Source organism: Nothoprocta perdicaria, unplaced genomic scaffold (assembly GCF_003342845.1).
Source record: "Nothoprocta perdicaria isolate Ctin4 unplaced genomic scaffold, notPer1 scaffold_1, whole genome shotgun sequence".
Lineage (NCBI taxonomy): Eukaryota > Metazoa > Chordata > Aves > Tinamiformes > Tinamidae > Nothoprocta > Nothoprocta perdicaria.
The window spans coordinates 14,824,650-14,948,360 of NW_020454093.1; the positions used below are offsets into that span (position 1 = coordinate 14,824,650).

At 43.5% G+C, this 123,711-nt stretch overlaps 4 protein-coding genes across 5 annotated transcripts in view; 1 reads left to right on the forward strand and 3 right to left on the reverse strand.

Annotated features, from left to right (window-relative positions):
* Positions 1 to 44, reverse strand: part of DNAJC21 (DnaJ heat shock protein family (Hsp40) member C21) — a 12,394-nt gene extending 12,350 nt beyond the window's left edge. Inside the window, exon 1 of the mRNA XM_026035702.1 lies at positions 40 to 44. Within this exon, the coding sequence (XP_025891487.1) occupies positions 40 to 44 (5 nt within the window). The remainder of the gene's footprint in view (positions 1 to 39) is intronic.
* A 1,384-nt stretch (positions 45 to 1,428) lies between these two features.
* BRIX1 (BRX1, biogenesis of ribosomes) lies at positions 1,429 to 4,771 on the reverse strand. The gene is made up of 10 exons (XM_026038776.1): positions 4,715 to 4,771; positions 4,451 to 4,562; positions 4,289 to 4,332; positions 3,564 to 3,634; positions 3,056 to 3,105; positions 2,904 to 2,977; positions 2,760 to 2,810; positions 2,541 to 2,642; positions 2,117 to 2,245; positions 1,429 to 1,800 (listed from the first exon to the last, which is right to left on the reverse strand). The coding sequence occupies exons 2-10, from the start codon at positions 4,488 to 4,490 to the stop codon at positions 1,537 to 1,539; spliced, it is 825 nt and encodes a 274-aa protein (XP_025894561.1). The 5' UTR covers positions 4,491 to 4,562; positions 4,715 to 4,771; the 3' UTR covers positions 1,429 to 1,536.
* Positions 4,772 to 5,041: 270 nt separating this feature from the next.
* On the forward strand, positions 5,042 to 8,490 carry RAD1 (RAD1 checkpoint DNA exonuclease). Its single transcript, XM_026035764.1, has 5 exons — positions 5,042 to 5,236; positions 5,776 to 5,884; positions 6,315 to 6,573; positions 7,778 to 7,876; positions 8,179 to 8,490. The coding sequence occupies exons 1-5, from the start codon at positions 5,042 to 5,044 to the stop codon at positions 8,360 to 8,362; spliced, it is 846 nt and encodes a 281-aa protein (XP_025891549.1). The 3' UTR covers positions 8,363 to 8,490.
* Positions 8,491 to 18,988: 10,498 nt separating this feature from the next.
* On the reverse strand, positions 18,989 to 87,060 carry RAI14 (retinoic acid induced 14). 2 transcript variants are annotated; one of them, XM_026038060.1, is made up of 17 exons: positions 86,980 to 87,060; positions 53,126 to 53,256; positions 37,842 to 37,930; positions 36,068 to 36,132; positions 33,860 to 33,917; positions 33,173 to 33,243; positions 31,715 to 31,821; positions 29,592 to 29,770; positions 28,934 to 28,962; positions 27,659 to 27,745; positions 26,957 to 27,043; positions 26,320 to 26,371; positions 25,867 to 25,985; positions 23,808 to 25,316; positions 22,637 to 22,786; positions 21,094 to 21,159; positions 18,989 to 20,870 (listed from the first exon to the last, which is right to left on the reverse strand). In XM_026038060.1, the coding sequence occupies exons 1-17, from the start codon at positions 87,013 to 87,015 to the stop codon at positions 20,793 to 20,795; spliced, it is 2,913 nt and encodes a 970-aa protein (XP_025893845.1). In that variant the 5' UTR covers positions 87,016 to 87,060; the 3' UTR covers positions 18,989 to 20,792. The 2 variants fall into 2 exon arrangements, with proteins under 2 accessions (XP_025893845.1, XP_025893850.1); XM_026038065.1 differs by lacking the exon at positions 22,637 to 22,786.
* Positions 87,061 to 123,711: the final 36,651 nt, after the last annotated feature.

Genomic DNA, 123,711 nt, shown 5'->3' on the forward strand with positions numbered 1-123,711 from the left:
GGCGGCCGCGCAGGAGCGAGCGAGCGAGCGCTGCGGGGCGCCATGGCGCCGCCATTGGAACCGCCGAGGGGCGCGAGGGTCTCGCGAGAGCCGTTGGTGGGGGTCGGCGGGGGCCGTTGGAGAGGCGAGAGAGCCGTTAGAACCGTTTGCGGGGGGAAGGTTGGGAGGGCTGCTGTCAGGGCGGAAGGCTGCGCGCAGTGGGAGGGGACGCCCTGCCCTGCCTGCACGGAGGAAATGGCCGTTACCGCGTTCCGTGAAGGAGGAGAGGGGCAGGGGAGGCCGCTGCCGCGGGACGGGGCAGTGAAGCCCCGCTCGCCCCTTAGCCCCGCGTAGTAGCAGCCCCGCTCAGGAAACAAGGGGCTGCCCCCTCCGTCAGTAATGCTGGATTTGCCTTTTGTGGCTGTTTAATTTCATCAAATACATAGAACTGTCTCCACGACTGCTCCAGAGACACTTAGCGCAGCTCCAACAGCTCAACGTTGCTCATGTTTTTTCTTAAAACCTTCGTTGGCCAACATTGCTTTGGCTTCAGCAYAAACAGTGCTACATGAACTGAGCAAATGGCTGTTGTCACTAACTGAGCAGGAAGCACAGGGGGAAGGTCCTGCTGCTGATGGCTCTGCAATCTTAGTTGAAAAAAAAAAAATAGCCTCATTCTATTTGAAAAACAAGTCTCCAACTACCTAAACATACAAACTTGAATGAAGAGGAGCTGTTGCTCTGTTCTTAAAGTTATCTCTATGTGTTAAGTTCTTAAAAGCATGGATTCTGTTACACACAATCAGCACCTGTAAGCACTGTGGCTATAACAAAGGAGGACAGGTAATTCTATTGCCATTTAGCATAGACATATGATTTTAGTGCTCACAGGCAGCAGTGTACCTTTCACTAGCAGAAACCTTGCAGTGAGAGGGGAATAAAGGGCCTGCTTTCTCCTCCATACCCACATTTCACCTTTCAAGAACATGACTAGGACTGCCAAGAACAGTGGCATCTTTTCTACTATTAACTAAAAAATAAAAAGGTAATCARTATGTCCCTTTCCCTTAACTAGGAATTAGAGGAGGTGGTGAGGAACAGCCCCAAAGCGAGAGAGGTCCTACAGAAGTTGCAACTTAAAATAAAATGGATTACTGACTGCTCTAAAGCGCAAGGAAAGCTGAATTCTGAAACTCTGGCTGATGATGAGCACCAAAGACTACCTAGTTATTTTTATTCTTTATCTGTTACAGTGAGTCACTTCCCAGGGGCATGCAAGTGTAAAATGGTAGTTCTCAAAAGCAGAAATATTTCAGTTTCCCTCTTGATATGTTCTTTTTAAAAGCCCATAATCAGAAAGAGGACAAATAAAACAATGCAGACTGAATCCTAATAAAGAAATTGATAATTTGTTTACTCAAAATTGAAATCGTTAGTTTTAGCTGTAAAAACAAGTATTTACAATATTACGTAAAGATAGCTATAAAATAKAGCTAGGTATATATACTAGTCTAATAGATGACTTTGGAGTCTGCTTAATTTTGTCATTTGTAACATTTATGCTTGAATTCTGAAAAGCTTTTTTTGCTTCTTCCTTTGAGTTTTGCGTGGCTTCCTTTTATCTTTTACAGTTGCCTTTGGTTCTGGTTTCACAAGCTGTATTTCCACGGGCTTTTCTTCAGCTGGAGTCTCAAAGACAGTTTCGGTGAAGTCATCTTTAACAAGCATCTTAGTTTCCYTTTTCTTCATCTTTTGTGCTTCCTTCACTTGCTGTTTCTCTCTAAATTTAGCAGCCACTGATAATCTTATCAATCTCCGATGCTATAAAAATAAGAATTTAAAATCAAGTCAGGTGGTAAGTAAGCAACATGGGAAAAAAAATAGGTATTAAAGAACTAGATGGGAGATTTTTTCTGCCTAATTGTCAATATTAGTTATCAGTATGGCATAACATCTCTGTCAGTGAAAAGACKGAGTCCTTTTTATTTATGCATGGCTCTTCTATACCTACCACCAGCTCAGGCACTCTCTCCTACCAAGGGGGTTCTAGGGGAAAGTGGATGTGTTTTCTGCACAAAAAGCTTGCAAGACTTCAAATGTGTTGCTCTAAGAAAAAGACAAAAATCAAGCTGCTTACCATATTTGGGGACTGGTAATAGGGATTTTCATACAGAGTTGGTCCTCCAAAACTACCCTGGAAGATTTTGATGAGATTCAAAACAAAACGAGGCCCAATTTCCACTAGAGATGCATCCTCTTCTATGATCTGCAATAAAAAGAGTATGTTACTTACTTCTCATGGATTGATACTTGTAAATTTCTTCTTTGGAAGATAAGGAGCCACAACTTGAGCCAAAGCACCAAGTAAGATTAAAAGACAAGTGAAAGTACTTCCTATTACAAAGGCTACTTTACAGAATCACAAAGTTACTGAGATTTCTTTGTACAAGCACTGAACATCAGCATATCCTGATAATAATGAGTCTGCTCAGTTACAACTAATGGACTGGATATGAAGTCATTTCATAGCAACATCTGAAGGGTGAAACAGAGCCACCAACCTGGTAATTCCGAAACCAGATCCTCTTGTCTGTAACGGTGAATGTGAATACGTGATCTACAAAGGGTTGGCTCTTGGGGTGATACTGTGGTGTACTAAATATCTGTAATAAGAGACAATCCAATTATCTGTAATCCTAAGAGGTCAATCAGATACACATCTTAAAGCATCTTACTTTCCAATAAAGATCAAACATTGGGCAGAAGAATTTCAAACTAACCTGAATAAACAACTCTTTTAACAAGGCATAATGCGGCTCCTTGTCAAATGTCTATAAAAGAAAAATGTAATTTTACATACAAAATACATTAACAGTGTAAGAAAAATGAAAGCATAATCCACGAAAAACAAAACCTATACATACTGGATCAAAAGACAAAAGGGGCCGTGAGCCCCGTAAGCAGTTTCCAGTCATCTTCAACTCCGCCAGTGTGTGAACTACAATGATTAAAAACATTTTAGTATTTAGAGAAAAATGAACAAATAAAGCGAAAAGCTCAAATGGTTTCAACTCACTGTTCTGCACTAAAAACTTGGCTGATGGTCCCTGGGGTGCATTTGAGAGCCTGCAGCAGGGAGGCAGGAAGAAGAGAGAAAAATGAAAGGGTTAGTGGCAGCYAGAAAGGTGTGCTAGAGTTGTCCAGTATACTCCAAGCAATTATACTGCTGCACTGAAGCAACTTCGGCCTCTTTTAAAAGTAGTACTGAATTCCTTTAACATACTTCTAAAATAAGTTGATTTTAGTACTGTAATACTCAACAGAAATGTATTTTATGCATATCTGTTTTTTAAAGAATTCTGTAAAAGGTAAAGAATTCTGTAAAATGTAAACATCTTTAAACATGTAATAAAACCAGTCATACGTTGTAAACTCACATTAGCTATATACATAGGGAATTAGTGCAGATTTAACTAAGCACCATTATTTTATGCATCTTCTCTACTTCTCTATCAGACTTCTGTTAGAGCAGAAGCATCACTACTTCTATACGGAAAAGGAAAAAGCAACGAACATTTACTTACCACATGTACAGATCCTGTTTTTTCTTGGCTTCAAAAAAGATGCATTTATTGCAGTTTTTCATTTCACACACCTACAAAAACCATGACAAATTAGTACTTTGCAAAATTCTGAAGACATTTTCTCAGACTTTCCACATACTCATTAATGTCCACCCCCTGGAACAAAAAGTTTAAAACCAAAAAGTCTCCTCCTAATTGACTATTCCTACCAGTTCCCAAACTTTAGTTCAAACACCTACCRAAAGACCTTAAGTTCTTACTACCAGGATCAATATCTCACTGAGGTCACAAGCAATCTGAAGGGCTTTCCAGGACACGGAGGTTAGAACTGGGGTTGTGACAACGGGCTCCTGTTTCAACTCCACCATATCTTATTACTCTACTTTAGCTGGTCACACGTATGTTCCACAACTAATCCAAATACATATTATAAAACATCTTTCAGTTAYATGGAAATATATATATACAGGGTTTTTTTTTTTCATTCTTTAGGCTAATTTTTAATGCATAGATTTGATTCTGACTTTCTTAATCCAAAGTCAACTTTCCATTCTAATCTAAACACTTTTGAACACAAACTGGTTTCATTTAAGAGGCTSCACAACTCATAGGGCCAGCCTTAATTCCTTTGGACTAGGACACATTCGCTGYCCTTTTCTCTTACACACAGGATTGCTACAAAGTCAAAGAAGGGGGAAAAAAAAGATAATTAACTTCTAAATTACCTCATTAATTACAAACAACTTGTCTTTACGGTCCATTTTAGTGTCTGRAAAACAAACAAACAAAACAACGTTTTGAATGCCTGAAAACCAGTTTAACATCAGGATTTTTGTTAGAAATCAGCTCTTAGCAGAAATGTACAGGTCGCAGGGGCCCAGCCCTACCTGCTTTGGAGTGCGGCATCAGCGTCCTTAAGTCCTGCATTAGGTGCCTCGTTCTGAAGTTAATTCCCCGGGAAGAGAAAATCAGCACGCGCTCCTTGTTTTTCCATTTTCCCTGGGAAAACGGCACAGAAGTTAGGCAGCGAAAAGAACCTCCCGGCATTAAAATCGCTGCCGCGCAGAGAAAACATGCGCTTGAACAGCCGCAACGCGGCTTCTCGGCGCGCTTCCCCGCGGCTTTCCGCGCGGCCCRGCGCAGCGCGGTACCTGCGAGACGGGCGCCGGGATGCGGTACTCCTCCGGGGCCGCCCCGCCTGCTCCCGGCGCTGGTGCCGCTCCCGGTGCCGGCGCGGGGGCGCCCGCCTCCCCCTTGGGCCTCTTCCTAGGCCGGCCACCCGCCGCCGCCGCACGCTGCCTCTTGGCCGCCGCCATCTTCCCCGCTCCGCCCGGCACTTCCGCTTCCGCGGCGGAAGAGCCCGCGCGTCGCTCTGGGCGCGCGCTCTATGGTAGCGACAGCCGTTACGCGACCGTTACGCGACCGTTGCTCAGCCGTTGTGCGGCCGTTGGGCGCCTGTCGCCGTTGCGCGCCCGGCCATGCCGCTCTCCACGCAGCCGCCCGGCAGCGGCGAGCGCTACGTGCTCTCGGCGAGCCTGGACAACGCGCGCCACCTCTCCAGCCTCCTGCGCGCCGTGCACTTCCAGGACCACGCGAGCTGCTTCGCCACGGCCAACGGCCTCAAGGTGACGGTGGAGGACGCCAAGTGCCTGCAGGCCAACGCCTTCATCCAGGTGCGGCGCCGCGGCCAGGGCCGTGCACCTTCTGCGACTTTTCTGTTTCCAGAACACACCTTTAAAAGAGCAGGTTTGGGRCCGTTTGAAGCCTGGAAACACTCCAAATTTGCTTTAATGTCACTGTTATAACAAGCTGTGCCTGATCACTCATGAGGTTGTGTTCGATCTGCAAACGAATCCATCYRTGCACACACGCACACACCTATATGYATATATTTATATGAAAGAYGTATACCAGAACTTTTTGTGCACCAKAASTAGGTGGYTGTAGACTTTAACATTTATGATATGCTTTTAAACATAAAYGTKTAGACTTTTTGTGCTTATGGCGTGCTACTTTGTTAAAACTGTGACCTGATTTTATTTTACTGGTTTTTGAGAGTGAAGATGTGTATTTTTTTTAACAGAAATTCTGTTAGGGATAGAAGTCACTTTATATTGCACTGATCCCTGAAAGTGAAAACTTTGAACTAAAAACTGTAAGTAAACTAAATGTGAAAGCTTTTCTCTCATAATCCCTTTTCTTTTTCTCATAGGCAGAAATTTTTCAGGAATTTTCAGTTCAGGAGGAATCTGTGATGTTCCGGATCAATCTGGCAGTTCTGCTTGACTGCTTGACCATTTTTGGTGCAAGTTCTTTGCCAGGTATGATGCAAACTGTCTTTTATCGGATGTAACTCTTGTAATCRTACAGTGAAACCTGTGCTTAGCCATGGGCTGAACTGGGACCACCTCAAGTGCCCCTACGTATACTTTTCAAGTGAACAAAGAGTTTTAGATTTTGTTGTGAGGAGTATAAAGTATTTTTTTGAGTGTGTGAATTAGAAAAATCAAGTGGACTTTATTAATGGCTTTCAGTGATGGAGAGAGGGGAGTTCATTTTGGAATTATGTATACAAATATTGAATCATTCGTATAGTCATTTGCTTAAAAAGCACAGTTTTAGCTAAATTTTGCTTCCTAAAAAATGAAGTATTTATAAGTTAATTCAACGTGTCTGACATGCAGGTAGCATCTGCGTTTCCCGAAGTGGTGAGATGTGCTCACTGGCTCTCTGCTTCATTTCCTTTTCCAGGGTCATCCACAGCTCTTAGGATGTGTTATCGCGGTTACGGCTATCCCTTGATGCTGTTCTTAGAAGAAGGAGGAGTGGTGACAGTGTGCAAAATTAACACTCAGGAACCTGAGGAGCTGTTGGACTTTGATTTCTGCAGCACAAATGTTGTTAATAAAATTATCCTACAGTCGGAGGGGTTACGAGAAGCATTTGCTGAGCTGGATATGACCAGTGAAGTTTTACAGATTACCATGTCTCCAGACAAACCATATTTCAGGTATGAGAAACTTTGCGTCCTGTGTAAATATTCATACTTGGCCTTTCTGCTTTCTGTGGGTAAGGACTGGAAATTTTAGGGTATACAGGGGGAAGCTATTTTAAAACATTGGTTTATTTTARGGAATTGTAAAGAATGTAAAGATTAGCAATATGCAATCCAGTGAACATAGTGAAGTAAAGCAAACASAAATGTCACCTTAAATTTGCTTAGCTATGTGTGTTAGGTAGAAACAGGTAAGAGGACAGCATTTCTGTGTGGGGCAGATTGTGCTGTCAAAAGAGCACATGTTTTACATCTGCTGCAACATGTGCGACCACCCTGCGCATGTAGTGACTCAAATCAGAGTATTGCTGAATAACCAGAGGGCCAGAACAGAGAACTACATGTATGTCTTTTCTGCTTGTGACGTTTTACCGTTTCTCCATAAAGAGGGGTGGTCCATGGTGAATGGCCTTTAATTCAGCCCAAGAATTTTAAAGCAAATTTGAGCTAATTTGGTAGACATGTTATAGCTCAGTGTTGTATGTCACATTGCTCTGGCATCTGTAATTGTGGAACCCTCTGAACAGATTTTGTGGTCCAGTTATCATCCAAGCTTGCCACGAGAATATGGCAGAGGGGTGCTCTGGAAGATAGTGTAGCACATGTCAGGCAAGTGGATTGTAAAAAGCAGCAAAAAATGTGTTTTTACTCAGAAAAATCTATTTCTGATAGAAAGCATTTAGCCCCCTACTTATTAATATCTATTTTTCATCCTATTAGGGCCACTGAAGGTACAAAGYATCTTAACTATCTGCTATATTCTGTAATGTTCTTTACCATACCCTGAATCTTGTTTCAATGACAGATGTGAACTTTTGTCAGTGCTCAACCTCATGCTGTTGATAACTGAAAACTATGTGATTTGGAGAGGTCTAGTCTTGGCCAGACCAAGATTTGTTCTTGGCCTAAGTAAGATTCAACTTCAAATAGTTTGTTTTCCGTATACTTTAYAGAATCTGAATTCATTATGATTTTTTCCTTAGCACCTTTGTTTGCTGGGAGCATCTCCCAGGGGGCTGGAATGCCTTTGGGGGCATGTGCAAATGCCTGAAATGAATAATTCRGTCATTGTAGAAAATAAGTGGAATTCCTGGGATTTTCGCATTGTTTCTGCTTCCATGATTTTTGGTATTTTCAGATGATGCCTTTTGCCTTGCAGGTTGTCCACTTTTGGGAATGCTGGAAGTGCCCATCTCGACTATCCGCGCGACTCGGATCTGATCGAAGCGTTCCACTGCAACCAGACCCAGACTAACAGGTTGGTGACTGTGTCTGAGATGCTGYCTGCTGCAGCTCATACTTCCCCAATGGAAAGTTGAAAAAACGTTTTATTTGTTACTGAAACATTTATTTCATTTGCACAGGAATCCCATCTATTGAAACCCTATGTCTGTGATCTAAAGCTCAGTGACAGCASTTTCTGATGTTGTTACCAAGAGAGCAAAATACAGTTTTACTAATTGGTTTTCCATAACATCATGGCCTTAATTTGGAGTAATGTTTCAGCTCTTCTCTGTGTAATACATTTTTAAATGACTTTCTTTTTTTCCTCTCTTGCAGGTATAAGATCTCTTTGCTTAAACCATCTACAAAGGCACTGGCTCTGTCGTGTAAAGTGTCCATTCGGACAGATACTCGAGGATTTCTTTCACTGCAGTATATGATTAGGAATGAAGATGGGCAGATCTGTTTTGTAGAATACTATTGTTGCCCTGATGAGGACGTTACAGAACCAAACTTGTAGCCGTGTTTTGAAGCCTRTGTTTTATTTATTTGTAAATAAAATGATGTATTTTTTTATAGAACTGAATGAAAGTTACAAAGACTGATAGATTTGATAGTGCCTTTTTTAAAGAAATATGGAATTAAAAGTATGAAGATTTCTTTTGTATTCTCATGCAAATATTTCTTAGCCTTTACCCAGAAAAATTAGTTTTAAAAGCGCGAAGAGTCTGTTGAAGCAGATGCAGATGCTGCAGGAGACAGAATTACTCCAGCTTGCTGCTGTGCCTTGTGATCGAGAGAGTCAATAATTCCTACAGTTTGGGATTGTAGCTGAGCTTCAGTGTTTGTCCTTGCATGCTTGGGAAGCAGAGTGTGTTTACATCACAAGCTGATTGCTGCACAGTTCAACAGTACTCAAATCCTTTAGGTTTATTTTGAGTTAAAAATACTTTTGTTGATTATTGTTCATCTCTTGCTTATGTCAGTAACTCATTTTTCCATTCATTTTCACTGCCTTCTATGTAGATCATTTATGGCAATAAATTTTATATATAAAAAGAATTACAGATCTTTGATCTTTGAGTTCACAGTTAGCTAAAAATGTTCTAAAATTACTCATTGCTTTTTTTTCAAACTTAATTTAAATATTCACATGTGAATTATCCGTAGGCTTTGCCGTCTCTGTTTATTCAGTGAAAAATGTAAGTTACAAATTACTATCTTTGACTAATGAGTGTTAAGAGCTATTTACTCCTCCTCTAGATGACAAGATAAAAATGAAATTGAATATGTGACTTTCTCCATGTGATTTATTTCCAAGTATTGAAGTTACTTTGTATTTTGTTCAARGACATTTCTGTGGTTTAGCAATTATGCTTTTACATAATTTGCTTCAAATGTACCATATTACTTCTTAAAATGGTAATTTTAACAATTTCTTCTGTAATCTGTAATGATTATGGAAAGACTATCCTGAGAAATTGGAGCAATCAGCACAGTACCAGTAAGTGATAGGAACTCTTTCATTTCACAAATAAGAGTTATTACAGACACGGAAGATTTATGCAAGGCACATTTGTGCATGGTAGGACCAAATAGAGACCTAGACACAGAAGTGTGAGGTGGAAAATGTGAAAATTGTCAACTTTTATGAACTGGTTGTAGGTAGGTAAGAGCAGAGGTGGCCTTGGCTGCAGTAAGAAGTTGCTGTGAGTAAAGAAAGGAGTTGAGTACCCCAGCAGTTCTGCGCTCTGTAGGGGCTGCTCCTGGCAGGATGTGAGGTAAAGGCTGCTCCTGGGGTACAGGTTAAGGGGAGTGGAAGACTTGTATGTCTTTTTGACATGATAATTTGCTTAAATTCTGCAAACCACCCCTGGATTAGATGAAATCTCCTTCTCTGGAGATCTTCCAAGCTGGCCTGGATGCAAGCCTGTGCGGTGTTCCCGAGTTGAGAACTGGAAGSCAGCACATTCCAGCATTGCCACAATGTGTAGTGGAGGCTCTTGGCTCGAGGGCTGCTCCGAGGGATTGTGCCTGAACCAGAGACCCCTAAACAAGCACCAGGGAATTTTCCTAGACAGTGAAGAGACAGCAAATTCCGACTTCTCATCAACCATACAATGTTATCACCGTGCAGTCACCTCTTTTCTCAAGGCAGGAAATGCACAAACAAGCCATTCTAGTTATCAAAATACATTCTCAGGGCTGGACCTATGCTGAACATTTTCAAGGCAGATTTCTAACCCCTTTGGAATTCAAGGCTATTTATACTCAAGGGCTTTGCTTTGTAATGCTTGAAAATGCATTGCATGAAATTTTTATCAATCTGAAGGTCAAGAATTAGATCTTCAACACAAAAATTTCAAAGCATTTGTCTCAAACTAGTCTAAATCTTCCTATATACTGATGCATTTGTGCTGGTTAGTTTAACATGGTTTACCTGGTTAATGTGGTTACTGGGCTCCTTCTTACCTGTAGTGAATACCTACAGGTTACTGCTCTAGCACAGCTGCTCTTCAGAGAGCCAGTTTGGGTGGCCTCCTCAGCTGTATCAGTTCAGGTGCTGCATTTCCTTCTGATGACATAGAATCAYAGAGTCATAGAATGCTTAAGGTTGGAAGAGACCTCAGAGGTCATCTAGTCCAACCCCCCTGCACACGCAGGGTCACCCAGAGCACGTGGCACAGGGCTGCGTCCAAGCGGGTTTTAAAGATCTCCAAAGAAGGAGACTTCACAACCTCYCTGGGCAACCTGTTCCAGATGAGAGCACCAACTGCTTTCTCAGAGTAAAAGAGAGCAGCTTCCAGCTTGTTTTGTTGCAGACGTATTGTGGGAAAGGAGGGAAAGCAGATGCTCATGGAAAGTTAGCAGTGACAGCCCCCTCAGGTCAGCCCTGGGTTATTTGCACGTTCCCCACCAGCATAATTTACTCTTTGGGGGCTGTCACCACACGTCATTTGCCCCGCAGCACCCAGATGACGTCCGTGTGTTTTATATTTACCTGTCCAGGGCAGTGACTAGGTCCTTCTCAGAGGTTATGAGCCCTGGGCTCTCACTGGGAACYGTGTTGAGCCCCTGCAGCCTCCCGGGAGCCTCTCAGCCTTTTGGAAGCCGAGGCAAGATCTCTGCTAGCGCAAGAGCCWAGCAAGAAGAGCCCCCGCCAGGAAAAGTTAATCAGCAGCTGAAACACGCAAACCAATGGACACAGAGCAAAGGCTCTTAGTGCAGGTTCCTCAATCCAGCGCCGCCAGCTTCAGAACCCTTGGTGCTCCTATTGGGTGTTTCTAACAACTAAGAGCTTTTAGTTAGAAGAGGCAACTTTGGGCATTATCCCTGATTGTTTCTGATTCCAGGAAAGCTKCTGCTGAGCTGAGCTCGCTGCCYGGGCTGARCACGGCCTGGGGCTGAGCACGGCCTGGGGCTGAGCACGGCCTGGGCCTTCCCAGCTGTGGGTGGCCCAGGAGGCCACGGCAGTGCCGAGGCGTCACGAAGCAGCCAGCCGGGCAGCAATCCTTGCACTATTTTTTTTTCACCTTACAGGGTCTTTAGATGGATGACCTTCTTCTAGACATGCTCAACTACTGTCGAAATCTTGAAGTGTGACCTTTTTTTCACCCCTTTCTTAATAAAAGAACTCCCGAGGAAAGCGCAGGTACCACTTCCCAGCCTGCTCCCAGCAGGCGGAGCGAGGTCGTGGTGTGTTGTGTCTGAAGCAGAGCAATATCCAAGTTCCATAGGGGTTGGGGTTTTTGGCCAGGAGAGGGCAGCGGTGTCACACAGACTATTTCATCCTGTTGCTCCTATGTTAGACCTCAGCCCTTGTCTCTGAGTAACAAATATTCTGGAAAAGGAAGGACCCTGTCAAGGGATGAACTGGCCTGGCTGCCTGGCAGTCTGTTCTGAAACTTCGTCCCCATCTCACAAAATCWCCAGTCCTGCTTATAGCTCTGATCTTGATACCCACTCAGTCTGGTCCAACCCCTTTGGCATTTATTATTTTTGCATTCATAGTCCCAGCACCAGCTGCATGCTGCACTGAGACACTGTGTCCTCTCATTGCTTGTTGCACGGGAGAAGTGCAGGAAGAAGTTATGCATCATTACTGGTCATTAAAAAAAAAAAAAAAGATATGTGTTAAGAACAAGTGTTCTGCAGTGCGAGGATGTTTGCTGTGCGCCTGCACAGCCGTGCTGCCCTGCGGTGCTGCGGGGAGCCGCAGGGCCCCTCAGGGCTCCCTCTTCTCCTCCGGAGCCGCGGGCAGAGGCCCATGGACCGGCACGTTGGGCAGCTTTGTTGTGCTGGGCGCCTGCACAGGCAGACCCGCAGAGGACCAAGGCACGGAGGCATCGGCATAAGGAAGCCACCAAGGCAGCTCCCAGACAACATGCTAGCGTATAATGCCGTAGAGTAAAACCCTGCCTTGATTAACATCAACGAGAGATTTGGATTCAGCTTTACAGAGGCCCCGAGCCAGTCCCAGATGCGGCAAGGGAGTCCCCAGCCTGCAGAGGGCGATTCCTTGCAGCAGTCCCTGTGTGCGCCGGGCTCCCGTGAGGCACGTGCATGTCCTGGCACGAAGCGCAAACCGCAGCAGAACCCGGTACAGATACACGACACACTGAGAAAACGTGCAGGCAACGGGGCGTTCTGCAGCTTGTACAACACCCCCGGGTAAAAGCTTTTCAGGGAAATGGSACTGGGAAAGGGAGCTGAGATACCGCTTGTAGCGGTCCTGCGGTGGTGTCCTTGTGGCTTCATGACCGCGCTCGGGACGAGAGCTCCGTACGCGCGCCATGCGGGGCTCCCACGGCAGCTCCCACGCTCCGCTCCGGGCCTCGCACGGGCACGAGCGGGTGGTCACTGGCTGCAGCCAAGCAGCTCATACGGAGCAGACAAATCGCTGTTCCCTCACTATCCAGAGCTCAACATGGTTCTGCTTCTGTGGGATTTCAACACTCAGATTTTGTGCTGCTCCCTCCTTATCAGGGTCGCAGTCTCCATACCATCCCTGTGACTAACACTGAGAAAACTGCAGAGCCTCACAAGCCATTTTTCTCAGGAGAGAGGGAGAGAGAGATAYGGATTCTGGTTTATTCTAATGAGAACTTGCTTATTTGTATAGGAGCCCTGGGAGAACTGCCTCCAGGCCCACAGCGTGTGGCCACAGGGACCTGCAGGGACCTGCAGGACACAGACGGGTCTGGCTTCCCACCCTCCTTACCCCAAGGAGCACCCCAATTTCTTTACTCCCGTTGAGCAGTAAGACAGATGCCAGATACATTTTTTTTCCCACAAATGTATCAGGCCAGGAAAGCTTCCAAGTCCCCTAAACCCACCTTCTGGTGCCTTTGGAGTGAGCTGCTTGCTGCCCTGTGTTGTGTTGTCTGCTGCGTGTCTCCCTTCTCTCCCACCCYGACCACCACCTCTGTGACTCGGGAACTGCTGTTTTGCCTCCCCTTTGCATGGGGATGGGGCACAGAAACATCTGAAGATCTCTACAGATCCCTGCTGCTCCTTTGGGAAAAACTGCTGCTTCTATGGCTGCAGTCATCTGGCCTGCTTTCCATGCTTGCTTTTAGAGGAGAGCTGAACATTTCTCCACTTAAACTCCGGACTGATGRTGCTCAAGTGCTGGAAAATCCTTGGATCCCAGTGGTTAAATTTGCAGGACTGGTCCAGAAAGAACCCAGAAGTTAAAGGAGTTGAAGCTGCTTTGCAGGATGCTGGCTCTCACAGACAAGCCAGCAGAAAACTGGGCAGCGCAAATAAATCCCGTATTAAAGTAACTAGATGACAAATACGTCTGTGCATGTATGTAAGTGCCGATACAGTGCGGGGATTGCTTTGCAGCATCAGGGGAAGAATCAAGGCGCTTCTCTAGGTGGGGCTGTTCCTGCACTCACCATTTCTTTGCATCAACCTGCTTGGAGATGTGAGGGATGTCCAAGGAGACAAACCCCTTCAGGGCACATCGTAGTGGTGCTCCTGGGCACCCCGAAGGAAAACCTGGGACCAAAGGAGCAAAGGGCAGGGAGTGCTGGGAACACGGATAGCGGCTGCAGGTGTCCGTCCTCCGAGCTATGGCTGGGCTCTCACACACAGGGCTTTAATGATGCAGATGTCTGCAGCAGGACCTGCTGCCAGAGGCCCCTTAGCCAAAGCATCTGCCAAGGAGACTCTGCCAACGTCTCCTTCACTGTGAGCAGGGCACTGACGTGACTTCACGCAGCAGCAACGCAAAGAGCTGCGAGGCAGCGCGGGGCAGCCCTCGGTGCGAGTCCCTCGCGCGCGACGCAGGGCTCGGCACGAGGAGCTCTGCCCCGGAGCTCCCAACACTGCCCTGGGGCTCCCCGATCACTGCCCTGGGGCTCCCCAATCACTGCCCCGGGGCTCCCCAATCACTGCCCCGCGGCTCGCTGCCCTCCCACGGGCCGGATCCCCTGCACGGGACCTGGCAGCCGGCCCTGCAGCCCCTGTCCAGCTGCGCTGGGCGGCCGCTGCTTCGGGAAGGGCTCTGCTAGCGCTGCTTGCGTGAGGTCCCTCCCTTGTTCTTTACCTAGCAGAAAGTGTGGCTTAATCCAGCTCCCCACTTCCTCCCTGTGCTCTTCCTTCAGGAATACCTCTCTCCATGGCCAGGAGGAGATGTGCGCCCGCCGGGATGCCGGAAGACGGGATCCAGCCCCGCACGCCTTGCAGGGGATGAAGTCACCGAGATGTGACGCCTGTTTCCAATCTCCAGCTGCTGGTAGGAGGCCCCATTACCAACCGTCTGAGCATTTCAGGCTGTTGGAAAATGCACGAGGAGGGCCAACACCACGAATGTGTGCAGACCGGCATTCGGGCAGGTTTTTACAGTATTACACTGAAACCTGATGATTCTGTAAACACCTGTGTGAAGCTCATTAAACAGAGAGCCCGTGGGGCAGCCAAGGGTTTGCACACAGTGACAGATGTGCTGCCTTAACCCGCCGCAGGAGCCACAAGCTCTGCCAAAGCAGACCCCACTGAAGCCACCGGTGCAGCCAGGCACTGCCATGAGGGGATGAGAAGCAGCAGCCTCCTCCGCTCRTGCAGGGGGACAAGATGCTCCTCCGGAGGATCCTTATGTTGGCAACACGCGGCTTTGTGACCCTGCTGCCATCTCCTCCTCCCAAACACACTGTCACCTGCCACCGTGACATGGGAAACCCCTCACAGTGACAAGCAGCAACGCTCTCCATCCCTGGCCACCCACAGTGTCAGCAGCAGCAGCTTCCTATGGCTGCTGGAATCACAACCTGGGCCTCTTCAAACATGGAGAAATGTCTTAAAATAAGAACTGGAACTTACTTCAGCTGCAGTTTACCACTGTATAAGATTTCACTGCTGAAGGAGTTAATGTTAGTTAAAAGGAAATGGTTTGTTGCTGCTCTCAGAAAAAAAAAACATGGTTCTATTATATTCAGCATCTCTGCTACTTTCTTTCAAATCAGCTCAGTTACTATTTTTCCAACGGATCAGCAAATGATCCAAATAGGGGAGAAGTTAGGAGGGATTTGGAAAATAATTTGGAAACTTCCCTTCCGTGGAACATTTCATGGCGGGCTGGCTTGCATCCACAAATCCACCCCGTGGGCCCAGGCAGGAGAACTAGGCAGCCCTGCTGTCAATGAGAGCCGCAAGGTACTCGGGCGAACTTTTGAACCGAGGCTTGACATTAAACCCAGAGCACTTTTAGTGCTCCCTGTGGCTGAGCGAAACCACAGCAAATAGAGGATTTAAATCACCGCTCTGGCCTAGGAAAACTCTGCATCAGTTAAGTTGGAAGAATTGGCCGGGTTATGCTTGTGCCTGTGGAATTTGTGCCGGTTACATCACGTCTGTCTCCGCTGCCGCRCTGAGCCCCTCAAGGCAACGCGGCTCCTCCCGGAGCCCCGCGACCTGCAGCGCAGTCGCCCCGCAGGCTCCGTGCCAGAGAGCCCTCGCAGCCCCACGCCGGGGCCTGGCTCCTCGGGGGACAAAACCACACGAGGTCTCCGGGACGAGAGCCACAAGCTCCCGCACGAGGGAGCCCGGGCGGCAGCACCTAGGCGGGCGATTCCCCCCCACAGTGCATGGGTCTCTGCTGCATCCGAGGTCAGTTTCCTTCAGCCCTTCTCTGCCTCTTGCTTGCGTGAAGGCTGCCACTGGCGGGGAGGATCCAAGGTGCCCTGGTTGGCCTGGCACGAGCCGGGCCCTGACTGGAGACAGGCCAGAGAGACCTGCACATCCCGCTCCCCTGTCAGCAGCTCTCCTCTTGTATCCAGTGGGTCTCCACTCTCTCTGCAGATCCTTCTTCCTGCTCGCTCCAGGCTGACATCCCCGATGCCAAAGGCCCCATCCGGCAGCTCTCAGAGCCTACACATGGCACACACACAGCAGCGAGGCTTTATTTAGCTCTGAAACACTCACAGCAGTGAAATCCCACACCATCTACCTCCTCTCCCCAGGCAGACATCCACTGCTCTGGAAAACTCACAAAATGTGATGTGAGCTTTAAAGCTGCATTACAGCTCCACACAGTGATGCAGCATCTGCCAAGTGATTCCCAGCCAGCTTTTCCGCTGGGTCTCTTGGTTGCTCCGCCTGCGGGACTGTGCTGCGGTTTACTACAGCATATGGCAGCTTGGCCTTCCTTTGGCTTTGCTGTCCTGTGCTGATGTGCAGGACATCATCGTCGCTTTGTTGAACAGCTTGAGGAACGGCAGAAGGGAAGCCCAGCAGGCCTTTCTGCCTTCATGGAATCGCTCTGCATATCCAACTTGGGGAACTACTTGCTCCTTACCTCAATGCATGGGGGGCCTGAAGAAACTGTCTGGCAACACCTTTTTTCATCCCAAATCTCCTGTTTCTTTGGTAAGGCAGCTCCAGAGGAATGACAACTACTGATGCGTTCAGCTTTTAAGAAAACAGACTATGCAGATAAGAACTTACCACAAGCATATGCATGGGGATTAAAGATCATTTTCATCTTCTTGCATAAGACACCTTGGACCTGTGAGTGGGAAATACCCACAGCAGTAATGAGGAATATGCACACACCAATCAGTTCCTTACCAGGGCAAAGGAAGAAGAGCAGATGGTTTCTGAAGGGAGAAGGACAACCAGCTAAAAAATATCATGTTGTTCTGCTAGTGTGGGACTTGTCTAGGCAGCCAGGCTCACCCAGMAGGGTCAGCGAACCTTGAGCTCATGCTTTGGCTACAGGTCATCRCATGCAGGCCACCACAAGAACCTGCAAACAGCAACATCCTCCAGTGTTCGGACTTTCTTACCACGTTTGGCCTGTCCAGCAATAAGCACAGTAATTTGCAGAGCTAGTAGACATGCTAAGTCCTGGTCAACGGGAAGGTAGCCTRGAGACTGTCTATTTTGCCTGCAAACGGGGGCTGGATTATGGTGGAAACCACACACCAGCATTTCACTGACTGCAGGAGGCMCGTGGGGCTTCACTCACCTTCTCAGACCAGCATATCATGGCCAYGGACATCTTCCTGTGGCAATGCAGCATCCATCCAAACTGCTGCACCACATCCTTGTCCATTTTTTCATGCCTACCTGTCTGGCAAAAGACATCTGTGATGGCTAAGAGAGCAATACCTGCTCACAGGGACTCACACTTTCTCCAGCACAACAAAGAAAAAAGGTGATCTTCAGCACTGATCTGAATGGATAATATCTCCTCCTGAATCTCAGTCCTCTCGTCTTCTGCCACCACTCATCACTATTCTCACATATCTTTGTAAAAAGGGGAAGGTCAAACTGAGTTTCTGTTTGTTCAAACAGATCAAATACACTCTGTTATGTGTGAACTGTTGACAGTGACTTCAATGATGAGAGCATCGTTCCTCCGCAGTACTTGTATGCTTAGGAAATAAAGAAATGCAGCTGTGAAAAATGCTGCCCAGGATAGCACCCATGCTGCTGTCTCTGGTGCAGGAGACCAGAACTAAATGTCTACCAGACTTGCAGTGCCCAGGACACAGTTCCATGTGAACGCAACAGCAACCAACTTTGAAGGTAAAAAGGCAGGACCACCATGGTCTGCCCCCAAAATACCCCCGGCTGCAGGATTGCTGGCAAGCAGCCCTCCACATGGAAAACAAATGGCAATTGAGACAGGGGATAGTAGCTCAGCAGGCCCATGCCTGTGGTGGCACAAAAGAGCCATTCTGTGGTCTTATTAATCCATCAGCAACTGCTAGTGATAAAATCCTTAACCCACAACTTGAAGTGACTCAGCTCTACCCTACCAGGTGATCTCACCAGGCACAGATTTCCCACACCAGTTTGTCAACAGCCATCTTTGAAAGAAATCCCATTCYGAGCAGCTTCCAGAAACTTTTTAGAGGAGGCTAAAAGCTACTGACTGGCAGGATGTTGCCGAAAGGGGTGCAATTCCYGCCAGGAATGTGTTCTGCCCTGAAACAGAAAAGCTTCAGCAAACAAGTGACTAAAAACTGGCTTTTAAAATAAAACTCAGGGGAGTGAGAGATGATAAAAGGCAATGGGACTATATAAGTAATTCACGCTTTAGAGAGGAGTACAAATATGTATATACATGCACATAGATATGTACACACACATGTATAGATACTCTCACTGCAGTTCTCTGTGCATGGGGTGAGCTGCAGGTCTGGGAAACGTGGGGCCACCCCATCTATGGTGCTGGACTGTGATGGTTGAAACTTCGCTGAAATGCACCCCCTGCTACATGGAAAACTCCGTTATTTCTAGCAAAACGTCCACTTGAGAAATGGCCTTGGACTTACTAGACACATGGCATGATTTGCAAAACTGGTTACACAGGATTTAGAGCAGTTCTACTCTAGCTGTTAGATCAAGGAAGTTAAAAATCAAGTTCCAATTTTGGGGAGAAAGACTTCCTACACTTGAGGTAGTAACCTGAACACAGGATACAGAACATACTTGAGCCACGCTAAAACATCGGAACAAGACTTCCCTTCATGCAAACCAAAATTGAATGTACAAAGAGAACACAGATGAAAAAAATGCAAATAGTTTATTTGCTGCATAAGGAAACTTCCTGTAAATTACATATAAAGAAACTTGCTATGCTGTAGTGTATAATTTTCAATATTCCACAAATATAATTGTAATAAATATACAAACCAAAACAAAGTAGAAGACTAAATCCATCAGGCAACCTACAAAATGGTTCATCAAGTTTCATACTTCGCAGCATTAGCATGCTTACAATTTTGTTGTTTTAAGTGCTGCAGCAAAATTCTTTTCACATTTCTTTGGAGCATTTTCAAAACCATCTAACTATAAAATACTGTTCATAATTAGCAGGCATTAGTTAAACCACCCAGGAAAAGTAACACCAAAGTCTAACTGAGGCAAAGACATATTTCTTGTTTACATTTTTAAAATCCATTTCAGTTTTTCCAGGGTTAGGAATTATCTAAGTGCACTATGAGTCCAGTCAGCCCGAGGCACCGCTGACTCTTGTCATATTATGACTCTATACAAACTTCATAGATTACATAGCCCTGGAGATTTCTCTATTAGAGACATATTTGCTAACAGGAATGAAACAAATAACATAGTGAAGCTACAAGCTGGTTAGAAYGGTTGTACCCTCAAGTGCAGCATGTATTTAGAAATATTCTCCCACAGTTTTATACTAAACCACATCACGCATTTCTTTTTCGACCTTTAAATTTTAAAGCGCTGACAAAGGCTCTATCGATGCCCATGGCCTCTAGAAGGAACACGCAGAAATTTTTGACACCTTTTGTTGTTCTCTACCAATCATTTCTATACATGCGGAAACAGAGGGCTGAATTGTATTTTGCACTTCACTGCCCTGGGCCATGTTGACAGACAGATCTATTATTCGGTACAGAGTTTTTCAAGCCGAAAGCACTTCACTATGCTTCACTATTACCAAATACTTGGGGTATAAAAAGAAACTCTCTAAAACATAGTTACCTAAAAATATTTGTTAATAAGCTTAATGCAAATATTATGTAGAAAAAATGGTTTAGTTACAAAAGAATTCATTAGAGGGCCGATAAAAATATACTGAAGAGGAGATCTTTACAAAAGTGAGGTTAGGAAGTTCGAGGCATTGACGTTCACTGTAAACATCCTGTGTTCACTAGAATCCCTTGTCTGAAGTATATGTTCTGGTTTTGTTCCTGAGCTTCATGGCCAACACTTGCATAGATAGCTAAACCTATCAGAAAGGGTGGTTTTTTTACAAACTTTTCTGTACTGCTTTGTACAGAACTTTGATAAACTAATGATTTTACCTTGTGAAATAGTTCGGTTCTGCTACAGGCAGTTCAGGGAAACTATGAAGCATGGTATGATTCTGCATACTCAGTGCATTGGATGGACTGGGACAGCTACCTTACTAATCTTAAATAATATAACGTGTAGCTGCTTGATGTTCTGGCTCACCATAAGCATCTACCTCTGCTCACTGCTGCAAGGCTGCCCAAACTCTGCTCTGCCAAAGACTGAATATAGCAAAATGTCAGGAATCTGAGTCCCACAACACCTAACAAACTCCCCAGTAATAAGATGCAGTTTATAAATAATACAGGAGACCTCATGGAGAATTTCACCTTTACCCAGACGATATGAGTGCTTGCATCCAGATTAGCCTTCCTCTCTTGGAGGAAGCTACAAAGTACTTTCAGGATCAACATGACATGGAGTGGCCTAGGTAACAAGTTTGAAGAAGATACTTGTAATGTGGATACAAAAAGCAGGCATGTCTTTGTTATTGCACATGCAAATGCACATGGAAAGTGGTAGAGAGAGATAAATCCACCTTGCAAACAGCACAACAAAAAGAAAAAGCAGCAAATTGCCATTGTAAATCTTACATTAAGGCAAATCTAGATAAACACCCATATCGGGATTAATAAAAATGGGGAGTTCTGTTTGTTTTTTGTTTACTTTTTCTGTGATTGGCTTTTGCACATTGATAAGATTTGTTTAAGCACTTTCTGGACATCTTCATCCATTTGACCCTAGACAAGGGAAGAAMGAAAAAAAGAATTAAATTCAAACATCTCTCTACTCCTTAAAAAGATTTACTCTTTTTAAGGTATATTAGTATAGTAGTTTCCCAAGGGAAAGTTGCTTTAAATTTATGCTTAAATAGTCACACTATCAAGGGATAGTCTTAATATCTGCAGATGAAACATATTTGACTACAACATCAATACTGCCTATCTGACAACAGAGTCATACCTGCACGGCATAGAGAAGATGCATCCGGTAAACTGAGACAATTTCCTGATGTTGTTTCTTCGTTTCCTAGAAAATAGTTAAGCAGAAAGTCATGGAGCATTCAGAATCACTCACTTCAAAACACTACAACTAGATTTAAGGAGCCCACGGAAACTGCAAGGGATAAAATGTGTCTGTTATGCACATACAGAGAACCAGCTCAAAGACAGTGCTGTGTTTCTGGCCATCCCAAACACAGTCTGTTGGGAAGCCTAGCACACTGAAATCTTGTAATTCTACCCATCCTAGGAAACCAGACACCGAGCTGACATGGACTATAGGAAGCACCGGGCTGCAAAAACATGGAAGGAACTCAACACTATGGCAGAAACCCAGTGCAGGGAACGTGCAAGTCTTCATCACTACATCTTTGACTAATAACTACACATTCAAACAAGGGAGGGCAACTTCCTTTCCTGTATCACAGCCTGCCATTCTGGAAAGCCACCTCTCTGCACAGACACAAAGCTGGCTGGAAAGCTAGCGTAGCAAAAGGAAAGAACTGAACACTCCTGGTGTAAATCCTACCCACTTTGCTAACACCCTGYATGGCTTTGCATTTCACACCATTTTGCCTGTCCTTGAGCAGCAGGAGCTGGAGGCACCTTATACAATTTGTGGATTGGCACAAGAAAAAGCCATGGGCTTTACACCAGCAGGACACAGTCTTTAACTGTCTACTACTTATTTGTTTCTTTCCTYCCACTTGCAAGGGAATTTTACTGGCCTGTATGACCATTAAATCCTTTGTCTGTTGGGGAGGGGAGGAAAGCAGACACCATGAAAGCCATTCAGCACACGAGGCTGGGAATTTTCCTTTCAGAGTAACTCAAGAGCTCTCAACAAAGGCTCCTGGTGGGAAGTACCTCCTTTTCACCTTCTGCAGTGCATTAAAATGCTTCTTTAGACAGGCAAGCTCTTGCAAATAGCTATTATGGCTGAGCCCTACTTAAAAGACTGGGCCTTTTATGCATAAACAACTAGCTTAGAACACTATGCAGTTTAGAAATCCAGAGAATAAACTGTGCTTCCTCTAAAACAGATGGACCTGTTTWACTTGACATTTCATGCCTTCAATGTCTATTTTCTTTCAAGAAGTCAAAATTATTTTTGTTTAAGAAACAAACAAAAAAAACCCTTTAGTTTATGATTAAATCTACGTGTTTCTGAGAAAAACATACAAATCCAATGCTTGTATTCACTGTATCCACAAAGCCACTGGCTGTATATTTCACCAATCTGGGACCCTGCAGTAGGTCTGGCCACCACACTCTCCCTCAAGTACATTAACATTAACTRCTGATCTGAAGGAATACATTGGGGACAGTATCTTTCTTCAGTTAAAMCTTATTTCTTAACAACAATTCTGAAATAACAGAATTTTTCTGGATAAAACTTCCTTTGCTTGGAATCGCTCAAGTTTAAAAAAGGGTGCAGTCAGGAAAGCCCTGCATCTCTCACAAGAACTGGGAATAACGGTGGYTTTATGAATGACGACACTTACAGCGAGTTGGTTTTGCAACTGCTTCACTTGTTGCTGCAAGGCCTCCAGCTGCTGGCTTTGTCTTTTGGGGGCACTGGTGGAGTAGGAAAGCTGGGAAAGGCTGTTCAATGCTTCTTTTAACTTGGTAATCTCCTTGGACATCTCATTGATCTAGGGAGGGGAAAAACGGGTTCTCATGAGAAGCTATAAGACACACTGTATTCCCTCTYGCAGGTGTCATCTGGGGCAATTTGTGACTTATCTCTGAGAGTGGGAAAAGAAAAAAATATGRAAACTCAGTGACCAAGCAAGGGCATTATGTGAGAAAAGGGTTACAGTGCTCCTCTTCCCCTACTGCAATCCACCATTCACTCAAGAGATGCACAGGAACAATCCTGGCTCTGCAGAGCCTTCCTCCAACCTAGAAGGCAGGCCTCACACTTCTCCCCAAGCAGCAGCTCACAGGTCTGGAGGTAAACTGCACCTCCCACTAATGAAGGAAAATCCTGGCACCTCCCACACYAATGAAGGAAATTCCTGGCCCAAAGACATCCTGATCGCTCCCTCCCAGCACAGGTCTTTGCTGCCCGCTTTCCACTCTGCCCCTAGCCCTGTCATTCAAAGTGGATTCTGTGTTCTGAAGCCATCTCTGTTTACAAACAAGGATTGTATTTACTGGCACTGGTTCTGAACACAGGATGAACATGACAAATCTAGGTCAGTTCAACACAGCCACCACAATACACAGCTTTTCTAAATGAAATTTGTATTAACAGACTTGCAGGCAGATGTTGAGGTGCTTTAGTAAACCCAGAAGGGTGAATTTTTGCGCCTTTCTAATTCTTTATTTTTACCTGTCTCCTTATGAACCTCCCCGTGCTGTAAATCCTCAGTTGCCTGAATACTGTGAAACCAAACTGAGCTGATTTTAAAAGAGAAAAAATGAAAGATCATATATATCTCTACCAGAGAGGAAAGCAAGCATAAAGTCAAATATGCTGAATAAAATCCTTGGTTTTAAGAAGTGAAAGACAGGACTATGGCATCTGAATTGTTAGAGGGGCAAACAAACTCAAAAATTACTTCATTCTCTGGCATTTCACCCAATATGGTGCATTATGTGACCTATTCACCATCCAAATTGTCTTGCAGTCTGAATTCACATATGACTCTTCTGTAGGGAAACACTAACCTTTTTATCTTTATCCTCTTCTGTTTTTGACGAGCTTTTCATTTCAAGAAGCTCCTCTTGAGCTTGATGGTACTTTTGCTGAAGTCCAGTTACCTCCCGATCCTTTGCTGCAAGTAGAGTATGCAATCCTTCCTTCTCTCCTTTCAAATGCAGAACTTCATTTCTCAGCTGTATGACATCTAAGGACACATTTTCCTTCTCCTTGATTACCTCCTTCAGTTTGGATGACAAAACACTAACTTCGCCTTCTAATGAAGACTGGAGTTTTTCATAGGTAGACCTGGGTACCATTGCTTCATTAATTGCAGCTTTTTCTTCCAGCAGTTCCTTCTGCAGGTGTCTTACTTCATTTTCCTTGCTGGTAACTAGTCCTTTGAGCTCATTTACTTCTTCCTCCATTTCCTTTAAAGTAATTCTGAGTGCATTTATCATTTGATGGTGTTCAGTAATTGGCATGGAGTTCTGTTTCTGAGTGTCTATCAGTTGCTTTAGCTCTTCTGCTTCATCTAGTACTTTTGTGTACTGTGATTTCATTTCTGATAACTCATTCTCAGCTTTGTATTTCAAAGAATTTGTTATCTGCATCAGTTTCTCATGCTCTTCTCTAGGAATGTARTCCAAAGCTATATCATCTAGAGTTTTTCTCTTCTTATAATCTTCGAGTTCTGTTTGTGCTTCTTTGTACAACTCAGATAACTCACTAAGTTGTCTGTTGAGCTCATCTACCATTTTGCTCATGGCCTCCTTCTTTTCTCCAGCTTCGGCACTAGATTCCAACCGTGTCTGATTTGCCAGCTTATCCTGCAGCCTTTTAATTTCCTCTTGCCCTTCTTTATATCTCTCAATCAACAACGCCTTCTCCTGGTTAATGTTGTCAATAACTGAACAATATGTATTCTTTATCTCCTCACATTCTTCTACAGACATTGGCACATTCTGCTCTCTTTCTTCAAACTTTTTCTGCAGCTCTCTCACTTTCTCTTTTTGTCTTTCATTTTCCTCCAAAGCTCTCTTCAACTCTTGCTTAAGCATTTCAAATTCTTCGCATGTAACCTTCAACCTACTCAGGTCAGAACTCATTTCTTCACTTTCAGAAGAAGCAAGACCCAGTTTCATTTGCCTTTGTACATTCAAAACCTCGTTCACTGCTTCCTCATACCTGCTCTGAGTTTCTTGGAGCTTTAGGTTAAGATCAGAGCCATTTTCTGAAATGCCCGTGCTATTTAAATGATCTGTGTCTGGGACTCTAGACTGGACCTGAGCCTCTAAGTGCCTTCTTTTGGCTTCAGAGGTCTCTAATTTCCYCTGCACATCCTTTAAATCTTCCTGGAGGTATTTTATTTTTATTTCACTGGGGCTTGCTGGCTTTTCTTGAATTTGGGTGGCATTTAATGAAGACTTCAGCTCCTGAGCTGAAAGCTCACTTTGCCTATCTGCTGTTTGGTCAAACTCTGTTTGGGTTGAATGAAAAGAATCTATGGTAGAATCTGCTTCTTTAGGCRTTCTTTCCTGTATAAAAAGAAACCCAAACAATTGCATGAGATATGTATAAATGTATGCATATATGCATGATACATGTATAARTGTATGATCATAATCGTTTCAAGAGAAATAAGCAAGGAACTCTCRCAACACTGGACAGAGAAGAGCAATTAAAGCACCATAGGATAATWTTTTAGAATAACTCAGAATCCAGTTGCTCCCATTGAGACATCTACAGTCGAAGAAGGCAGTAAATGCTAAGCTCMATTGAAAGCCTGGGCTGACCTCCATAAGCTCATAATCAAAGCTATGCAAATTAAAATTCTGCTAACACAACTGTTAACAACAAGCTTAAGGATGTGGTTATCATAATAAAGAAAGATATTCAATATTTTATGGGGAAAGCGAGATCAAAACACTCATTTAATACTCTGGAGCAGAGTGTTTCCATGATTTTTTATTTTTACTAATACAAGTTCTTTAATTTTCTTYGCAGTACATCTCTTTAAAATGGTAAGCAGTTGTCTGTTCTACTAACAGTCTAACAGATGACTRCAACAACACAAAAATACAACACCTGTAATTTGTCCTGTAGCTCCTTATTGTGTAATGTCAGAGAAGCGATTTTTGCTTGCATCAACATGAGTAGATCTTGCTGGTCAGTGTCAGAACTTACATCCAACAAACTATCAGCACCTTGTGGAGAAAAAACAAGAAATTCAAAACCTGAATTGATCCCATAGTTTGCTATATATACTGCTTTTTCAAATTAAGCCTTTAATTTCTATGGCCATTTAGTGCAGTGAAGAGGAGAACTATTCTTAGATGTGTTTTCCCCCAAAATGTGTAAAATTGCCTACGGAAGTGGGAGATTTTGGTGGAGACCCACGAGCGAAATTACAAAAAGTTACTCCCTATAGTTTTTGTGCCTCACATTCTAAGTGGAAAAAGAGAGCAGATTTCTGACTGCTTTTCAATTTTTCATATTACAAAATTTGAAAATAAGGATGAAGATTATTGTTTACTTCACCTGTTGTGCTGTCACTCAGCCTGTCTTTGTTATTCAGGGGACTGAATTCTTCCTGTTGAGACACCAGGAGACAACATGTTCACAGAAGATAAGAACAGAGCTGCATGAAGCATGAGGCCAGTGCTTCCAAACCTGCTAAACACTTTCAGCTGGGCAGTTCTCATTAAATGTCCTTAAAACTGGGCAACTACCCACACACAGTTTGGAATGCTGCCGTTTTGTGATAAGAAACTGCAATATGCTGTTTTCATTTAAAAAGGTGAAATCTTCAATACCATGAGATAAACATGAGACAGAACATGTACAACTATTTTCTTGATGTCTTTTGGAGAAAGTCTTTTTACGTTTTTTATCACACAACGCCATTTAATTCACCGCTATGAGGTAACGAACTCCCATAACATTAATGCATTCACAATCATATTGCTAAGTACTAGTTTATGACTAATTCTACTACATACTTACTAAATATAACTGTAATTTACAAAGCAAGTGAGGACTGCTTCATTACTTGCTTGTGAAATAGATTTTGATTCCTTTTTAATCCTCAAAATTCAGCTAATTCATTCACTGCAGATTCTGCACTCAGCAAAATAGATTATTAAGGAACTATATTTTCCAGGAACACCTGGAATACCTTGTATACTTGGTCAGCAAAGAAAGTCTGTCCTTTTCCAGTCATGGGAGTTGAAGTTGATGAGCGTGGGGAGGACAAATCACTAAGCTGTAAAAGATTTTATATAAATAAGTATATGTATGTATCATGTGTGCACATGTAACTACTGCTGACATATGTGCACATATATACTACTTTTCCTTGTGCTACAATAAGTCACAACTCTGGGTTAGTATCAAAGAGCAGGTCTAATTATTCAGTGCTCTTCTGAGCCAGTAGTACATACAGTGTAACTGTTATATGGGTAACATTATGTTTAACCTTAAACACATTTGTTATGCTCATTTTTATACTGTATCTCTTCATGTATTTTATTTTCTTATATATTTATACACATGTACATAATGTACATGTGTATACATATGTATATTTAAATGACACATATTTACTTATGGGAGTCAGCAAAACCAAGAGACCTTTAACTTTCAATGGAAGATGCATCTATACAGTAATTTATATGCTGTATTTTAGATGCTACCATATTTCAAGCAATTTTCACTCTAACCAATGASTGTCTTTATGGTGTCATCCCAAAGTCAGAGAAAACACATCAGGATAGGTGTAGAACAGGATAATGATAGAGCAATGCAGGCTACATCATTCACATAACGCTCACAATATTTCTTACCCCTAAAAGCATCTCAAAATTGTTTTTTTCTTTACCTGAACAGGACTGATAGGAGGAGGTGGGGCTTTGCGTTTTTTTGGAGTTCCACTTCTTTCTGAACTTAATTTAGAGCCTTGATCATGCTGAAAGTTTCACCAGCCACAGAAGGTAGGTTTGTTAGTTTGGTTAGTAAAGTCCRAGCAAGTTGTTTTATGAAAAAAAAAAAGTATAGATAAAATCCCACATTAATATCAATCCTAGTAGCTCATGCAGTGTCTCACTTTTCTCTTCCCCTATGTAAAGACTGTATCTCAACTAAAACAGAGATATTAAACATGCCTGACAATGAGACTCTGCCCCTTGGAATACATGCTTCAGTGAAAACAAACAAGATTTAGTGAAAAAAGCACAAGCCGACCATCGGTTTAGCACGAGTGACCTTAAATTCTTCCATTCTTTCATAGCCCAGTCATGCCAATGTTAATGGTACTCTCTTTCCCTCAACTTCTGCTTAGTCTGCCTGAAAAACCCACTTCTCCACCCAAAGGAGGAATGACTCTCTGCGCTGCTACCAGCGGGACAGGTGGTATCTGTGCTCCAAGATACCACACCACTAGATGGGACAGGAAAGACACATGTCGAGACATCTATTTAGCTGGCTAAACCTGCACAGATTCTCACAAATGTGGGTCTCTAGGAAGATGTAACTGGAGATAAATATAGAATATTTACAGAATTTACAGAATATTTAAGGTTGGAAGGGACCTCTACAGATCATCTAGTCCAACCTTCCTGCTCAAGCAGGCACACCTAGAGCATGTGGCACAGGGYGGCATCCAGGCGGGTTTTGAAGACCTCCAGAGTAGGAGACTCCACAACCTCCCTGGGCAGCCTGTTCCACTGCTCTGTYACCCTAACAGTAAAGAAGTTGCTCCTCACCTGGAGGAGTTATCCCCTTTGGAAGTGCGGAGACTTTTCCTAGGGAGTCCTAGAGCCAAATTCCTGCAGTTACTCACAAAAAAATGGRGGAAATTCCTCCCCACATCCATGTGCACATGCATACACACACACAGTTTATCCACTCTTCCTGTTCTCACCTTGGGGGCTGCTGTCACTGCTGGCTATTACAGCAGGAAGTTAAATTTAAAAGTGATGTTTATGATACTTATTTCTTAAGTGAAAACAAAAACCTTTCACATTGCAAAATACAGCTCCTGGTAGCACATCTCACTGTGGCATTCACTAGTGTTTGTAGGCATGACAAATACCAGTTTCTCAGCAAGTTACAAGCCCATATATAGTCAGATTTTTAAACAGAAAAGGACAAATACCTGCTTTGCTTTAGTTGGTGACTTTRTATCTGTAATACAGAAAAGAAGTGGTGTTAAGAACGGCTATCAAGAAAAAAGTTAGCTGCCATTCCTAACTGAACTCCCAGCTCCACTTCCCACACCATAAATGCTTTGTTTGGTTTTTGAATTCCTCTTGGAAATCTGAGCAACATACATTWATTTTCACATCCTATCTGAACTACTTACTTTCTACAATTCTTTTTTGTTTCATATTGAGATTGTGACACTTCTGCCTCTGCTATGGTCTATCAGCAATTTTTCACATTAGGCTCCTGCTTTGGATGATCTTTTTTGYTTGACCATGAAGCTGTCCCTCTACATTTCTTTCTTCTCTAAATCTCCTACCAAGAAGCTAAAATGTTGCCTTTAGACCTTCACATAACAACAGAGGATCTATTCCAAATTGCAAGCAAGACTTCTTTAGCTATCCTACTACTTCATCTTACTTTTTCTTTCTCCAAAATACCTCTTTCTGCCCTGCTCAGCTCTTTATTAACAATGCTAGTTGTTACTATGTAAGCTCTTCATGGCTTCTGAAATATTTTTCAAGCTGCTTTAYAAAGTAAATTTGCTTACTGCTAAACATACAGCTAGCCAATTCAAAGTGATAAACTGCAGATCACCATCTCTTACATACCCGCATCCTGAGAGATCTTTGATGACAGGAGAYTCTGGATCCCTGTATTCTCGGAGAGTTTGGAGTAATGTAGGGCATTCTGTCCAAAGACATCTACTAAACTGACATCTGCACCTTTTCTAAGCAAGGTTTCCACAATGTTAAGGCTACCAGCTTCACAAGCCACCATCAAAGCAGTTCTGGACAAAACAAACACAGCATAAAAATGTTAAGACAGTGTTTTTTAAGCAGTAGATCTTTCCTTTTTGGGAAAAGTACTACAGTTACTGAGCAATTAAATCCATTTTTTTTTAATCCACGTATATACTGACAAATACCTGTAACTGTAATTTCTCCTTACAACCACCTGCTCTGCACCTCCTCCCCTTCCCTATGCTTCCCGGCCTGACCTTCCATAATGACCTGCCATGTTTTACAGCCATATCCCAACATCTCTGAAAACGTGTTCCCCAGCTCCAGTACAGGGAAGCTGTGGCGGGTCCCAGAATTAGGGCAGTCTGCAGAGAGGGAACGCTACATTATCTGTGTATTGGTAAGTGGCTTGCAGTGATTCTCAGAGATACAATTATAAACAAACAGAAGATTCTACCTCCCAAGCCTGCTCTAGCATCCCTGTSTGGCACTGACAGCCTCATCTCAACCTGAAAACATGCCAATAGTTTGGACAAGTCCACTGGCAAACCCATTCCTCAGCACAGTTAAAAAACAGAAAGGCTACTATAGTGGTACGGCTTGCAAGGCATCAGGACAACCGTTYCCCTGATAAATTAAACACCCATGCTAAGTGTGACCAAGCAGCAAGGCCTGTGCAGGTGATGCCTGTTGTACTGCTGTGCTAAAAAGTAGTGCAAGYGAAAACCTGGACAACATTGGCACGGTCATAGGCACGCTTTCAGATGACCAAAATAATTAGTGTTGTTTGAACAAGACAGGAAGTTGGACATGCCATTTTCAACATTCCTCCCATTAGAGCTTCTTCCACTCAAAAACATGAACAACAGTGTGAACAGGAGATGCAAGGCTAATCTCCTTAGCAGAAGGACAGGGGAAAAGGTAAATTCCATGTTGTATYGTTTTCTTTGCTTCTATACATAGCACTAAAAAGAAGAACTCCCAGTACTGTCGTATCTATGACAGAAAGGTTTTCATTCAAGCTAGCAACATCTTAACGCTGTTGATTAAACACTAATTAGTGACAGGAAGGCAGGGGTCCTGGAGTGGCCAGCGCCTTAAGTTCAAAGCATGGAAGAGGCAGTTCAAAGCAACCAGGGGGATAAAAGGGTTTCCTTTAGAAAGTTTAAAAGAAAGACCGCTCTAATAAACTTTGGACTGATATAATCCAAGTTAAGGCTCAATCCTACTAGCCTAGGTGTTGCCAAAGAACAATATGGCCATTGTATCTTATATAGCAATCAAGATTGCAATCGCTTGTAAGTGCCAAGTTATCTCAGCAATTTGCTTTACTTTTGCAGTTTTAGTAACTGTTCATAAAAGGCCAGAATTTTCAAAGACTGTTGAATTTGGTCTTTACCATCATCATCARAACAAGTGCATTTATTTCACTACAGGGTGTTCCTGAACAAAATACTATGATGTGTTAGATGTCTACTGATGCAAGTCATCTGTATATGTTCCCCCTCTGAGAAGATGGCATCTCCACTCTCAAAGTTGCATTGTACTTTTTCCTGCTGCTATCTTGCAACTGCAGCAGCATTACAGTAAAGAGCCCCCATGGCTGTTGCTCTCAAGTAATACATCTTYAGGATTAATGTTAGAGACACTATTGCATGTCAAGAACAGAGCAGCATTTAAAATTGGGACATTTACAACGTCATGTGCATGTAAGTGCTAACAACCAGATTCCTGAATGAAGGATTTACAAATGGTGTTTACACTGCCCTGGTAGCCCAAGGAAATTCTTACAACACATCTAATTCTAGTTATCTAGTTTCTTTTTCACATTTCCCTTTAGTCAGAACTCTGTGAAGTCTCAATAATCAGGGTATGTTCTCTGATACAGGAGGCATGAATTCACACAACAACAGCTTGGGAAGGATTCAGGGAGAAAGGTTCATTTGAGAGTCAGTGTTGGGAAAGAGTTGACCTGGAGATGTCTGCCATACCTTCCATTTTTGTCCCTAGTGTTGACATCTGCTCCATGATCCACAAGGTATTTGCAGATTTCTGTGTGACCATTTTGTACTGCAAGCAGCAAAGGTATGTTCCCATCCTAAGAATACATAATAGAGCAACTATGAACTCCAATCCATTCACTTACAAATATCACTATAAGATTGAAATTTCTGCTATGAACTTTCCCTCTACACAGCGAGACACTATTACTATATTTTTCTTGTGCAGCATAAATGTAGCTGGACTTCCTTTTAACTCCCTGTTGCAATGTTGAGGATGGTATCACACATCACAGTACCAAGAAAAGAAATACTTTTGATCTTTGTAAATCTTTTGTTATTCGCTTAAAGCTATAAAATGATGACTTTTGCAACTGCAATGCCTTCAAATAGCTTCACAACAAAACTSAGAATTTTAATTGAGCACAAGACAAAAATACAATATCTCATAGAATCACAGAATAGCTATAGTTTGGAAGACACCAAGAGAGGTCACTCTGGGGTGTGCCCATCAACTTGAAGGATGACAAGCTTCAAGTTGGTTTATTTTGTTCAGGACTTCAGTAAGTCAAGTTTTAAGCAACTCTAAGCACAGAGATGCCCTGACCCCTTGGGGTCCCAGTTCCAATGGGTAACCACCTTCATGGTGAGAAATCTTTCCTACGACCAATCTGGAACTTCCCAGTTTGGTCCACTGCCCAACTTGCAATTGTTGCTTGTCATCCTTTCTCTGTACACTTTCAAAGGGGGTCTTGCTTCACCTTCCCTTTAACCATCCATGATGTATTTTTAAGTTTATACTTTGTGACAGATCCTTTATCAGAAATGTCAGGTAGAAATGAGATAGATCAGATTTAAAAAAAAAAAAAAAAAAAAAAAAAAAAAAAGCTGAAGCTGTTTTTAATGCACAGTATTTCGCCTGAAATCTGTCAGGTCCCCTCCCATTATCTTCAGGGCATTTTATAACAGGAAATTGCATAATTCCCCAAGATAGACCTGACTGTTTGTTGACACTTCATAATGCTCAATGTGATGACTTTGATCTGCTAGCTTACATCAAATATATTTTTTCGCTTAGATCTATCATATTTTGGCTGAGCTTTATCAGCAATTCACAGGACTTGGCCACATAATGGACCTTCTCCAAAGCCAGTGAAGTCAATGGGAAGGCTTTTATCTAAATGTATAATAGATTTTGAATATAGAAGAATGGATTCTAGCTACTTGTACCAACCCCTCAATTACTGAACAACAAATCCTGCCTTTATCGTATTAGAGGGCAATATGCTTCTGCATCTCTGCTATGGCAAGCCACAAAAGGAAATCTTCCCTGGCAGAGAAATCCAAGATAAAATACAAGAGTAGTRCTGCTTGGAACAGCTGTATCTGGGACTGACATGAGTTGGGGGTGGTAAAACTGCTTTAAACTGCAATGGGAGATGGACATACCAAGTCTTTGACGTTAACTGGACATTTGTGCTCACACAGAAGTTGAACTACCTGAAGACAACCACATGCAGCTAAAAACAAMAAAAAAAAAATCACAAACATGAAAGTCCGTTAAATCACATTTTTGAAATCCGCGTTCAATGCTTCCAGCTTGCAGTATTGCAGCGTTAGAGAAGGGTATGAGGAAAACATTCCAATACATTCCTCTGTTTTTAAGAAAGAAGAGAAAGACTAAGAGGATTAACAGCAAGCTTTATGCAAAAATAAAGCTCATATCCTTTAATGTTGTTTCAAACCATGAAACTTAATGCTGTAAAATCAATTTAATCCTAAGTACACCAACTGCTCTGCATGTGCAAGAGTGAACTGTATGTTATCTCAAAATTCATATTCACAGTGCTTATCTAGACAATATCTGAAAATTGTTAGTTATCAGAAGGGACATGCATCACAGCTCCTTTTTCATTAGTCAAGGATATCTTAAATTTAAAAAGGTGAACAAGGCATGACAGACTAGCAATAAATTCATCTTTAACATAGCTTGCCATGGTGTCAACTGTTTTTCCAATCAGCAGGAGGTGATTTGCCAGATTTATACAATTAGAACCCAGAAAGCAACCAGGGGCTGAAGAGCTGGATACAGCAAATACCAAAACACATAACACAAGCTTTCAATAAAGAAGTTACCTGCATAATGTAAAGCTGTTTTCCCAGCATTGTCAGTGCTGTCCGCTGGGCATTTACACTACAGAGTACGGAAAGAAGAAGAAAAAAAAAGGAATTAGAGAATCACCAAGAGAATAAAACATATATTTGCTGTTAAGGACAGAATGCTGAACGTGTTTGACAACAGTTCTCTAAGCTACTTCAGAAAAAAAAAACAGTGAAACAAAATACTGATAATAGGAACATTTTTCCTCTCCACCAGTCTCGTCTCTCCTGTCTTGGTAACAGCTTATACTGAACTTATAGAAAGATCTCTTAAAGAGGAAGATATTCTTAAAAAAAAAAAAAAAAAAGTTATAATAAGTTTTAGGACATTTTATATTGGGAAATCATAAAGTAAAGAATCTCCTCCAGAAAAGCTTCATGTTTTACATTACAATAAGACCCAACCACGCTCTAAGGCAATTAGTCTGAGCTAGTTCAAGCTTTTGTCACAGGAAATAACGTTTCATTTGTAAAACTAATGCCTCTATAACTCAGTTATACTTTSCAGTATTTTTTAGCTAACAGATGCCAATAACCAATCTAGAATTTGAAATAATACAAAAATACCCAATTATTAATCTTTATCAAGACTTGCGTTGGTAAAGAAGATTTTTAGTTTCAGCTTCCAGTAAATAAAAAAGACATCATCCTGAAATAAAAGCTTTCTAGAAGACAAATATTGGAGTTTGTGCTTTCATATGCAGCACTTACTCTTGTAAAATTTCTAGGTAACGTGGTTCAAGAATATTATCATACTTTATACAAAAATGACAATATTCTGCCTATATAATAATAGAGCCTTTTTAAGTTCAGTTTTATCATCTTAAACTTAGACATTCCTCACACATATAAACAGCTTACATCACATAAAGCCAATCCACAGAAGTGATAATTGATGCAAAGGGTATGAATACATTGGAGACTCTTACCAATTGTTTGGCACAAAAACATGAACATTTCTAAATATATTTTCAATGAAATCAACAAAATATTTGTAGCTGTTAAGTGAATGGATAACAAACACTTGGCATTAAAAGCACATATTCACATTAGCTGCACAAAGAGTTGATGCTGCTGCTGCTTGCGATACAGTCAGCGACAGCTTGATGTCACTGTTTATGCTGTAAATGAAACCCATTTAGGTTTAGAACTGTTGCATTTTTATTAAGAAAGTGCAAGGAGGGGAGTCCTAGTGGTAAATAATGACCCCCTTCCAAGGGTGCAGGAAAAGGGAGGCAGCTCACAGTGAGTCTGCAGGGAAAAGACTGGACCCTGCATGGTCAGAGACCTTGACACAGGTTACAGGAGAGCGCAGAGAGCCCTGCAGTCACTGGAAAATAGGAACTTGCAGGTTAAGATATAGGAACCATTCTCTTTATCACTGTGCTCAATGGTAGTGCTATTTTGTGTGTTCTTTAGTTTGTCCACAGTCTCATGAATAACTCCAAACTCCATTGCCTTGATGACCTGCATCACCAAAACTCACCTGGTTGTCTGAAAGGGAAGAGAGATTGTCTCAGATGGACAGTATCTCTGCTTGTTTGCTAGTGTACATTTTCAGCCTCACTGTCACTGAAATCTTCTCTCCATCTCCTCTTTATTTTTCTTTTCCTTTTCCATCCTTTCTACTCTCCTTCTAAGCTCTCACTGCCCCTTGCCTCACTTCACTGAGTATTCAAGCAGATATGGTATTTTCCATATTTTATCATCTCAGCTACTTCAGTTTCTTCTCTCTCTGACTCTGAACATGAAAGACACTTCTATAGTCAAGAATTGATTCTTTTAAGATAACAGGCAGAAAACATTCCAGTAGATCAATGCCAAAGCCCCAATACAAATGAGAAATGGTTTCCTCATATACTTCTTAACCCACTTGCTCCCAAAGCATCCAACCACACAGACAAAAGATAGGAAATTAGACAGGAGCTGCTTGAATCCAACCCCGCTATGTCAGATCAGAGGGAAAAATGAAGTTGCGGACCACTCAGTGAAGACACCACACTGCTCTCTGTCCCCCWTTCACACAGTGTCATGAAGATCTTAAAAGCAAGCACCTTTCTTAATTGTAAAGGAGAAAGGGAGCAACAAATAGGACTGTTGTTTAGATTATTAGGAGAAAATATATATTTTAAGAGGAATTGAAGAAAATTTTCAAGATAAAAATGAATTTAACTTCTACTTTACCTGAAGAAGCCGCTTAACACAATCAGGGTGACTGTTCTTTGCTGCAAGATGTAAAGCGCTGTGCCCTAAGTTAATAAAAACAAAGCAAAACAAGCATTCAATCACTCCAAACCACATAAACTCTTCTGTGACAAGGGTGAAATTTTGTCTATATTGTTCCTATCAAAGCACGAGAAAAGCAAAGATAGATAAAATAGGGTGCTACATCAAACAGAGTATCAACCAACTGCTGTTCCAGCAGGTGCCACAGAACGATCTTAATGTCTGAATTCACACATAAGAACYGCACAAACCCTGGGCTGAACTACCTTGACCAGCCATCAGTCTAATACTGTGTTTTTGTTTCTGATGAAAACTACATGTTTCTGTGTGGAGAGATGCTGTACATTTTGCTTCTTCGAAGAACACTTTTTCTCTATTCTTTACTCCTCGGAGGGAGATATTTGCCAAGTGTCTTCATGATTTCTGCCATTTTAAAATGAAAAAMCCCACAGTGGTAAAAGCAGGAATAGCCAAATTTGCTAGCTAGCCCCACAACAAACTTTCCATGGACTGCATACACAAGAGCACATCTTGCAGACTCCCTTTTCTGTCAATTTACTCTACTCTTGTGAGCTCCTAGTATTATATATTGCTATGTAGTATAGCGATTTAYTGACTATGGATTTATGATGAAATATTGTGATATCTCTTCTAGTTTCCTCTACAGAGCAACTGTTAAAGAGGCCAAGACAACAAAAGAATAGATTATCCATGAAGGGAAGAAAGAAGAAGCCAAGGTTTAGTACTTGATACAGGCAGCAGAGCCACTTGTGACAGTAGAATTGTATAGAAAATGATGGGACTATTACAGAAAAGGCTTTTCCTAAGGAACGAAACACTGGGGTGGCACTTCCAGGAAAGAGATGGCAACCTGTTATTATCTCAACAAAGAACTAACAAAACCTGAGGCAAAATTAAGTATGAACTCTGTTTAATAGTCTATAACAAAGTGCATATATTCTCTTATCATTATATGTAGATTCTGAATAATTCTTCTAGCATCGCAAGCATTCTGTGTGGAGGCAAATCCTTTCACTCTGTGAAGGCAATTCCTCAAAGCAGCCATGGTGGCCAAAAGAGATGCAGTAAACCCAACATTTACACCTCATTAGCAGAGACAGGATGCTGATAAGGTGACTGAGCTCACCTGAGCAAACACAGGTAGGGTTTCTACAGATGTGTCAACTGAAATCTAGTAAGACTAGTCTRTCAAAAACGGCATCTATCATTCTCCTAATGGAGTAGTAATTAAGGCATAGGGCTTCTGAGGGCTGGAACTGCACACTTAAAAGCTCTTAGCTCTACTTTGCCCTGTATCAGCTCTTTTCACTATGTCATAATCCCGGGGAAACATCTTCTTGCAATTCCTGTACAGTTAATGGGGTTAATAGCTTGGATATACATAAAAGCAACACATTAAGGTCTTGATTTAATCTATGCAAAGTCCCAAATGAAATTAACAAAAATATTTTTAATGTAGAATAATCAAGTGACTATTTCGCAACTGGTCTCCAGTGCAATGCTGACATTTATACTGTTAAGGCAAAAGTTTGCAAGGGCTTAGGACCTGCAGTCTTCACTGGGATAAACCAGGTACATCTGCACCTGCAAACGGTACAGCTGCTCTTCCTACGCGGGGAAGGAAGAAGCAGTGCTGTTATCTGCACAACCAGGAGCTAGACAGGCTCATTTGTACCGTGTTACACGTGTGGAGAGGTCCAGAGAGACGTACCTGCCCCGTCCTGGGCTGTCACGTCGGCACCGTGTGTCACCATGATCCTGAGGCATTCTGCATGCCCTTTGGTGGCTGCCAGGTGAAAACTGGAAAATAAAATCCGTATGTCACTTTTATTAAGACTTCATTTCTCCTTCATTCACAAAGTGCTGGCAAGTTCTCTCCTCCTTGCCCTTAGATCTTCTGGCACCCCTCCACCACCTCCCACAAAGAAAATAGCTCTGAAAGTGAGAAGGCAAATTCAAAAAGTTTTTATATTCTTACTTTTTACACAGGTTGCTGTTTCCCTAAGTGATCCCATATACCTTATGTGCTTCTAGTTTCACCCTATTTCTAAACCAASGGCCCTAGAGATGTAATATATCCCTAGAGAAAGCCAGAGCTTGGGGAATTAAGAAAGGAACATTCACAAAGACTGACTTGGGCTTAGTTGGTTTACTCAGCCTGATCTCCCTCTCTCTATGGACAAAAATCTGGTTTCTCTGAAGGTTTCTACATTTGATTTCTAAATTAACCTACAACAATTTCTGCTTCTGAAATGTTSTTTACAGAGCCAATCTTTCTTCATCGTAGATAGAAAAATCAGTGTTTGTGAATATCCCCAGGAGGAACCAAAGCTACTGGATATTTGTGAGACTGTGCTAGAGATGTGTGTTTTTCAGGTTTAGCTCTGGCTTTTCACTGCAAGCATCTGCTTGTTTGAACAGCACAAAATTGTACAGGTTACACCAGAGCAGGACCCACACAAAAGCACCAATTACTAAAGGTTTAATTACAGAACAGACCCATGAAGCTCTCCTGTCTTTAAGCCTTTTTTACAGCTGAAGGTTCATCTTTGAAGTCTTTGGCACCTCCGGTCCCATACATGTGCTGTCGACTTGCATTAGGACAAGCAAAGACAAAGAAAAAACTTTTGAAAATGGAAAAGTCTGTATCACCATGATGCATATGGTGCCTACTCAGGTGAGTTTAAAGACATGAACACAATATAGGAGGGCATGTTACTCCCCACAGTCCTAACAGGAAACAGCTCTGCATATCAAGTTGATCTCAGTGGAAATAGGGTAAAAAAGCAAATTATAGACAAAACACTTTCCATTATTATTAAATTGTTTATAAAGAGTTTAGAATTTCATGACTAGACCTAAAACTATAAAACACAGTATTCCAGGGACGTTTTCTAGTCTTATACAAGAAATATTCATTTTTATCATGAGGTAWCACTGATAAACATTTTTTTCCATAGAATCTTGAGGCAGTGTAACAAATCACACAGACACACCAACCACTGTATTTAAGAGTTCATATTTTAAACAACTGTTTCCTTTAAATGTTAAAAACCTCACACCAAAAACTCAGCCTGTGACGCTGGGACTAAGAGGCCTGGCTTAGTTTCTGGCACAGAGCAGGCCAGCTGCAACATTTGCTTTCTCTAAGCCSTAGGGAATTCTCTGGCACCTTCTTGAAAGCCCAGCAGAGAAGATAACCTGCAGAGAAGATCTGGGATAAAGCGATGAGCGAAGGCCAACAGGGGAGCATCTGCCTGGGCTGCTGCTGGAGTCTGCAGGAGCAGAGTCCTCTGCCAAGCAGAGCAAGCGCCTCGTTTCCTCCAGGAGCCCCAGCATCAGCAGTGCTCAGGCTTTGAGCCATTCACTGCACATACGAAAATACCCTGCGTGCTCATCCTCACCCTTGCTCCTGCAATAAACAGACCGCAGAGTTAACACTTCTGAGGACATAACAAAGCACTGCTGCTGGCGGATCTCTAGGCATTGAAAAACAAAACTCTTCTGTACTTGGTGACCAATGCAAAGTTGTATAAACGTTTTCCTTTAGAAGAGGAGGTTTCTCAGGGTCTCGGGAAATGGCTGCATTCTGACAAATTCCAACACCTCTAATTTAATCAGCACAACATACCAGCAAATGCTGGTCTCTTGAGGTACATTTGTATAGACATGTACTACAATCAAAGTCACTTAAAGACTCAGAAGGCTACGAAGCACACACCTGGCTCACTTACATTTTGACAATATTCGCAAGAAAAATACACCAGTAATAATTACTGGCTAAATCAGGGACATTAAGGTTTTACAGACAGACTGTTTGTATAAGATTGTGCCAAATGCAACAGAAGTAGGCAAGTGCAAAAGAAGTTTTATTTAGGTAAAACCAGACTGCCAAGAAAGCATCAAAGAGAGAAGAAAAAGTTARCTCCTTCAGGCTCTGCACGCATGAATACAACAGTCTCACCAATACAAAGGATTCCCACAGCAATTCTCATCATATGCAGCTGCTTGGTTTCAGGCTGCCARAATTTTTGCCAGTAAGAGAAGACTGGTTAAAAATACAGCATCTCTCAGGTAGATAGATGAAAGAAAACATCACCTGCAAGCAGCATGCGCTCCATAAAAGACGACAGAAAGATGGAAGGATGTAACAAGCTCAAAAATACAGCAATTGTCTGGAGACTCCCATGAGAAGAGAGGACAATAGGGTTTAACTCAGGGTCAGTTATTCACAGAATTCACAGAATTCACAGAATTCACAGAATATTTAAGGTTGGAAGGGACCTCTASAGATCATCTAGTCCAACCTTCCTGCTCAAGCAGGCACAYCTAGAGCATGTGGCACAGGGTGGCATCCAGGCGGGTTTTGAAGACCTCCAGAGTAGGAGACTCCACAACCTCCCTGGGCAGCCTGTTCCACTGCTCTGTCACCCTAACAGTAAAGAAGTTGCTCCTCACCTGGAGACGGAACTTCTTGTGTTTCAGCTTGTGGCCATTACCCCTCGTCCTATCGCTGGCCACCAGTGAGAACAGCCTGTCCCCTTCCTCCCTGCATTCTCCCTTCCTGAACTTATACATATTAATCATATCCCCTCTGAGCCGTCTCTTCTCCAGAGAAAACAGGCCCAGCTCACTCAGCCTCTCTTCATATGAGAGATGTTCCATTCCCTTGATCATCCTGGTTGCCCTTCTCTGGACCCTCTCGAGAAGCTCCACGCCCTTCCTATACTGGGGTGCCCAGAACTGAACACAGAAGAAGAAGCCTAGATGAAATTGTGTTGGGCTGCTACAGCTCCCTCCCATCACTTGCTGTGCACTCCCTCCTTCCTTGCACTGCTACCATCTCTCATGCTAGCTGAGTTTAGAGCTAATAGCCCCTTCCTTTTCTTCTTCCTCCTCCTCCTCCTCTTCATCTTCTCCTTTTCAAATCTCAGCAGTGGATACTGAGGGCTGCTGTGTAGCAAGGGAGGCTCTCAAAATAAAGTTATCTGTAGATGTTTATTTCAGCACAGAGTAATTCTTTACCAGCTAAATAAACTTTCCTAAAATATTCGAGGCAAACGCTGCAGGTTTCCAAATGCTGCAGTTCTCACCATCTGGAAGCCTTGAGCCGGGGTGCATTTTACTTGCATCTTACATGAATAAACTTCCTTTTAAATGAAAGCAAACAAGTCTTCCTCGCTCTTCCTGGTTGGGCAATGACTTAAGCAAACAAAAATAAACATGTAAGGCTTGATTTGGAGCAAGGGCTGCACTGAAGGGTAGAGTCTCACTCAGCCTAAAATCCCATTCCAGCGTAGTGCATTTTCCCTTCACAAAGGAAAAGCCTGTTGCTACTGCTTACAGGCAAACCTGTTGATAACCCAGGCTGAACTGGGCCAATTGRTTGAGGTAGATTATTTCATTGCTTCAAAACATTTCTAGGCTTTTCATTTATCAGGTCTTTTAGTCTGTCTCCAGACCTTTCAATGCAAGAGAGCGGCAGCTGCTCTTCCCGGTGGTTTCCAACTGGATCCAGTTAGAAAGTCTGCACTGGAAACCTACCTGCCTGCAGTCAACAAAGATCAGTTGGTTGATACTGCTTTTATCCCACTGGGATCACTCAGTTCCTACCATTACTCAATGAAAAATGGCATTCTTCAGGAAGAACATAAAATCCAGATGGAGAAAACAGACATGAGAGTAAAAAGGAACAGCAAAATTTCATTTGATTTGGGGTCAACTGGAAATCTCAATTTTTTCTCCTGGCCAACTCAATTTTCCCTCAGTCAAACAACATTTTCAAGAGCACTGATCAAGAGGTGGCATTTACGCATGCTTGGTGACCAAGGGAGCGTTCAGCCGCTTTTGACATCTCCAAACTAGTTGCAAACACCAGATTTCTGACAAATACGAGATAGCAACTGGCAAAGTGCTTACTCCTAAATAAGCCTGTCCCTTTTTCAGGGCAAAGGATATTTCCCATGTCTTAGTTACAAAGTCAAGCTAGCAAAGGAGAGGAGACTTCCTCACTGCCTGATAGAGCACAAGAGTTCAGATAAAGCTGGTCTTTGCTAAGAGGCCGAGAGTGAGTGTTTCCAGAAATTATTCAAATGCCAGACAGCCTAACTCACAGTAGGAAAGCACTGTCATTTTCACTACTTAGCTCATATCAAGAGTTTCTTGATAGCGAGGGGAACTGAATTGATCCACATTTAAAGGTTAGTCATGTAAAAATGGGGTTAACTATCCTTGTGGAGGTAAAGTCAGCAAGAAAATACAGGTCTGCTGAATCCGCGCTCTCTGCTTAACCATTTACAGAGCTGCACCCTGCGTAGCTGATCCCAATCCTCTTACCGAATGTTATTTTGACAGCTGGCTTAAAACAAGTGGGTGGTCCTTAGAGCTAGGGCAAATACCACAGAAGTCGAGTGGAACATGATGGAATAAGAATCAATAAATATGAAGGCTTAATTTAAAACACTAACCTTCTAACATCAGGAAATTTCTATTTGTACAAAGAAAAAAATGAAAAAAAAAAACAGAAAATTATCATGGGCTCCATCTTTGCTGGCAGGGTCATACTCAAGAGATGCTTTGGGGTACAATTAGTGATCTCGGCTGCAARGAATTGCTCTGTGGCCTGAAAGCAGAGTATTTGCCACAACCTAAAGCAAATAAAGAATGTGACTGAATTACGAATGAATAGAAAATGGCAAATACAGCATTATAACAAACGTAAGGCAAAGTCAAACTCATATACAAGCCACATGCTGCAACATACCCTCTTTCTCTGCCATTTTAACCTGAGTGCTCTAAAAATATTTTAAGTGCAGGAATGTTTGAAATACACTATGAACTCACATACACTCATCGTCAAAGTTTATTTTGAGTAAAAACAGCCCTCACCAAAGCCGATTATTCTTATTTTTCTAACGTACATCAACTCTTTTGTTGCATTTTACAAAGCTGTACTTGTCTGCCAAGACTTTCATGATTTACGGTTTCCTGACTGACCGACACCTCCCCACAAACAAACAACACAGATAAAATAAAGACACAGAGCTGCCCTGATGCTGACTGAAAAAAATACTGAAGTGGAAGAGTTTCAACTTCTGCTACCAGGCCAGACAGGCAAGTGATTTGCCAAGCTATCTCAGTCAGGAAGAGACCCACGGATAATCTGGCTGCTTTTCTGCACTGAGTTGAACTTTTACACATTTTGGAGGAGGCAGCATCTGGTTTGCAACTGTGGTGATTTCACAGACACCGTTATCCCTCAAACTACACTCCAGGCCAGTCAAAGCCTCAATTTCCACTTCAGTAACACCAGCAGAAATAAAGATATTTGATGGTATCTGGCTCTTGATTGCTTTCCAACACAGGTCGTGCAGCAGGAGTGCCAGAGTGAGCTGACACGGGCGAGACAGGGCCATGAGGACAACCTGGACAGCCTTTCTGTGCATAACAAGTGCCTGCAAGAGCTCCRCAGCAACTTCAACACAGGCTCCTCTGTCATGTGGCAAAATGGCCCATAATTAGAGAGGAACAGTATCTATTTATCCATTATTATTTATTTATTTAATATATTTGTCTATTTACTGAGGAGGAAAAATAGTTGAAATTAAAAGCAACGTTTCCCCCGTTTCCTCACAGTGTCACAGGAACAGCCCTGCCAGGGCACGGGAAGCAACAGGGTTGTCACAGCCAAAGTGGCATTTCAACTTAAAACTAAGAACCACCATTAAACCCGAAGCATTTCCCTGTGAAGGTCACTGAATCCTTATCTTTCCCTGATTGCATTAGTAAGAGAGAGCCTTTCTTTTCAGAATATATATGTCTTAGGAACAGCTAGTTATTCAACATATTTTGGGATATGTTACACATCTTTAACCCAAGAGGGAGGAAATAAAAGGTCCTGCCTCGTTATTAATGGAGTCCTTCCTCATCCTTTCTACCTGCGCACTAACCGCRGTGGCAGATTTCACAAGTACCAGCTTAAGTTACCCGCAGGCTCTCGTCCCTCCCTCTTTGCTCTCATCCCTCTACCTGCGCTGCTYCCGTTTCAAAGTCTGCTCAGCTGCAGTAAAGCATTAAGACAGGACAGTAACTTCCACTGCAGGGGCACATGTCCAATTTGCACCCTTTTAGGTACTGTCTTTGCTTGAGAACTTCAGTTTGATGTCAACTTCAGCTGCACAATGTACCAGGCTGTGCAATAAGGATTCACTGAGGATGGAAATTTGGACAGGAGGAGGCACCCATAAAAAAAAATCAGAAAATAAATCACCACAGGAGAGTAAACCTAGATCATGCTGAAACTGCTCCTTCAATTGCAAAATGAATGGTGGTTTATTCTTTCAAAACAAGACAAACATGTAGGCTAGTATATACAATTTGTCTTAAAAACAACAACCAACTCGATCTAAAAACTCTGCGAAAGTGAAAAACGGCCTGGGCTCCTGGGMAATCTGCATGCCTAGCATCCATGCTCTCCTCTGAAAATGCCAACTTAAAGAAAGACTGGCCTCTGGAAACACGGGTGAAGGTTGCCAGCTTACACTGCTATCTGTGCACAGAGGCACAAGAAGCAAACAGACTCACAACTCAGAATGTGAACCTCCTTAGACACCCTGGGAACAGCGTGTCTTTTGGATGAGAAACCAGGGCAAAAGTATTGTTACTGACTGAAAGGATCTTTAAAAAAAATCTCTGTGAGTTACAATGCGTGCTGCCCTTGTACAATCAGTTGTTAAGATTACTGAGTGCTCAGATTCTTGCTAAGAGCAGAGGGCCATTAGATAGCAAGCAAGAAACACAGGCRAGGACAAAGAGCGGACTAATACTGAGCACTAAGCATTTCAGGTTTAGTCCAACCCCTTACATGAGAATGAGATTTTTCCAAGAGGCCAAATCTGCAAGAAAAAAACAATAACAAACAAAAAAATCCACTGACTTCTTCCCAGCTACTTCTGCTGCTGCTGAGAGTGCTCTGCAATAGAGAAGACTACGAAGACATACTTGGCCACTCAGCTGCTTTCAGCAGGAACGCAGAAACATTGTCTGCTGGTTCAGCTCTGAGCCATCTATAAAGACATGCAGCTAAAAGAAACTTCCCCTCAGAGAYACAAAACACAGGGAGCAAACAGAGTTTCAGACCAGCAGATGTAACTGCTTGGTCCCCTCATCAGCCTCTTCCTAGATGTGCAAAGGAGCTGCTCCTCACATCTTCTGAAATGCAGGTGGCCGAGATGTTTGGAAGGAAGGTGACACAAGCAGGTGTGAATTTATCTGCAGCTGTGGGAGTTTCTTCACCTCTCTGCCCCTTACCAAAAGCCCCTGTAAAGCRAAGCGATGCACACAGCCTGTGTCCTCTCCTCTACCATGTAAGCTGGAGGCTGCATCTGCTCCCAGGACACACAAAACTTACTAGCAAGTCCCCATGTGCCTCTTTTATGTTAGCATATACATTGGAACAGCTTTCAAGAAAATACTGTTTTCATATAAAGCTTCCAGCCTTGCCTCATAGCTGGAGGAATCTTGTTTCCATCACGCACACCTCAGGGCTCAGGCATTAATAAAAGGCAAGCCGGCTGAGCGGCTGCTTTCTTAATAGGCAGGAGGCAATTGCATCATACAGCACAGGAGCTGGCAAGCAGCAGACTCCTGACTTTAGCCTTCAAACTCAGCAAAACATCTACCCAGCTGCTCTTCAGAGAGATTTTTGGGATCCCCAGAAGCCTTATATTTTTCATTCTCAGGTTCTGTTCCAGCAGTTCCATTTTCATAGGCAGTTTTCTTTGGCAAACTCTACCACCACATTACAAACTCCCACTTCAAGTCTGAAACATATAGCCTTTTCTCCCATCTACCATTAATTGTAAACCTAAGAGCTCACAATTTCAATTTGTTATATTAAGTTTCCCGCAGAGTACCCATTTTTAAAGGCCCTCAACAGCTGCCATCAGCAAATCGTGACACAGAACTGCCAAGGGACAGCTTCACAGCACTCCTTGGCCTTGACAGGAAGCCCAAGAGTTTWGAAATGCTGCTTTTATTTTGAGTATTACAGGGTAGGATGATGGAGGAAAAGTGCAAGAAATAGTGAGGCTGAAGACTACTCAGAAAAATGTGAAGAACCTAGAAACAAGTGCAATATCACCTGTGCCACTAAAGCCAAGCCTAAGGGATGAAGAACAATTCCTGCTGTTTCTTCAAAGAGACAGCCTACAGAGAAAGCCCAAAGGGAGCACATTTGGCTTTTTGAAATATATGCTTTCTCATGACTTCTCATCATAGGATGAAATGGAAACCCCAAGGGCACCATGGAATAATTTTCATCATTTTCTCCTCAGGTTAGGTAAAACCAGCTTCGCTCAACCGCTCTGCTGCCCTTAGGTGTTGCCTGCAAGGGCATATAAAAATAGAAGTTAAAATTAAGCTAAGCAATGGGAGCAAAACCTCGATCTCTCTCCCTCACCACAGCCTGTGTGGTACTGCTGCCCATGTGCCAGCAAAAGCCAATAACCACAAGAAAAGTCATGAAATTTATTCCACTTCACAAAGAAATGAAAATTGAAGTGCAATAATATGTGCCTATATAGCAGAACTTACATGTACTGATGACATGGCATTGCTCATTCTCCAAGACTATGGTTTAGAGGACCCCTTGAAATTTGTTTYATAAGCTCTTTAAATGATTATAGCAATATATTTTTATTTAGTATTTTAGAGTAACTCTACTACAGAAGTTTTGAGCTGAAAACTCCCAACTTTCTGAAAACGGAGAGGGACTAAAAAACAGACATGTGCCAGAAGAGATGGCCACCTTTAGAGCTCTCCTGTGTTTTCCATTTATAATTTTACTAAAAAAAGGTATACCTGCAAAGCAGGTAGCAAAAGAAAAGGAAGAGCTATATAGCCAGATAATAAGCAGCCAGATAAATAAGCAGCCATCAGCAGAGTCTATTGTGTTGGTTTTCATTTTAGAGCTAAAAAGCARATTCAACATTTGCATGCTGCTCTGTTTTGGCTCCTCTTCTCAGATTACATTTTTTTTAGCTAGTAGCTGCCAGTTGGTGTAATTAAAACCTACACGCACAGCTCATTTGGTTGCATAAGTCTTTGAAAAACACGTAAAMCAACTGCAGCCCATTATGTAGATGTAAATCCGTACAAACAAGYGCCGCTCCGGTGCCGTCCCAAGGCTTCCACCGGCCTCGCTGCCTCCCGYGAGCCCAAGGGCCGCGGCTTCAGGGCAAGCGCACAGAAACCTACAGTCCTCCGCGTTATGCTCTAATTCGAGCAAGTGGTGAACATCCTGAAACGTGGTCGGGTCTGGAAAAACCTGAGTGTTTGGCAAGGCTGTGAATGGAGGTGCTTTAGAGGGACTTCTGCCAGGTGCATTRGTCCTTTCAGGCCCATCCTGCCCTTGGAAAGAAATGAGAGACTTGGGCTGCCAAGGGGGACCTGCAGAGACCCTTCACAAGGCACCTTGCTTTCTTCTGGGACGACAGTCCTACTGATTGATAATGAACTGGAGCAGATTATTAGGAACAGCTGTCCTGCTACAGCCTCAGAAAAACAAAACAGGAGATGCAAGCTGGTTGCCAGCAGAAATACYGACGGGTTGTTTTCTCCTTGAGCTCTAAACATCACCTGTGGGAAGTGCTGTGCATGGATGTGCATCCATGGGGTGCTTCTGACAGCTCAAAGCCATTTACATGAAATAAGGATTTTTTTCTTTAGGTAATACTTGGGATGTATATCATAAAACATAATACATGAAAGAATGTGAAAAACTTCAGTTTCTCAAAAGTGAAGATCAGGATTTTTGTAATTGATATCAAACATTAAAGCTCTAATTTCTCTAAGGAAGATAGTCTGTCCAATTATTTTTTTGTTTGTTTGTTTTTAACATCAAGGCACAAAATTATTCAAATGTCTTATAAATATTCTAACTTTTAAAAAAAGCATTCTACAGAACTTAAATGTTTACAATTCTGACAGGGATATAACTAGAAACTAAAATCTATSCCATAGCATGTCCTAAAGTCTCAGCGAGGGCTCATATACTCCAGCTCTGAGCAAATGGTCTTTATATTGCTGCAGTCAAGAGGCAGGAACAAACCACTTGCATGAAGTCTACTCTTTGACTCTCATTTAAAAGCTTTGCACAAGGTATGATGGTCAATACAGTAATGTTTGTACAGAACAAGGAATTTTTCATGTATCACCAAATTATAAAATGAGAGTTAAATATAGCTCTTTCATGAAGATATGTACATTTCCCCTTTCCTCTTGTATTAACAGTTTGCTTATGCTGCATGTAACAGTTAATTAGTCTGATTTTCCATCCTGGCAGAGGATGGTTTTATCCAACCTCGCTCAGATATTTCATTAGCTTTTCTAAGAGTTAAACTAAAGCGGAAAGTAACATTTCAGGAAATTTAGTATCAACAGCTTGACTGAATTCAATCCTTCAGGGAAGAGGAGGGAAAAGGGACAATACAGATCTGAAAACTTCAGGAAAGTTTTAAGGATACAAAAGCTTTCATATCCAAGCCTCCCAAGAAACTTAACTTATAAGTAAGGTAGGAGTAAAACATAGATTTCAGCTATCTCTTGACTAGATATAAAGTACAGGTGCAGATCACTGTTGTCTTCTTTATGTTGTGCATACTGAGAAATCTAGACATTGATGTTACCATCTGGGCTATTTTAACTTAATTATGATAAAAGTAAATCAAAAATTACACTGCGGATAATTTTGGGTCACTGGAACATCTACAGATTCCACTCCAGCAGAAATGATAATCCTCAAATCCTGAGCAGTAAACCTTTCTTTCTTCAGTAAACCCATTCTGACAAATTTTTCAGAAATTGAGGTCATTTTCCACTAAAGTATTTGAATACATTTAAGAGATGATAAAAAAGGCTGGGCAAGATACATCTTGGAAAGCACGGTGTCAGACTGAGTATTTTCAGCACACACACAAGACAGCCATGAGGAGACTGCCTGGATTGCAAAGGTCTTCTCGAGGCTCTATTTATAGTATCTCAGAAGTGACGAGGGGAGGGTGTTGCAATTTTTGAATTCCTAGGAACCAGTCTCCCTGAGAAAATATTTCTCTCAATTCCATGTCACTTCTATCTAAGCTATTTTCTGTGCTTTTCTCAACTAGAACAGTGATAAGTCTACATATTCACTCAAAAGCTCCCTTYTAGGTTAGTTTAAAGGAAAGGCTCCCTCTCAAAAGGTATTTAAATCCTGACTTACTTTTCAAACAGTGGTGTCCTTCATGGCACTTACAGAATAAAACCCGAAGTGAGGCAAAGAAAAGGAATACTATGTACAAGACMAACACAAAAGAACTATGTACAAGATAAACATATAAGATATAGGATAGGAATATGCTCCAAAAATTTATTTGCAGCTTAGCCTTGGAGGCACGAACATTCGGTTCAAATGAAATTATCTCATCCTTACTGAGGGACGTTGACAATAGCTTTGTGAAAGAGTCCTTGAAAAAGTGCGTTTGTGGAGGTTTCTAAAGCTTTTTTTGTGCCATTGTCARGCTCATTTTATTAAACAACAGCTGATGCAATTGCAGTTAAAAAATTCACAGGGCCCTATTGTTTCATGTAATAGCCATAAGCMTTTAATTCTTGTTCAGTACCTTGTAGAAACATGCAAACATGGCAGCGATGCACTGGCGTGCAGACAAAATAACTTTAGGACAAGAAAGTGCTGCCATTTATACACTATGAATCATTTCCAAATATTTTTTTCAAGAATAGCTGCAGCTTCTTTAAATAACAACCCATTTGAACACTTGCTCTTGTGGAAAGAGCAGCAATGAATGAATTCTATCCCCTAGTGAAAAGGCCCTCTTTCAAAAGCCTTTTTTTATTAGTTTAAGTGGGATTTAAATGATCAACTTCCAAATTGGAAAGAATTGTTTTGTTGTTTAAGGAAGCTAGACAAAAAAAACTATCTGGCAGAATAGGACTACAATGGCAGAGTCAGATTTCCAGATAGGTTCTGTTACAAATGTGCTTGGCAGCAGTTTGTCTAGTGTAAGAGGGAGCAACAATGGGGCTGTGTCAACTTATGCCAAGGGTGGATTTGCTCCACAGCCTTAAAACTGATTTATTGTTTAGAGAAAGGACTGAGTCAGAGGCAGGGTGGTGGTGGGGAATGTCAGGCAAGTCTTTAAAAACCCAGCTTCATTAGTTTGACATTTTTTTTAAGGTACTGAAGACTTACAATCCCTAATGAAAATTTGGAAATATTACCGCAGGGAATTTATTAGCACCTAGCAGTTCATTAGTTTAAGTATCTATGTTTCATCCCACAAAAGCAAGCCATAAAGAAATGGATCCATAAGAAAGAGCCAAGAGAGGATATAGGCAAAATTTAGGAATTACATCCAAAATTGAACCAGACCTAGAGCACACTGGCAGATTTAATTCAATAGGTGAGAGGCTTCTGATCTCCATTCTTCTCAGTTCAAACATTTTAGACACTTTACATTAAGACGCCATTTAAACATAAAACAAAATAAAAGCCTAAAAACTCCCGTGGGCAGGAAAAGTTACAGTCCTCTACACCCCTTGTTTAAGTCAGGATACTACATCAAATACTTTGCTTGAAAAAAAAAGGTCGGAGCACTACCAGACCTTTTGTTGTTGTGGGTGGYTTACTTGTAAAAGGAATGAAAACAAAAGCTTTTAGTAGAAACACATCACACCTTGAGGGAAAGGAGAGTGACAGGCCAAACACAACTGYAATATTTGTTTCTCCTTTTGTGCTTTCAAGCACATTCCACCACAGCAAAGTATTTAATCCTGCTAGGCAAGGCGTTATATAATTGAATCCATTCTGCTCTTGGGTCACCTTCAGCCTGATGATGCAAACCAGTGCATCAGCCCATGCCCACCAGGATCAATGGATGGCTCCATGTGTCCCTGTGTCCCTCCTGCCCTTGGAATGGAGGAGAAATGAGCCCGGGTGCTATGGACTGGTGGCTGCACCTCACTTGGCAGTCAAGAGCATGTATTTTGGCTTTGGAGCCAGTGAGTGTATGTGCGTGTCTATGCAGTTTATATGAACACACAGAGGCATCAGACACATCCACAGACACTGAAAAAAAAAGAAGGAAGGACTCTCAAGTGGGAAAAACGCAAACAAGATAGCTGCCTGATAGGAATAAAGCACACCAGAGTACGTTTCTGGGTCATGATGGTCCTTGGTACATGTGTCTCCCCAGATCAGTGTCATGGTTCCTACACCTGTCAGTCTCTATCTTCTAAACCTGGAAAAGAAATAACCTGAGCAGGTCTGCAAAATTTCACAAGGCACTAGGAACTGAATCAGTTGACTCATTGTCTTTCTGCATCTCAGAAATGTTATTTTTCTTCATTTGAGTGCTTTTTTCAAGCTTTTTTTGAAACCACTGTGAAGAAATAGTTTATAATTAAATGGTAATCAAATGAGCATACTGAACTAGCAAAATTAGAGCTCTTCATAGCAGTAATACATATTTGCTCCAAGCAATTAAAAAGTAACCATATCTGTGACAGATGTCATGATCAAATCTTGTTTTTATTTGCAGATACAAGGAAACTTTGTAGTGTAGCCCTCAAAGGCTGAGAAACATCGCACCAGATCCCTAGAGTAACAACAATCTCATTCCTTAAAAATCAAAAAGCTTGTGTATTTTTATAGAAAATTCCAATCTTTACTCATYCCCTAGACAAATCTGTGATGCCCAATTACATATGAAACTTGCAAAACAGGAGCTACACTGGGTATCACAGAGCTGAAGAATCAAGCTCTGAAATTATTTTGAGTATAAAAACGTGAGAAGCTAGACATAGCTGTAATTCAGAAGATTCAATAGAAGTCATGCTTTAATTATGTCCCTTCTCCATTTCAAAAGAAAAACATGCACATGCAGCTTTTTAAAATTAAAACCATATTAAAGCATGGAGAAAGCCCACTTGAAGTAATTAGAGGACTTGGACTTGGGCAGTAAGAAGTTGCAGGTCAGTATGAGTCACTGCCGTCATTCAATTGCCTCAGATGCAAAACAGAAATAGAGCAGATGGAGGGAACCAAAACAGACCAAGCAAGAMGCAGAGCGTGACAATAATAAATACAACCCAGAGGTAATTCATTACAACTCGTTATTTGGTATAAACTGCCTTGTGCTGCTTCTCCCAGTATAGGAACTATTTTCCTTTCTCGCCATCTATCCACAGTTTTATAAAGGCCCTGGTTTTTCCAAGGAATGTCTAACTTAACYACTTAATCATCTCTCCATTCTGCAAAAAAGAGACAAGACGTTAAAGGACAGCATTCATTAGTTGTAATTTTCTTACTGGAAACTTCAATTTCCTCCGCAAGTCAGAAGTTCACAGGATAATAGAAAAGGAAGACTAGAAGAGGAAACTGCTATATTTGAGACACATATTCAGACTGCAAATGGAGTCCCTTTCATACAAAATTCTTTYGCTGCCAAATTCCAATCAAAGCAAGGAACAGTCCCAAGAATCATTAGCATGTGCAAGATTTTAAAATTCAATCACCATAGTTTCAGTGCAAATTAATCTATTTAAAAGAAAATTTATCTTCAGTTCTATGTCATTAAACTGATGTCCATGGGAAAATATAGCTCCAATATTAATGCTTTTTCAGAGTTTTCAATCTGCAGTGTGATATGAAATTACTAAGTCCCCAAATAACTTGTCCRAAAAGGACACCGATCAGCCCAGCAATCCAACTTCAAGCCACCTCAATGGATTCACGATTCTGAAATGGAATTCTATATGAGGGATTACAAATACAGACCCTCAGACAGAAGCCTTCCAGAATGTCCTGTGCTTCAGGTGAAAAGGAAGCTGCATTTCACACTGATCTATTCTGGGTCTGGTTCCTGCAAGGGACGTGTACAGCCCATGCTRTTTCTTTGCTCACTTGGGCTCAGTTCCCAAGTTTAACGACGGACTTACGCAGTTTTGCCCTCGCTATCGTGTTTGGTGGCATTGGCTCCCTTTTTGCCCAGCAGCGAAGCCACTTTCTCGGGATCGCCGTTCTCCACCGCCTGCAGCAGCCGGTCGTCATTCTTATTCCACTCATTGGTCTGGAGTAAAAGAAAAAGAAGAAATAAATATCAGTACCAGCACTAGGCCCAGGCTTCTCTGAAGGATYGTCCACACCCTTAGCACAGAAAGCTGAAACAAAAATGCAACCTAAAATACAGCACTGGCTCCATATCTCCATAACTCCCAAGGACTAAGCGATTGGCAGCTTTTCCCAACATAATGCACTAGATTGTTCTGCCCATCCTTGTCAGCTGGATGAATAAGAGAATACTTTCATCTAATATGCTGATTCCTCCTTTCTTTCAGTATTTTCAGGACCTGRCCTATTCCATCTGCCAAGCCTCCAAGTTGCATTTAACAAGAAAAGAGAGGATTTGTAACCTCTCCYTATCCTATAAGATGACAGAATTAAAAAGAAAAAGATTCTGGAAAGGAGTGAGAACTGTATGCATGTCTTCTCTGGAGTGACAAGGGAGCCCAACCTTCCAAAGAGCATCTGGAATGAAACCTGCACGTGGCCGAGCCCTGTATCCCRCTCTCCTCAGGAGACCGCGGCCTTCTCCTTGCCTGTCACTGTGGCTGCCTATTTACCAGCACAGGATTTCTGCACAACCTTGGCAAGGTCTGAATTCATATTCATATGCYCCTTGAGCAGTGCTGAGGCAAAGGGAGCCTGGGGTGCTCACTGGTATGCATGCACACCCAGCAAGCTGGGCTCTCTCCTCTTACAGAGCATGGGACTCCAGAGCATCAGTTACATCAGCAAAAAGATGTTTCTCTTTGCGATATTTAGCCTCCGTGGCAATGAGTGCCCTGCCAAGCAGCAGTCTCCAGCTAAAATGCAACTTGGTTGAATATTCTTCGTTGGGGGAATTTTGTGCTTTTAAAGGGAGCCTATTATTAAAAGCAGATGTTTAAAATTTTTTCTTACTTGTAAATAAAATCCTTTAAAATTAACACAGTTTTTGACAGCATATTATGTCTTTTCTTCTGGAGTTAATCCTGTTTTTATTCACCACTCAAGCAYGAAAAAGATATTTAAATAGAGGCTATTTGATGAATCAACTTTACCCACAAGCCTCCAGGATGACTGCAAAGCGTTGGCAGCCCCTTCYTCCTGCACTTCTTTTTTTTTAATAAATCTTGGGAAGGGAACGGGGAGACTGCAAGCAATATGATAATCTACACACGCACTTCTAACAAAATACCAACCTGTACTTCAAAAAACAACAAAAAAAGAAATGCAAGAATTTAAGATCTTATGACCTGAAATAACCTCTTTTGCTTTACTTTAGAAATACGAAACAGAGTTAGCTAGAGGAAAATGTTAAGATTAAGGCTTCTTACTGAAAAACCTTGGCAGAATGGATTTCAGCATGGCTATAAGAGCATGCAGCTTTATAGTATCAGTGTAGCCGAGTCTTCCAGCAGTGTGGATATTTAATATTCGGCTCTTAAATTGAAAAATTAGTGGTATATATCCCAATAACCCACTTAGCAGTACTCTGACATAAGCAAGCAAGCACACAAGCGCCAACCCTGAAACTTAAGAAAGACCCAAGCTCAACAGCCAATTCCCCTTGCAGGGGTTGCTCTGATAACTATCACCCTCACTATAATTACGCTGATAATTAACATCCCAAGCCCAAGAGAAGCCAACACAGCTGGGTCTCAAGTTATACCTCAGTACTTACTGGTGTGAAGTTGTACCTGGGAGATTTAGASACTGAACTGGGGGAGCCTGGGGTGCTCTGACAGCAGCTCTTTCCTGGTGCAGAACAATACTGAGTTTTGGGTAACACTAAAATGCACTGGCATATGGTACTAGCCTCTAAATGTGGTTTTCAACCACACCTTTTCTGATAACCAAAATACATGTTCCTGCATTTACAGCTGAACTAAGACTTCACAGAGCATCATTTCAACGCCATCTTCCCGTTCATCAGTTAAACAGCASCAGCTTCAGACAAGCTGTAATTAATGTAATTGCTAACCTGGGCTGCTCTGGAAATACTCAGTTCCATCAGATTCATCATGCTAATTCAGGCTATCAGGGTACATCTCCTCATTTTTCATGCAAAGCTGGTAACTCCTTTTCCCTCTCAGAGAAGGCTGAAGGCCAGAATAGGAAACTCTATATTTGGTTATCATCTCAGATCCCCATTTTCAGGACACTAGTCCCGGTAGCTAATTAGTGTCTTTTCTTCTAAGCACCTCCTCAGAGTTGCTAAAGGAGCGAGTAATTTCATAGCGACTGCCACATCCCTAATCAGCTAACATTGGTTCTTCCAATTGCATGTTTTCAGATTTCCTCTTAGTGATGCTATAAAAGCTTTAGCACCACTGTACCAGCCTCATCAGAGATGTGCTCATTTAAAAATTAAAACAGCTGCATTCCATGCAAGAGTCTTAAAAGACAACATTCTGTATTATGCTTATAAAAACTACATATTTTTGCATAAAGCAACGACAATTCTGTTCCAGGGCAGCAACAAGATATTGCTATAGTTAGTTTTACACTCACGCTACTTCAAAATTATACACTTACCTACAAGGCAAGTTACATAAATCTATTTACAAATCTCATGTTCTATTTACAAAATGCAACAAGGTTCTGCAACCAGCTTGTCCACACAGATGACCCCACTAGGCAGACATCAGCTGTTGCTGAAGAGTCCTCTGCCACTACTGAGCTGTTTTTATTCCTCTGCTGCATTCAGATCACAAAACGGGGTCCAAAAGGTAAAGATACAACAAATAAATAAAATAAATGGAATGACTTGGACTCTAAAAACAAAACATTTCAAGGGGGAATTTTAGCCCTATTACTCATTCTCTTTGTGGGGAAAAAAARAAAAGAAATAGGAAAAAAGAGAATCCAAATGACAGCCAGAAAGCCGCGGTGCCAGGAGCTGGCCAGGAGTCGCAGCCCCTTGGGTCTCACACGGTCTCCTGTAACTACCAGTGCACCGCAAGGCCCCGGGGCAGAGCACGACGCTCCGAGCAAAGGCAGCGGCTGCTGCAGGAGGCAGCGCCTGACGCTGCTGTGACACCAGCCYGCCTGTCACACCTGCGCCCAGGTGGCTGCTAGCGTCTCTGGAGTCACCTTGCTGAAAACACAGGTGCTCCCAGGCCTGGCTGTTCATTTCTGCGTCTCAGCGTGCTGGGCTTGAGGGGCTGCAGGGCACCACACGACACGTTCCTGCCAGCCTCTCCCTGGAGCTGCTCCGGGCCTCCGTGAGGAGCCAGCTCCCGCAGGGAGCACGGTGGCTGGGCCAGCTGACTCCACTTCCCCAGCGCCACCCTYCACACGGTCCTTGGGAAGCTCCCGATCTGCCCCTGCCCCTTGGGAAGCTCCAGCTCTGCCCCTGCCCCTCTTTGGGGCAGTGCAAATATAGGTTTCCTGTTATGATGGAGATGCCGGGACATGTATTGTTAGGAGCAAACTAGCAGAGGGCACTGCAAGCTCCAGCTTAGTGCTGAGCGGCAGGATATCTCCAGAGAAATCTCTTATCAAGTATAGCACCACAGCAATAAAACTTTCACACTCAGGGTGTTAAATGGATCCCTTTCATCAGCAATAAAGCTAAAGAATTTTTTAAGAGTGTTATAAATATGCAAACTAGCCAACTAAATACTGTGTACTGCATGAGATGGAGCACTGCATGCAAATACACACGGAACACCGGAGCAGCTCTGTGTAAAGGCAACCACTGCCTATAACACTGGCAATGTCAGAGCCTGGAAAAGACAGCAATGTATGTGGGGGTTATTCCTCCCAATAAACAGATCCCTCCTCTCTTCTGCAGGCCACATGCCAAGCAGGGGGCATTCAACCCGCTGACATTCTGCAAGGACAATAATTTGTGAACACAGGAAAACTCAACTGATGAAACACATCCGAGCGCATTTTACACAGTCCATCTTCAGACCAATTAAAAAAAAAAAAAAAACTCTCCTGTACAGTTGAGGCAATGATATTAAAATTAATGGGCATAACTTATCAGGAAACAAGGCAATACTCACCAGCACATGGACACAATCTGACTGAAACTTAATATCCTTCTTAAGGAGAGTCTTTATCCTTAGATTTCATTCTCCAGGTGAGGAAGCGCCCTGCGTGGCAGGGCCCCGGAGCATCTCTCCCATAAGCACTAAGTGCTTTCCACGTTTAACCGTTTAAGACCGTGCAAAGGGCAGCAGGGAGGAGAGGGCCAGGCYGGGGATGGAAAGTCATCCCCATGGGAGGCAAGGTTAATGGAGGCCAGGGACAGGGAAGAGATGATGCACTCGATCTACCCCATCAATTTATGAGTAGTCACTAAAAAGGGCACTCAAGATTTTTACTAAATCCTTTGCAAGACCCCTTTTTAATATTTTTTTAATCACCACAACTATCACATCAGGATGTTTAACCCCGTTGTCTTGATATTTCCTGCGTATGTCATGCAAGAAATGACAACGTATAACAGGAGCAGGCAGCACTGCTGCTCAGCTTGCCCGCAGCGTTTTCCATGCACTAAGAGCTGAACAAACACGACTGGACGAGGGTGTTTCTTTATCTTTGGCAGGCAGCCTACAGGAGATGATTTCAGTGACCTTGCATTGTTGCAAATCGACTGGAGACAGATTATGTTATCTCCACTGAAATCAGAACTGCAGGGAAGCTGAGGAGCACATTGAAATTCCTGGTATTTTCAAACTCAGCAGCTCCCTGTCTGAAAAGGAAAGAAATACCTAGAGCCCGGTGTGGAACAATCGTGTGGCAAAGACGCTGGACGTCACCACATCACGAGGTCACCCCGAACCCCCCACACGCTGGGCTTCCCAGGACAGCCTTAAAAACAACAGCTCTGTTGTGGGGAAGGCGGTCACCAGAGGAAACATCCCTCAAAGTTAAGACAACAAAGGAYGGCCTTTCTCTAAAGAATGGCTTATCTGAAAACATTATAGTCCRGGAGACAGTGGGATAAGCAGCCGATACCTTTCCCAGCCGGCCCGGCCCTCAGTGGCAAACCAGAGCAGCAGAGGCAGGTGGGGAGGATGATGATGGTGATCAGCAGCGCCTGGTCCAGTCTGCAGCAGCAGCTCCCAGAACATTCAGCACCCAGTGGATACGACAGGCTGCTGTCTCTGGGGTCCATTTCCATTCCCATTTCCACTTCTGGAGCACCAGCCCTTTTCCGTCCCATTCCACATCTGCTCATGGGCCACGTAGGACACCAGCGCCTCGGAGAGCCGACCTCTGCTGCACTTGGCCACCACTGAACGCTGCATTCTGGATGTCATTAACCTCACTGCAAGCGAGGGCCTGACCTCTGCTTAACAACGTGTCAAAAAAGCTACCAGGACAAGCCGTGCGACAACAGCTTTGGAAGTAATTCACAGTGATACCATCTATACATCACTGTCTAATTGCTACACGAGGAAGAGCCTTTCCAGCTTTACCTGGTCACCTATGCTCCCTCTTTAAAGTGGCTGATGGCTACTACWTAATATTTACAAAACAGGACAAAGCATTTACAGCTCACAGCTTTTCTTTAAAGGTGTAAACAGGAGTGGCAAAACAAGTTATCCGTGACCATCTCACAAGCAAAAATGTGCAGGTGTCACCTCTCTCCTGCCTATTGTTACCTGTGCCAGGCTGGGGTAAGGGGCTCTACAACGCGACAGCCGGTGCTGCCTTTGTGTCAGACCACGAGTTCCACGGGATAAACCCACCGTGCAGAAGGCAGGGAAGGAACAAGGAACGGTAACAAAAGGCTAAGGGTAGATTGCCACTAAACCTTGATAATTACTCATTCATTGGGCAGTTCCTGTGGATAAAGAAGTGGTTATTACTCAAGCAAAACATTTTTTCCTGCGGAACCCTGGAATAGCACAGCTGAGTGGCAAGGCCCTCAGCAGGGCACTGCTGTGGCCAGTGGCACTGGCTGGAAGGTCTCCGGCAAGCGGGGGAGAGAAGGGACCTCTCAGCAGCAGCGAAGGGGAAAGACGACAGGCCTGAAACCCTGAAACTGCCACCTGAGACCACAAGGTCTTGGGGAGAAAAAAAAGAAAGTTGCAGGAAAAACTTTGCAGAAAAAAAAAAAAGCAGTTTTTGCTTAAATAATCTCTGGAATTCACAGCAGGCTGTGAGTTGGACACCCATGAGAGCAGTGAAAATGGGAAAAATGCATTTAAAGAGCTTGCTTCTTCACTGTGATATTTATGCTTCTTGTTAGTAAAAGGCAATTATTATTTTCCTGACAAACCTGGGCAATTTTGATTGAGCTTTAAATGCAAGGGACCCATAAAGCCAGTGTGTCAGGAACACACATAGTTAATAGATGGGAGCTCAGCTGCCTCTTCATAATTCAGCTGTGAGGCTTCATTTCTATAAAGGAATAAGAGATAAAGGAAAAAGCTGAGGCCAAAGTCTTCACAGGAGGACAAGACGTCCACCTAGACCAAGGAAAATGCCTCAACCATCGCGCTCCGAGGRACACAGTGGAGCTGTTGCTGACACACAGCTAGAAATGCTTCTCACTTCCCTTCCCAGTAAAGGCCATGATGCATTTTTGTTTCTAATGCTGCTTTTTAGCCTTTTTTTTCCAAGATAAAGGAAATCAATTTCTGCATTTGAGGAACAGCAGGATTTCCTGTTAACATCAGGAAGCACTGCACGCAGATACTTTAAGGCTTCTATTTTCTTGTTAGCAATTAGTGTTGTTTTCAAGTAACTAATTTATTTCCAGTGGAGATGAAAGAAAGTGGGGAGCACAAAGCTCACCACATGCTAAGCTTTAGAACAAAATAAGAAAAATGACATCAAATCACTAGTAGCGTGCAGCCAGAGCATTGGCAATATGTCAAACTACTGCCCATTATTTATCACCTCCCACAACACCGGGGAACTCTCAATGCAGAAACTGGGGGGTCAGAACATACATTTTAACTAAAAACAAACAGCAAAGTCCCTCTCAAACAGTGATCCAAGGACCATCTAGAATCCTTACTTCTAACTCATAAAAATATAATAAGTATTTATAAAAGCAGAATAACAAAAATATATTTTGAAAAAACATTAGAAATAAGATGCTGAACTTCAGCATTAGAGGACTGGAAAAGAATTGCTTTCTAATGGATTTTTAAGATTGAGGAACTACTGAATCAGCAGATTTTAGCTATGCATTGAGCTCAAACTGTTACTCACATAAAGGACATTTGGCCTTTCAAGTCTTCGGGATTTCTGATACACACTTAATGTTCAGTTAGGGAAAAAAGAACTCAAGAGAAATTTGAAGAAATTTGAAGAAATACAGGCTGCAAAATTCAATCTCATCCTTTATCTGGTACGTAGTTTTTTCAGTGAAAAACAGACCGTAAGACACAGGGACACTGCCAACTAGGCAAGCAGAATTTGTGTGTTCAGTTCCCGGTCGAGTGTCCTGCATCCTGCAATTCTGTGCGGGGGACAACAGTCTCTGAGGAGCAGAGTGTGCCCTGATGACCAGGGGACACTGGCTTTACGTTTGCAGTGCTGGACTCACTTCCCAAGCACAACCTTCCTATCTGCTGATGCGAGTCTTTGAGCTTACTCTGTCTACCCTTGAACAACACATTCTGGGTTCTGCTGATTAGTAAATTTAGTCAGAGACCATCAATGTTTGCTGGATCTTCCTGCCCCTAGCTGAGTGGATGGCTGTGGCTCTGAACCCACTTCATCTAACACTAGATTTTGCCCTTAGAGCTCCATTCTCCTGTGCCACACTGCAGGTTTTGCCACTTCCGCACAGTAAATTTGTTTTTCACTAGCTTTGGAGCAGTTGCCTTTTTTTTTTTTTTTGACATTATTCTGTAGATGTAAGAAGACACAAAGGCTAATTATGAATTCTACCGATAAGAAAAAAAAAAACCTTCAAGAATAAACAGCAACCAGTTCTGACCAGACCAACTGATCACTATCACTAGTGCTTCAAGATGCATTCCTATGGTACCAGACACCATGGTACCTTATATTACAAATACCTGCATGGTATCACAGCTCACGTAATGAAGGTTGTTGTAGGAGGGGGGTAGAGGGTGCTTCTACTAGCAGAGATTGCATTGGTTACTTGACAAAGCTCTACCATCATATTATTCTCCAAAGGACTCAAAAAATGTCTGTTATGGTTATTTTTATAAAGGTATTATTTTGTATTATTTTTATACCTACTAGATTGCCGTGCTAGGAAGCAATCCAATTTCAAAATTCCTAACAAYAACAACAAAAAATCTATTATCAGAGTCTCAGAACTATTCAGAGTATGAAAACAGTCTATTTATAGTGGAATTTGTCATTCTTGTAAAGGACATACTCACTGTTCCTGGGGCACAGCCTTCTATTCTGAAACCTGTGTCATGGCCAAACAAAACATAGTGCACACAAAGAGACAAAACCCTATTCCAAGAAATGGTTTTGTTTGGAGTCTTTAAGTGCTCAACTCAATCTCTAAAAGTGCTTTAAGACTACAAAAGAAGGCAAAATAAGTTCCACTATGTCTGATTTTCGTGAGGCCACTGACGGATGTTTGTGCTATGGATTATAATTGCTGKATCTAAGACTTGCCTGACTCCAAATCAAATATTACAGCTAAGCTTAGCTTGCTGTTTCAAATTCCATCAGTGCAATGAAAGATAAGCCAAGCATCACAGGAAAGCTACACCTAAGATGCATTCCTGGTAGCAGCAGAGAAGAGCGCATGAGATTTCTCAACAKGCATCTTCCCACGTTATTTATCCTTCTTGTCACACGCGCTGAGAATCAGACGAGTCTTCTGTGTGCCAGACTTGGTAGATCAACTGCCCCCACACAGCCGGCGGTGCAGAAAAGCAGCAGAAGAGCAAGTGAACATCCACCCTGGTGCCTCTCTCAGGCCCACGTCCTTCCCCATTGCAGGAGGCCCCCGCTCCTCTCCAAGGGGGAACAATAACACCCGTTGTGTAGACTTTCCATCCCACCACGCACAGATGGCCTCAACCTTCCAYGTGTCCAGGGCCACAGCTGGGGCACCATCCTTCAGGAACCTTTTGTTATTTGCCCCAAGACAGTGGTGAGGTTTAACCCCTTCCTGGTTGAGCAGCGATGGAGCCTCCGCCTCCTGGTCGCCTTAGCTCTGTTAGCACCGACCAGGTGACATACACAAGAACCCTTCTCTTCTCCTCTGTGCATTCCTTATCCACACACAAGTTGCTAGAGCGCTAGGCTTCCTCACCGCACTGCTCTTGCTCCCTTGGATCCCCTGCATCTGACCAAACATGCAAGGATTATTCATACAAGATGAGAGAAGAAACAGACACAACTCCTCCTTTTCTTTTTATAATCCATGCAAATCCTTCTAGTCACTCCTCAGGATCATCAAGTTACTCTTCACATATCAGTGACGAGAGCTGCCCACGGCTTTGGCATCTAGTCTTGCTCCTCACTGTGAGGGAGCCTGTTGCTGCCACCCTGAGAAACCCTCCTTACCGTTACCTGGTCTATATTCTCACCGCTTTGCAAGATCCATGCACAGTTTCTATAATAAAAGAGTTTAGCAGCTAAACAGCACCAAGTAATTTTCATTTTCCCCGTACAAAGTCATTGCTAATAAGAAAGTGACAATGAAAAGATACATAGGGCACAAAACCCTGAAGGGCAGCACAGAGCCTAGAGTCCATGTGGGAACACAAAGCCATGCAAAGCAATCCTGTTGTGCTACCAACTGCTTTCCTGTCATCAAAAATCACCCTGTTAGAGTCACAGGCTCTTTGTTATAGCCTATGGAGGGGCTAACATGAGGAAGAAATGCCAGCTGATAATATAAAAATATTTACCTAAGACACTTTCCCTTGGACACTTACAAGCTGGGAGACCAGATAAATATCCCATTATATTTTCTCCCTATCACATCCTGTTTACCCTACACACCTTTCCAAGACTGAGACTGTGTTTTGGGGCTATGCTGGACTATGGAGTGCATCTAATGCAGCAGCTACGAGTAACTGCTGAATTCAAACCATTCCCAGGAGCAAATGGCCATTCAGGGGCTAGTTAATTCTCACCCTTTCCAAAACACGCTTTTCTTTTCAGTAATTTATGTTGAGGAAGGGTAGCAAGGGAGAGGAAGGGAGAGTAAAGATTTGTAACAGGCATTAAGTCTTCAAGGAAGAAGAGATAACCCCTCAGAGCTTGAGAGGTCATGGCAAAAATGCACAGAGCTTGTATTTTGTAATTATCTGCATTGCATATCTTTGGAGTTTCCTTCCATCTCATGAAGCACGAAACTCAAGTAACAAGCATCTTTTTGTATCCTGCAAAGCATCTTTACCAGGTTCAGTTCATAACTGGTGAAAATGGATAGTTTTCATTGCCAGAAAGAGCAGAAGTTTCCCTAGTTTTATGGGTTAAAAAAGCTAATAAATATAATAGTCTTTTGAAATCTGAAGAGAACAGATGACTCAAGCATATGGCCGAGTTCCATTAAAATTCTGTCTTGTAATCATAAAAAATGATGTAATGTAGTGTGGTCCCAGGAGAAGGAAAGGCGTAAGACATATGTGACATGCACAAGCATTCCCTGGATCCATCTGGTCGGCTGTTTTAACAAGGTATTACACAAGTATGCAGCTTAAAAAAAAAATAAAAGTCTCCAGGATAAATATTCTTAAGTCTTTTCTTGGAAAAGCAAGGGCCATTGCTCTTAAAAACTACAATTAATGCATCRGCCATTATTGTTATAAACACTGCTCAGCTAAGCATGGGTAAGACAAACAACTTCCTCGCTACACCTTCCTGCAGCAATACCTCTGTACAAGTAAATTCTTCCTAAATTTGAAGGCAATCTGAGGTTTATTACTACTTCACTTCTACTGGACAAGAAAAATCAAGTCGGGTAAAAAAAGGCTTAAAGGACATTTTGCCAATSAAAGGAAGTTTCCGTTTAAAAAATAATAAGGGGAAGGGGAAAGATTCTATACCAACAACACTTCATCTGGCAAATAATATTATTTTCTGCATTATGTGAAGTTTGAGTGAAACGGAATTACTGAGAAGGATATCAGAGCCATGAGTTCTTGCAGGTAAAATACTTTTCAGTTCATTAATTACCTAAATAGGCACAGCAGAAATACAATGTTTTACAACACTGGAATGAAGAGCATTTGACATAACCATTCAGTACAGAGTTACCAGTAAGATCCTCATTATATTTAGGGCTCCATCTAAGAAGGTATGCACAGATGTCTTAACTAAACACGCAAGGTCTAACAGAGTTTATGAAAAACTCTACTTTTTATTGTAAATGGTTTTAAACCACCCACAATTCAAGTCAAGCTACCAGAAAAATAAACTGAATCCAGTGAGAAAAGTAAGGAGAAGAGGCAAATTGCATTAGGTTCACTTCTCACAATGACAAAACTAGCAAGAGATAATTACTGGGGACTAGGGTATTGAGACATTACTTACAGCCTGCATAGAACCACCATGTCACAAATCACCCATATATTCCTTATATAACAGTACTTTGCTCCCCAGTGTCAGATGGTCCAAGCTGCCACTGTAAGAACATCCCCATCTCCTTTCCCTAGGGGCAAACACACCTAACTACATCGACTTCAAAAGTGCAAGGTGATTGGAAATATGAAATGGGTTCTTTAGGATGGGTGATTAGGCTAGGAGGCCTCAGCCTCAAAGACAGACAAGCTAAGGGGAATATAAAATGATCAGTAATACAGAGTAAGTGGTTAGGGAACAACTTTTTCAGTTTCTTTTCCATTACTACAAGGAACCATCAAATGAAAGTAGTGAGACCAAGTYTGGTCCAAAACCAAACAAGAAGTCAATAGCAGAGTTGAGGAACTCTGCCAAAGGACAAGGCAGATGCAAGACATTTACAAGGGTTCAAGGAGGGACCAACCAAAGAGATTCATTAGAGATTTGGAAGAGACATTTGTTCAAACCACAAAAGGTTCAGGAAATCGCTTGGGCTGAAAATAGTCAGCAGCTAGGAAAYCTCTACAAATCAATGTCATAAACACTTATTCTGTGCTTGCTCTTCCTAGATACATCCCGACAGTCACTGTCAAAGCCAGAAGACTGGAAAACTAGGCTAGAGGGGCCTTTGATGTGAACCAGTAATCGTCAATTCGCTCCTACCAGCAATCAGATCAGAGCCACTGTTTTTTCTATCACAGCTCTTATATCCCTCTCCTGCTTTGGAGAAGGAAACCAACAGYAGACAGGCTGGTGTGTAGGGCCTCAGGGGCATCAGTACTGAGCCATGCTAGACCCATTGCCCTAGGGAAGAAGATAGGTACATGTGATGCCACTGCTTTCATCCTTCCAGAATAGTGAGATGGAGAGCAAASGGGTAAAAAAAAGCAACAAATCAACCAACCAGAAAAAGAGAAATCACAAGAAAACACTTCCAAGACTGGAAGTACAAACTGAAGAGGAAGCCGAAGCCACACTTGCAAATTAGGGATTGAATAAAAAGCTACGGCTGGATAAACAGTCCTTCAGATAGAGGCTGAGGTCGCATCTTGACTGCAGAGCTTACAACATAGTAGACTACACTCTTACAGAAAGTAACTATTTTAAATGTGTTATACTATGCAAGCACAGGAAAACTGAATATTGGTTGAATGCACAGGCATTTTTAAAGTTAAATACCCTATTCATATATCTAAATATGTTTTTGAAACAGAAGCTGTCAAGAACTGAGCCTGAAAGTTTGCAAAATTATTTTTAACGTCAATTACAGATAACAATTTTGTTTYATTCTTTTAAAAAGCTTCACTGCACTCAGAAATAGAGGACTTAAAACTGGAAAACTTCACAGCGTGTATTTCACCGCTGTCTTGCAATTCTCAGAGACCAGCTTTTAAAGATTTTGGCCTGATATGCTGTTTGCATAGGAAGAGACTGACAAAGGAAGGAAAGCAAAATTAACCYGTTACTTCACCAGAACAAGCAAAGGTGACCATGCTGCTATTAGCTCTTACTGCAGCGACTACTGCAGTTACACTGAAGTGGGAACAGCCAAATCTTCCATAATCTCACCACAAAGCGTTGCCATCTGCTCGAGAGAAACCGAACTGCACCTCCACATCCCCCAGGAACCCTGCGATGCCTAATGATTATCCACTGAAAACTGCCTCCTCGGGAGCAAGCAATGTCTTGGCACGGGCTCCACAGCGTCGCTATAAAGGAGCTGCAGCTGCCCACGGCTTCGTTCGCAGCGCAACACGACACGTCGCTCCAGGCTGCTCCAGCCACCCAACAGGTTCTCCTATGTCCCCCTGTGCAAACCTCTTTGGAAAACAGTTGGAAGTTGTAGGTGAATTGAACTTCATGGGGAGCTGGCCACTTCCTTAGCTTTGTTTTATTTTGGAATGCGTCATTCATTTCTCTCTATGCCTATGCGAGAAGTTTTCCAAACATTTGATGTCAGACAGGAAAACTGAAGTGGAAAGTGGATGACAGCCAGTCTAGCTGAGCTTTATCAACTCACTCCATACATCCTGACATGCTACGTAGGCTCTGAATTACTGCTAGCACCATACCCAGTTGTGCCACTGCTATTTTAAGAGGTGTCATATTTTGCAAATAGAAACTAGAGAATTTTAATGTAAAGTCCAAAATCCAAACAACGTGCTGTGCCGTTTCATGATCCATATGTTCCTTATATTAGACTGCAACACACAATAAAAAGGGCAATAAAAGAAGCCTTGCATGTCAGTAGGCCTAGAAAAATTAGGTGCTGCCATATTTTAATTATTTTTAAGCTAAAAGAAATGACTCTATTCAAGAAATATTTGTATTTATTTTTACAAAAACCTGAAAAATAGTGGGTTGACTTCAAGTTTCTTGTGCTCAGTTGGCTCCACACGTACCTCCCACCAGAGGCAGCCAGCGCCGTCCTCCTGCCTGGCTGAGGGAGGAATCACTGGGGAAACTGGTACCAAAAGGTACCTCAAAGGTACTCAACCCCAAAGCTGAGCACTCTTCAACACTGGGTTTCTTCTGRCCCTAGGAGGGCTGGGGAGGTCACAGGTGCCTTTGTGACTGGACTCTGATCCTTCCKGGATGGCAGAGCCTTGCACAGACAGGCTCGAAATAAAACACAGGTTCACGAGCACAGGGCTAATTACTCGTGTCTAATCAAAAATAGATATTTCTTGCTACCGCACCAACGCAGTCGCCACCGTCGCCTAGTGAGTTAAGCCAGGAAAAGCCCGTTTCCCTGGCGACCATTCCCAGACCCAACTCACAAGACAGATTTCACCAAAATGGATCTTTCTTCATCGAATCGAGTCAGTCAACTCCTATATGTTTGAGCAGAACTCAATGACACAAAAGACAGTCGCCATCRAAGCAGCATTCCCGCTGTTCCCAGACTAGCTGGAATTTCAACATCAGGACAAAGGGAAATAGCTGAGTTCAGGCCCTAGTGTAGATGGGGATATTGAGGCTTCGCTGCAAACCACAGCCTGCTATATGCAATTAGGTGTGCTTTTTTGTTAAGAGACTGGGCAGATCAGCAGGTATTAACAATGTTTATATAGGATGGTTTCCTCCCTATCAAATGTAGCAAAAATACCAATCGTCTGCTTGGTTTAATACTTATAATCTCTTAGGGAGACGGAGATCTATTTAGGGACAGATGCTGGAATGAATGCTCATGTTTATTTTAAAAAGGACAGTACTGCAGGCTCATCTTGAAATGCTCCCTCCCCTAAACTAATCCATGGAAGGGAGGCATTTGGAAGGGAGGCTTGGAATATGCTGTGCAGCCCGGAGCTTTGAGGAACTATCCATTGTAAACACAAGGTCACACAAGAACTTAGAAGAGCTATGAAAAGGAGACTGACACATCTGCAGTGATGCACAGTGTTCAAAAATACTTCTATTCATGAAAACAGCACAAAAGGGCTGTTGCACCAACAGCCAAAAAGGGTAAAAGATCGGGTTGACACAGGTGATACACTTGATTGCTACAGTTAAACACTATGAGCTTCATTAGCTTTGTACATATGGATGTAATGTGGTTCTGTGGCAACCTGTTCCACAGTCAGATTTTCACAGGACTTACTGCATTATCTGTATTCTCCACAGGCGGCCTTGAAAAAGGCGAGCTGTAAAGATGCATTTTAATTTAAACTTTCACTCAACATTTATTTCTTTACAAAAACAGGCAAAGAACATCACAAGCGCCCAATTTAAAATCATCCGTGTGCACATTCTGAAATCTCATGCAAGAYGAAGCTACATGGATCTTTGCACATATCTGAGTTATTAATCAATAACCTGGGGTAACTAGCTCAACAGAAGCTACTTGCTCACAAACATTGCTTACAATTCTCTGCATTGATTTTACAGCTTCCTCTGATTTCAGCGCTTCTGCTGGAGTGAGCAGAAGACAACACGGATCCAGATTTAAATTGTACCTTTTCTTACTGCATCAGTACTCATAAATCAAAACACAGTAGATACTTGCACATTTTTGTTGCCTTTTATTTTTTTAGCAAAGGAATCTTTACCGTGAGCATCTACYGCTGTCAGAGGTGAATTCCAGCAGAGTCAGGCTCTGGGAAAACAGCTGCCCTCGCTGCACTAATGCTGCATAGTGCATTCCCAAACYGAGCTCCTAGCATCGCCTCCGAGGAGGGATGTGTCCCTTCCTACACCAGTGGTTGGTGCAGCACGATTCCCTCCTGAGCCTGAGGCTGCACGAGAGGCAGCGTGACCTGCGCGATCCCTCTGCCCCGGCGTAGGACTTGGTTCCAGTAACCCGTACCTCAGAGCAGAGATGCTTTTGCAAAAACTGAAAGCTCCTCTTCTTGGGGGAAGCCAAGCAGTCATTTCCAACAGCCCTAAAGGCCAATCTTTTATAACAGTTCAACCTCTTCAGCAGCCTTTATCCATCTTTTTCACCAAATTCCCCTCCCTCTCGTTTTTCCAACAGCACGGCCCCATTTACTCCTTTGCAACTCCAGCAGCCACCTCTGGAGCTGCTCAGGCCCGAGCTACACAAAGCTGTGACTGGAAGGCACCAGCCAGAACTGCGTATCCCATTAGGGAAACTGCTCGGCTTCTGCTTGGAACAGGGCCAGCCGAGTAGCGAGCAACGGATAGAGCAGAAGCAGCAGTGAAGCAGCTCGACAGCACACACACAACTTGCAGACAAGATGCTTTACAAGGCGTGAAGAATTTCACAGCGTTTGCAGTGGAAAACACTGATTGCGGAAGAAAGTTCCCCTTCATCTAGACAGAAATATCAAAGCGAAGCAAGATATGGGCAGTTATCCTCACCCATTATACGTAATTATGAGTCTATTTTCAGACCTCAGACAGAGATATGTTTTTCCTCCATTTAAATACTGCAAAGGGTATACAAAGATAAGATGGCTTTTAACCTACAAATTAAATTCCAAAAGCAAAAACCGCCGATAAATCCTTCTCAAGATAAATATGATTTCAAAATCCTTTCTGCTTTTAATTTCTTTCATTAAGAAGCTCTAAGGAATACGGGGTTGGGAAATATTTCTGTTCATAGTTTCTGAGTTAACCCTCCCCGTGCTCAAACTTTCACCCCTTTGTAAAAGTTCACGTCTGTTGGAAATCAGGAGGTCTGCAATGCAGGATGGACCACTATAATTCAATGCATGCCTCTTTGGTGGGGAAAAGGCATGTTTCTGGAATAGCGCTGCTACGGGTCAGGAATGTAAAGCAGAGTTCATATTTCAGATGAAAATGGGAAACAGAGCTTATACTTGCAAGCCCAACTCTGCTTTTCAGTAACAAAAGTAAATGAAGTCTGTGCATCAAAGTCTCCTGTAGCACATCTGCCTCTCAGGAGCACGAATGAAGCAACAAATTAACTCTTGTGTTCTCTGAAATTCAGAATTGCGAGCCCTGCTTTTACCCAGTGTGAATTTCTGACACTTGCTTTAGAACATACTCCCCGACTCCGCTGTTTGCATTGCCACAGAGGAACCAGCAGGCAAACRTGTGCTGTACACCATCCCAGAGAGCTTCCCAGCCTCACAAAGCAACTCCACTATCRAAACACCTCAAGTAGAAACAGCGCATCTCAGACATACTGTATATATCTTACATGTCTATATATAATAATATATGGTCAGAGATAGCATCACAGCTCTGTGCTCTGCTCCTCAAAACGATGCAAGCTGTGGTTTGCATTGCACCGTGCTGCACTTYGCTACAAGTAGCAACACCTCCTCACAGCAGAGTGCAATATCGCTTTGCACCTAACTGTAACTGCTTTGTTTTCTTTCTACTGTAACCCAACTTTTCTTGGAGTTTCTTGAATTTAGACTCATGCATGAACTTGAGAAAGATTATGAAAGTCACTACACTGGTGCAAGATCAGTATCAATATCCCTGCAATRGAGCATCTTGCCTGCTGGTCTCCACTGGGGAGGGATGGGGTGATTCRGGAAGGGAAACAAGATCAGGAAAAGCTCCTTCTCATAAGAAGAGCAACTCCTGACCTATCCACCAGAGCTGCAGTTGAATCCTTACATCCCTCACCTTTTCATCTAATATTCAGGAATCAATCTGACAAACTTGCAAAAAGGGTAATATATTGGGCTGTTCACTGGCATCTTGTCCACATAGCAGGCATGGGGGAAAAGCTCCTGGGGAAGCCAGCAGCTTGTTACGTCCATGCAGAACGTGCATGTTTTACATGTGAGCCTCCTGATCACTGCCTGTAGGTGGGACAAGCCATTTCCAATCCCTTCCTCTCCCTCCCACCATCCTTGCTGCTCTAATAGGCTGGGGGAGCATCAACAGCCAGGACAGAGGTGACATCAGGCAGCCAACACAACAACCCCTGCCTCGCAGGCTGATACACAGGGAAAAGGTGTTAGAGCCTAAGAAGCAACAGTCAGCAATCTCCATCACTGGGGGGTGAAGCAGGATTATAACAATGATCGAACACCCTGTTCTTTCATTTCTTGCTTGCATCAGCAGTGCAAAAGTTGCAAGAAAGAGGATGCAAGATGCGTCATTTATGTTCTCAAACCAAGGGCAGCAACTTGATATGATCGTACACTTTGGGTAGAAGGGACACCATGAACCATACCCATGCAAGATGTGGGCAAAAACAAAAATACTTCCGCATAGTAAAAGACTGGAATTTATTTATTTTACAAGGAACTCTGCAGCTAGATACAGAGCAGAGTTCATATTATCCTAAGGTTTCAGGGCCCCAGTTGTGGCTGAAGATGCCATTGCCCAAAGCCCTAGAAAAAACAATCTGCCCTTGATTACTCTAAAAGCACAAAGGCAGCCAGAGGCTTGCGGAAATAAAGACTGTCTACACAACAGCTCTATTACTTTTATTAAAAGTGCTCTTGCGCTACACCCAATTTAGAGCTCTATCTACTTTACAGTGGAATCAGATCTCCTTGTAGGTTTACTTAGCACAGATAGGAACCACATCCTATTCTTGAGTATACATTGTCATTTGGTAATTGTCATTGTTGGTAATTGGTATAAATTTAGAATCCAGTTCCAGCTGGCAGTTTTCTGCTAGCAATGCCAGCACTCATGACTAATGTCAGGAAAACTCACCGCCCTTGGTATGGCCAGTTTCAGCAAGCTCAGCAGCACAGGTTTGAAGGTCCTGGTTCTTGTTCCAAAATTATTTTTGAATATTACACATTATAAATTTAATTAGACATCTGGTTTTAAAGAGCTTTTTTTCCTGGTGCTGTTCCCTGCTTGCCTCTGAAAACAAAGAGGTTTATGCAGTCATTCTAATGTCCTTCTGCATGTGCTCCAAAGTTGCTGCTAGCAGGGAAGCAGCCTTCTAGATGAACTTTCAYGAAAAGCACCGGCTGTGCAGACCGGGATGGCAGAGCGCTCCCAGCGAGAGCCGCGGCACCAGCTGGGCTGCTCCCTGGAGGCGCCGAATGCTCCGGGAGGAGCCGCAGCAGGCGCTGCCGGGCGCCCGCGGGCACACGGGRACACGCAGGGCAGCTTCTCCACGTGCACCTCATGGGGAGGGCTGAAGGGGCAGCCACCAAGGACCAGAGCAGGGAACCTGCAGCTACCCTGATGACGTGGGGGACAAAGACAAGGGAAACCACCCARGGGGGCCAGGCTGTACTAACCCTGCTGCTCACAAAGAAATAAATACGTGCRTAAAACCTGCCCAAGCTCAATAAACACTGCAAAAGTCATAGGACKTTTCTTAAAAAGGCTTTATTTTCTTACAGCTTTTACAAAATACACAGTTACATTTACAACATAAATGAGGTAGACTCTTTACCGAGACAGGAGGTCTAATCTGGTGAGCAAGGACACAGGAAAGGGAGATCTCTGAAGGAAGGTGTTTTGCACTCCAGCACCTCCAGCAGGAATACTGTAGGTTCTTGCATATAAAATCAGTGAATTACGCCCTTACAAACACCCTCTCTGTTGAGTTGCTGAAGATGGAGAATTGCATGAACACTACGTAGTTGAACATGCTGCTTTCAACTACTGGAAATGAGATCCTCTTCCCRTCATTCTCCCCCACGGAAATTATGTTTTCTCCAGCAACTGCAGTGCACGGCAGGTCTGGCAAGAGACCCAGACAGCGAAGAGGAGACAAATTAACATCGACTCGGCGCTCTGCAGCACGGGGTGCCTTGTCCCAGAGGCAGCGACCGCTGTAATTAACTTTGCTCGTGAAACGCCGCGCTCCGAAGCGGGGCCTAATTAGATGCCCTGCAGCTCTAATGCCCGCAGYGGCAACGCGCGTCCTCCGCCAGCCTCGGCCGCTGCGATTCATTAGCGCGCCCGGCCAGGCCACGTAGCCAGACACGTTTGCCCAACAACCCTTTAAAAGCGCCCGGGGCCGCCTTTAGGTACAAGGAGTTTCCCTCTCATTTGAGGGGGAAATGAGGGCTCATTTTAGAGTGAAACTTTACCAGAGCAAAACGCCTCCCACTGCCAGGGCAAGAGGGACAATAAAAATAAGAGCACGAAGTGCAGCAGGACCCTGGGCCAGCGCCGGCCCTCGGCAGCACGGGCCCATCCTGAGCCTTTGGGAAGCAGCGGCGGGTTATGGAGGGGGAAGCTCAGGGGGAAGCTGCTTTTCATTAGAGCAGCAACAAGAGCCCGGAGCTCCTGGTAGGCGTGAGGCTCGTGGGCAGTGCCAGAGAAGCCACAGGAAGGAGCACCAGGAACGTCCTCCAGCCGCCCGAGGACAGTGGTGGCCCCGGCACCTCGGACCCGTCTCTCAACTCGCGGCTTCAGAAACCGGCCTCGTTTGAAACCACCCACTACAGGTTGAACACCAAGCAAGGAATAAAACACAGGCAAAAAATTATGCCAAGTGCAAACTCCTATTTCCCCATTTTAAATAAAATGCAGGCTCYGTGTTGATTGATGCCTTTCTTTTCCTTGGGCTTTTCTTCTTCTGTTTGTTTGCTTCCCTTCCAAGGAAGGAGCTTTCTGCCAGGGCACAGCATGGCAGGCAGACTCAAACATCCCAACCCTCTTCCCACATAAAAATGAATAAACAAACAACTGAAATGACCTCTCCTCCTCTGTAGGGGGTAAACGATGTTAAAGAGCCAGTTAAGGTCTCAAATACAGGCTTTTTCCGGAGCAGTCCCAAAGTAGAAGAGAGAAAAGAGCCTACAGTATTTCTAATGTTCTCCCCTACCAAATGAGCCCAGGAAGAAGCAAAACAGAGCTGCAGGGGCCGGGGGAAGACAACACACATCCTGTCTAATTTTGAGAATCTCCCTATACACCTCAAAGTTACATCAAATGACAAAAATTCATTAAGGATTAATTGCAYGCATATCTGATGAAGTCTAGTACTACAATCAGCGTCAGAGACACTTAAAAAGACCCTGTAATTTCATTACTAGGTCCTGCCCACAGGCCTAATGAGCTACAGTATTCAACAACTAATTGTAGATTCTCAGTGTATCACAGGCCTTTCACCCAACCATACAGTGCTAATTATCGTTATAGGTGGTGGATTTCATAACCAAAGCTCCTAAGTCCTTTTAATAATTACTGTTGTGTAAATACTTCTGACTTCTGTAAACACTGTTGCAAGAAATCATCTTTGCAGGCAAAGACGCTGAACTCTGAAAAATCAGCTCCTTGTGCCCAACAGCTTTTCTTTTATATGAAACCACGACTGTATCTTCTGAATGAGACGGGCAAAATATTTGCAACTTTAAACTCCTGATCGTGTCCCACCACTCCTTACTCAGCTTATCTAGTGCTGTCATACTTCAGACAGCTTGGGTCAATACCCAAGTTCAAAAAAGTACAGGATAATGTCTAATGTGACTACTGAAGGATATTTTAAGAGCAGCAGTAGGTTGGTTTCGGAACTTCGACTTGTGCGTATGTGTTAGAAATGACTCACAAAGAGACAAGACTCTAGAAATTCCGCACACGCTGAAGGAATTCAGCGCACTGCCATGGCAGCCCTGCAAGCTCTGCACGGCCGCGCTCTGGGGAAGGCAGTGAGTATCTGCAGGGGTTGCTAGAGTAGCAGGGCAAGAGGTACCTCATCACTCACACAGCTCACAAACAGCCACCGTGGCTATGAAGAGATTTATGAGCTTTCAGATCAGAAGCCAGGTGTTTGGGCAACGTTCCTTACAGCACTTCAAAGCCTCAGAAAGGGGTGTCTTGCTCTAGCCAGTGACCTTCCCGTCAGAGCRTGGGGCAACAGGGAACATCAGCAAATCCCAGAGGAAGCTGCTTACAAGTCATTGCACCTCCTGAAAGGTTTCCCAGCAGTTTCCCAACAGCTCTTTGGAACCATAACATCCAAGTCCTCTTTTCTATAGGGACAACAAAAGAGCCATCAAGGAAAAATCAAAATCAGTATAGTCTTATAGTCTTAATTGTCTCAATATATTGTAGGGAGACACTTCCCCTACACACACACAGAGCTCAAATATACACACAGAGAGCTCAAATATATGCCAAATCTATGCATTTACATTTAATTTTCAATTTGCTAGACTTTTTTTTTTTTTCTCCACAGCAACATTCTTGTTTCTCTACTCTGAGCAAGTTTACAGTTCAGAGCATTTAAAATCCACTTGATTTTCTTCTTTAAATTTCAGCAAAAGAGCTTGGGCGATACAAGTTAAGAACATATTAAAACCCTCCTTGTTCATCAGCCCAGAAATGCTCACGATGGCTGAAGCTTTCAGTATGAAATAAAGCTGGCTGAAAGAAGACAAGGGAATTGGTTAGGGAATAGGGGCTTCTTGGCATTCCTTTAAACCATTTCCTGTTCACTCTCGTAGAGTGTAATATAGCCCTAAGAAAATATATCTGACCTCACTCTTTTCAGCTGCATTAAAAAAGTTAAACATAATTTAAATATCAGATTGCACATTCATAAACTAAGTAAATAAATATATTGTTGCCTTTGTCTCCAACTACAAAAACTGCAACCCTGATTTTTTTTTTTTTTTTTTTTTTTTTTTAATTTAATGAGAGCTTTGATTTTCCCTGGGAGACGAGGTCAACAGACTAGGGCATTTCCTGTCTGCAGCGATGCTGGGCGCTTATGCAGACATGAGTCTTTTGACAAACAACCCATTTTTTTTTTCAAAGGGGGGTCATTATAATCATAGCATATAGCAGGATTGCATTCTTTCCTACTTGCTTTKCTTAATCACTATGGATTACTCAAGCATACTTGAAAAAAGGATGTATTTCAGCTGTGTGTGAAAATTGAAAAATCATCCAAAATCCCACACACGCTGAAAACTGAGGAAGAGGCACATCTTAATCCAGACTGATCACACATTGATGAAAGCTGGGMGCAAATGTATGAGAACAACCAAGCTCGTAAAAAAATCTGATCCTACAAGATCAGATCTGAGCACCTTCCTACCAGTAACAAAAATCCCCTACCTTACACAAAGGAGACCACCATGAGGGCCCCTTAAAGCTCCTACATTTAAAATGATCCCTCTGAACTTTGCCCCCTGTTCTTTTAAGGGAGCTGTACTCAGTTTGTGTCTTCCCCTTCTACGCACTCACAACCTACTTACAATTGTTCAACGGTTTTTCTTACGTGAAAGATTTTAACTTCATAACTGTGTTTGTTGCGTGTACAGAGAGCCCACTGAGGCAATACTACATTCATGAAGCTGAAGCTACTAAACAACCTATAGAAAATTTACAGAGCAAAGGTGCAGGTATGATAAAAAGTGAGAACCACAACTATTAGCATTAAAAAACAAAAGTCTAAAACAAAGAAAATGAAAAAGCTGCCTTGAATGCAGTCATTAAATCTATGAGAGTTGTCCAAGAGCTGAGAAAGGAGAAAGAGTACAAAAATTACTTTTGCAGCAGAGCAGGAAGTCACCTATCATCAGGTAATATCTATGTTTGTTTTTAGGTAGCAGACTTCTTTTCTGTTGGCTTATTGATGGACAAAACTCTAGTCACCGTTACAGGAAATGGGCAACACAGCATTTAAAAAAATGAACTACAGAGTGACTTGATCAGGATACATTAGAAAAAAACAAAGCTGATTATAAATCTAAATTCCAGGCACGGAAACTCCCTTGTATGGATTGGGAAAAATACACCATGGCAGAACAATTACATTCCTGGGCTACCAAAAAAAAACACTAAGGGATGCCAAGCACATTTCAGCTACATGCTAACTCACAAAACTTGCCTTCCTGGTCCCTGAGGAGCACTTACCTACTCTTCTTCCATTTCATCTCGCATCAGAAGATGGGGTTTTGTGCCTTCAAAACCCTGCACATCTGCACGAAGTAGATGCTACTCATTTTGCAGGCTGAAACAACAGCTACAGTTGCTTGTTTGCCTCAAACTGTGCAGTCAGTCGGGGAATGACAAGATTCTAGACTTCTATGYGCACAAGATAATCCTGTTCTCCCTCCTGGTACCCCCCAAAAGAACTGTAGTAAAGCAAGTTTGGTGGTTACAGCTATCCACACCCAAAAATGTATAAATAACCCCAAAATGTATTACCCCAAAGCACTAAAAAATGTAACAGAAACTGAGAGCTGCACTTAACAGGTCTGAAAAACTTTACCTGGAGCTGCTGCTTCACACAACGCTTGTGCCTGCAGCATCCCACTCACTGCATCAGGTTACAGCAAGCATTATACAAACCTACTTCCACCCTCAAATGATCCCCTAAGAAAAGCAACACTGCTCACAAACACCGGACAACAAAACCCAGCCTCTTCCCGAGTTTGTGCCTCTTACCATCATGCAGATAAACGGAGGTAGCTGAAGGGTGCCACGGCAGCAAAGTCTCAAGACACCTTTACTGCCATCAATGCCATGAGCTGACAGTCCTCAGGAGCACATGGAGCGCACAGCCTCTCTYGAGGGAGCGCGACACGCTAACTAACGAGGGCAGCAAGGCAGMTGCAGCGAGACCTGGCTTGCCAGCAAGGCACCTACCCCAACAGCAACAACCCAAAACACCCCGCGCGACTGCAAGTTTACAAGCAAACAGCGCGGGCACTAACAAGTGGTATTTGCTGCTGCTGGAGGAGCTGCCCAGCGCCAGCTCCTTGCTGCACACACAAGCACCGGCTGCAACGCCTCTTCCAAGGGATTCACAAGGATCCCTTGCTTTTCTGCATTTGGTATCACATACTGATGGGCAACATGAGGCACTATGAGATAGACTAAGCATATTAGGAAGGCCTTTAAGAATTAACCTCCAAATTGAGTATACATTTACAGATTAAACAGTTCCTAAACTTCTTTTCACAAATCAATATATCCTACCAATTCCCATCTTATGAAACTGGCTGTAAAGAGATTTACAATTCTGATTTCATTACTACCCTGGACAGTATCTCTCCCTGTGAAATGCATTTCAAGAAGCAACAAAGGCAAAGCAACCAAGAGACAATTCTCACGGYGCAGCAGCCTCTCCTCGCTGAGCCACCATAGAGGTTTTCTTGATGATTAACGTGGTGCTTGTGCATGACGCAGCTTCCCCCACTTTGAAACAGTCAGCTGTTTGCACTTGGTGTGTGCAACCAAACTGCTCGCAAGCTCCCACGTCACGAGCGCCAGGGAAGGGCTGGGCTGCCATTGCTCCCGCTGCAGAGTCACGGCACGTCAGCCGGCAACCACCGCTCCCGCCCCTCATCCCCCCAAATAAATAAATAAATAAATAAATAAAACACAAGGCCCAAAAGAATAGATGCTACTGGATAACTACCAAAAACAAACTGAGCAACTCCAATTTCTACATGTACTTTTGTGCTAGATTTAGTGAAATTTAAGTCAACTGAAGCTCTGCCATTTGCCTGTGAAGCTAGGATTTTATTTTGGTTTCAAAGCTCAGTTCAGGAGACCAAAGTCTTTCCTCAGACTTCAAAGGGCATCCTTTCAGCCTCTGGATAAGCAGGCAGGTTACCCAAGTTTACAAAACTCCTAAGAGATTTCCATCACACACAGCAAAAGCAGCAAAGATGAAAGAAAAGGACGCACCTGCAAACAGGGCAGAACGGGTAGGCCACATACATACACACGCACTGTAACCACATTATTTGCAAAGTTATGCAAACACCTTTGCTCCGTCACCATCCTAATCACTCACCTTCTGCAGGAGTTCTGGACAGCTAACTATACAGCCCACCTGAGCCACGTACCTGTAAACATATCTACAGACTGAGACTTCTCRGACTGTTACATAGCAGTAACACCAGCCTGAGATTCAAATTATTCATATCACCTCCCTAAACCCAAACAGGATCAAGCAGCCCTAGTGTTCRGTGCCACACAAGACTAGCACTCAAGGAGGTTCCTACACAAAAATCTTCTAATTCTAAGTAAACTAGTCCATGCAGCAAGCAAAGGCAAGAAAAGAAGAGCACCTGTAATAGGAGTAAATAGGAATAACGAGATGCAAGTCTACAGCATGAAGATGTCCTGCAAGCTGTGGTTAAAAGATGCTCAACCTCACTGGCTTTTCATAGCTGTTGGTACTAAGCAACAGTATTTTCTAAAGTTGAAGTCCATGGCTACTTTTGGAAAGTCTAGACCTAGAATTAGGAAAATAGCTCATTAAATAGCTTATCGCACATGGAGTGACCACACAAGTCCAGGCAGCTGCATAACTTGGACATGGAAATGACAGCACAGCTTGTCCTGGGGTGAGCCTCAAGTTCCTCTCAGGCAGCTAAGAGCCAGGTAGGACAACATACCTTCCTCCCACCCCTTAAGGAACATTTTGCATCTTTTCTAACTATTAACATAATTACAAGATTTATAAAATGTATGTTTCCAGATACCAATCTTTGTACAGAATCACACAAAAATAGTTGAGTTTGGAAGAGCCCTTCTGAGATTGCCTCACTCATCTGTCCTGCTAAGTACCTTGTCCAGCTGAGTTTTGAATATTTACACAACCAGATTAGAGTAAAATATGAGTGGCTAGTGCAGTTTTGCTGCCACTTACAACAAAGTGGTATATGAAAAATAGGTACTACTTCAAGATTTATTAGAATTAGATGGGCTGTTAATAAATGTTGAGCAGTTGTTCCTAAAACATCTGTACCCCAGTTGCATGTATACATACTTACTGTCCTAACAGGAAGACAAACATTGCAGCAGTAAAGTTTTTTTCGCACTAGCTAAAACATGGCTTGTTTTTAGCTTTCAGCCTTCTATGCATTCCAACTTTATATCTTTCCCTCCACAGCTCATAAGTTGTTAAACAGTCCCTTAATCAATGCAGCTAACACAGACAAGCAAAACATCAGCCATCAGTGTCACCTTGGCCAGCAGATCAGCCTCCAACCTCCACAAAACCTGGGTTGAAAAAACAGTAGCTTTTTTTTTTACACAATCACAACCCAGGAATCCCTCTCTGTGCTTGCATCCCCTGCCTGCCCCACAGCGAGCCTCAGCAACCAGACCTCGGGACAAGGAAGCGGTGCCTTCAAAGCAGTGCTGCASGTTCTGCATGGGATTTGCAACATCATGGATGACTAGATGGCATCTTCCTGGAAAGAACTGCCAGTGTTGCCCTCCTCCTCCTCRGTGCTTCTGCATCTTGGAGCCTCAGAAAAGGCATAACATGAAGCCCAAAGAGATGTAAATGGGCAAGTGAGGGAGCAGAAAACAGCTTGATGCATCCCTAACGGCAGGGCCGGCTGCTGGAATGAGACACATTCTGCACGTGCTTCAGCTTGCTGAACTCTTCAGTGTTTCCTTCTGCTTGTACCAATCATAGGGTCTCAAAATAAAAACATCAGATGAAACAGTTCAAAACTCCAATAAAATAAAATGTAGAGATAATGTTTTAGTCTGTAGTTAGTATGACCATGCCTATCCACAGAGGTGGATTTTTGCTCTTGGCAAAGACAAGAGGCTGCACTCTTCACACACAGCAACCAGACTAGTCACCAAATCCCTTCCTTTGCGTGTGTTTTAACTGACAACTTGGAGAGCTGGACAGAAAATTCTTTATTCCTTTTTTTTTTTTTAAATCAGATAAAGACAAGTGGTGCCAAAAAGGAAGAGCAAGGATATACTGTACCACAATAAGAACCCAGACAGCTAATTTATCATATTTTTCATTTATTTCACTTTACATTTAAATCTTATTTAAGATAAGCAAATAACTGAAAAAAAGTTACAAGTACTTTTTGCAGCTCTTCCAAACTCAGGCCTTTGAACTTTTGTGGTCTGTTTAAAGGGCCACAAAAGACATGTTTCTACACAACAAAAATTCCATTCTTGTTACCAATATATTTAAAAATACTATCTTTTTTTTTYCTCCAGTTTGTATAAGCCAATTTTGCCATTCTTTTCCCTGCCCAGCCTCGTTGTACACTACTTAGTCTTGGCACTTTATTGAGGAATGAGTTGTAAACAAAGTAGATGCTTGCACATTCCAGTTCATCTGCATTTGCTTATTTCACATGATTTTGTAAACTGCTGCCCTAGCACTATACCAGTAAAAAGTAACTATTCCCCATGTAACTTGGGGCACAGAGTGGTTGGAGGCAGAGGCTACAGCAGTGCAGGAGCTGGGTGTCACCTCGGTAGGGCACGAGGCCAGACGGCTCCCAAGTGGAAGCCGGGCTGGCGGGTAAAGCCCTCCCAGCGGAGAGGGGCACACGTGGGAGCAGGACACTTGTTCCAAGAGGAAGAGGGTACATCCTCCTTCTCCTAAGGGAGGTGGTTGAGGACATTCTAAAGAWATTCTTTAGCTACGTACCAGATAGCAAAAATCAAAACTATGATCGAAGGACACAGTAAATGGAAAGAAAAGATAAGATGATGTCAATCCATTTCACGTTTATTTAATTCAATTCCTGATAAAAAGCAAGACACCCAAATAAAAGCAAGTTTCAGCAGCTCACTTTCTAAATAACTGGATAAAGAGGTCAGGTTTGCTGTTTCACTTTAAAGTCACAGCAAACTCTGTACACACTTCTTGTCACGATTAGCTTGACAGAAAATAGTACGTGCATGTGGACAGTGCAATGTAACAGTCTCATGTTTCCTTTCAGGTTATTTGTGACTTTGAGTGGATAAAAGAATTTAAGAACTGTTGAAGACACCCCGCTTTAAAAATAACAAAGCCGCCCCACCCAAGTTTTCTCTCCCACACGTTCACTCCCAGAGCACATGGGAACACGGTGATTTCACTGGAATGTAACCCAGCAATCTCTCCTTCCAGACCCCCACATCGCATCTTGTTCCTTAAAGCTGCTGAAGAGAAGCCTACTAGTCAGAAAGTCAGGCATTACAGTGACCTGCCAAGCCTTAACTAGGACAGCCTCTAGATTAAAACTATTTTACACTACAAATATACCYAACTCCCCCATATTTTGAGATTTATGGGGCAATGACTACACTGCAGACAAAAAAAAAAAATGCAATTTTTCCCTCCCTCATTTGCTATTAAAGGAATAGGCATTTCCAGAAATACCAGAAGTTTGAGCTGGCAATTAGCATTGGGAAATCCCAGCCTCCCTTGGCTCTACTTCTGACAAAAGCTGCTGCTCACACTGAACTGCCTAGTCAATTTTCAATTTTAAAGCCACTTGAATTTTATTAGTATTGAAAGTGTTTGGAAACAAAACCCCGTTCTAATCTTCCCTTTCCTTATTRCATCCTGTTGACTGGGTAAGGAAAAAAAAGTTGTGTTGTCAAAATAAGAAGTTATGTTTATCAGCTGATCTGCAAGCATATCTAGATAATAGTCCCAAAACTTTTCCAGTTACTGCCCACAGATTTAAGGCCAAGAGCAAGGATTTAAGGCTGGGCGGGAAGAAATGCTTCCATACTGTGGCCCTTTTCTAGAGGGATAAGGACACAGTTAAAAACAAGTCTACCTACACAGATCATCTTGGTACCTACCATACCTCAGTATCAAGAAGCTCGATATTTAAATGTGTGTAGGTGCCTAAAAATGTAGGTGAACATTTTGTCATATGTAAAAAGCAGCCAGAACATGTTTAGACGGGTTTGATATTTTCACACATCTGAAAATCCACCCAGCACTCATCTGCATCTTTAGGTATCTAGATGCCTTTGAAGCCAAGCCACAAACGTATTAGTTATTAGAGAAAGCATTTAGGTTTTTAAGTATTAATAACWACTAAAAATCAAGTATCATCAGAACTTCTTTTAATTACTTCAAATCTTACCTTTTCTAGCTAACACACTGAAGAATATTTCTTAGAGGTCTAGAGATGCTCGTTCTCTATCACGGAGATAAACTGAACAAACTGAAGTTCTAAACTGGTAGTTGCTACTAYGATCATATCAAATTTTTCAAGCACAGCACACAACAACAAAAACAAATAAAATGATCATCCTGTCAGGTCACCAGGCACCTAGAGCAGATTAAGTTTCACCATGAAGAGCAAGAAAAAGGAGGAAAAAATAAAGCCTCAAGGCAGAAAAGGAAACTGGATGTTCTCTTGAGAAGGAAGTGCAATTTCTATAGTTCTGTCTGTAAATGTTTGAAGTGTATCGAATCCCAAGCTCGCTGTCCCAAYATTTGCCCCTTCTGCTCACGTTCCCAGGCTACACACCCGCTCCCATGAGTGCACATCATGCCCTGCTCTGTCACAACTAGGAATTGTCAGAGCATCTCCCTCCTCCACTGCAAACACACGCGTTCACATGGCAACAGTCACCCCCAGGAAGGGTTTCTCAGTGAATAAATGTGCCGGGGGAAAGATTTTCTCTGTCAACAGGGCTGCTTGTGCACAGAGAGGGACTCAAGTAAGGCAAAGGGGAGCTGGGCAGCAAGAGCCTTCTCCTTTGCTCCCCCCAGGTCAGAGCGCTAAGAGGAGACACGCTCYCATCCGCCTCCGCTCTGGACTACACCACTTCTGTTCAGTCTCAGAATTAGCAGCCTCGTGTGTTCCCACGTCACCACGACCACCCTGGGCTTTTCTGGCCACTAATCTGAGGGCAGGATTYGACTCCGCAGAGAAGCCAAGCGAGCAGCTGCAGCGAGGGAAGCCCTGCTGCTGCTCCTCCTCCTCTCTCAGAGCAGACCCCACAGCGAGACAGCATAGGGAGTTAACCAGCTAAAACTAACCTCGCTAAATAGTTTTCTGCTGCTTTACATCCCTGAACTGCCTTGCYGTGGGCTCAGACAAATACCCCCAGAGCCACAGTGCTGCACAGCTGCCCTGTCAGCAGTGGCAGGAGAAGWGCGAGCCGAGCCATTCATTTGGACTGCTGTAGATGGAGCACCAAATTAAAACCCCACAGCAAGAACACACAAATACACGCATGAATACCAGCAGTTGAGCCTCTTTTGAATTCAGCTGCTCTAGAAAGGCCTAAAGAGCTTTAAGATATGGTTGAAGCCTTATCTAGTCTTCATGTAGTTTTATGTTATGAGTCTTGCTGCTTGAGAAGTGTTTGAGTAATCCCTACTTCCCACGCACGCCTTGAAGACTTATTCTCACTCTTTTTCTTTTTTCTCTTTAATGCTAAGAGTGTGGCTAAAAAGAAGCATACATTCCCTCCCCCAAGACACCTTCCATTCTGCAAAATAAGACAATAAAGTTTTTCTCCAGAAAGCAACAGAGAAGTAAGGGTGGACGTGAAAAGAAAGATGCTCCCACCTTACTGATCTTATCCTTATCCTCATCTGAAAAGCAGTTAATGTTTTATGCACCACAATACAAATGCAACTAATTCCAGTTTAAGCCATCTCCTTTTCCTCACAAATTAYGGCAAATGGCAGCTTTTGGAAATTGGAGAAAAAGATAATCTTCCTTATCTTGCACAAAATATAGAGCAGCTCCTGTTGGCTGCTTYGAATTATGCCCTTAAGGTTCGACCTCAACAAGGCCAAGGCAGACTAGGGTGAATCCGGATTGCTGTGCTCTTAGAGGTACACACCTGATCTTCAGATATCTGCAAAAATCTTATGTGGYCAACTTTATCTCCAGCTTTTAGACTGCAGAACTAAAATCAAAGTGGTAAATGTTTTCAGCTCACTTCTGATTTTGCAATGAGGTGTGAGGGAGTTAGGATAAGTTAGGAATAAGCAATCCCATGCAATTCACAACCGTGGGTGGACTAGTTAGAGCAAGATCTGGTTGCGTCACGCGTGTCCCTCAGCCTTTGCTCTCCAGCAGCAGCCCAGCCAAAAGCATGACGGAAGCCTTGCCGACGCACAAGCACCTCTAGGCAGCACGTGGGTTCACACCCTTGCCAAAGAACTCTTGTCTCTTTATTCAGGTAGATGCCCATAAAATGTTTTAATGGTGTAGGGAGCCAGAACGGCTCTTGCTGCTACTCAAGAACAGCAACAACATTTTCTGACTATGAAACAGGCAATTCTGGACTAAACTGAGTGGCATGTTGGGGTGAGATGTAATCAGAAGCTTGCAATGTTTCATTTTCATTGTTGTAAMGTGGCCTGAGGTATAAAGCAAAATTACACAGGATTTGACAGATTTATTTTCCACAGTCATTTTTTTCTATATCTAAGTGTTATTTACAGTTCTGTTCTCCAMCCCAGAAAAAGCAGGAGGTTTTGGAAGCCTAGTGAAACATGCTACGGCTGCACTAAAGATCTTTAAATGCTGGATAGCACGAAACACACTTTTGACGTAAGACCTTTTTCTTATCCTTTTCTTTGGACTCCAGCAGTACAATGAACACGCTGTCTCAGCCCGGTGACTTGCAAAAGCCAAGCACTGCTGAGATCAGTGTTCTTCACTCACCTCTCAAAGGTTGGTTGACGTTTAGCTTGGTTGAAGAGCAAGACTTTTTAGAAAGAGCTTTTGCTGAGTTGAAGAAATAGTTACCAGCAGTGCTGCTGCTAAGATGACAATACAGCATTTGCCTGCACCAGTGCTAATCTGTAGTTCAAAAAACACTGAGCAGCGGTCAGCACATCTGCAAATCACATTGCAAGCGTGTTACAAGCTGACTAAAAAGACACCTCTCTAACGGTGTACCTTGAGACCACCTTTACTTCAAAGCACAGTTGGCACTTATTGAGCACCGTGTAAAAGGATGTCCCCAAACATGAAAGCTCCTGAAGAACCTCCATTCCAAACCTAAYGCACCTTCACTAAGCACCACTGTTCCTGGGGAAATCTGATAGTGACAAATAACAATACATCACTTCTTTCAAAGAAGCATGTAGATTTGCAGAAAGATGAAACATCCTMTTCTTCAGGGATGACAGATTTGTTAGTAATTCCCCCCCAAATCTGAGAAGTTAATCAAACACATCAAAGTAAACACATCAAAGTCATGTGTTTCACTGACTGCTTAGAGCACTATCAAGTGAGCATCTGTGCTAGCACAAGGCAAGAAGCTGCAATGAGCAGCTGGAGGAGAAAGGACAGGACTGCAGCATCCCAAAGCTGCATCGGCTGCAGGTGCAGCGCTTTCAGTTCATCTTCTTATCAGCTTACTAGTTACGATGCAACACATAGCAACTCTTTTCTAGCAAGTGTTCAACAGAAATGCATTCACTAACATGCTTCCAAATGCTGCCATTCTCCCTGCAAGATGTGACAAGCAGCAGTGAGGAGGGTACTAAGAGTTGTGGAAGCCCATGGCAGTCCCTCTGGTCCAAGGCAATTATGCCACTCCATAAATTCTATAAGGGGTCTCCACTGATCCTACCTTAGCAACAAAAGATGACAAACTGCAACATTGTGTCTCTCCAAATACCATTTTAATAGTTTGCTGTCAGATTGTCACACTTTTGTGTCTTGTGCTGACTGATCAAGCCTCCCTTCCACCTCTCCTGTCACATTGGAGCTGACAAGCTGCACATAAGCCCTAATTGCAGCCCTCATTCCTCAAGTCCTGCTAACAAAGGAACTGCCACAGCCCAGGGAGGCTCTTGGTAAGCGCTCAAACATCACACTGATAAGAACAGCACTATGCTTGGACAGAAACACGATCAGGCACTGAAGGTTTAACRCTGGACTTAACACTGCACCTGGAACAAAATTTCAGCCTGAGCAAGAGAACAATCTAGCAGAAGATCAGCAGACCCCAGACACATATGTGTGATTCAGCTATTTCTAAAGGGGAGCAGTGCTATTAGATTGCATAACAGAATTACATTCCAAAACAAGAAGGGCCCAGTGTGTACTGCGCTCAGCCACCGCTTCGGTGCTTGGAAAAAGGTTTTCTCTGTAATTCATTAACCTACAACCTTATCAAGGTGGGARTGAAGAACTTGTTTCCAGTATGCAAAGCAGCAGCCAAACGGAGCAGCAATACTTACGTCACTCTTCCTGAACTTTGCTTTCAAGCTCTTCATGTTGATCACATTCAGCTTTCTAGATCTTTGAGGAACTTTTTATCCTTCTTCAATATCTAAACAAAAAAAAAAAAAAAAAAAAAAAAAAGGGAAAGGAAAATAAGATTTCCACTTGATAACATGCAGTTCCCTGGGAGTAAAACCTGACTTTAATTTACAAACCTACGTGGCCCTTGGAGGCTTTAGCCCTCAAGCTCTAGAAAAGATTAAGACAAACAATAAGAGAATTTTTTTTTTTTCTTAATCTTAAAAGCATGTTGCAGTTCAAGTATGACCTGAGAAGAACAAAGTGAGGCTTTACCAAAAGCTGAGAAGCGCCCCATGTTATACTAGCTAGAAGTAGATCAGGGGCCCATTCACACACAGTGCAGCCCCCTTCCCAATCCACAGCCCATCTGAGCAGTACGCGAGGGAATTGGCTTGTAAGGTGGGCAAAGTGGAAGTGCAGGCAAGTCGCCTCATTCAGCCACCTCTGTTGTGGGTCTGCACTGGGTAGCTGAAGAACCCACTGCTGTTTTATATACAAAACACAACCAGACAACGGAGCAGACGGGCCATCCGAGCAAGGACAGAGGTTATCACCAGGAGGAGAGTTTCACTCTTCCGCCTAAGAAACCATACATGTGTTGTCTGTCATGGCTGTTCTTAATTTGGCAGTGCACTAATCACAAGCAACAGCCATGCTCCCCTTTCCTCCCTCGCCAAGGGAGGAAAGCAGCAGCTGCAGACACATACCACGAGCTGCAGGAAAGCTGCAAGCTTACCCGGAGAACCGAGAAGCCCGTATCTAGAGCAAAGCTTCCTCCAGAAAGTCCCCACGTACAAAACATGACCAACCAAGACAAACGGGACAGGGAACAGAATAGGAGAAGCGTCTTTTCCTACAGCATAATAGGAAAAACTGAAAGAGTCTCATTCCAATGTGTTCACTGGAATAGCTAGCCCTTTTCCTTTGGTAGTTTTTTAGAGGCTATAAAAGTTCCTACTGAAGGAATAGTTTGAAAGTTGCTGTGTTGTACATGATCACTCTACTATGAGCAAGGATTTAAAATGCTATTACGTAGTACTGCCTTGGTAGAGTATATATGAATGCTTCCAGCAACACAAAACTGAGCACCATTCAGGAACAGCAATTAGTGCTAAGTAAACAYGTCATTTAAATGGTTGCCATATAACTATAGGATTGAATTAACGCACATACAAGCAGGTTTCTCCCCTCAAAAGAGCCTCAAACAGAAAACTCCACACACCGCATAGGGARGAATAAGTTTCCCACAGAACACACAGACCTGCAGCGGATTTTCTGCATGGGAAAATTCTGTGGGTTGTTAAAATACCCCTGAATCTAAATTGAGGGCTCCAGGCCCAGTCATTCTGAGGTCGTTTTGTTTTCCTCACTCCAGGTACATAGCCTCATTCAAAATCCTCATTTGAAGAATGGGCTTGTGAGGTTTATACTTGTGATGCTAAATCATGAAAGAAAAAACACAACAACAACAAACTCCACAGAAGCTTTTGACTCCCTGGTTTACATGAAAACTTGTCTAGTTGCTGTCCTAGCTGAATAACTGGAGTAGCTGCAAAATAACAACCTCAAAGAATTGTGTAAGTTGTGGAACACCTGGAAAGAAGGAATCGTCATGGATGGCTCTGAGAGAAGCGAGTCACTTTATTTGCATTGAGGCTAATCACTCTTTGGAGGAAGGGTGAAACTGCACAAGAGCTGTTGGACCTTCACTGGAAGGGAGTGYGAGCCTCAGCAACAGCTCCATTCTCTGCCAGCTTGTTCTCTAGCAACAGCCAGCACGATGAACGTTGGGAAGAGCAGAAATGCCAGGGTATGGACAAGACAAATGCCAGTACACATATCCAGGCCTCTTTGCATACTACAGCTAGAGACATAAAAGGCACATTGTTTTTAAAGCTCTTAGGAATAAAAAGGCGGAGAGCGCAAGAACCAAGAAACATCACKTAATATTCCACAGTCCCCAAGAAAACACAGGATTTTTTTTTATTTTAAAGGTTAAACATATCTGACTTTAAGTTAACCAGTATAATTAATCTAGACCATTACAAGAGAAAAAAAATCCACAAACAAGCCTGTGCCCATAGGGAACTGCATGGAACTGAAAGTTAGATTTTTTTTTTCCCCCCCAAATTCAGGTTGCCAAAGAATTTTCTTCTACAGTTTTTTTTYCCCCCCTGCTTCCCCCTGGCATTCTTAGCTGCTATGAATGAAATATTTGTTACAGCTCCCATGGAAGGTAAGTACCACACTACAGGTTTATGTGAGTGAAAACAATTCCTTGCAGATATACATGCAGAAGAGACGTAAATGTTAGACTGCCTAATATGAGGAATCTGTAGTACGATCTAATTAAAAGCTGTTGCAAGCTCTTTTAATGCGCTATCATTTTCCCCTGCCTGGAAAGGCAGAAGGGAGGTGTGCTGTACTTCTGTCAGATGCCAATTTATTATTTCTCCCCACAAAATACTTCACCTCTTACGTAAGCTCATTTTTATATGCTAAATTCAAAACTTAAATCCACAGCATAATTAAAAAAGCATACAGGAGCAGATCAAAACAGCACTCCTGGCTTTAGTGTGTGGGTCACATCTGTATCTTTTCCATAAGAGATAGTGCAACACAAACATTAAGATTACAGTTTGCACATCGTAATGTGCACAGTCCTCCGGCGGAGGAGATAGAAACCTGCGAGGCAGCAAGGGCTGCCTCCTCTTGGCACGGTTCCTAGAGGAGGAAGTCACCTCTCCAAGGGTGTGACTATTGGAATCAATGCAAGAGGAGGTCAGCATCCTGATTCAGCTGAGCTTTATGACAAGTGTTCGTTTGCCAGAGCAGGGAAAAGAGGAAGCAAGTAACACACTCCTCTTTTTATAGGATAGGAAACAACTACTAGGAATTCACTAGGGAGAATCAAAACATTTCAAAACAGCATTTCTGCAATGAATCACAGGTTCTAACAAGAAGTACTGTCTACCCGTAGTGGCATTTCTCTCCCTTCAGAACATGTGGTTTTTTAAAAAATAGAGAGCATCATCACTTTGCAGCTGTGGCAAGCTAGCAGTGGAGAAGAGCTCAGCTTCTGAGCTGCTCAGCAGCTAATGCTGATGACATGATTGAACCATTAGCTCCAAAATTAAATATCTAGTCCTCCATCTCATCTCTCTTCAGCTTATTATTAAGAAACAGCTTTTGGGAGTACGAGCCACAGAAAACATCTTTAGGTAAGCCTATTTTGTTAGGACAAGAGGCACTGAAATGGTGCTAATCTTCAGCCTCAGTTTATTGAAATTGTGTTTTAATATATGGTACAATCTTTAGGTTTAAACAGAAGCAGCGGCTTAGGGCAATCTGTGCCCTGATTTATGGCAGTATTTGTGCAAACCACAGTAAACAGCCAGACTGGCACAGTTTTTTCCTTTCATTAAGTTGCATTAAAATCTGAGCAATGTCTTTTAGACAACACTATAATTAAATCCTTGAGCAACCAAAGATGCAGTGAAGCAACAGCAAAACCACCTCAGGATACACTATACATGCTGCTCTTGCTGCTGACAGCCAGCCGTGAGCAGGGTAAGCTGAATTGGATTAGTTTTATGTGCCAAAGGTCTTGCATCTCCTTCAGAACACACCGAGAAGCCTCCTGCTTGGACAAGGCTCTTCTGCAGCAAAGCAGTGCTCATAGCATCATGATTTCCCCTTCCTCCTTGTCTGTCTGTCTTCCCCAAACCACCTCAAACATTTTTTTTCCCCCCATCTTATGGTCTTAAAAAGAAGAGCAGGAGACTCAGATCTGGCAACTTTAAGGGGAGAGCTAAAGGAACGCTATTGCTGCCACACATTCACAAATACACTTACGCGTAGAGGAAAACAAGGGTCTGCAGAGGTGTCTCCTCTCTCAGTTCTACTTTATTATTTTCTGGATGATCATTTTCCTTCCAAATAGCAAGCCCTGCTCTGGCTCAAGAAAGTAAACTCTTGTGGCAGCTAGTGGGGCATACAGAGCAGAGACATCCACAGCCCTGATGCCACTTCTGTTCACCTTCACTGCCCAGGGTGTCAAACGCTTCACACGCTGCAGCTCCCCTGACTTCCTAGCCAACCCAGGAGCACATTCAGCTCCTCTTCTGTGCCACTGCTGAGGCCACTGGGCCACGCGGAGGCGGCAGCCTTTGCCCAGCGCCTGAGCTGCTTGCACACGAACGCAGGGCACCCTGGAAAGGACACCCAGCACATCACATTCAACCTCCTCCCTTCCACTCAGCTGAGCGTGTTTCTCTCACCACCTCTCAGGCCAAAGCAGAGAGAGGCCTGACCAAGAGCAAAGGAAATGAGGGAACACTTCCCCACTCCATCGCCATAGCTCATTTTTTCCATCGTGAGCAACTCGTTCTCCTCTCACAGGGAGGATCATATGAAACAAAAACTGTTTAAAACTTAATACTCTCTATAAAGACAAATAATTCTTGGCTTGGTTAATCTCCTGTGTGTTTTTAGTGTCTTTTTATAATTAACAGGAGATTAACCAAGTTCAAGTACTATAGAAGAATGATTTATGCACCGTTAATCTCATTGGAAACAGCACGGGACATCAGACACCACAGGTAACCACAGCCTTGGGCAACTTAGTCCAACTGCTCCAGATACCCACAAATCACCAGCAAGGTGTGCTGAACTGCGACTGCCATAGACAGAGCATCACTATCAAATCTGCATGTTCCAACTGCTCCTTCCTCCAGCATCAGCGCTCTCTACCTCATCACTTCGTCTTGATATTTAAAATTTGCAAAATATTAATCTTTATTTTAACAGATCCAGTTATAACAACAGTACAAGCCTCTGTGAACCTCACAGACCTAACACAAACCTGTGCAATGCTGCTGATGCACAGATAGGTACAGCATGTTAAACGGTGTTTCCAAAACAGCCTTGGACAGCTAGGAGAGAGCTTGTATCAACAAGGCCTTAGACACGCTGAATTACAGGAGAAGATTAGAGGAAAAGCAGCAAAATGTGACATTGCTCCGATTTGTTTACTTGGCATATAAGCCAGTGCTCCAGGCAAAACTCTAGTGAAGTCCAAGGAAATTTGTCATTCCCTCACTACACTTAAACTTTACTCTGTTCCTACTCCAGCTCTTTTGTCTGGAAGTGTCTGTCAACCACATTCAGCTCGCTGAAGAGCACAGTAAAAGAGAGAGACTATCTACATGAGCGGGGACTTGCCACCGTCTTCCTCTGCTTTCAATTTCCCATCTCTAAAACAAAAAGCCCYCTTTGGGTGCCCCTCAATTCTTAGCCCAGACTCTTGTGTGATTGCACATAAGATACAGCGCTGCTCTGAACACTTTTTCATGCTTAGTGCTTAGGCCAGTGGCACTAGGCTGGAGCTGAAGCATCCAGCTGCAAACAGAAATAGAGGCAAAGTGACRCAGAGACTCACTTGATGGGGGTAAGATGCCAGGTTCTAAATGAGAAGCCCACATGAATAGCAGCGCCTAATACTTGTTTATTCTTACTCCCTTCATAACATTTTGTATCAATCACTCAACTAATTACTCCTCAGAACAAAAGAATCTGCACAGACACAACCTTAAACCTAAGCAGAGGCAAATGCACCGTTCTACGGACGAATAACCTGAAGTAGCTTATGGCAGAACAGTCACCTACTGGGGGGAAGACCAGACCCAAACTGCAATTTAATTCACATGGGACACCCACCTGTCCAGCTCCAGTGGCATAAACTCTGCCCTTACACTCTGGAAGGGCCTTGGAAGGGGATCCTGCTCTAAGTATTTCTGACTAGAGATGTTTCCAAAGACGATGCTAATGACAACTCCCCTCTTCGGCTCTCCAGTTCTTGGGTRGAAAAAATATTTTAGCTGATAAAAATGCAGCACATCTTTAAACACTACCTGAAAATTAGAAGATTTGGGTTGTTTACAAGTGAAAAAGCTAAGAATATCATTTYTTTTTTTTTTTCTTTAAAAAAAAAAGGAATTTGGCTATGTCCTATCATGACTATGCTATAAACTAGCTATTTATGCTATAAACTAGCTTGATAGCAGCATAAGCAACCTATCTTAGTGATAAGCAACTTTTACTTGTCTTTATTCAGATTTGTTGAATTGAATAGCAGCTGTACGGAGYGTTGCATAAACACTGAGGTAGAGTCTCCTGCTAGAGACCCGGCATTTCAAACACCTCTYTCAGGCTTCAGAAATCTCTGAATGTCTATGGCTCCATTACAGGCTTCTTGCTGGGGTCTCAAGCAAGTCGCTGTAGCCAAGACTTTCAGAAAGCATCCAAGTGCCAGACTCCCTACGGAAGTTTCAGGGTGTGTCAATACATTTGGGAATCCAGACCACAGGCTGCTGTTTCCTCAAACTCACGTGCAACAGGCACCTCCCTCCCTGCCTCTCAGCAGTGTGGAAAAGTGGAAAGTGCGTGGAAAGCTCCCGAGTTATAGACCCTAGACARAGGAGCACAAAAAAAAAACCTTTCCATCACTAGGGCTGAACAAACTCGGGCTCTCACCTTTAACCACTCCTTTTGGGTCAAAACTTGATGCCACATCCCATCTGTGAGTATTTTTAATAAAAGCAACAGCTCCCAGGTGCAGAACTACAGGGAGACCACCGCAGCTTTACGACTCCGATTACAACATGCACCTAAAATGCAAGACCTGCCCTGCAGAGGGAGGACCTGAGCCAAGACCTTGCACTTCTCAGGCAAATGCAAAAACCACCAGGCCACAGGATTCCCCCTCCAGAGCCAGTCACGAGCTGGGCACAGCAGCCACCACCTGCGTCCCTCACCACTCTCCTGCTCTGTGCATCCACAGGCATGGAGGCTCCTTGCTGACGCTCCAGCCATCCTCTGCAGCCACTTAGGGCTAAAAGCCTTGAGGTGGAAATCTGAGGTTACTTCCACATTTCCCCAGACCCACGTTTGCCACTGGCAGTTACACACAGATAAGCTCCACGATAAGGTACTGCTCGAGCTGCAGCTATTTGTACTACATCCTCCAGGCACATCGGTAAACAGCCCTCAAAGCGTGAGGAGCAGCACTTTGGGAGACAGCAAGTGCCGGCTGCTCGTCCACACCACCAGCCACTCCAAGGAAAGTGCTGGGGAAGAGGCTTTGCGGACTTGCAGGAAAGCCAGTTCCATGAATGCACAACCCAAAATGATGTTACAGATCGCTGGGCTCCCACCTACCACCCTACTACCAAGAGACACTCGGGATTTTCCATACCGTACCATCTCRCTGCCTGCAAGCGAGGCACTAGTGCCGAGATTGATTTGTTCTAGTTTGGCTTGTTTTCCCCCCTGTAGTTATTTCGAGCATTATCCCCATGCAAAACAAATCAGCCCACRAGCAGCTCTCAGAAGGAGGGCGATTAGGGTGTTGCTGCCGCAGGATTCAGACCTTGCCAGCCTCACGCACACGAACTTCCTTTCCATAGTCATGCCTTACCGAGGTGCAGGGAGAAAGGTGGGGAACATAAAAACAAAAAGCAGGAAAAGAGAAGCACAGAAAAGAACCTAAGAGGTGAGTGAGTAATCCCCTTGTGAAACACTCATATTGCTCAATGAGATGAGCATCTTCTCCACCTGATCCTACAGATTCGTTCCTCCAACGATGCAGGGGTGGAGGGAGCCCCTAACTGTATCTTTTTCCCTAGGGGAAGCACTCTTGGAAGAGGGAAGCGAGCAGCACAGGGCCGTAGGTGTTCGGGACGGGAAGGGCTGGCTGCRGCTCCTGCGGAGCGATGCTGCAGCTCAGGGCAGCCCCGGGCTCGGAGCGAGCGCGTTCTGCTCCGGCGCTCCAAGCTCCGTGCGGCTCTTATGCAACTCCCGTGTTTGTAAATAACGGCCCCCGMGAGCCCCCACGCGCGTGCGGGACGGGGGCGCCACGCGGCCCCCCGGCGGGCACTTACCCCGCGCTAACAGGGGCATCAGGAGGCCTTTCTAACGCGGGGACGCGCATTTTTTTGGCTTACTAAATACACGTGTTTTTTTAAAAAAAMAACCCACGCTGACCCCCAGCCGGGCAGCGCCCGCAGCGAGCGCCGCCGCACGAGCCCCGGAGGGGCCGCGAGCAGCCGGGACGGGACGGGACGGACCCCGGCGGGGCGGGAGCCCCCCGGGCTGCCCCGGCCGCGGCGGTTCCCCCGCGCGGGGCAGGGCCCCGAAACACCCGCGCCGGTTAAACCCGACGCGATCCCGTTAAAAAGACGAGGCCCGGTTAAAAAAAGGAAAGAAGGAAAAAAGCCCGACGGGGAAACGTCGCCCGCCCTGTCCTGCTCTGCCCTGCGCGCAGCCCCGCGTGGGGAGAAGTTTYCTCCTGTTGCGCGGCGGCGCCGCGGAGGGCGGGGGCAGGTGGTCGCCGCGCACAAAGCCCCCGTTCCGAGCGCTKAACGGCCGCACTCACCGCATGGAGCCGCCGCCGCCGCGAGCAGGAGCTGCGCACGGAACCGTTGCGACCGTTGGAGCCGTTGCGGAGGGCGGCGCCGCGCGCGCCCCGGGACGCTGGGGCCGCTCCGCGCGCGCGCCACGTTCGACCCGCGCGCGCAGGGTGGGGGGAGTGAAGGGGGGGCGTGACATCACTGCGCGGCCACGTGACCGCGGGGCTCCGGCCTCCCGCGGGGGGGGAGCGGGCGGGACTCCCCCCCACGCCCCGCCCCTCCCCGCGGGGGGCCCTCCGCGCGCGCGGAGCGCGGTCACGTGGCCGCGCGGGCGGGACTCCCCCCCCGGGGGGGGCGTGCGGGAGGGGGCGGGATGGCGGCGCGTTCGGTGTCCCCGCGTCACCCCGCCCAGGGACGAGGGGGGAGCCCGCCCACGGGGCACGAGGAGCGCGCGTGGGAGGCGGCGCGGGYAGCTCGTGCCTCTCGGGCAGCCGCGGGACTGGGGCAGCCCCCGGCCCCTCTCCCGCTCCACACTGGGCGCTGTCGGTTGGATAGCCCCGTGGAGCGCCGCTCCGCGCTTGGTTACCGGCGGCTCGGGGGTTGTCGGACACGAGGTGTYGCTGGGCTGGAGAGCCCGCGAGAGCCCTTTCCGTGCGGGACAAAGCGAGCGCCTTCCCRCGGGGACAAACTGCTCTCCCAGCGCCGTGCCTGCCGAGGAGAGCCCACGCGGAAAACCCTCCGCGCTTGGCTTACAGACCCCTGCCGGGTTCAGCAGCCCCTGCCAGGCACCCCACCCTGCACCCAGCGCTCTGCTCCGCGTCTTCCTGATGCTTCCCACGGGAAAGGTGCCCGCTCCGCGCTGCCACCTTCCCCTCTGGATGGGGTCCCATTTAATCACTCCGATCAGTCCYTAGTCTTTGCGGCCCACAGAGGTATCAGCACCCTCCAAAGAGGAGAACTGGAAGTGACCACTTCACAACTCCAGGACATGATTGCAGYAGTCACAAGGGTTATTGTTAAATGGATACCTCCTTATCACCAGAAGYGTTTTTCCCTCTGCTCATGTGCAGCCCTAACCTTGCTCAATTTCTTTCATATTTGTTTCACTTCTGAGAACAACTGACTTAAAATACCAACACATTTTGCTCCTCTTTTCTTACATAAAAAAAAAAAAAACACACATACCAATATTACTATAATACAGTAAATGCTGAGAATTTAATTTGCACAGAAACAATAAAAATAGGAATATTATAGTTCCTTGGCGATGCTGGCTTAGCTATAAAGCATACTGCATAAATGCAATTATTTCTAATTCCACTTTTTTAAGTAAAATACACACAGTATGTTTTAAAAGCCTTCTGCCTGCTTGTTCCAATGCCAGCAAAATTCCATGTAAACACATGTTACCAACATGACACTTATTAAATAATTTTCATGTTGGTAACACGTGTTTAACCGCAACGTCTTATGTCTGGAATAGTTCATCATCTCCCAAAGAGTGAGGCAGGATAATGGGTCTCTGGACTTTGCAGCGRCAGGTAGCTCAAATTTATTAAACCATCCTAATTAAGAGTGGTTGTTGAGGTAAGAGGCACAGCGTTCGACCTGCTGGAGGTTGCTTCCCCACTCTCAAAAGCTGAGTATTAGCACAGGGGCCGTGCGCTTCCCATCCCCGTGATTCCTTCGCACGAGAGGCGCCCGAAGAGGATGGCAGGGCAAGAGAATCTCATCCTCGCTTAGCTTCTCATGGAAAACATCTCTGTGGGASACGTTGCAGCCAGTTGTAATTCAGAGCAGCTGTGCACTGCAATGAGGGCGAAACGAATCCACCCAAACCCTGCTAGATACTTCTGCATAAGGGAGAGGCCTGAAAGTGGCTTCTCACAGAGACATCTCAGCAATATCTTCAGTCCTTACCACTGTGTTTGCCTTGTCTTGATATTATCTGCTAACCAGCTTGCCTTGTTTATCCATCTATCTATATTTTTTGTCCCGCTTCTGGCTATTGCCTGCTCCAGAACACAAAGTGCAGGTCACAGCTTCACTTAAAAATTATTTACAAAGAAAATCTGATTCCTGAACTGCTTCCTCTCTTCCCTCTCACCCTCCTTAAAACTTGTTTCATAAGTTGTGCCACACTCTCTTTTTCCTTGTTGGACTTGTTTTGATTATTATTTCTAATCTAAATACAGTTTGCTTTGCKAATGCTGGGTGGTATTTTTTCCTGAAGGACCATTTAAAGAAAGTTTGGCTTAGATTTTGAGACAGCTTTGTTCTTGGGGTGTTCCTTGCTGTAGTAAAATACTTTAGTAAAATATTCTACTGTGGTAAAGTACTATTTTTACCCTTCACTCCCCTCCCCTTGAAAAAAAACAAAAGATGTAAGAAATTCACAACTAGAGCTACTTAGACAGCGTTCTTGAATTGAGACAAAACCTTGGCAGAGAGGGAAGAATAGCCACTGGTTTCTCTTGAGGTRATCCTTTAAAAGCAGGGGGTAACACCCTCATGTTGCTGCAGGGAATTGTCCAGATTATTTCAGCTTCAAGTTTCCTGATTGGTATCTCCTCTTCCTCCATCAATCTCCCTTCTTCCTCATGTTCTTTTTACATCCGTACAATCCTCTTCACACCTTTCTGCATTGAGTGGCACTCCATGAAACTTGCTTGACCTCTTCACAGTCCTAGGCTTCATTTCTAGGAAAGATCCTGAAAAATGTAGTATTTCTGTTTCTGAGATTCCTCCTGCACTGCCTGATCCTGCTTTGCTGTGGCAGCAAGCGGCACTGCGAAGTTGCACTGCCATCGGTTGCACCCTGTGGATTTTGTATGCCCTTTCTGTAGGAGCAGGTTCCTGCTGTAGGACCAGAAATCAGGAGACCAAATGGTCTGGATCACTTAAATCCTTCAGGGATTTCACAGCAGAGATCAGCTGGACCTTGTCTTAGAGAGCAGCTTTTCTGCTGAATGGACTGACTGGATTACAGCTTGGGCGAGTTCCACTTAGGAAAGAGAACAGTCCTCCAGAAATATAGCTTACTCTTCTGGCTCTATAAAAGACATTATCTGCCTCTAGATAGATTTTTTTTTTAGTATGATCTGCAGCCATTGGAATAATCAAAAGGAATTAATGCAATTCTTTAACTACAAAGAATAAAAATGTTCTTTTTTTTCTCTTACTTTCTCACATTATTATGGAAATCAGTGCTTGCATTAGTGTCTTCAGTATGAATAYGCTTTTATAGACTTAACTAGGGAAAAATAATTTCTTGGCCTTCTCATAAGCTTATTTTATGCATCTTCCCTGCAGGGACCACAGCTCAGATCTGCAAGGCAGTGGCCTTGATGATCTAATGCAGCTTTCCCACAGAGACTCGTCCTCAAAATTATTCCATAACATATTTAATTCTTAAATCATTTTCAAAGCACAAGTCCATGGAAACAACAAAAAAGGAATTACACACTCATTTCACAAATAGACTGTGCCTAAAATGGCAGTGCATTTGTGTGAATAGTTAAAAAAGGAGTAAATACGTTTTGCTTTGTTTTGTTCTGTAAAACATTTTGTTTTACAGAAAGCCTCTGCAGTCAGTAAGGTCACTGTTCAAGTAAGCAGTAAGAYCTTTGGAGTTAAGGCTTTGTTAAAAATCTGTCCCAGATCAACAGGGCCTATTTCAGCTCTGTGCACCCTGAGTAGCAYCCCTGTGTTTTGTTTCTGTAGCAGAGTGCCTCATTCCCACCTACACAGTCATTCCTGCACGGGACCATGGCAGTGCTGTGGGTTTCACGTTGCTCAGATTCCTCCTCCACGAGCACCAGAAAGAGTTTCTCTCCTCTGAAATAAATTCCATCTTCTTGGCCCACAGATACTCAGGGAATAAGSGGGGTGCCAGGATCACTTGCAAGGAAATGACTCTCTTCACAGCCTCAGAGGTTGCCCTGCAAGCCCAAGGGCTGCAAAGCTGTCACATCGTTTGGGAACCCCAGCACGAGCTCCCTGGCTCGCAGAGCCCAGGAGAGCCCACCTTGCACAGAGCCTTACGCAAACAGAAAGGGCTCTTTGAAGGCCCACCGCTCTAAGTCCTGAAAGGCCAGTTGCCCAAGAATAACCAAAAAGAAGATTATACTAATCTGAGGATCTCTAAAGAGCAAAATCCATCGTATTTGGTTATGCTGGAGAGCACCTTGATTATGTTGTAATAGTACAAAAGTCAAAGCGGTTCCCACAGTCGGTSGCCTTTGCCTGGCATGTTTACTGCTCGCCACGCAGAGAGCTGCTTTGTCTCTGCTCTTGCTCCAAGGTTCTTTATTCCATACATGATCTGTAAATCAATTTCTTCCTCTATTTCAAACCAAGAAAACCCACATTCCTGCATATTTTATATGACTATTTACATGACAGAGAAACCAAGCACCTTGCAGATAACATTTCTGACTACCTTTTTTTGGGAGGGGTGGATTGCTCATTACAAGATTTCTTAATGTACTCGGCATTTGCAATCTTCAGCTTCAACTATGTCCCATGCTGTGTTTGCATGACACAATTTCTGCTTCTGGTATTTCAGGAGAGCTGCAAAATCCCATATATGTTTTTGTTCTCACTCAGCTATTGAAGAAGTGGGTTTCTTACTGTCTCCAGTAGAATTCAAATTTTACTGTGTCAGTGATCTGCTTTTTAAAAATGATAGACCTTCGTACCACTTATTTTATGGTTCTTCATTTATATTGAGACTTCAGGATCCTTTTGTTGTATGATCAAATCAAAATGGAAAAAAAAAGAGAAAAGTTAAAGATTTGTTTTGTTTGTATCACTATAGTCAAACTAACAATTTGTCTGGATCTGATTCATATTTGCACTCAGAGCCCCTTGTCTCTGCTGGAGTCAGTGCAAACGAGTATCAGGCATTCTTTTTTACTTCTCAAAGATGACTATAGACATCCAGGATCATTAGCAAAAAAAAAAAAAAAAAAAAATCAAAGGATTGGAAAATGGGACAGGATCCAAGGTTAAGACTCTGTGATTTAATGTGGAGACCTTGGAGACTTCTGTACTTTGCACAAGGACAGATAAAAATCTTATGTAATCCTGCTCCAGCAGAGAGTCTTTGCATAAAGATCTGTACAAATGAAGGACCTAAAACCAGCAGATATGTAGGAAACAAATGAGGGAGAATAGATCTTTGGTGTCTTGTGCTTTGGTATATTGCTTACAGATTTGTGCCAAACCAAAACATCACAAATGAGTGCAAGTGAATGTAGAAGAATATGAATATGAATCCAAGGTCCACGTTTCATGAGGTGATGAYGTCTGGGTTTGGCGTCTCAAAGGTAAAAATGCTAAAGCCATGTTCTGCAGAGAGCTGAACAGCTGTAAATTCACTGCACAGGGTCAAAGTCCAAACTGAGAACCTGGAGCTATATCTCCTTCATCTGCCCAAGGCATAGGGCTCTGTGCTCGCTTGCCTACATTTCTATGCCTGCCAACATGTCGAGACACCATATACCATATTCTGCTGGCTTCTCTGGTCTTTAAGGATGAAATAATTCTTCTGCCCTGGTATGACTCACAGGATCACATCAYGAGAGTGTCAGAAGGTCATAGCGGTCACCAGTTGGGTGATCATCTGTCCTCCCTTCTSCTTCGCACACATTCATCCTTTCTCCATGACCAGTTGTGGATTCATATGCACATGACCAAGTCTAGGAGAAATCTCACCTTCTTTTCCCAGTCACAGAAACACATGCACCAGGATGCTCTCACCACAAACTTGTCTTCTGCTTTCCCCTTGCAGCAAGCATACCACTGGTCTTTATTTCCTAGAACCACTATGATTGACCTATGACCACCTTGACCAATTCCTCTCCCTCTGCTCATCTTCCAGATGGAGATTTGGAGCATATATACAGATATGTCCAGCTATCAGCAACACCATCCTGCAGCATAAAAGTTCTCTTGCAGGGAGGAGAGGATGAACTTGTCTCCCAGGTGTCTCTACATGAACCACTTTCATTCTCTTGCTCAAAGAGCTGGCACTTTGCAGTGAACGCAGTGAAGCTACAAGCTCAGAGCCTTTCCAGGGTGCACTAGGTAGCTRAAGGGCAGGTGGAACTCAAGGGGTACCCAGAAATGCACTCCTCATCCACATGTGGTGGTCACAACAATTTGATGCCAAGTTAGATGTGCTCAGACACATCTGAGCAACCTACGGTGGTGGCAAAAGTCTTGGCTTTTGCTATTCTAGACTTTTGAAACAAGCTTCCTATACATATTTTAATCTCATTCCACCTCAACAAATTTCAGCTCACCTGGAAACATATCACCTGTAATTGCATTCCATCACTTTCAAATTCAAGTGTTTATTGCCGATTCTACAGGAGTTTTGCTCCTCTGAATGCTGTTAAATCCGGTTTGCAGGAAGTAGTCTGCAGAATGAAATTGTGATCACATTCACTGTGAATGAATCTGAAAAATAATTACTTTTCAAAGGTAGCAGTTAGATGGTAACTGCTGAAAAAAGACAGCCTTTGATACTCATTTCATCCTTCAACATGTCTGTGCTTCGAGATATTTGTTTGCAGCAGTTAACATCCGAAGCAATCCAGTGCATCATATTAATATAGTGGACTACACCGCTGCTATGCAAAGAGTTAACACTGAGAAAGAAAAGTCCATTTGCTGTGAAAGTCTTTATTAATGTGATTCATGGAACCAGAAATTCCCTTGGGCATGGGAATCTTGCTTTTGAATTTCTTTTTCRTTTTTGTTTCTGACAGGGCTTTCATGCAACTCTTGAACTTCCACTGACCTCTGGCTTTGGCTTTGTCAGCACTGTCCTCTCCCATGGTTCTGCTGACATTTCTGTGAACTTCACCTTCCCACCTGCCGTCCTTTGAGTGTATAAAATACTATCCTTTTCCCTCAGCAAGGAATGCATAGTATAGAAGTGAGTGGGCACAGCGAGAGACACCTTCCAAGCCAGGATAATAACAGCCCTGTGTGCACATTAGCAAGGCATTTGGTCCATTAGGAGAAGATCAGAGCAGTTGGAGCAGAGGCCCCGTATTTACACTGCATGCAGTTGGGAGATGTTCCTTCAGACAACACTTGATCAGGTCTCCTATGTAAGACATCCCCAATGTAGGTGCTTTGAAGACACCRAAAGTACAAATCATTGGTTTAGATGCATGGGCTCCCACGAGAAGTTGTAGCATATTTAAAGGGCATCTGGAAGGGATCTTCTCCTGAACAGACTCTAATGCTGCACCAAGACTGCTCTGCAGCAAGAGGGTATGATGGGGAAGCACACGTTCAAGCCACACCAAATCAAAAGTAGCCAAAGCTCCATGACTTACTCTAGCTTGGTTTAGGAATGGGAGCCAGGACAAGCTGTGCAAATCCCTTCTCTGCCTGTGAAGAGGTTGGGTTGCATGATACATATCAAAGCATGAACGCTATATCAAATTAAACTCAATCCTTGCCGTGCCAATAGACCTTCACAGCTCTGTTCAATATGTGATGGAGCAAGATTGCTATCGGTATTTAGCAGAATTTAACCCCCCAAAAAAGATACTGCTCTACACAAGTGGTATACAAAGAATCATTGGTTTAGGGTGGAGTAGTTTCATGCTTCTCTAGCCCAGATGGTGCAGCAAAGAATGTTATGTTCCTTATAAATGACATAATTGAGATAATAAGATAAATCCTTTTGAAAAAAGATTACAACTGTGTTGCAATTAATATCCAAAATTGAGAAGAGAAATTTTGCTTTTTTGTTTGTTTGTTTTTTTATTTGTTTTGTTTTTTTGTTCCTTTTTCCTCACCTGGACAGTTGAAAAAGCCAATTTCAGAAATCCTCATTTCTGTTCATTCTTAGCGTAAGAATTTTAACACAAAGTTCTCTTTACTGGGCTGCATACTATACATGGGAAATACAGTTTTTAATGTCAAATTTTGTATTTCATGAGAAAGCTTATGAATCAAGAACTCTCTGAAAAATACTCCACCAGCCTCAATTTAGTGTCAGTTCAAGCTAATACAATAGCTGCATTCTCATTTACATTTATAATGTTGACTTATACTATTTATTGCAAGTGAAGTACTTTTAAAGTGGATGTAAATTACACTTTTACTCCTTGACTTGCCTTAGTGTAAATAAGAACCTGTCCTGACTCTTGAGTCTTTCCCTCAGCTAATATTATGTAAGCAGCCGGTCTGGAGCCAGATCTGCTTTCATTTACACTCTTACAGCTCCTAGGGACTTTAGGGCCAGTATGGAGCTYGGATACTTATTTTTATGTCACCATTAAAACTAATTATGAGAGAGTTAACAAAAGCTCTGGATTGCAAGATCATGACTGTATCCTTTACCAGCATTCTTGTCATACCAGTAGAGATGGCAGATTGGGCTGCTTATTTTCATTGGTCATGAGCATTTTTTAATTCTCCTTACTTACTAACCACAGGATGCAGGCTTGGAATTTGCAGCTGCAAAAGCAAATAAGAAATAAAAATAAAAATAAAATAAAATAAAATAAAATAAAATAAAATAAAATAAAATAAAATAAAATAATAAAATAAAATAAAAAATAAGAGAAAATCCTAATAATCCCAGATCAGCGTGTCCCAATAATGCGGAGCTACTTCTCTGATTATGTATGTGCTGTTTTGGGTTAGGCTGCATCACAAGCTCAAAACTGGTTAAGCAAACAGCTAAGTAAGATACATCTCTGCTCAGAAATGTTATAATACTTGTTAGCAAAAGGATATTATGCTTATAAATTGTACTGTCAAAAAGAATCCCTTTTATCATATATCCCGTCAACTAATAATTGTTGGAGCATTTTGTCTGGAGCTGCAGGAGAGGTTTATTGCTACTTCCTGGTCCTTGAAATTCTCAAAGGGCAAGCATTCATTTATGGAATTAAAATGAAAAAACACAGATGGCCCGTGTTGATAACCAAACTAAAAGCAGTTAGGAGCCAATCCTGGAAACATTTACTTACTGGAATAGCTTCTTCTCACGCGAATACTTCTATTAAAATAAAAGGGATTAATAGACAGGAGAAATAACCAGAGTTAATAAATATCAGACAAATAACTAAAATCTGTTGCTGTATGTATATGATGTCCACTTATAAGACCTCAAMAACAGTTATATCCTTCAATCATTTTTCCCTCATGAAAATATATTAATCTAAGCTTTTCCCTTCTCTGCTACAAAAGTGATCTGATAATCAGTAAAAGAGAGTATATATTTCTCATCAAAACTCCAAACAGAGTCAGGTTGGGACTTCATAGATCCACTAAGCAATAAGGACAATAATTGGTGATTAATTTAATTTAATTGGTAAGAACCTACCTTAAGATTTTTTTTTGCTTTGAGATCAGATCCATAAAAGCAAGAATACATGAAGAATATGAAACATTTTTGCTGAATATTGGGACAGTGTCTGTAAAATCGGAAATTCAACGTATCGGAATCTTTCACAGACYATCCTATTGGGACTATAAATGGAGCGTGGAAGGAATCTTTTCTGATGTCAAGAGCAGCCATTAAACATCATTTACATTGATGTTTTCCTGGCCTAGAAGATAATGCAGGTTTTGTACCTATGCATGCAAAGAAACACCCTGCATTCAAAACTTTCCATGTTATACACTTAAATTTTCGGGTGCCTGTGCGTTAATCAGCCCTCTTAAAGATTTCTCCATTAATAATGAAATCAATTAATGAAATAAGTCTCTTCCGTTGCTGCCTCCCTTCTCCCTCCCCCGTGCCTTGTGTCTTTCAGTCTCATCCCATTTGCTCTCCCTTTGGATTTTTTTCCTTTACACTCCCCTTCACCCCACTGCCCTCTTCCATGTTGTACTCTCTTTTTTTCCCTGTGTGGCTCTCACCCCTATTTTTGCCTCTATTTCTCACTTTCTTAAGATATTTTACTGCTTTGCCTCTCTCCTCCTCCTTTCTCTCTCCCTGCACCTAGATTGATGTCATTTTCTCCCCATGGCCCAGGAATCTTCCAGGTAGTATCCAAGGAAGGGCAGACGGAGCTACAAGACCTACAAGACTTCTTTCTTTCTTCCTTCTATAGACTATGTTGCTAGAAGAAGCAATCCATCTATAGACTATGATTTAATTAATATACCCAGATTTATATGTTTGTCTGGCCCACTTCTACACAGGGAATGAGACAATCTTATGCTGTAGAAAAGAAAAACAGAAGAAAGAAAGTGTCTTTCTATGAACAAGTCTGACTGCTGATGCAACCTACTGGATAACACACTGCCTTCCCAGGGCCTGGATCTCCTCACAGCCCCGCTGTTGGTTACCTAGGAAAGGAGAATGGCACTTGAGCATGCCCCRAAAGTCAAAAGACTGTGGAAAAAACGATTAAAGTTAGTGATAAATTCCCTCAATCTTTTGCACCAAAACAGGCATGATTTCCCCGGCTGAACACTGGGCTTCCCCATCCACCTCATCAGGTCCCCAGCTGGCCTCAAGTAGATTGGCATTTTTAGGTATTTTTGTGTTTGGAACCGAAGTCAAATTTGTACTAAACCATTTTCATATCACTCTGATGATGAGAAGGGCTCCTTGAGTGGCCRCAAGTTTCATTAGCAGCTCTGACTGATGTGACAAGGTGTCAGAGCAAAGGAATAGCTGGGCCACAGCACAAGCAGCACAGGCTCAGGAAGGAGTTTCCAAGAGTATATGCCTTGCGAGGAGAAGACCTTTACCTTTTGCAAGCTGCTAGACTCAAAAAAAGATTAACGGAGTGGAACTGTGTGACAGGCTCTRCATATGACGAGACTGAACGCCCACAGTGGTCACTTAAAATCTTTAAAATCCATCTGTTACATTTGTTTTCACTGTAGATCTTTATCTTTTCTGAGTTGCAAATGCCTGTAAAGGACACTGCACTTTGCAACAGTAGGAGTATCGGGGTATAGTAATGTTCTTTGCATGCTTTGACCTTTGAACAGAATTAATGTGGAAAATCATGAATAGAACTTTTTAAAAGGAGGAAAAATTGTGTGAAGGAATCTCTAGCTGAACATGATAGCCYTGTTTGCATTTATAATCTCTGAGGTTTCTGGAGCAGATTTTGARTAGAAATTCCATGTTCATGCTCGGGTCACTGATAAAATCACTGCTRTTTATGTGCTCTGAATAACTTAATTCTGTGGAGTACAAGACCTTCTCCTTTCCGTTCTGCTGAGATCTGCCCCGATCCTCCACCCTGCTCCTTCTGTCCTGGGCAGTACTGATCTGGGAGATAGGAGTACTCCATAACTGCGTGATTATGGTTTGAAGGCTCTGTAAATGTTTTAAAAGCGGTAATAAAAATGTGTGACTGAGCAGCTACAACAGATCAGATTGGAAAACCTTTCTCATTACTATAAAGACGTCACTCAAATACATGTGTTGGGAGGGAGTTCTGTCAACAGAAAGAAATTCCATAGGAGCAAGGGRTCTAGATCAGGATTTCCTAAAATTTTGATCCTGGAGAGAGATTCAGAAATGATAGCGTATAAGTTAGGGGCAGCATGAGAATATTATCTGGTCGGTGTTTKTAACAGGACAGCCTCAACCCAAGGGTCCCTCTGTGGCCCTTAAAAGGCTTTGCAGTCTGCAAGTGGCCAGGGAGGCGCAGGGGAGGTGGGGAAGGCATGTTTGGAAACCCTTAAGCTAATGATAACCCTGATGCRGGTCAGTTATAAAAACACAAGGTCGTCCTCCAGCAAAACCCCCACACTGGAGCGAAAGAGCCTTCTGCCTCTGAAAAGCAGGGAGGATTTTACCTGGGTGGTTTCTATATGCACTACACGTACATATATGCAGAGCACGGCCTCGGAGGCAGCTGTGTCAGCTCTGTTGAGGAAGCTGCAAGTTGTGGAGTTAGTGCTCAGATTTCAGGATGGAGAGAGTGATGGGGACCCTTCAAGTGKCTTTTGCACAGGGAAAGATGTGTAGGTCAACCCTAAAAAAGCTAGGGAGCTCTGTGGGTATTTCTGACTCAATATTATCCAGTTGATACTTGGTTTTGTGGGCACAGCGCAATCAAGCTGAACTTTAAATGAATGGTTGAAGCAAAAAATAGGGGCAGATGGAGAGCGAAAGGGGAGAGGGCTGAAAATTTATGGTTTGTGCTAACGTATGTTAATCTCTTAAACATTTAAGCAGTGCAGGAAAAGCAGAATATATACAGCAAATATTTTTCATCCATGTGAACACCTAAATAGGAATTTAATGTGTCCTGTTTGTGTGCTTAACCGCATCCAGTAATCATTGACAATATACAATGGGTGAGGTTGTTTGTTTTCTGGGTGTGAAAGAACAAATAAACATATGTTCAGCATTTAATAATTCTCTTTTTGTCCTGCTTTCCTAATGTGTCCTTTCCAAATTTGTTTCCTCCTCCTTTTCCCTAACTGAATTTCATGGCTTTTCTGTGTGGCTTTAATCTTTATCTGTATATTTTTTCTCAAACACACTTTCCAGTTTCTTCCACTTCTCATTTCTGTCATTCTCTAATATTAGATTTTTTATAATAATAATAATAATAATAATAACAACAACAACAACAACAACAACAACAACAACAACAACTCTATAGAAAAGAAAAGTTTAGTCAGATCTACATAACCTGTATTTCCTGTTTTCCTATATATATTCCTATAGTTTTTACACATCCTCCACTCTTCTTCCATTCCCTTAGCCTGCCAGTGCCCTGTTTTAGCCAGGTGTGGAGAGTGACCTTCGCTTGCTGCATGTGTACCAGCCATGGTGCAGTATGGTATGTTCCTGAGAAAGCCCATATGGCAATCAAGGTTACCTTGGACTAGAACTAGAGCAGGACTGGTGAAAGCCTTTCATGAAGAATGAAAAACAAGTGTTTTCTGCTATAACTGTGTTCTATTTTAGGTATATTCTGCTGCGTGACATCCGCTACTTGAGTTAAATACTTCTATGGTRGATCTGGCCTTAAACAGGATTGCAGTCAGCTCTTGCGTAGGGGTTGCCTCTTCCCTCAGGGTGTTTCTATAGAAGTGAGGGCCCTGCTGCAATTCCATGGGAATGTCCCAAAGCTGCTGGTGCAGCTGTCTGCTCTTCCAGAGACGTGAAGCAGGGAGGCATCGCAGGCCAGGGCTCAGCTCTGCCCTTGGCCCATTACTTCACTTGCACAGATGGACCTGGTTGCAAGGGCTCCGAGAGCTGCTTCCAAGGCGCAGGTCAGAGCTTGGGGGTGTTTTTMAGGACTGATATTGCCTCGTATCTGGTGTAAGCAGAGTGCAAGGGGAGTGCTTGACATYTTCCCCCAAATTAGAGGTCCCATAAGGGACCTCTCTGTCTTCCAGGTGGAAATCTGCAGCTGATGCAGCCTCACTCATTACAGAGTTTCACAACACTCGGTTTCTACCTCTTTGTCATTTGCCCTTTGCTTAAGCATAATCTTGTAAAGTGTATTTAACCAGGTCAAAATATTTTAGTGTAGTTTTAGCAAAAAGTGTTTCTCAGTGTTTGACAATTGCATGAAAAAACAGCCTTGGCCACAGCTCTGTAGTGTAACCTCCCGGAGCCCCAAATCAGGCTGTGATCTTCCAATGATCTATTACCTGCAACCAGCATCAAGACAAAGTGGATGCAGACACGTTATGCATGAAGAATTTACAAACAGAAGGAAGGAGAAAATGGATTTTAAAGATGAGATAAAGCAGGCTAGACATGGCATTCCTAGTGAATGCAAAGCCGTGAAAAGGGGATATGTTACACAACAGAGGCAGACAAAATAAGGGAACATCGTTCTGCATGTGGGAGGTGTTAACACCTCACGGGCACCATGTGTGAGGAAGGACTGACAGGYAGCGCTCTAGAGTCCCGCAAGAGGCTGAAGATATTCTAGTATATTCTAGAATATATTAGCTTTTAAAAGTCCTTCCTTCATATGCTGTAAAAGCATTCCAGAAAAGCTCTCTGCTCAATGCAATCACAAGCTCCATAAACAGAAATCCCTGACACATCAGAATCACCCTGTCTGTGACAGTCCTCCTCCCACCACAGAGAGCACAGCAAATCCTATTTTAGTTCCAGAAGCCTGATGTCAAAAACCGCTTTTAGAGTCTGCAAGAGCTACAGCRTCTTCACATAATAAGAAATGTAAAATCCAGTGGCACCAGCAGTTTGCACTTCCTACTTGGCCACAGGGAAGGTGGGTGGAAAAAGGAGCTTCCTGCCTCTGAGTTCTAGCAAAGTCTAGTAGTTACTTGTTTAATTATGTGGTGGATTTGCTGGCCTTCAGCTGGGAGGAGCAACAAAACTGCACGCAATCTACAGCTACCGAGCTTGTACTTCATCAATACCCTTTTCCTTTCCCTCCAGTCCCTCAGAGAGAGAAACAGGGRCTCCGCTTCATGTCATGCCGACCCCAAAGATGTTCAATAACATTACGTCAATTCAGCTGAGTCTGGCCGTCAACCACAGCAGCATCGATCGAGGAGGAGGCTGCCAGAGGGGAATGATGACGGTTTGCAGCCCATCACCCTCAGCTGGAAAATGCACATGTTCTTTGAGTTCTGCCTGCCCGAGCCCTGCTGCTACGGGGTATTTACAAGCTTGATCTTGATTAATGGGAGGAGAAATGGAAGGAAGCTACATGTGAYACAGCATCTTATGATCACTCGCAAGCCCAAGCGCTTATCTCGTGAAAATCATACAGCTTCCTCTCCACCTTGGCTCTGGACAGTAAAACACAACCCGTAAACGTCCTGCTGGAATACTCCCAAATTCTTAAGTCAATAGGCATGTTTGTTTCAAGCAATATCAATCTTTCCCAAATAAAATAGAAGTGCAAATGGCAGAACTCAACTGCATTTTGAAAGGGAGCTTTAGCTGCCAGCCATCTAATTATGTTTATGCGATTCCCTGCCCAAAATGCAAGTCGTGGTGCACTGGTGAAATAGGAAACCTTCACATTCCAGAGGGTCCAGACATCACAGAAACGACCGTGGAAAGTTCGCGCGGCAGGTCAGCAGCCACGGCGCGTCTGAGAACTGGGAAACTCACTGTCCGCCTGCGATCCCGGCAGGAGCGCGGGCATGCCAGAAAGTGTGCCAGAAAGCTTAGGAAGGCCGTGTGGGTGTGCAAGCGAGGGGGTGTTTAAAGCCATTAGCTGTCTAACATGAATGTGCGCACTATTAACTGAGAACATTACAGTCAGATAATCCCTGCTTAAGCTGATTTTTGGTGGTTAGATATCCTTTATTAGAGTTACAGAACAATTCCCTGCTTGTCCCGTTTCCTTGACACAGCAGTGTTCTCTGCACATACTAAAAAATGATAGAAATCAGTCTAAATTCCTAGTATTATGAATGTAAGTTCTTCACAGCAAGAAGAAATTCCTTTGCTTTCCAGACATGACCGCAAGCCCATTTAGCCTTCAAGAGGCTGTTATTCTGAGTAAATTTATCAAGCAGAGGGTATAAATTAGAGAGGAGCAAGAATCAGGAAGCTGGATCCTCACCAACACCCTGACCTCGGGCATATTTCAATTACTTTCCAAATCTGTCAGCTGGGACACTTTTCTATAGAATAGGCCAAACCCAAACCCTTGATCTGGACATGCTGAAATTTTGCAAAGGGATTCAGTTTCAGATCTGAACAACATAGTCTGAGCTCACATAAAGCTGAAGCCAAATCTGTCACTGCAAAATAATGACTTTGGGTGACTCCATTTTGGGGTGTTGGATCGCATTTTTTCTTTGAATGTGGGTGCTTGAAATATTTTGAACATACACTTATTCTAGAGAGAGCTGTGCCTTACATCACTTATCACTATTTAAAAGTCATGTCCTCCATAGAATTTTTAACGGACGTCAGGACCTACTTGGAGTTTATTGTTTTAAAGATAAATAATGGCTTTAATAATAGAAGAATGGCTTATTTCTATACATATATGTATACATACATATTTTAACTCATCTGGCACAAATATTTGGAAATCTAACTCAAAGTGTGGAGCTCTATGCTTCAGCTTTTCATACTATACCAGACATGCAGCCTGCATTATCCTCTCAGAGATGGACATGCTGAAGTCAATAGTATACATTGAAGAATGTATATGCATTAACTTCAATACATGCTAAGGAAATCCTACAAGCACATAGCTTTCCCCAGATTTCAACACCACCGGTGGATATATCCTAAATTTTTGGCTCTGTAGTCCAGAGGGTGGTCTGGAAAAGACAAGCCATCTATCATTTTAAGTGAAACATTCCTTTAACCTCCAGGAGAGGTGGAGAGCAGTGTAAGGCAAAGGCAACACTGCTGTGTGCGAATGGCATCAGAAGGATCAAACGTGACCAAGGGCAAATTTTGTTGTGATTTGCCCTTTAAGCATTACAACTCTGAGGGCTAAGCAATTGCATAAATGACCACAGAATTCAAAGCAAACTTAAGTCCATCTTAAAGTTAAAGCAGTCTTAAGATTTACTTAACATTAATAATGTTTTACTTAGCATTAATAGTGTTGTCCTTAAGCTGAAAAAGTGAATTGTAGATGCTCAAGCTAAAAGTGACAAGTGATTTCTTGTCYGTAAACCAGTCTCTTAGCAAAGCAGAGGATACTTAACTTCTCACCATCCTTAAAATAGCACTGCACTGGGGTTTTTGCTGTAGCACTCTTGCTGTTTACTGGCCTTTCTCTGTTAATGGCTGTACTTTTTAGATGAACACAGAACATACGTTTTTCATTTCCTTAGAATAGTGAGAAATCTTTTCACAGAAACTGCTGCCTAAGCAAATTACAAGCCTGTAAKATTTCCATTAAGAGATCTTTCTTTTCCCGGTGTCGAGCGCTTTTGGTGGTGTATTATGAAGTCCAAAAACATGGAGTGAAAATTGTTCCTGTGACCACAGAAGCATTTTAGATTTTTCTGGTGAGGTCCATATCCAGGTTGTTTAAATATATGTTTGATTTACGATTTCTTTCCCCCTTCGTAAGTTATAGGGCTGTGGAAGAGATACAGATTTATTTCTAAAAAAATGTGTCTAAATGGGAACAGGACTTTAACGGGACTTAAATTACACTTTGCCCTACYGGGGATAAATAGGCACATCCAGATGGTTACTGCAGAAGTCTGCAACTAGCTGAGCAGCTTTATGGGGATCATTACTGGCCAAAACAGGTTAAAGAAGACACTGGTTTCTCAGGAGCTGTGAGTCAATGCCAGGGGAAGGGAAGAGAGGGGCAAACCTTTATTCAGCAAAGTGACTTATGTCACTTTTGCTCTGCACGAGGAACTTCTTTTRGAAAAGAAAGAGCTTTGCTAGACTCAACGTAATGAGAAGAGTGTCAAAGTTTAAAGCTCTCTGTACTAAAGCACGTATTATTGACTCATATGTACGCCGGGAGAGCCTGACTTACCTATACAGATTTCWAAGTTGTTGGCTTGCTATGCACATACTCTAGATCTACGTCAAACTGAAGAGGACATTCACTACTGAAGTTTTCCATAGCAGCAGCAAGCACTACTTGGTTCTGCAGGTGCTGCAGCCGTGTGCCTGTGTCCGAGTAACTTTGCTGATGACCTGGCCATGTGCTTGTGCAGGGATAAAGGCTGCTCCCTGACACATGRGGACTCCATCTGGATCTGCATGCATAAACATATGTGAATACACACACCGTTCTCTAACTTGCTGGCCATGAAGTCTGTCTCCTTTTCCACTCGTCTTGAAGAAATCAAGTGAGGGTCCTTGATGTTTTATGAAGCTAAGCAGATGTCACAGCACAGGCACCCCGGAGAGGGATGGTACACAGCATTTTATTTATATTTGGCCACCTCTAGTTGCAGACAACTGTTAGAATAAAAACACTGTAGGTGTTTACTCAGGAAGAAATAGAATCTAGCTTTGCATTATGAGGTTGGAAACAAGGTTATGATGAGTAAACAAAGGAACAAATCTCCATTTTTGCTGCTTCACAGTCCTGTCCCCTGCCTGCAGTTCCCCTGGCCTGCCCTGCAGTGCAGCAGCTGGGGTGTGTGCTGGAATCCCCTGTGTCTGCAGCTGCTTGTCCCCATAAGACCCAGCATCTGTCCTCCACATTGCAACTCCCCCGCTATACTAGCCCTTCACGCCCATGGAAAGATCCATGGCTTAGCCAAGACCTTGGTATTCAAGTCCTGTAGGGACCTTGGTTCCCTTCTTGCCTGGCCTTACCAATTAGAAAGCCCACTGCATTACATTTTTCTCCAACTCCTCCATTTCCAGGCAGCATAACACACTTCAGGAAACTCTTCTCAGCTCTGCTGTGACAAGTGGCGTTCATCCTGCTYTGTGCTCTCTGTGGAACATTTCTGTGGGGTTCAGTGCTTTTGGCATGCCACTGGTGATCTCACAYAGGCAAACCTTGAGGCAGAGGAGACCTGGGCGTGTTGTCTAAGCAGCCTCTGTCCMAGCTTGCTGCAAGATGCAGAACTTATGGCACTGCGGAAGAGGTCATTAGGAAGGACTCAGATTCACGCTAGTAGAATTCATTACCCCGCTATCACTGAGTTTGAAAGAAGAACATAAGGTCTAAGGCAAGAGCCATCTGATTAGGCTGAGGCGGAAGGAATCTCTGCATTGAGGTAAGATGGGCTGGTGGGCAAAGGTCGGAGAAAGGTGTGTAACCTGCTGAGGGTGGAGCTGGGAAATTCAAGTCCTCAGACCTTAATTGGATTTGATACTAGTTGTGAAGAGAAAGGGAGAAGTTGGATGAACGGAAGCTGACTGGGCTGAGTTGGAACACAGATCTTAGGGACTGCCAAGCAAGGTTAGGGCTGATGCTAGCAGGGACGGGTAGGGCGGATCTGCGCTGATTGTGCAGCAGGGCTGGGATTATCGCTCAGCTCGGGGCTGGGGTTAAGGAGGGTTGGGTTGTCAGGAACTGATGAGTTGGGCTGTGGTTCAACCCTGCTGCTAAGCTGGGGAAAGGTGGAGTAACTCATCTGTGTTTCTGTTTGGGGCTGTCTCTGTGCACATGGCCTGTGAACCCATTTGCTTAACCTCTTGCTTGCCAAGCAGCTGCCTGGCCAGTGAGRTTTCCTATGTCTCTTGGTCCCTGGCTGCTGGTCATTGCGTTTTCATACAGCTCTTAAATCAAAGCAAAATAGARGATTTGGAGGAGAAGAGAGAATGCAGGGGGCAGCAGGGATGAAGAGGTGCAAGCAGTCTCTACTCAGGCATCCATAAAAGATGTGAGTTGGGCACCAGCATCTCAACACATTTACCTGTATCTTCCCAAGCCAGTACTTGAAAATGCTTGAATAATCCTGTTACAACAATGTCTTTAATTTTGTAAGCTGCATAAAGGTAATGGTGGTGCACAAGTCAATCATCTTTGCCTCAAAAGCAGAATCCATAACTTTGTCTCAGATTTGTCTCTTCCAGAACTGTCTGAAATCCCATCAATTTAGCTTCTGCTCTTTCCATGCTACAGACACTCCCTTGGCAAACACACTCCTTGAAATGTTTTTCTGCCTTTGTTTCACTGCCCCATCCTCTCCTGCCACTCCTCATACTTTATTTCCACTCAGATKTTTCATTCTTGTTCTATGAGGGCTTGCCTCTCTCTCTTTGCCCTGTTCTTTGCGCTCTCCACCATATCATGCTGCTCTTGTCTCTTCACGATGTTCCCTGTTCTATCTTTTCCCCACTTACCATGGATGAACAGATTACTACAGATAATTCCTGAATCAAACTTTGTAGATACTTTTTCCCAGCATCAAAACCAACAGCGTAACACCCGCAGAAGCAGTTCCTAACCTCACTCAGGGCTGTGTCATCCTTATGCATCCCCGCTGCTCATGCTAATGCAACGGTTCATGGTGTTACATGCTGCAGCATATCAACTCCTCAAGGTTAAAAGTGCACCAAAGGAGGAGGAAATGGCATTTTTCACTGCAATTCCTGTTAGAGCTCCTCAATCAGCTGCATGAAGTGACAGGAGGGGCAGTGCTGGGACACAAGCAAGTGCTGGGATTGCAAGAAAACCACAGCCTTAGCTTGGCTTCCTTCAGTCAAAAAATATTATTCTGGGCACCTGTCTATGTGGCATACGGTGAGGAGAAACAGTCTTACCTTACCTGTACTCAGGGCTGACTGAGGGAGCAAAATGTGATTGCAAAATGGTGAGGGAGGGTGGAAAAGTGGATTTGTTTGGCCCAGACCAAAATAAAAAAGACCTCATCTAAGGAATTTAATAGAAAATTCCATGCCTGATATAAAAAGCTATAGATTAGTCTAAATATATTGTAAAAATTGCATTGATGTCTGTAAAATTCACTTGGATTTTTCCATAAGGTTTCTTGGCTCTATCTATGTTTAATATGTTTAATATTCTCATTCAAATAGGCAGGTTTTCTGAAAATGYAGTATTTTTGAGTTTTCTTTTACATTACACCTACCGCTCCCTAGTCTGAAGGCTGTAAAATTAAATAGAACTCTTAAAAATATCAATTCATGGGCATTATTCGTGAAAAAAAAAATCTAAAGACTAAAAGATTGCGTTGCTGCGAGACCTGGAGCTCTTTGGCATGCCAACGGAGTTGCCAGCTGGCTATAACAGATGAAAAATGAGCACAGCATCTGCAAGATATTTACAGTACGGGTAGAAGGAGGAGGGCAGCAGCCTTCCGAGTTTATCAGTGGTATGCAGAGGTCAAAACGTTTATCAAACCAATTTGATGTGAAAAACCCTAATGAGAAAGAGATTCTGAGAAGTCTGAGGAAGTCCTTGGATGATGAGTTGCATCCTCCTAAATTTGCTTCAGTTCCCTCGGGAACTGGACAGCCAGGAAGGGAAGGGGCAGGGGGAGGGAAGCAGGAGGAGGTGCCTGGAAGCCAATGGATGCTGGTGTTGGAGAACTTATGGCAGCAGTGAGTCCTTGCCTTGGGCAGGTCATCCTGCCTTGCTGACCATCCCCATTACCTCCACATGGAATAGGTTTTTTGCTGCTATCCAGAATACAGAAGGAATTTCTTATGGACAATAACGTACATATATAAATAAAGCATAAATGTGCAAGAACCAGATGTTGGTTCCCAACAGTGAAGTACTGAGTCTCAGCTGACCCCTRGTAACTGCTATCCTACTTTAAGTCCAATGGTGTTAGGGGAGCTCTGCCAAGGCCTGAGGATGGAGGGGTGGTGAAACTGAGCAAACATGGGAAGGGATTGTAGGAGTGGTGAGGACAGAAGGTAGGAGAGAGGCTGGAAGGCAGAGAGGTGCAAAAGCTGGAGTCATACAAAGGGAATGGAAAAGGTGATGGCAAAACAGCAGGAGCTACTGCAAGAAGCCAGGAAAAGTCCCTTCAGTTAGGCTTATTTGCCTGATTTCTCGTTACTGCAAAAGCTCAGACTCCTCTCCCCCATCTCTGATGGTGCCTGCTGTCCTTTGCCATCCTGCCYTCGYCACAGCTCCTGGTCACACATGGCAGCCCCACTGCTTCATGGTGTGTGCTGCTCTGCTTGGTGTCTGCAGTGTCCTCTGCAGCCCCTGCCCGCCCCTCCACAGCCTCGTTAGGCTTTCCTGGAAAACTAGATTGTTTAGCCCTGGCTCATTTCCTCAGCCTGGGGCTACTCAAGTTAATGGGGAATTTCCAGGAATGGGGAAGTTTTCCAGCTTTTGTTGTCCTTTTTGTTGTGCTAGAGTAGAAGGGGTTTGTTGTCCTTTTTGTTGTGCTAGAGTAGAAGGGGTTTTCCAACATGCAGATCTATCAGTGACTCAGAAGAAAGACTAAAAGGAAGGATGGTTTAGTCTAACTCTCCTCTAAGAGATAAAATTCAGTCCCCACAGCTTTAGATCCCCAGTTTTAGACAAAACCGTTTCTTTTAACACTGCCATGAAAAAGAGTTTTGTCTTCCCATCTCCCTGATGTCATTTCGTAGACATTAAAGTAAGTCAATTTTGGGTCTCAGCTGTCAGCTGTCCTAACAGTAAAAAGAGAGTTTTCAGCTCTTCTTCTCCAGGATGGAGAGAATTAGGGCTCTCCAGTAGTGGATGAGCTGTCAGGCAGTGAGAACTTATGTTCAAAGTCACCTACCGCAGCCATTCCTGGGAGGCAGCTCACTGACTTCCCAGGACATGGGATCAAGTCCCAAGGGGCCAGCTTTGCTCTCCAGTTTGTGGGAGGTCGTTGGGGTGACTCCTCTAAAGCAAAGCACAGAACTAGTTCAGACAGGAACTTTTGGGGGGTTTCCCCACTGTGTGTTGCCTGAGGATGTTTCTTAGCCACTGGCAGTTGCTGCTTTGAGGAAGGAGAGTAGAAGCAGCTGCTAGACCTTAGCCATGAGCAAAGCCAACRTGGCTTTGAAGAAGTAGCGGCAAATCCTTGTTCTTCCTCACACTCTGCTTATACTGCTTGCAACAGCAGGGTAATTTAGGGCTGCTTTCTGGCTGCTCTCAATTAAGTTAATCCTGAGAGACCAAAACCACAGCAGGAATAGACTGTGTACAGTCTGGCTTCCCTCCTCTCCCCGCTCTGTTTTCCTTGACAAATTGCCCTAGTCTGAGGCTGACCTGCGCCATGGGGACTGAAGCTCCAGCACGGTAGATCAGACTCCCCTGACCTCTCTGCCTTCAGCTGTTTGAAAATGCCTGTATAAAAACCTACAGGTTTAGTAGGCAAAGTACTTTAGTTAAATCTGCACATACAAGAGGTCCGTCAGAATTAGTAGGCCACGTAACTAATGTAAAAATTTACGTCAGATTATTTACAGGATCCTGTTGGAGATTTCAATCCTGCAAAACTAAACCCAAATGAAAGCAGTGAGGTGGCTGAAGTTAGCAGCTGCTCCACATGTGGAAATATTGGGTAAGCTAACGGCAGGGAGGAGCGGAGAGGGATTCTTCCCTGCTTCCCAAGCGTCCTACGCTTAGCTTTCTTGGCATTTACAAGTCCCCATATTGCCCTCCTAATATATAGGATAAACGCGCTCTGAGATGTGTGTTTTGAAAGAGGAATTATGGAGTGTTTTGGAGRGGCAGCTGTAACTGGGCTATGTAAGACATTACCAAGCCTTGAGGACTGGTATGCAGGAAGTTTGCAGGCCCCTTTCTGCACCGCTGGAGGAGGAGGTTCGGATGGGGAATTTAGATGAGAAAACAATGACAAATGACTGGTCTGGGGGGATGGAATTAGGACGATGAGGAGAGGAGAGCGAAGATAATAGGGAAGGAATGCTGTTCTTGGAAGATGTTTGTAAAGAAGGAGCAGATCGAGTAACAGCCATAGGCAATACCACTTAAACCATTCATAAAAACATGGGGAAAAAGCCTTGTGATTCACCTGGTGTCATGAATCCAAACGAGCTGGTTTCCGTTGCCCTGGTCCACGCAGACACCATGGCTGTTAGAAGCAGCCTCTCCTCTGTACAAAGCGGGTGGGAGCCCCGCTCGCCTTCCCGCTTCCTCTGAGGGAACGGGGTTCCTCTGCACATATTGTTGCTTCAAAGCACAAATCCCATCTGGAAGGGATCCGATAGCTTGTTGTCTGGCAAGAGTCATTTCCTTTAGGTAAAATACCTTTTTTTTTTTTTTTTTTTTAAACACTTGGCAGGCAGGAAAAACTATTTCCGAAGCAACATTGTGCACAGAAGTGTTAGCACACAGGGTTTTTTCTGTTGCTTTGCCTCAGGGGTCTCAACAGGAGACATATGGAGAAGCAGTTTGGTGGAGGACCTCAAGGCAGCAAGCGTGGTGCTGTGTGAGCAGCTCCCCGAGGCTCCCATGGTGTCCACATGGGACAACAAGTTCTGTGTCAGGCCCTTGTCGCTGCTGTTTGAGAAAAACCCTGCTGCGCACCCAGAGGAAGGCACATGAGGCATCCCTGGAAGGGGAGATCCAAGAGCTCTTAACTTGCTGCTTTCATCACTCCACTGTTTTAACAGGTTCTCTGGTCTTGTTTCATGAGGGGCTTTTTTTCCTGTTGATTTTTCACTCCGAGGGCCCCAGACCTCAAGGAGGATGAATACAGAAAAATCTGCTGTGGACAAGGCCGCCTCAGCTTGCCACAGCCCATCCCAGAGCACCTCTCATGCTGCCTGCATGGGTCTCATCCCACCACAAAGCGTGGCCTGAGTCTGTCTCAAAGGTCCATGTGCCCCAGTCTGCTTTTCCCTCCAAGCAACCACAGAAACATTTTCTTGTCCAAGAGAGAACAGCAGCTTTAACTCCTTGCTGCAGAGACTGAGCAGAGTTCAGTGACTTGCTTCTATATGTACCATGCTACCAGGTGGTCCAAGCCTCCTCAGTCAGAGATCTCAGACATGGCAGGATGCTTTTCTTTTAACTCTTCCGTTCTTCAGAGGTGATGGAGACCTTCCTCATCACAGGATACAACATCTTAAATCGCTGCAGCTGCTCCAGAAGTGATAATGCCCTGGGAAATGGTAGAGATTTGAACCCTGTGGATCTCCCCAGTCTCTATGTTGCTGTGCTGAAGGATCTTCACTTTGGCTTGTGCTCCGGACATTCAGAAGCAGCAGCTGACTATCGTTTCTTAGGTCATGGAGGAAGTCTGTAGCCACACCATGTCCTTCGCAGCATTAATCACAGGCATGTTGCTTCCATTGGGACATTTCATCCTCTGTTATAGGCTCCACAGAGTTACTGCTACTGTCTGTTGGCTTTATGCCTCTGCACCTTGGTGTAGCCATCTCATTTAATGTCATATGGAAAATGCAACCAAAGCAAATACAAATGCTGCAGGAAATGTGCCTGGCAGTGAAGGTACCGTTCTGCTCTCTGACTCAGTTGGAAAGCCATGCTCTTCCTCTCCATCCCACCACCCCATCTTTACTGGGCCRTGACACTTTGTCCACACAAATTTCCTGTTCCATATCTCCAGCAAAAGTGACCCAATCTTTTTCAGGTGTTTCACTCTGAGCTAAGCAATGGTCCATTATTTATAATGTTTAAAACATTTGGAAGCCTTAAAAATATATGCAACTATATTTCTACATTACTGTAGCACATCTTGCTTCTCTATCAGAAGACCAGAGCCTTCCTGAATGGTGCACTATTTCTTTACAGCTGYAGAGGGATGAAATTCAGGAAAGGAGGAGAGGAGAGGGGAAAGGGAAAAACGGGCCTGGGGTGAAGATTCTGCTCAGAATCTCCACCGATGAAAGTTCTCTTTTAGGCATCTTCCCATTTTCCAATATTTCAGTTTGGTTTCTTGTTCAGAAGGTGTTCCAAGCTGCATTTTTTTGACCTAGAGAGCAAGCAGGTGCAGCAGGTCTGCACGACCAAAGGGCTCTAAYGCTGCACACTGGAGCTATGGATTTGTGCTGCTTCTGCCTGTTACCTTACCTGGAGCGTGCACTGCTGTGGTCCAGATCCTTTGCTAAACTTGCTCTGGCCTCAGCCCTTCTCCCCCATCTTCTTGATCAGCRTGTTTGTTGAAAGAAACATTTCCACAAAATTATTACACATGGAAGATAAAGAAACTTCTATCTCTTAACAAAATTGGGCCAGGAAACCTAAAGATGTGTGTGATTACAGAGTGGGATACCACTCACTTAATTTTAGCCCTCTAAAAGCCAAGGCCTGTAACCTCTGCTGTTTGTCTGGTGTCTCTCCACAGTGGGTGCTTTCCACCTGTCTGATAAGCCTGTCTGGGGATGACTCATTCCATCTATTTTAGGGTGGGGGTGAATCACCCTTTTGCAGCTGCCTGTTTCTATCTGTTGATTCTGCAGGGAATCAAAACGGCTTCCTTAGATCAGAGCTATCTGATCTGAAGGAAGCTGTAAATATGATTAGAACCACCCCCTTCTTGGTAATTCAGAGCAACAGTCAATGAAGAGCCCTTTCTCTTGCCTGTGCTCCAAAACGTTGTCTTATGGCTAGGTAACCCTTAACTACATAACTGTTGCTAGTCACACAAGACTTGGAAACAGTCTTTAAGAAGAGAGATGGAGCTGACTTGTGCAGTCTGAGGTGGGGACACTGCTGCTTGCGTATAGTCACATGCATGGAAAAGAGTGCACAGAATAATCAAAATAAAAATGAGGCATCTTCATTTTATTTCCCCGTGGTGCTATGAAGGACACAGCAGTGCCCTTTACCTAGAACCATTTTCCTGGCTGCATCTTCCTTGGATGTGAGAGGATTTTTTTTTCTCTGTTCAGCAAGATCATTGTGCAGGCAGCAGTAGCAGCTATGCCAGCCTGCATCCTGCAGGAGCTTATGGAGAGACACCAGGAGCAAGCAGCACCAGGGACAGGCAGAGGGACTTTCTAAAGGTCGTGTCCTCAGGGTCTCAGCCCTGAATTRCTGGCTGATTGCAGCAGGAGCAGGAAGAGCAGAATGTACAATATCGTATATACAGTAAGTATACGTGCAATTAAGCATCACAGGGCCTTTCCTATGACTTTGACCTAAAGCTACCTCTGTTCTCCCATTTCCTTTTAAGCATGAGAGCTCACTTTGGCCTCACATACATTCACTGCACACCAGTATATTCCTGACTTAAATAGCAGCCTGAGCATGGTGGGAATCAGGCCCAGCCCCTCATACTGTTGTTGGCATCTGCTGGGTCAGACTGTGGGGTAAAAGACCTGGCACGGCCCCAGAGTCCCATGTTTCTCTGAAGCTGGTTGACTGCATAGTCAGGGATGAGGGCACTGAATGTTCCTTGAGGACCAGGGGATGACCTGGGTGGACACATGGCCTGGATCAGCTCTGTGGGAATTTCATGTGAATGCAAAGTGAGTTGAGGTGCAGCAGAAGGAAAAATTAATAGAGAAAAATAATGTGGAAGCAGGGAGAGGCAAGTGTTTGGGTTTTTTTAACAGGCAYGTAACATCAGTCTGAGATCCTTATCTTCATGTCTGCGTAGGTGCTTGCTTGTTGCTCTTACTGTTGTATGTAACTTTCCTCATCCAATAAAATTGCAGAAGAAGGGTGTAAATTATAATAAAAAAGTACAACACTAGCTTGTCCTATGGGTTGGTTTTACTGCTCAGAAGTGCCTGGTCCCAGGCCAAGGTCTTTGCCGCAGGATGCCAATGTGCTACGTGGCTAACAGCTTCTGTTTCAGAGTTTTCCATCCAGGCTTTTAAATCCCAGGCAATTGCCAAGCCGTCTGCCAGGTCAGCTAAGAGATTGCTCAGGAGAGCAGCCCAGAGTTGGTTTAACTAATATTTTCCTACAGCTGCATAAGGAAGAGGGAGTGGAATACCAGTTAGGAGAAAAACGTAAGCCCTGTCTCTAAAAGGCAAAGTGAATTACCCCATCTCACCTGCTACATCCAGCCCAGCATCCTTGTACCTCCACTTCCTCGTCACTCCACGGTTTKTGACTGTCCTTTAGACTTCATCTCTTATGCTAGCATTATTGGGGAAACTTCTTATAAAAACTCATATATATTGGCCTGTTTAATATTTCTTTATCAGTCCTGGCTGATCCACATCTTCTTTGGCTTCCTTTCCAGTGTGTCCAAACTAGCGACATCTTCTGCTCTATTTCTGCACTCTTTTGAGTCCCTTCTCAGATCCCTTCCCCGGGTTGCAGTTGTGTAGTCCTAAGCAGAACCCCCAATTGTGGCTGATGGTCTCATCTCTGCAAGGCCCTGTCAATGCAAAGTTTCTCTGACCGTTTGTTCTAATGTTGTTTTTAAAAGAGGGATGGTGTGAACCCTGAAATACCTGGGCATGTTCCAGCTGGAAAATCATGCTAAAAAGAACTTCCTTTAGTGGTTACTGCAGGAAATGTTATTCTTTCCTTTCTGTCCTACCAAAAACGGGTGTGACCTTGCTGGTGTCATCCCATCTTTGACTGAATTTCAATATGAGGATGCATAACGATAGAAATGGATTCATTTCTATCTCTGAGAGGTTTATATGAAAGTATCTTCAAATAATTAATAGGACTAATTAATCAGTCTAGGGAAAATTAGTTGTTAGCTATTGGCACATGAATCTTAGGTATCGGCCTCCAAAAATTGCTCCCATGCATAACCTTGGAGAACCCCTGGTGCCTTGATATGATGAAATAGTGTATCTAAAATAGAGTTGTCATGGAAACAAAACAAGCCCAGGAAAGGATATTGAAGGGGCAGCTAGTACTTACTCTGTTACAAGATAGGGTCAAATATATTTTAACTGTTTCTGACAGAAGTTTCTCTAATGTATTCTTAGAAACCTCTACAACTTCCCAAGCCAACCTGTCCCGTTGTTTCTTCTTCTCTTTTTTTTTTTTTTTTTTTTTTTTT

Bases quoted from the DNA above. Each gene is read 5' to 3' on its own strand.
- RAD1 (XM_026035764.1), top strand. From the start codon at position 5,042: ATGCCGCTCTCCACGCAGCCGCCCGGCAGCGGCGAGCGCTACGTGCTC. The intron at 5,237-5,775 runs GTGCGGCGCCGC...TTTTTCTCATAG, and splicing joins AGGCCAACGCCTTCATCCAG to GCAGAAATTTTTCAGGAATT. The intron at 7,877-8,178 runs GTTGGTGACTGT...CCTCTCTTGCAG, and splicing joins AACCAGACCCAGACTAACAG to GTATAAGATCTCTTTGCTTA.